Here is a 144,179-nt window from a genome sequence, read left to right as displayed (position 1 = left end):
GCTGGAGATCAGAGTAATCATGTGGTTCATTTTGACCTAAGAGTGGCTTTTACACCAATGTATTCAATGTTTCTTGGTGAAATGTACTGATTATATGAAAATCTTTGCTTTCAATTAGAATACGTGAAATACATTTTTCATCTTCTGAATAACTCAAAGCATGGTAGGTGGTCTGATCTGTTCAATTAATCTAATGTTTATTATGATGGTTTTGTCTGTGTGCTGAGCTCAGAATTGAAAACAGGTTTTCAAAGGAGGGAATGATTTCCCTTGGGAATATTGGGTTTCATACTTCATGTTAAGTTAGTCCACTTTGGACATTTGAAGTCAATATGGGCACATTATTAATATAAACGTAGCAATTGTCATCACCAGGTTCCAACAGCACATGTGGCAAGTATAGAATAGATCTCTAATTGTTGAATATAGGTGGACCTCAGTCACCCAGGTGACCATGGTTGGTGTTTAGTTTATAGCATCTGTGTAAAAGATTGTAGGTTTCTGGTGAAATCCTTCATGGTATATATCCCTCAGTGTACTGTGAAGTGAAAAAGCCCAGATGAAGGGCTTTTCCTGCTCCTCGGATGCTGCCTGACCTGCTGTGCTTTTCCAGCACCACTCTAATCTTAACTCTGATCTCCAGCATCTGCAGTCCTCACTTTTGCTTTATTTTACTTCTAGTCAGGTCGCAAAATCAAAGCCTCACCCCAAAACAAAAACAAGATGAGAGACAGCACTCAAGGTGAGAAATCATCCATGAGCATTCTAAATTAAACTGCTTAAGAGTGAAAGGCTCATTGATATCACTGGGACATTTTATTATTGGTCAGCTCAAAACACAAGAATGTTACAGAGCTATTCATGTTCCAACATGCCTTAATCCTACAGACCAGTGTAGATGTTCAGAGAATGGGTTGAGTTCTTCTCGAATAGAGAAAAGTTTGAATGATAATGACCAAGTCACTCAAGATCTCCTGTATATGTCCATATTAAAAATAATGGCTGTCAAAAGAAAAGTTAAAATGAAGCAATATATTTGAAAAAGCACAGTCACTTTAGATCTTACTGGGGCAGAAGGTCTCACTCTTGTTTTTTTCCTGTACCTGTCAACGCATACATATTTTGTACCATAATTTGATAGAAGTGCAATCTGGCAATGATGCAGACAGGTCAATTGGAACAATAATAGTTACAATAATGTATTTCCTTAGAAAGGATTTAAAGATGAGAATGACAAAGAGGTGAACAGGACAGGAAAAAAGTGACTTACAGTCAAACCAAATGCAGAACTACTGAAAGAGAAATAAAGAAAAGAAAAGAAAGATTAATTTAAATGAGAAAATGAGACAGAAATGACAAATAAAAGCTTCAAAATATTTTGAATGTTAAAAGTCTCTAAAGATTATTTACAACAAGCAAAATTGAGACTCTGCACTTCAAACTGATCCCCGTTCTACAAGCGTTGCATTAATATTAATCCATTTATTAAAAGGAAATTCATCCAGCCAATTATAAGACTTGCTGTGCTGAGTTTATTTGGCATGAATCTGCAGAACCAGCAGGTTCTTAACAGCTACAGGAAGGCCAAGGGTCACACAGGTCAGTCCATGATAGCATTGGTAAGAACACCCACCACACAATACTTGTGGAGATGAAGACCCACCTTCACATTACCCTTCATCATGTTATGTGGTACTATCACTGTACTAAATAGGAAAGTCGTGAACAGATCTAGCAACTCAAGAGTGGGCATCCAGGAGGTGGGCATCAGCAGCAGCAGAATCATATTCCAATACAATCGCAACCTAATGGCCCAAAATACCTCCCACTCGACATTACCTTCAAGACAGGATATCAACCCTGGTTCATTAAACAGGGCAGGAGAGCATGCCAGAAGCAGCAGCTGACATCCCTAAAAATGAGGTGGCTATCTGGTGAAGCTACCAATCATGCCAATCAGCATAAGCAGCAAGTGATAGACAGAGCTAAGTTCTGCAGTCCTGCCACATCCAGTCATGAGCAATGGTGGACAATTAAACAACACACTGGAGGAACAGACTCCACAAACAGGCCCACCCTCAGTATTAGGGGAGCCCAGTACATTGGTGTAAAAGATAAAATTGAAGTTTTAGTAACAATTAGCAACACAGCCAGAAGCGCTGAGACAATGATTAATCTATCTCAGCCTCTTCCAGTGGTTGCTAGCATTACAGATGCCAATCTTTAGCTAATTCAATTCAATCCATGTGATAATTAAGAAGTGGTTGGAGATATTGGATACTGCAAAGGCTAACGGGGTCTGAAAGTATTCTAGCAATAGTACTGAAGACTTGTGTTCCAGAATTTTCCATACTGATGGCAAGCTGTTCCAGTTCAACTATGGATCAGGCATTCACCTGACAATGTGGAAAATTGCTCAAGTATGTGCTGTCCATAAAAAGCAGGACAAAAATCCAATCAGGCCACTTACCAACCCCTGAATCTACTCTCACTCATCAGTAAAGCAATGGGAGGTGTCATCAACAGTGTTATCAAGCAGCACCTGCTCAACAATAACCTGCTCAGTGATGCCAGGATCACTCAGCTCCCAACCGCATTAAAGTCTTGGCTCAAACATGGACAAAAGTGCTGAATTCCAGAGGTGAGGTACAATTGACAGCCCTTGACATCAAGGATGCATTTCATTGAGTGTGGCATCAAGGAGCCCTAACAAAACTACAGTCGATGGCAATCAGGGAGGAAATTTGCACTGGCTGGAGACATATCTGACACATAAGATGATGATAATGATGTTGGAGTTTAGTCATCTCAGCTCCAGGACATCTCTGCAGGAGTTCCTCATGGTAGTGTTTACACTCAACCATCTTCAGCTGTTTCATCAATGACCTCAGACATGAAGATAATCGTCAATGATTGCATAACATTCAGCATCATTTGCAACTCCTCAGATACTGAAGCAGTCCACATTCAAATTCAACAACATCTGCACAATATCCAAGCTTGGCCTGACAAATGTCAAGTAACATTCGCATTGCACAAATGTCAGCAATGACTATCTCCAATAAGAAACTATCCGCCCATCACCCCTTGAGAGCATGTCATCACTGAATAATCCTGTATCAACATCCTGAGTATTAGCATTGACCAGTAAATGAAATGGACTAACCATTCAAATACTATACACAGAGGGGCAGGTCAGATACGAGGAATATTGCAGCAAGCAACTCATATCCTGACCTCCCAAAGCATGTCCACAAATCAGGGCTGTGATGGAATACTCCCCACGTGCCAGGATGACAACAGTCCAACAACACTCAAGAAGCATGGCACTATCCAGGACAAATCCACAAACACTTCCTCCATCACTGATGCTCAGTAACAGTTGTGTCTACTATCTACAAGATGCACTGCAGAAATTGGCCAAAGGTCTTCATAACACTTTGGAAACCCATGACCACCTCCTTCGAGGAAGGACAACAGATACATGGGAACACCACAATCTGCACATTCCCCTCCAAGCCACTCACCATCCTTACTTGGGAATGTATCGCTGGTCCTTCCCTGTCACTTGGTTAGATTACTGGAATTCCCTCCCTCAGGGCATTGTGTGCCAACATACAGAACATGGATTGCAACATATCAAGAAGGTAGTTCACCACCACTTTCTTGTGGAAAACTGCAGATAGGTAATAAATGCTGCATTAGCCAGAATAACCAATACCATAGAATCATAAAATACAGAAGAAGACCTTCGCATCTCCATTGACAAAAACTACGCTCAGTCTACACTTGTCCCAGTGTCAAGCACTTGGCTCATAGCCTTGAACGTTATGACATTTCAGGTGCTTATCCAGAACTTTTTAAAGGTTGTGAGGTTTCTGGCCTCAACCACTCTCCCAGGCAGTGCATTTCAGATTTACACCACTCTCTGGATTCAATATGTTTCCTCAAATCCCATCTAAACCTTCTACCTTTCTTCTTAAAATAAGCCCCCGTGTTATTAACCCTTCAACTAAAAGGAGCAGCTGCATTCTATCCACTCTGTCCAAGTCCCTCATAATCTTAAACAATTCAATCAAGCCCACATTTGGCCTTCTCTGGTCTAAAGAAAACAACAAGAGCTTGTCCAGCTTCTATTCATAGCAAAAAACAGGCAGCATCCAGGCGAATCTCCTTTGCACCCAATCATATCCTTCCGATAGTGCAGTGACCAGAACTGTACACAATACTCCAGCTGTGGCCTGATCAAAATTCTGTCCAACCATCTATGCCTCGACTGATAAAGGCAAGTGTTACTTATGCCTTCTTGACTACCCTATTTGAAAAAGCTCCACAGAGGCTAATATCCCATCACCAAGTCACCATTTATTTACACACGGAAAATCCTTGACACTCATCCAGCTCCCCTCAGAGCCGGCTCTCAGAGTGAAGAAGGTGACACTCCTGTTTCTATCTGTCAGCCAGCGCTCCCTGATTGGACCAGATTAACAGTCCCGATCAGAAAACTCATGTTCTATGAGGTCCACCCAGCTGACCTCATTGCAATCACTACACTATTAACCTGCCCTGCTGCCTTCAGGGATCTGTGGATCCTTAGGTTCCTCTAAGCTTCCTCATGTTTCACCATTTATTGAGTAGTCTCTTGACTTGTTACTGCTTCCAAATCTCCTCACATGTTTCAGGGTGAAATTCCATCTGCCACATATTCACCCATCTACCCAATCCTTCTATATCTACCAGGAACCCGAAGACCTGCTTTCTTCACTGAAAATCACCCAGCCAAATTTTGTGTCATCTGCAAACTTACTTATCATCATCCCCACATTTTCTTCCATTATCGCAAGAGTGAGTGAAAATAAAATGTTGTTTTCACAGAGAAAATGGAAGAATAAATCAAGCATCAATTTCGGAAGATTTGCAACTCAGTGTATCCCTTGAATTTGCTGGTCAATAAACTCATTTCTCCAGGAAGATTTGGACCAATGTATTACAATTAAGTCACCTTTTGAGAAATTTGCAACAAATTTCTCAGCAGCACAGTGGCTCAGTGGTTGGCACTGCTGCCTCTCAGCACCAGGGACCCAGGTTTGATTTCAGCCTCGAGCAACTGTCTGGAGTTTGCACATTCTCTCCGTGTCTGTGAGGGTTTCCTCCAGGTGTTCCAGTTTCCTCCCATAATCCAAAGATGTGCACGTTGGGCGAACTGGCCATGCTAAATTGCTCATAGTGTTCAGGGATTAGATTAGATTCGCTACAGTGGGGAAACAGGCACTTCGGCCCAACAAGTCCACACCGACCCTCTGAAGAGTAATCCACCCAGACCCATTCCCCTACATTTACCCCTGACTAATACACCTAACACTATGGGCAATTTAGCATGGCCAATTCACAGAATCTGCGCATCTTTGTATTGTGGGAGGAAACTGGAACACCCGGAGGAAACCCACACAGACATAGGGAGCATGTGCAAACTTCACACAGACAGCGACCCAAGGCTGGAATCGGACCCAGATCCCTGGTGCTGTGAGGCTGCAGTGCTAAGCACTGAGCCACCGTGCCACCCCTTGTGTAGTTTAGGTGCATTCGTCAGGGATAAATGTAAACAAACAGGGTAGGGGAATGGGTCTGGGTGTGTTACTCTTTGGAAGGTTGGTGTGTACTTGTTGGGCTAAAAGGTCTGTTTCCACATTTTAGGGATTCTATAATGATCATCTATGAAATAATTTCTGCTTCTTCATCATACGGTTAAAGTCTTGAAAATGACTGTATGTCAGAGAACTGTTGCTGAACATTTAATTTCCTCTTATAATTTTAAAAACATATGTCTGTACTTTGTAATGCAATACGTTGATGTCAAGGACACAAAATAATAGAGACATATGGTCCATATATTTGTCTGCAGTAACTCACAGATTGAGTGAGGCTACTGAGTAACCATAAAATGTAAAATTTATTGAAGTCTCAAATTGTGGTCGCAAAGCAGATTTAAAGCACGTGGAAGCAACAAAATAGATCTTTCTCCTTCCTGGGATCCCAGCTTGTTAAGCTCTCGCCTCTTTCTCAACAGCCTGATTAATCCCTGCAGTGACAATAATTTGCAGTGACAGGAGTTGTAGTTAAGTGCAACAGTGGACACTCTGAGTTCTGTCCTCTAGTGAGCAACCTTCAATTCTTATATTGCAAAGGGGCAAAGGATCAGGGCAAGAAAACACATCAGAAAGAGGTTCGCCCCAAAACAAATCATTTAACCAACACAGATCACTGTTAAAGGGACATTCTAATCGTCTGCCATACCATTTAAGATCAAGAGGCCTGCGGACCCACAGTATTCATTTCACTAAAACTATGTTGAAAAGGTTTAAATATTCATTCCAATTTGGGACAAATAAAAGGAAGGATAAAGTCTCCTTAGTCATTGGGTCATAGAGTGATACAGCATGGAAGCGGCTCCTTCGGTCCAACTTGTCCATGCTGACCAAATATCCTAAATTATTTTAGTCCCATTTGCCAACAATTTAGCCCATATCCCTCTAAACCCTTCCTATTCATATATCCATCCAGATGCCTTTTAAATGTTGCAATTGTACCAGCCTCCACCACTTCCTCTGACAGCTCATTCCATACACACACCACTCTCTATGTGAAAAATTTGCCACTTCGTACCTTTTAAATCTTTCTCCTCTTAAACCTAAGCCCTCTAGTTTCAGACTCCCCTACCCTGCGGTAAAAGAACTTGGCTATTCACCCGATCCATGTCCCTCATGATTTTATAAACCTCGATAGGACTACTTGATCAGAGGGCTGCTCTTCCAGTGCAGACAGATGATTGGTGGTCTCCACATCTCAGGCAAGGGGCAGAGGTTGAGAAGGAGAGTCATTCATAGTAACCTCATCTGGTGATAGAATTGACCCATGCAGTTGGTTTCCCACTACTTCACAAACCAGCCAACTGAGCTAACTGATCCTCTGTGGGATAAATAGCATACCATTAAGGTAACTAAAAAAGTAGAGATCCAAGGTCACGGGGTCTACCTCAATTTTCTCTTAGGTACCAATTTCTCTGATTTGAATAGGGTACAATACAGAAACAAACATATCTGATGATCTTAACTTGCGCTGCAGAGAGTTGAAGGTTGGAAATGATCAGTGAGGAAGCACCTCTTTAAAGGCCATTAAAGAGAAAGTCGTGATGGAGTCAGAGAAAAAAAAGAAATCAATCACAGAAGCACAACAGGAGGTGGACCCTCAGGTTCTGGAGACTCTGCTGTAGGAGACACAGAAATGGGGTTAGCAAATTACTGCTGAAGGCCACTCTCCAAGAGAAGCAATGAAGCAAATTCCTTTGCAAGAAACTAATCTCTACCCAATCACAATAAAGCTGCTACAAATGAGGAAGAGGTTCCTCGGCAGCAGAAGAAAGGTGACAATAAGATTGTTTGTTGCTTTTATACAAACATTGTTATTTCTGAGGTCCACAAAGCATCGCACAAAGCAACAATTGGCAACCTTTGTGCTTTCTGAAAGGTAACAATCTAAGCATTCTTTCTTATGAAGTACTTATATAGGTTTTGACTGTGACTAGGACCACTTTTCTCATTGACAGAGGAGTTGTGCGTGGTACAGCAAATAAAGGCTTCCAGCTCAGCTGATCCTCTGGGTTAAAATGTTTTCCCATTGGTGTCACCAACTGCGAGTGCAGAGACCAGTCTTATCTCCTGACCGCTGCTCTATCACATTTCCCAACCTCCACCTCTCACCCAAAATCCTTAATCACTTTGCCAAGTATTTTGGTTCCCTTCAAAAAATATGGCTTCTTGGATAATAGATATCAGTACACGTAAGGATTTTCCTGGAGTTTAACCACCACTTAGACATCAAATAGGTGCATTTCTGAGTCGCTAGGTCAATAGGTTAACATTAAAAAGCGGAACGCCCTTTGTAAAGGATTAATCCTTGAGCATCTACACAGTAAACAATGTCAATGATAATGTCATGGTCACATGATGGAGTTACTCTGAAGGGAGGAGCAACAACTCAGGTCTCATGTTTAGTTAGAACATATATTCTGAGTGGTCCACAAATAAAGAATCACTTTAAACGGCTCTCCAACTCTTGCTACATCTCCTCCATAGAGTCGAGAGCCCAAAACCTTCTCAAGGATAACACATGGCAACAACAGACACATGTGACTGCCATTTGAAACACCATGCATGTAAGGGAATCTACCTCCCAGTGAAAGCTGTATCCCCTGTTATATACATGCTCCTTTCCACACAGAAAGCCATGAAAAGGTTGCAAACCCAGCATTTGTCATTGATACAGCTGTGTACCAGAAACTACCTGAAAAATTATGTGTCCCTGAAATAGCTTGTAAGGATCCAGCAGCATGGATTTTAACTCATACAGGAAGAAGAATCCCTGTTTCAGAAGCTATCGGTTGAACAGCCTGACTTAGAATACAAGAGGCCATTCAGCCCTTTGTGTCTCTACTGGCTCTCAGGATCAGCAACTCACTCACTGCCATTCCCCTGCCTTTACCCCATAGTCTTTCTTCCTTCAATTAATTATCCAGTTCCCTTGAAAAGCCATGATTGAATCTGCCTCCATTACACTCTTAAGCACCTATTCCAAACCATTTGTTTTTTAAATGTCTATTTTATCCATTACTTACTTTGCCAATCACATAAAATCAGTGTACACTGGATCACAACCCTTTTACCAAAGAAAACAGCATCTCCCTATCTTGACTGTTCCAACCCTCATCATTATATGATTGACCCTGAAGCAGCAAGATGCCTCTTCTTTTCACATTACAATGATAATTTATAGCTCTCTCTCACCATTACCTCCCCTGCCACTGTTAGCAGACTGTTCATTCAATATCTAGTACTGGATGAGCAGAAATGTTCTTCCAAGAAACATGAGGAAGATTTTTTTCAGTCTTTGTTGCAAACTCTGTTCACTAGGGATTAACTCCATTATTTTCCCTCACAATAACTCGAGACTAAACCAACCTGTTCACAACCTGGAGTTCTCATCTAATCCCAAGTTTAACATTGAACCTCGTATTTATGACATCACTAAAACTGCTGAGTCCCATCTCTGTGACATTGTTTGATTTTATTCCAGCCCCAGATTGTCTGCTGTTCTAGATCTAAATTAAAAATCACACAACACCAGGTTATAGTCCAACATGTTTAATTGGAAGTCCACTAGCTTTTGGAGCGCTGCTCCTTCATCAGGTGGTTGTCACAATCACCTGATGAAGGAGCGGCGCTCCAAAAGCTAGTGGACTTCCAATTAAACCTGTTGGACTATAACCTGGTGTTGTGTGATTTTTAACTTTGTACACCCCAGTCCAAAACGCTACTTCTCATGTTGAAATTTGTAGCGAGTCCAATTTCCCTATCACCCCTACATTTGTTGGTCTGTATTGATTCCTGATTAACAAACATCTCCATTTTAAAATTCTTCACCTGGTTTTCAGATCATGCCATGCTCTACATATTTCTGTAACATCCTCTGACCCCATAATCACACTGAGATATCTGTGCCCCTGGAATTCTGGCCCACCATTAACTCCAGCCTTCAGCTGGTAAGACCCCAAGCTCTGGAAGTCCCTCCATACATCTCTCCACTTCAGTACCTCACTTCATCCTTTAGGATATTCCTTAAACTCACTCTCTTTGCAAGATTCTAGTTGTCTGACCTATTATGTCCTTATATTGTGAGGTGTCATACTCTGTTTCATCATGCTCCTGTGACGTGCCCTGGGACATTCCTCTACATTGAAGATGCCAAATAAATTTACATTGCTGTTATAGGAATAGGACATGACCTATCAGCTTCTCAAAGCTGTTCCATTATTCAATTAGATCACCATTGGTCTTACTTTATCTCAGACATCTTTCAGTCTTTGTCCTATACCTATGATACCCTTGCCTGACAAAACTCTGTAGTTATGGAAAAGCGCAGACGTTTCGGGCATAAGCCCATCCTGATGAAGGGTTTATGCCTGAAACGTCAATTCTCCTGCTCCTTAGATGCTGCCTGACCTGCTGTGCTTTTCCAGTGCCACACTCTCGACTCTGATCTCAAGCATCTGCAGTCCTCACTTTCTCCTAAAAATCTTCCTTTGTTAATAACAGACTGAAGTTTGCAATTTTCCAACTCAGAATCTCAATTTCTGAATCTAGGGAACTTTGGAAAATATTGCCAAACATAGCTGCCATTTACTCACTTGATTTCAACAATATCTTGGGTAGAAGTCCTCAGGTTATGACACTATTCTATCATAAGTCCTACTAAAATCTCCATGACTATTTTTTTTAAAAATGACCTCAGATTCGATAAGTTTGTTCTTGCTAGCTTCTTGCTGATCCCTTGATTTATTTTGGGGCTCACTTGTTGTATTCCTACTTTGTCCTTTCTCTTCACTGCTACAGCGGCCATTTCTTCATCACTGGCTATAGTCTCATGTGATAATTATGAAGGAGCTCACTTTTACCTCAACCACTCTATTATTTAAATTTATTTTTAATTAAAAGCTTTAAATATGATACCCTGACAAGTTTATTTTTATATTCTGTGTTTACCCCCTTAGTACATATTTTGTAACCCTTCATAGCTTTTAGCCAGTCCTTCCCAGCCTGTTGAATTCCCACTCTTCCTGATGGTAACCCTTTATGTTTAACTTCAGGCTACCTCTTGCTTTATTTGTTTGCCTAACTACAAACCAGTGCCTTTGCTATTTATATGTACATACAGATTTTGTGTTGTAGAACTTTGGGAATGAGCTACTTGAGGTGTTCTATTTCTCCTGGTTGTGTGGAACTTAAAATCTTCTGTTATAACTGCACTGTTTTTATATTAGCCTGTCTGCCCAATTTCCACTTCTGCCAATGAGGATCCATTCTGCGGCATAGCGCTGAGAAGTCTGTGCTAACATGATTTTGCCACATATTTCCCTTGTCATTGGAATGTCGACAGACCACACACACTTTCTTCCTGTCACTAAGAGTGAATGGAAAATTATAGTCTGTGTTCTAGCCAATAATTTACACTGTTCTTTCACAGAACCAGAGAGGATGAAGGTCACAATTTCTATATTGAGAGATCACATTTCTTTATAACGTGTGCAGTTAGCAGTACCAGCAAAGTTGATGAGATTGATCATAGTGTGATCATCCAGGGATTCCCATACCGCAGCAGATTTCTTAAAAGAATTCACCCAGCATCACCATCTCCAGAAGAGCAATCAATGGAATTATCTACATTTTTAAATCAGGAGCATTGAGACCGAAGCCAGCCCAGTCACCAAACTAAATGCTTTTTTTTCTTTTTATGGACTTGAATTTGGCCCATCTATCTTTTCTGTGATGGATATTTGTGTGTGTGTGAACTTTAAGTATGCATGTGAATGCATGTACGTGTGTGTGTGTGTGCACGTGAATGTCAATGTATATTTGATGCAGATTGGTTTCAAATTCTCAGTTTATTAAACTCAAGGAAACATGTACTATGAGTTTGTTTCTGATTAGTGTGTAAAGTGCGCACTGATTTGACCTGTAAATTCTTTCTGAACTAAAGAAAACCATAAATCAAACCAGGAGATGGCAAAGAGAAGAGCTGTACAACCTCTCCCCACGTGGTGTTAACAATGGCAATAATAAATGGTAACAGTAAAGAAACTAGCAGGCCCACTGTCTTTACAAACAACTCTTTCTGTTATTGTTTGCAATTCTGCTAAAGCTATGAAGTGGGACCACTCCTGATAACATTGCTCCATGGAGTTTTATAAATTCTACAATTAAGGCAATTCTTAGCAAAGCTGTCAATAAAAGTATGTTAAATTTTATCAATGGTGTGGATCATGAGTCAGAAAAATACACCTAAAGCAGGTTGATTTGATTTGTCTGAGCCAGCTCCCTTGACTCTGAAAAACAACATTCATCTGAACTGAAAGGACGTGAATGTTGGGACTCTTTTTAAAAATCTTAATTCTGCTACATATTTCATATCAATATGCCTTGTTAATGACAAAACACTGAGAGTCAAAAGGATGACAGGGATACTTTGAGTGATTTCATTAGTCATGTTTGTACAGTTGTTTCCTATTTTTTGCTAATTGATTGTTTTGTATGTTTCTTGATTTTTTTGGTAGGTTTGTTTTTGCTTGCTACTTGCTGATTTGGTGGATTATTGATAAATCATGAATTATTGCAATTTTAGAAAAATTGTATTTTTGTCAACAGCTACTAATACTCTTTCAAAAGTGATACTGACATACGGGGGAGGTTCAGTTTCATATACACACATATGGATTGATAAAGGTAAGAGGTCATCACAGTGAGATAAGATTGGATGCAACTGTAATAAGAATAACTGTCTGAGGAATTTGAACAGGCCAAGTTCAGGAGGGCAAAGTATGGTATGCTTTCCTTTATCGGTCAAAGTATTGAGTACAGGAGTTGGAAGGTCATGTTGCAGCTGTACAGGACATTGGTTAGGCTACTGTTGGAATATTGTGTGCAATTCTGGTCTCTTTAGAAAAGATTTACAAGGATGTTGCCAGGGTTGGACGATCTGAGCTATAGGGAGAGGCTGAACAGGCTGGGGCTGTTTTCCCTGGAGCTTTGGAGGCTGAGGGGTGACCTTAAAGAGGTTTACTAGATCCATGAGGGGCATGGATGGGGTAAATAGACAAAGTCTTTTCCCTGGGGTGGGGGAGTCCAGAACTTGAAGGCATAGGATTAGGGTGAGAGGGGAAAGATATAAAATAGACCTAAAGAACAACTTTTTCATGCAGAGGGTGGTACGTGTATGGAATGAGCTGCCAGAGGAAGTGGTGGAGGCTGGTACAATCGCAACATTTAAAAGGCGTCTGGATGGGTATATGAATAGGAAGGATTTGGAGGGATATGGGCTGGGTGCTGGCAGGTGGGACTAGATTGGGTTGGGATTCTGGTCGGCATGGACGGGTTGGACCAAAGGGTCTATTTCCATGCTTTACATCTCCATGATTCTATGACTGTCAGTAAACCATCAGCTAAACAACTGACAATAAAGGGTCTTGAAAGGGACAAACACCAAGTTTTCGTAAACGTTCTAATTCATGATTTATCAATAATGTGTCAGATTATAACATATAATGTATTATATAGAGTTATTCATATTTATAAATTCTATCTATTTTCCTGGCCATGAACATATGAAGATTTTACGTAGAATCCATTTCAATGTTTAACTGCAGTAACACTATCTCTGATATATTAAAACACCCGCACTAGTTAATTGAGACATACTTTACTGTGCAATTTGGATGTAATTGAAAAGATGGTTTTAATTCTCAATCCTCAGTCTTATCTGTCAAGTAGCAGTTACAAACTGACTCTGCCTTTTTATAGCGGAAGCCTGTGTGTACAATGTTGAAATGTGAAATATTAGTTCTGATTGGCTAATCCAAATTGTATACATCAATGGAACCATCAGTAGGCGATTTGACAGAAAAATGAAAGCAAAAAGGAGTAATTTAGACAACATTCTACAACTCTGCTAAGTGGTTTTTCATCTCTGCCTGGTGGTTAGATACTTGTATTGCTAAATGCCCACAAACTTTCTGCTAAACTCTTCATATTAATAAGTTTAAAATAGATAAAGCTGTTTGAAGGAAGGAAGGAAAAGCAAAGACAGAGAAGAATAGAGAGAGATAGGGAGAGAAAGATAGAGAACAGAAAAAGAGAGAGATAAAGAGAAACAGATACAAAAAAAAAGAGAAGGAAATAAATTTAAATTGTGTCTTCCATTTCATGAGGACACCCAAAGTATTTTACTTTTATTATGGTGCTGTCATGTAGAAAATGTAACAGCCAATATGTAGAGTGCAAGTTTCCACAGATATCACTGTAAAAACAGCTAGGTAATGTGATGATGATCTGTCTCTGAAATAGCACAAAGTGGATTGTAATGGATCTGCTGCCCATTATACACAGTAGCTGGTATATCGTTCTACTGTAGTCAATGTCAGACATTGCATATAACAAGTAGGCAATCAAATGCTATTCATTTTATGCCAATAACCAAAAAAAATTTTGACCCCAGTCTGGTTTCATCATGTAAGTTAAACGTTCCCTAATACCTCCTTTGCCATGCAATTTTTCAGGTCTACCAGAGTCAGAGTCATAGAATCAAATAGCACAGAAACTGACCCTTCTGCCCAACCAGTTTATGCTGAACATTATCCCAAAGTAAACTAGTCCCACCTGCCTGCTCCTGGCCCATATCTCTCCAAACCTTTCCTATTCATGTACTTATCCAAATGTCTTTTAAATGTTGTAATTTAACCCACATCCACCACTTCCTCAGGAAGCTCATTCCACATATTTACACCCTTTGTGTAAACAATTTGCCATCATGAGAATGAAAGGGATTTCTGTTTAACATCTCATCCAAAAGTTGGCATCGAGACAGTATCAGTGATGCAGTGATATCACCCTAAATTATATTCCCAAGTACCTAAACTCATAACCTTCTCACCTGGGGCAAGAATTCCATCACTGACCTCAGGTTTGCACTGGAGTGAATGGATTGGTAGTGAAGACGGAGATGGCATGGGGCAGGGTGACACTTGGCACAAGGACACACAAGATGGCCACTGAGCTACAGCCATCTTCCAATCGTCCGGTAGAGTTCAGTCTGGAGTTTGAAAGGGAGAAGGCGAAATCTGATGTAATGGTGTTACAGTTGAATAAAGGTAATTATGAGGGCATGAGAGAGGAACTGACTAAAATAGACTGGAAGCAGAGGCTAACCGGGAAGACACTAGAGCAAAAATGGCAGGAGTTTGTAGGTATAATTGAGGACACTGTACAGAGGTTCATTCCCAAGAAAAGAAAGATTAACCGGGGAGGGATTAGACAACCTTGGCTGACAAAGGAAGTCAGGAAATGTATTAAAGAAAAAGAGAGATCCTATAAAGTGGCTAAGAACAGTGGGAAATCAGAAGATTGGGAAGGATACAAAAGCCAACAGAGGATAACAAAGAGTGTAATAAGAAATGAGAGGATCAAATATGAAGGTAGGCTAGCCAGTAATATTAGAAATAATAGTAAAAGTTTCTTTCAGTACATAAGAAACAAACGACAGGCAAAAGTAGACATTGGGCCACTTCAAACTGATGCAGGGAGCCTAGTGATGGGAGATAAGGAAATAGCAGGAGAACTTAACAAGTACTTTGCGTCAGTTTTCACAGTGGAAGACAGGAGTAATATCCCAAAAATTAAAGGGTGTCACGGGGCTGAGTTGAGTATGGTTGCCATTACGAAAGAGATAGTGCTAGAAAAGTTAAAAAGTCTTAAAATTGATAAATCTCCTGGCCCCGATGGGATACACCCTAGAGTTCTGAGAGAGGTTGCTGAGGAAATAGCAGAGGCATTGGTTGAGATCTTTCAAGAGTCACTGGAGTCAGGAAAGGTCCCGGACGATTGGAAGATGGCTGTAGTAACCCCCTTGTTCAAGAAAGGATCAAGGCAAAAGATGGAAAATTATAGGCCAATCAGCTTAACCTCGGTTGTTGGTAAAATTCTAGAATCCATCATTAAGGATGAGGTTTCTAAATTCTTGGAAGAGCAGAGTCTGATTAGAACAAGTCAACATGGATTTAGTAAAGGGAGGTCATGCCTGACAAACCTGTTGGAATTTTTTGAAGAGGTAACAAGTAGGTTAGACCAGGGGAACCCAGTGGATGTGGTCTATCTGGACTTTCAAAAGGCCTTTGATAAGGTGCCACACGGGAGACTGCTGAGCAAGGTGAGGGCCCATGGTGTTCGAGGTGAGCTGCTGGGATGGATTGAGGATTGGCTATCTAACAGAAGGCAGAGAGTTGGGATAAAAGGTTCTTTTTCAGAATGGCAGCCGGTGACGAGCGGTGTCCCACAGGGTTCGGTGCTGGGGCCACAGCTGTTCGCATTATATATTAATGATTTGGATGAGGGAACCGGGGGCATTCTAGCGAAGTTTGCCGATGATACAAAGTTAGGTAGACAGGCAGGTAGTACTGAGGAAGTGGGGAGGCTACAGAAGGATCTAGACAGGTTGGGAGAGTGGTCCAGGAAATGGCTGATGGAATTTAACGTGAGCAAGTGCGAGGTCTTGCACTTTGGCAAAAAGAATATAGGAATGGACTACTTTCTAAATGGTGAGAAACTTAATAAAGCCAAAGCACAAAGGGATCTGGGAGTGCTAGTCGAGGATTCTCTAAAGGTAAACATGCAGGTTGAGTCTGTGATTAAGAAAGCGAATGCAATGTTGTCTCTTATCTCAAGAGGGTTGGAATATAAAAGCAGAGATGTACTACTAAGACTTTATAAAGCTCTGGTTAGGCCCCATTTGGAGTACTGTGTCCAGTTTTGGTCCCCACACCTCAGGAAGGACATACTGGCACTGGAACGTGTCCAGCGGAGATTCACACGGATGATCCCTGGAATGACAGGTCTAGCATATGAGGAACGGCTGAGGATACTGGGATTGTATTCGTTGGAGTTTAGAAGATTAAGGGGAGATCTAATAGAGACGTACAAAATAATACATGGCTTTGAAAAGGTGGATGCTAGAAAATTGTTTCTGTTAGGCGAGGAGACTAGGACCCGTGGACACAGCCTTAGAATTAGAGGGGGTCATTTCAGAACGGAAATGCGGAGACATTTCTTCAGCCAGAGAGTGGTGGGCCTGTGGAATTCATTGCCACGGAGTGCAGTGGAAGCCGGGACGCTAAATGTCTTCAAGGCCGAGATTGATAGGTTCTTGTTGTCTAGAGGAATTAAGGGCTACGGGGAGAATGCTGGCAAGTGGAGCTGAAATGCGCATCAGCCATGATTGAATGGCGGAGTGGACTCGATGGGCCGAATGGCCTTACTTCCACTCCTATGTCTTATGGTCTTATGGCCACCGGATCACAATATGGAAAGAAACAGCAGATCAGATACAGATACTGCCTGGGGCCACCAGAATGTCAGCACAATGCACTCACAACCCAATTGATTACTTTAAGGCAGGTGGGGGAGAGAATACACATGAGTAACAAACGCCACCCACCAAAGTGTCTGGGTCCAGCCAACACCTCTTATAGAAATGCTAACAGCTTGATACAGACTCAATACAAAATGCTAATAGCCAGGGCTGCAGTAATCATCCTTCTCAGGAAGAGTGATTAGCGCCCATTACTACAGCAATGGATTTCTGTGCAGACATTGAAACTGACAATCTCTACACTGAGCTGAAAAATGTGTTGCTGGAAAAGCGCAGCAGGTCAGGCAGCATCAAAGGATGAGGAGAATCGACGTTTCGGGCATAAGCCCTTCTTCAGGAATCCTGTCTCTTGTCATAATTTTGTGAGAAGATTAGTCGTACTCCTAAAGAAATACTACAAACAAGCTTGTTTTTTTCCACTCAGTATTTCTGGAATTTCTGCCAGTCTCACTACAGCCAGGCTGCCTTCTGGATTGTTCCAGCCCCCTAGAAACAGCTCTAAATTGCAGCATCTTCATGGATTCTGGCTACCAGAGAGAACATTTGAAATCTCTTATATTAAATCCAAGAAAGAAAGCTGGTTGACCAGAACAAGAGCAATTATTAAGGCCATACATAATGGAAGAGATCATGATCAAGTTCTAATTATCAAAAGCGAAGAATTGTGATACCTTCTAATGTTTAATGAGATTTGATGACCCACCATTTTATTAATATCTGGGAGAATTGCTGGAAACCTGTGGGATCTACCTTGACTGAATTTGCTGTTTGATACATGTTGTGAGGTGTTTAATCACAGTATATTACCAATATCTATCGTATTTAGTTCTGAATGTTACACGTATTGTAAATTGGACTATGTTTTAACTTTGGCCATTATTGGTTTGTGCAAAATTGTGAAATCTTGTGGATTTATTCTTTTAACATCAGCCTCACTTTGTTTGTTTTAAAAATAGAAGTTACTGGTCTCTAACTAGCTCATAAAGGCAAGGTAGCTCAGTGGTTAGCTCTGCTACCTCACAGCATCAGAGACTTATGTTCGATTCCAGCCTTGGGTGACTGTCTGTGTGGAGTTTGTACATTCTCCCTATGTCTGTGTGGGTTTCTGCTGGGTGCTCCGGTTTCCTCCCACAGTCCAAAGATGTGCATGTTAGGTGAATTAGCCTTGCTAAATTACCCAGTTTTCAGGGATGTGGCAGTTATGTATGTTTGCCGTGTGAAATGCAGGGATGGGTCTGGATGGGAGGGTCGATGTGAACTTGTTGGACCAAATGGCCTTTTTCCACGATATGAGGATTCTATTTTGAAAAGGTATATAATAACATCTATTTGGTGGCTTAGTCCGAGATGGTGACACATGTGACTGCAAAGGTACAACATCATACACATCATGTGTATTCTCAATATGCCAGAGATCTCTTGTTAAAATTGAAGCTGATAAGGTTAGCTAAAATAAACTTTCTGGCCAAGAGATTGCATTGTCCATACTGTAATTATTCCACATGCATAATAGACAACCCTGCTACTCACTGCATTATGTTGTTTTCATTCAGACACTTGTCGATTTGTAAAAATGCAATTCTATTCAGTGTACTAGCTGGCTTACTATGGATATGATTCTGGATTAGTGGTGCTGGAGGAGCATAGCAGTTCAGGCAGCATCCAAGGAGCTTCGAAATCGACATTTCGCGCAAAAGCCCTTCATCAGGAATAAATTATTCCTGATGAAGGGCTTTTGCCCGAAACGTCAATTTCAAAGCTCCTTGGATGCTGCCTGAACTGCTGTGCTCTTCCAGCACCACTAATCCAGAATCTGGTTTCCAGCATCTGCAGTCATTGTTTTTACCTACTATAGATATGAGACTTTTACCATTGTTTTGAATGCCATTGTATTCAGTCTGCAATAGCCTTTAAAACAGCCTTTGAAAATGATGGTGGGAATTGTACAGCTAGTAATGTGTGGATTTTCAGAGATATAAGAGATTCGGTTCTACAAAAAAAAAGCAAGAAGATTCCAGCTGTGGATTTTCAGTACAATAAGAACATTAATGAAAGAAACAATGAATAAGTTAAAAAGAGTTTTCTGATTCTGTATTTTTCATTCCTGATGCTATGGAAATGAAAGAAGATATGAGATGGATTTTTTTCCCACTCACAGTGACACTCTCAGACATGACTGGTGATGAAAAATCAAATAAATCAATGGAGGAGGTGATTTCACAAATGTCCCAACATTCCACTGCATAAGCTAAGTCTGAACCATTTGTGACCAACTTCAGCCAGAGGTACTGGGTGAAACAGTCATTTGAACCTCATCTGGAGGTCTCCAGCATCACAGATCTCAGTCTACAGCAAAGTTAAAGATTAAAGCTCACTAGCACCAGGTTATAGTCCAACAGGTTTATTTGGAAGCACTAGCTTTTGGAGTGTTGCTCCTTCACCAGGTAGTTGTGGAGCAGGATCATAATACACAGAATTTATAGCAAAAGGTTACAGTGCCATGCGACTGAAATGATATATTGAACAAACCTAGATTGCTACTAAGTCGTTCATCTTTTAGAATGGGTTGCAGGTTTCAGTTATTAATATGTAAATCCCAGAACTTCTTTTAAGTAGCACTCTTGAGATAACTGAAGGGTTTATAAAAAATGGTGACATCTCAACTCAGACAATGAGTTAAAGATGTGAGGTTAGAGTCTGTCTGTATCCCAATCTTGTGTCAGACTAGTTCTATTTCCAAAGCAGGAATTTATAAAGTATTACATGGATTGTATTGAGTGCCTGCAGATTGTGTGCCTTTTAAGCAAAATAGAATGTGTCTGCAAATATAATTCTGTAAATGCAAATTCACCCCATAGACTTATATGTGTGTGTGCGTGCATGAGAGAGAGCGTGCGTGTGTGTGTGTGTGCATGTGAGAGGGCATGTGTGTGTGTGCATGTGAGAGAGCGTGTGCGTGTGTGCATGTGAGTATGAGTGCATATGAGATTGTGTGTTTGCATGTGATAGAATATAAGCCTGTGAGAGGGTGTGAGTGTGTGTTGGAGCAAGGGAGCGGGGGGACTTTATGTGTACACCTGTAAAAATTGCGGTGGGAATTAAATAAGATTTATATGAAGGGGTTTCAACAGGGGTAAGACAAGCTCATATTTTAAAGCGCATATTAGCAGGCATGAATCTCTGAACACCCGAAGGATCCACATTAGCAGAAATGATAGGAGAGGAACCTTGTACATTCTAAAGCTTGTATTAATCTTGGGAGCAAACTAGAGTATAAGCAGATCCCTGTAGACAGGATAAGAGAAAGACCATGAATGGAAAAATTGTGTTTATTGTACAGGAATGAAATCTAATCAATGTGCTAGTGTAAAAATTCATGATTTTCTGCATGTTTCGGATAGATGTCAGACGTAGATCAGACAGTTGTGCGATATAGACATCAAACAGAGGTGAAAAAAAAGCCAGACAGAGCGAGGTCAGAGAATTAGACAGAGTTCTATTTAGCCAGTAAGACTGAGTTTGTTTGAATAAATACAAAAGTGAACCTGCATTCTCCTTTGGTTAGTCTAAGGAGTATAACCATAACACTTAGCGTAGATGAAGAGGATAGTTGTGTTGGATCCTCCAAGTTGGCCTGCAACGGGGAATTTCACTTATCACAAACAATTAGTGCAGAAAGCTAACCTGAGAACAGTGCAGTCAAGTATCACAAGAAACTGAAGGGAAGTCTCGGGACAGGGGGTGTTGAGCAGAGGAGGCAGAGCTATACTGTTGAGCTGCTAATCTAGGAGCAGACAGTAGTTGAAGCCCCATACAGATGGGGGAAGTTGGCCCAGCAGCTGGGAAGTGGGATGATCCCACATGAGTCAAGTTCTCACTGGTTTTGAATTTGAGGAGTCTTTGATTGAAGTTACCGCTGGGATATTTTAAAATGTGACTGGTAGATAGATTAATTGCAAGGCGGGACTCCTAATTATAAATGGTCTCTGCCTGTATTCCTGATGAAGGACTTTTGCCCGAAACATCGATTTTACTGCTCCTCAGATGCTGCCTGAATTGCTGTGCTTTTCCAGCACCATTGTAATCTAGACTCTGGTTTCCAGCATCTGCAGTCATTGTTTTTACCCTCCTAATTATAAATGAATTCTTAATAGACTTTCAAAAGAGGTTAGAAAAGGAACAATTGGGAAGGCTTTCCCCCAATACACTGTGTATTGAGGCAAAGCCGGTATACAAGGTCAATAAGATAGGGCAAAGACAGAGATAGAAGTGGTGGGCAAGGATCTCAGGCACTGTTTTGGAAGAGCTCAAGCCCCTACACATGTCTCTTTCCCCCCAGTGAAGTTAGAGAGACCCCCCCCCCATGAAAATTGTATTTACAGAGTTTCTCTGACAGTTTCAAAGAGAATATCAACTATGTTTGACTGAAATCAGTACTCAAATAAGTTCATCCACAAATATCAACGATTAAAATCTGGTTTGATCAGAAGAGTTTAAAAAGTGACTTTCTCTGCAAATAATATGAGCCTATAGTTAAATAGAGAATTTCAAAGTTTATTATTGTTGTAAAAAAGAAACTTCTGGTTGTGAAAAGAAAGATTCTTCATTTTCTAAGAAACACAGATTAGAGAAGGTTTGGCAGGCATCTGATTTAACGTGCGTGCATTTGTTCTAGTTTCCAGGAGAAACAAATTATAAGGAAGAAATATGAGTGAGAGCAATCAAAAACAATCTACAACAATGACATGACCTGGTCACCTAGGCACTGCCCCTTCCTAAAGGTTGACCCTTTCTGCTGAAAGCTTTATGAACCTTCTGTGTGGCTTTGTGTAGGATTTTGGTTTAGCAGTTCTCAATTTACACATACGTTTGGATGCTTTTAACCCATTGGGCTTTTTACAGAGCCATCGTAAATCTTTTGTTGTCTTTAAACAGATTTCAAGAATACAGCAAGAGAACCAGGAGTCTTGCAGGATTAACAATTTACCCATGGCAATGTGTTTGAGAACAGGAGAACCCTGGATTGATTATGATCATTTGTGTCTCCAATATAAATACTCCCTTTAAAACTGCAATGTCTGGACAAAATTGTTTTTGAAATTGGGATTGATAAAATAGCTTGATTGGTGTTGCTAGTTCAAGCACACAATGTGAAATTTAATTGAAGCTTGGGGGGACCAAATAGATTTACATTTTTAGAACTTAATTTCAAACGAGGCTTTAATTTAAAAATGGGAACGATTATTTGGAAAGAAATTAATTAACCATGAAAAAAACTTATTAACCCAATACTGCTGAGGCTGTACACAAAAGAAAATCTCAAGTCCATTGTTGTCATGTTTGAATTTGGAACCATTTCAGAAGAAAGAAATTTGAACATAATTCAGCTAGTTACTGTTGAGAACTTTCCAGATACCTTTGTAAGAACAAACAAGCAGAATTTGTTAGCGCTTAGAAACACACTATAATGTTTGATCTCTATTATAAAGATATTATGAAATCATTTTTTTTTCTCTGGAGGTTAGGTTCCTCCAAAGCTCCAAGTAATTAATGGGATGTCCTCCTTAGGATGAAACAATAATGGCAGGATAAGAGTGACACAGCATCAAATGGGAATGGGAATTTCTTGTCTTAGGTATAATCAAATTGAATCATCAGGTAAAAGGGAAGTGTGGATAAACACAATTAATTGGCTATGCTAAATTGCCCCTAGTGTTAGGTAAGGGGTAGATGTAGGGGTATGGGTGGGTTGCGCTTCGGCGGGGCGGTGTGGACTTGTTGGGCCGAAGGGCCTGTTTCCACACTGTAAGTAATCTAATCTAATCTAATCTAATCTAAAAATTATAGCTTTCTCTTGGAGTTATTAGCATCTTTGCCTTTTCAGTACTTTTTTTAAAGGAAAACAGAATTGGATGATTTGGCCATCACCCTGAAGAAGTGATACCAGGAAAAAGTACAAATATCACCACTGTCAGCACCACTCTTTCTTGTTTTGTTCTTTCAAAAACATCACTTGGAAGTCAACAATGTGTGGGGTGATCTTTGGATACCACTGTAAGCATGCAGAGGTTATTATTATATCAGAAATAACTAACGTGAGGAGATGCATGGTGAAGATGCACTGACGGTCGGGTCCCAGATACATGCACCTACTTAACAGAGTGGTTATTATGGCTTAAAGAGCAAGAATACACACGTTAAATGATAAGGCACATGATCTATACAGAAACTGATTTTTAAATAATTTATTTTATAAAATGTATTCATTTGTGAGATATTGGCACCACTGGCTGGCCAGCATTTATTGCCCATCCCAAGTTGTCCTCGAGAAGGTGCTGGTGAGCTGCCTTCTTGAACTGCTGCAGTCCACCTGGTGTGGGTTGGCCCACAATGCCCTTAGGGAGAGCATTCCAGGACTTATACCCAGCGGCAGTGAAGGAGCAGCGATATATTTCCAAGTCAGTATGGTGGGTGGCTTGGAGGGTAACTTGAAGGTGGTGGTGCTCCCAAAAATCTGCTGCCCTTGTCCTGTGAGATGGAAGTGGTTGTGGGTTTGTAAGGTGCTGTGATATTGAGAGAAGAATAAAAATTTTGGGTTGGGACAATCGAAGGCAAATTGGATAAAAGTACTTAATAAGAAAAATCCACCAGATGGATACAGGTGTCAGGGGAATCTGCTGCTGTAATCAACCAAGAAATAGTTGGCACACGATATCATTGAGAACTTTCATTGATGTTGTTGATTTTATGCCTGTGTTTATTGGCTGCTCAAATTAGCATTAAGAGTTCTAATAGCTTTAATGTATTATTGGCAATACATAATCAAGAACTTAACCATCCAAAATAAAAATTTAGGAAAATGAATTAGAGTAGTAGACAACGGGCTTAAATTGAAGGCCCTTGAGTTCAGACGGTCAGACTCCGCACTTTTACAACCCCAAACCGGATATGTGGTCTGTATCAATAAGTGGTGGAGAGTAAAAGAAATGGATAATTGATTAGATTTGATTTATTACTGTCACACATATCGAGTTAGTGAAAAGTACTATCTTACATGCCATACAGGCAAATCAAACCTTAAGTAAGTGCAACAGGGTAATAGAACAGAATAAACTATTGACAAGGTACAGAGAAAGATCAACTTTAATATATAAGAGGTCCATTCAAAATCTGATAACAGTGGGGAAGAAGCTATTCTTGAATCTGTGGGTGCATGTTCTCACACTTTTCAAACAGTATCACTATCTTAGGTGAGACCATGGGCCAAAAAGGAGAACAGTTATGAGAATTAAGTAAGATTTTGGGTTCGGCCAGGAGTAAGACAAACTAATTCTACAAAACGCATTTCAGCAGGCATGAACCTTGAAAACCCTAAGGGACCATGTCAGCAGAAATGACTGGACAGGAATCTTGAATACTCCACGGCCTGTGTCAGCTTTGGGAGCACGCCAGACAGTATAAACATATTCCTGCAGACAGGATAAGAGAATGACTTTAGACAGATCTATTGAACAAGAACAAAATGTAAACAATGTAAGTGTATAACCATTGATTTTCTGTATGAATTGGACAGATGTTGTACCCAGATCAGACAGATGTCGGACACAGATGTGAGACAGAGGTGGAACAGGGCCAAGCAAAACCGGGACAGAATTCTATTTAACCAGTCTAAGTCAAAGGTTATTTGAAGAAACACAAGGTTACTCTGCATACCTGAGTCCTTCTGTGGTCTGCAAATGGAAAAAAAAATCCTTGAAGCACTGAGACAAGGAGGTCAATGACAAGGAAGGCAATGGGATAGCACTACGTGGATGTTTTATATCATCAACCTGGCTCAGATGTATCCTGCACAAGTTATATGGCACACACACACACAACAGGAGAATGTTAAGTGTGATAGGGGAAAAATGAATACTTCTTCTGAAAACCTCCATCTCCCACATTACCTGTACTGTGCATAGGATAACCGTGTGCACATTTCATAGAGCAACACATTTTTAAGCTCTAATCTCCAACATCTGTAGTCCTCACTTTCTCCTAGCACATTTCATAGCCCAAGGTGTAAGATGAGTAGCTCCTGGATGTTGTGCAAGTTACAACACTTCAAAATGTGTTTGTGAATTGTGAACTTATGTGAAATTTTTCGGCTCACCAGGCATTGCTTCGGCTTAACAGCTATTGCTAGAATTAATTCGTAATGTTCAACAAGAGGGTCAAGATTGCTAGTGGCCAGGGTTTTTAGTCGGCTTAGTGGGCCGATGTATAAGGTTGACATGCAGAATTTTCTGATAACAGATGTATTTAACCTGTCTGGTGTGTGTGTGCACCGATTAATACAATTGTCCTTTGAATTCCCTTACTTCACTCACACATAAAGCACGTTACCTTCCGAAATTTAAAAAATACTTACTCTGCAACCATTTATCACTTCCATTACGCACTTGCATTTCAGACTGATCATTGCTCTCAAACATGACAGGTTGCATTGTCTGCACTGAACAACAAGGCAAGAGAGAAGTACTGGGAGCCTGGAAGCTCTGAATGAGGCTGCAGTGTGCAAGAATGCAAGACAAGGCAAGGCAAGGCAGAGGTATTGTCAGTACAAAGTAAGCAAGAGATAAGAAGACAAAGGTCCCTGAGATGCACACTGCCCTGATACAGGAAGTGGATACCTATCATTGCATATAAAGCAGCCTGTCAGCAGCATTGCAATGTGAGGTATTGCACTCCAAAGTGAAGCATTGAGATGAAGGACTGTTATCTAAGTGAATCAGAGGTGTGCCATGATGATGTGGTGAGGCTGGTGCATGTTCAATGCCAACTTCCATGGACAAAGGTGGTTGTTGTCCATGGAGTCTCCCCCGAGCTGACGGGGACTGTTAAGCAACATAGATAACCAGAGAAGTAGCTGATAAGTTGTAGTCACCAGATACCTGCTCTGCCTTCCACATCGGAAATTGTCACTGTTGGTTTTTATCTGTTGTCCAGGAGAAAAGCGACCTTCATAATAAATGACGTGACAATTGGTAGTAACAAGATATTAATGTGTGTAAATATTGCTGCTTACCAGTGAGATTCTCAACCCACCATTTAAAACCTTGGGTGGAAAATCGTGTCTTTTGTTTTATCGACATGGCAAATTTCATTTTGCTGATCTCCCCCTATTTTCCCAATTGCCCACATTATTCAGGGGCTGGTAAAATGCCATCTAATGTCTCTGTTTTCACTTCCTCATTACTTTTCCCCTTATTAATCGGACATTATTTCTCAGTGTCTTAACCAATTCAATTAAGTTGTGGTGAGCTCTATAGGCCATATATATCTAACCTATAAAGCATTAATTAAAGGAGATTTCCATTTTAGAAATGGCTATAATGCGTTAAAGTCAGCATCCCAAAGAAATTGTTTCACTTTTCAATCTAATATCTCATCACTGAGGTGGAAAGTGTCTCAGATCCGTATGAAAGGCCACAAGACAATTGGAGTATTCAACAATCACTACCTGAAAGCATTGAACTTCCCTGATCAGAACATAAGAACTAGGAGCAGGAGTAGGTCATCTGGCCCATCAAGCCTGCTTCCCTATTCAATAAGATCATGGCTGATCTTTGCATGGACTCACTTACCCACCCACTCACCATGACACAGAATTCCTACACAATTGAAAGAGATTTTTATTCATCTTTGTATTTAGACATGTACATGGGACTTCCTCAGTGGCTGAGTTAAGACATGCACTGCCTGGAGTAGGAATTTATTTAGACAAAGAGTCTCAAGATACTTCCCAGTCTTTCCTAGACCCATTTTTTGGGTCCATTTCCTTTAATCTAACAGCATACAATACTAAACTACAATTTTCAGACTCCACTAAAAAAGATTATCAAAAATCTTAACCTTAATCGTGAGAATTAATGGAGAAATCCTTACCAGCCAGAGAGAAACAGGATCATGGTGGGTGATACTAGTGAAATTATTGGGACCCGGCTCAAAATAATTCCTCAACAAGGATCTGAGATTGGGGAACTTGACCAATAGTGGGAATATTTCCAGACTGGCCTTCTATAACAAGGAGGCGGGAAGCAAATTTCAAATTTGAAATGGACAATAAATAGACATTCTAGCAGGCCAATCAGAATTTTGCCAAAAGCAGACCAACGCCCCGTGAGATTGGAAAGTTGCCAGCTCAGAGGATCTTCCCATCATCAGTTGAATTCTATTAACTCGAAATGCCTTTTGGCCTAGGCTTTCCAGGATGCCTGCACGCCCCAGTGACGGCCACCACTCCTGGTGGTGTTGTCGGTCCTCAACTGGGGGGGAGGGGGTGGGGGGGGGGCAGGGTGGCAAACCCTATCAGCAGCTCATTCATGTGATACTGAAGGTAAAATTGCGTGGGTCATTTCATTGGCATCTCTGGACCCTGTCAAGATTCAATTCTCACATTTCTGCACAAATATCTCTGCGGAGGCACACCTAAGCATAGGGAAATATATTTATTTTTACAACTGAAGTAATAAGGACAATGTTGTAACTAGTGTTTCTGGCAGGAAATCTTACTTGCTGACTGTGCATATGGACATTTGGGGGTATGCTGCAGAAAAGTTTCCAACCATTAATTCAGAAAGCTGCCTGAATTTATCATATGTGTCTCCAACAGCCAAGGTTCCCCACTACTATTGCACTACTTTAGGTACTCCCAGCTCAGAAAATGCTGTACACAGGGATCAGCCTGTCACAAACCACAATTCATGTTTCAAATAAATAAATCAGCCAAATAAGTTCAGTTTCTCATCAGTCTAAAAGATCCAGGGAATGGATAGTCACTCAGGGAAAAAGTCATATCGTGGTTGGTTGTCTTGTAAATTGAAAAGGGAAACTCCAGACATGAACGTCTAGATAATACTGTTAGTGTCTGCACAGATTTGGACCCAGTGCTTTGAGTGCATTGTCTATCAGTTGTAAAATATAGTCCTAGTACAACCAAAATCTGAATGTCAGAACAAAAATACTTTGAGTCATAGAGATATACAGCATGGAAAAAGACCCTTTGGTCCAACCCATCCATGCTGACCAGATATCCTAAATTATTTTGGTTCCATTTGTCAGCACTTGGCCAACATCCCTCTAAACCTTTTCTATTCATGTACCCATCCAGATGCCTTTTAAATGTTATTGTACCAGCCTCCGCCACTCCCTCTGGCAACTCATTCCATATACACCTCAACCGCTGTGTGAAACGATGACCCTTATATCTCTTTTAAATTTTTCCCCTCACACCTAAACCTATGCCCCTCTAGTTCTGGATTCCCCACCCCAGGGAAAATATTTACCCTATCTATTTACCCTATTCTGCTTCTGATAAATTCCACATATTATAATATGAGAGCAATAATCTTGAGAATTATTGAGGCATTCGATGCATTTTCCAAAGCAGCAAAGCAAATACCAGAATTAAGAACATGTGATCTGCCTTAACCCATAATCATGAAATGCTAACAATCCTTCCAGAAAAGTGAATTACAGCAGAAAGATGGAAATAGTAGAGTCATTGTTTATTTCTTCTAATGCAGCATCTTTTTAAGGCAAAGCTGTTTATAATGTATAGTTTGATGGTTATTTATTTTTACTTTTTGTTTTCCTTTAATTATTTCTTCATTTCTTTTTCAATCTATCACTGCGATAGGGTGCAATTCTCTCTGTAGTCTGTCCAGGCGAGAAGCTATGTTCATTGGCTGCCTAAACTGATTAATTCTGCACATTTAAAATTTAACCATGCTAACCACATCAGTGCGGCTTTTAGAGTAATATTTTGTTTAATGAAATGGTGAGGTTGAAGTACTTGTTTCGAGAATGACCCCAGGTTATTTGCATAATGTACATAAAATATTGATTATTAAGTTTTGATCAATCATTGGAATTCCATTACTTTTTAAATGCAACTTTTGTTTCATAGATTAAAGTTCCAAACTAAAAAGAGAATAATCAGACGGATCAGAATATTTCCTAATGCATTAATTCTTTCATTAAATTGGCACAAAAAAAGTCATATCTATCAGTTAACATATTTGTCACTATCATCACACAATGCAATATGAGGCCATGTACCACATGGGAGTTGGAAACCAGGGATGACAATAGTACAGCACATGAACAGATTGTCAGTCAGAAATATTATGTAGGATCGTGTGACCTGGGGGGAATGGAAAATACACATGTGTGAAGGAGGGAGATGATAATAACAGGTTATACACTCCTTGCACGCACTGTGTATTTTGGACCATATTGCAAATCAATCAAGAAAAAGAGAGACTAAGGGGAATCAAATACCCTCTCCTAGGCTTCTGGACTTTTCAGGTTTAAGTATTTGGCTGTAGAGAGAGAAATGTATTTGTTTAACAATAGAAGAAAAGCTTTAATAGATGTGGTTCTTCTGGCTTTGTTAGTGCTCAAGCTCTCAAGTTCTTCCAAGCTATGAAAAGTGAATAGACACCATTGTCGTGGAATCAGCAGACAACATATCATAGGGGAAGGGACAGTTTGCTGCACTTGCAATATGCAGATTTCACAATATGCAGAGAACTGCAAAACAATTCTCAATTATCAATGATCTTATTTTTAAAATCCATCTTTAGTTTTGATTACAATCTAGTTACTCACTTCTTTCTCATTCCAATTTTAAATGAAGGACCAATGTCATTGCCAAATCAAACAAGTGAAGGTTACATAGCTTAATGATGTATCAAATCCCCCATTTGTTAATTTTCATGTAGCACAGTAGAAGGGTAAAAAATAATGAGAATTTTTTACACAATCAAGTTGATTCAAGTGGCTGAGAACGTATTAATGAAAGAAAATATTAAGATTTTTGAAAACAATACTTGTTGTTACTTCTATCGACATGATAATTGATAAAAAGTTCACGAACTGTTTGAAAGAAAATAATAAATTGTTCACACATAATGTTATGATCAAATGACCATTTATGTGCAAGCCAATTAATTAATAATTGCTCATTTTGCATATAAATAGTTAATAACCATATAACTAACATATCCTATGATATGAAATAATAGTTCAGCCACAACCATAATTATTCACATTTCCTAATGCTGGACAAGATAATTGCAATAGTTAATGACTGCACTTTGTTCAGTAATTAATATCTCTGGATATGATTTGGAAAAATCCCCACAGGAAAACTGGAAACCAAAATAACCAAATTTACCACCTAAACTCCAAGGAAAGAAAAACAAAAAAAACTTCAGAGTTTGCAAATGGGGCTTTAACACAAATGTGAATCAATATAAATTAAATCTGAATTAATAGGCAAACAATACTTCAAATTAAGAAGTTATATTTCACTTCAAACGATAACAAACATAGGTCCAAAGTAACCACGAAATGTGGATTACTGCCTGCACATAAGGTGGCTCTGCATATTTAAGATAATTCACATGTTATTCTTCATTCACATAAAGATTATGCAAATATTTCCCCAATGACAGCTTTCACCTTCACATTTCACTGATGTGGTTATCATTATTGAGACACAGTCCTACTGTGCAGCATTCCTTTTCACCTGGCTAACCAATAAGATCTCCATTCACAGTTTGGCCACTTCTGGAAAAACATACAGCTGTTTGGCATGTCAGAGCTATCCAGGCTCCAGACATTTTTAACCAATTCACACAATAATCCCCAAGAGCTAGTCTCATTTTCTATAAAACTAAAAAAACTGATATCTACCAGACACTTAGTTGCATCTTCTCACAAGAATTATCTATGCTTCTCTTTCCTTCTGCTTCCCCTTTGTATCTGCATCAGCGCATTGAATGTCTTCACCTTCCAGCACTTCTAACTGTACCTCTCAGTTGCATCGCAGGCCAACCTTGTGTCTGCAAGACATAAGCATCAGTCTTAACTTTCTTCCTGTTAACACTTTTCTCAGGTCAAAGATCACCAGGTCATGTAGACCCAGTTTCTTTTATAACGCACACAAGGAACAACTGACCCATTTAAAAAGAAGGCAAACATGGTTAAATGTCCAATTATCACATTCCTAAAAACAATTAAAGATTCAAAAGACATTTCCAAGAATCATGAAATTGTTAAGTGCAGAAGGAAGCCATTCTCACTCTCTAAATCAGTAACATGAATATTGCTGTCCACCTGTCCCTTCCTCATATCCCTGCACTTAGATTACAAATTACAATCAAAATTAATAATAAATTAAAATTAAACTTTTCTTTGCTATATTATATCCAAATCAAATGTCACACAAAATTAAAAATGATTAATTATTGCTAATTGTGGTAACTTCATAAGAAGATAAACTATTTCATGAAATGAGATTTTCAAGCTTAGGCAGTTCCAGCATGAGACATACTGAGAGTCATACGGTACAGAAATAGATGCTTGGGTCCAATCATTTGTGCTGACCAGATATCCTAAACTCACCTAGTCTTATTTTCCTGGATTTGTCCCATATCCCTCTAAACCCTTTCCATTTATGTACCTATCCAAATGCCTTTTACATGTTGCAATTGTACCAATCTCCACCACTTCTTCTGGCAGCTCATTCCATACACACACCACCCTCTGCATGAAAAAATTGCCCCTTAGGTCCTTTTTCAATCTGTCCCTTCCCACCTTAAACCTGTACCCTCTAGTTCTGGACTCCCTCACCTTGGGAAAAAGAACTTGGTTATTGACCCTCTCCATGCTCCTCATGATTATTCACTCAAGATGAAAGGAGATTACATCAATGGAAATAAGAAATAAATAGAAGTTAGATGTTTGAGAATGGGCCTATTTGCCTTACCAGTCCAGATCACTCCAGAAACAACTGTTACCAAGTGTGATGTTTTTAAATTCACTTTGCAACATGGGCATTGTAGAAAAATACATTGTTGTTCACTCCTAATAATGGTGAGCTGTCTTCTTGAAACATTGCAGTCTGTGTGATTAAAGGGCTCTGAACACGTTGTTAGGTTGGAAACTTTTTAAGATTTCCATCCAAGGGCATGAAGGAAATCACGACCAAAGTCAGGATGGTGTGTGACTTGGAGATGTTCCTGGAGATTGTGATTTCTACCCGTTTCCTTTTGAGTTAGAAAGTCACGGGTTGAGAGATACTGTTGAAGAGGTTACGGTAAGTTGCTGTAGTCTATTATGTCGACAACATATACAACTGCCAGAGTGTACCAGTAGTGGAGGGAAGAAATATTTAAAACTGGCAGATCAAGAGGAGGTGACTTACCAATCTCAGGCAGGACTTTTTTTTAATGTAAGAACCCATCTGTTCCAATTAAGGGGACCAACAACTGACAAAAAGAGGCAAAAAGTAGGTTAAAGACTTTCCTTACTCATAAGGACTTGCCTTAAATGCAAGAGAGCAAGGTCGAACCCATGTTCTGCACTTCAGCTCTCACCTCCTCCCTTCCCTCTCACAACACTGATAGCATCCGCCTTGTCTTCAACTATCATCCCACCAGCATCTACAACCAGAGGATCATTAGCCACCATTCCTGCCACTTCCAGTGGGATGCTGCCACCAGCCACATATTTCCCTTCCCTCCCTGTCCGCCTTCCGCAAGGACCGTTCCCTCCGTGACACCCTACCTTCTGCATAGAAAAACAACCTTTTCTTAGATACCATCAGTTCAGAAGAAGAGTCACTGAACCTGAAATGTTAACTCTGATTTCTCTCCACAGAGGCTGCCAGAGATTTTCCAGCAGCTTCTGTTTTTGTTTCAAATATCCAACATCTGCAGTTCTTTCAGTTTAAAGATTTGCCTTCGTGATTCTAGGAGATATAAACTGCTCCCAAAAGCCACATCCCATTATTTACTTGCAAGAATGGCGGCCCATTATTTCCCTTTACGTGTGTGAAGTGAACTAGCAGTAATTAGATTAGGTCCAGCAATTATAATACCCATGGCTCAATTACAGTCATAGAGACGTACAGCGGGAAGTAAGACCCTTCAGTCCAATTAGTCCACACTGACCATGTACCCAAAGCAAACTAGTCCCACTTGCCTGGTTTTGGCCCCTTTTCCCACCAAACCTTTTCTATTCATGTACTTATCCAAATGTCTTTTAAACATTGTAACTGTACCTGCATCCATCACTTCCTCTGGCAGTTCATTCCACATATGAACCACTGTCTCTGTAAAAAGGTTGACCCATATGTCCTTTTTAAATCTTTCTCTGCTGACCTTAAAAATATGCCCCCTATTTTTGAACTCCCCAATGCTAGGAAAAAGACCCTTGCTATTTACCTTATCTATGCTCCTCATGATTTTTGAAAAAAAATATTTTTATTGAAAAATGTTTCTTTACAAAATTAGAAAGTTACAGAAACATGAAAATATAGCATCATAACATCAAAAACAACAATAAACAATAAACCAACTGCAATACTACTCTACAAAAGAAATCAAAACTACACGTATTACAAATCAATAGATAATTAAGTAACACCACTCAGCGCAACAAGACCGTCGCTCTCAACCTTTGACAGCATCAATTATTAAACCGACATTTGTTCAAAATTCTTCCTCTCATGGCCTTAGGTTTATCAGACCAAACCATTATAGCTAGACAAAAGCCCTAATCAAAATGGTGGACAGATCTTCTTCCAAGTAACACAAAAAAGGGCTGTCATGTCTTGTAAAAGTTGTTCGTTTTCTGGTGCTCTATATTTATAAGAAAGACTGAAGGAATGTGTTCCATAATTAACCTATGTCACCCCAATAGACAGAAAGAGAATTCTTAGCCTGAAGCACCCTCTTTTCCGTATCAGATCTATAACACTCAGTCAAAAGCATGGTCTCTTTTCAGACAAAATCTCGAATCAGAAAGAAATGGAAGACATTCCTACTCAACAATACATACTTCTGTGTTATTTGATCAAACGACATCAACATTTCACCCTCACACAGATCCCCCAAACAAGAGATTCCCCTATCCAGCCAAAGTTTAAACCCAGAATCCATTATCCCTGGCTGGAAATCCAGCATGCCAACTATGGGAGTAAGAAAAGATGTTTTAGACATATTACCCTCCATCTGCCTCATTGCCTCCATGCTTTGACCGTATAGTAACTATTGGATTACAGCAATGTTGCACAACTGTCCTCATTTTGTCTAAAAACAACAGGTTGATAAGAGGATACTTTGTCTGGGAGGCCTCAATGTCTGACCATGTTGACGCCGAGTCCCCACAGGCCCAGTCACTTACAAAAGGTTAGGAGGGAGCTCAGTTGATATTGTCTAATGTCCAGGAGGTCCACTACCCCCATTCCCTGGGGCAATTGCAGTTTTGCAACCTTAATAAGGGGCAGCCTATAATGCCAAATAAAAGAACTAAACCAGCCATTCAATTTCCGAAATGTTTGCCTAGGAAAGAGCAAAGGCAGCATCCGCAAAGGGTACAATAAGCGAGGAAGAACATTCACTTTGATAAGAGCGACTCGACCCAACCATGATATTGGAAGGGCCCCTGCTTTGAAGGTCCTGTTTAATTGTGTCAAACAAATGAACAAAAGTAGCCTTGAATAACTGATCAAAGCTCAAGGTAACAGAGAGGTTCAAGTAACGAAAACCTCCTTGTGCCCACTTAAAGGGAAACCCACCTTCCACGCCAGGTATTCCCCTGAGACACCATCCATAGGCAAAGACTTTGAAAATTTGATCTTGTAACCTGAAAAAGAGCCAAATGAATTAATACACTGTATCAAACAGAGCACCGAGACTGCTGGATTTGAGAAAAAAATAAGAACATTATCCACATATAGTGTAATCTTATGTATCTTTGATCCCACCTTTGGGACAGCTTTATTTAGGTCCCCATTAATGGCCTCTGCTAACGGCTCAATCACCGATGTGAAAAACAAAAGGAAAAGGGGACAGCTTTGCTGACTGCCCCTACCAATGTTAAAATTATCAGACCTTATACCATTGGTGAGAACTACCATCAGAGGATCACTGTAAAGGACCCTTCCCCATCTAGTAAACATTTCACTCAGGCCAAACCGCTCCAGGGTATAAAAAAGAAACAGCCATTCCACCCAAGCAAATGCCTTCCCGACGTCCAAAGAGACCACCAGCCCTTGAACCAATTGCTGCTGGCACACTTAGAACATAGAACATAGAAAAATACAGTGCAGTACAGGCCCTTCGGCCCTCGATGTTGCGCCGACCGAAGCCTACCTAACCTACACTAGCCCAATAACCTCCATATGCTTATCCAATGCCTGCTTGAATGACCATAAAGAGGGAGAGTCCACCACTGATACTGGCAGGGCAATCCATGAGCTCACAACCCGCTGAGTAAAGAATCTACCCCTCACATCTGTCCTCTACCAACCTCCCCTTAATTTAAAGCTGTGTCTCCTCGTAACAGCTGACTCCATATGCGGAAAAAGGTTCTCACTGTCAACCCTATCTAAACCCCTAATTATCTTGTACACCTCTATCAAATCTCCCCTAAACCTACTTTTCTCCAATGAGAACAGCCCCAAGTGCCTCAACCTTTCCTCATACGATCTTCCTACCATACCAGGCAACATCCTGGTAAACCTCCTCTGCACTCGGTTCCAATGCCTCCACATCCTTCCTATAGTATGGCGACCAAAACTGTACACAATACTCCAGATAAGGCCGCACCAGAGTCATATACAACTGCAACATGACCTCAGGACTCCGGAACTCAATTCCTCTACCAATAAAGACCAGTATGCCATATGCCTTCTTCACAGCACTATTTACCTGGGTGGCAACCTTCAGAGATCTGTGTACATGGACACCAAGATCCCTCTGTTCATCCACACTATCAAGTAGCCTACCATTAGCCCAGTAATCCATCTTCTTGTTACTCCTACCAAAGTGAATGACTTCACACTTAGCTACATTGAACTCCATTTGCCACCTTTCTGCCCAGCTCTGCAACTTATCTATATCCCGCTGTAACCTGCTACATCCTTCTTCGCTATCCACCACTCCACCGACTTTCGTATCATCCACAAACTTGCTCACCCAGCCTGCAAGCCCCTCCTCCAGGTCATTTATAAAAATGACAAACAACAATGGTCCCAAAACAGATCCTTGTGGAACACCGCTAGTAACTGCACTCCAAGATGAACCATTACCATCAACTACTACCCTCTGTCTCCTTCCAGCCAGCCAATTCCTAATCCAAATCTCTAATGCACCCTCAATGCCATACCTCCGTAATTTTTGCCGTAGCCTACCATGGGGTACCGAACGCCTTGCTAAAATCCATATACACCACATCTACTGCTTTACCCTCGTCCACTTCCTTAGTCACCTTCTCAAAGAACTCAATAAGGTTTGTGAGGCACGACCTGCCCTTCACAAAACCATGCTGACTATCCTTAATCACATTATTTCTATCCAGATGTTCATAAATCCTATCCCTTACAATTCTCTCTAAGACTTTGCCCACAACAGAAGTGAGACTCACTGGCCTATAGTTACTAGGGCTGTCCCTACTCCCCTTCTTGAACAAGGGGACCACATTCGCTATCCTCCAGTCTTCTGGCACTATTCCTGTGGACAACGACGACATAAAAATCAAGGCCAATGGCTCCGCTATCTCCTCCCTAGCTTCCCAGAGGATCCTAGGATAAATGCCATCAGGCCCATTTTCACCCTTTCCAGTATTCCCCGGACCTCTTCCCTACATACCTCAAAGCCATCCATTCTAATCACTTGTGACTCAATATTCACATCAGCAACAACGTCCTGTCCCTGAGTGAATACTGACGAAAAGTATTGATTTAGTGTCTCACCAATCTCCTCCGCCTCCACACACAACTTCCCACTACTATCCTTGATTGGACAGATACCTACCCTAGTCATCCTTTTATTCCTGACATACCTATAGAAAGCCTTAGTGTTTTCCCTAATCCTACCAACCAAGGACTTTTCATGTCCCCTTCTCGCTGCTCTTAGCTCTCTCTTTAGATCCTTCCTGGCTACCTTATAACTCTCAATCGCCCCAACTGAACCTTCACGCCTCATCTTTACATAGGCCGCCTTCCCTTTAACAAGGGATTCCAATTCCTTATTAAACCACGGCTCCCTCACAAGACCCTTTCCTCCCTGCCTGACTGGTACATACTTATCAAGGACACCCAATAGCTGCTCCTTGAACAAGCTCCACATATCATTTGTGTTCTTCCCTTGAAGCCTATTTTTCCAATCCACGCATCCTAAGTCATGCCTCACCGCATCATAATTTCCCTGCCCCCAGCTATAACTCCTGCCCTGCAGTGCACACTTATCCCTCTCCATCACTAGAGTAAAAGTCACCGAGTTGTGGTCACTGTCCCCGAAGTGCTCACTACCTCCAAGTCTAACACCTGGCCTGGTTCATTACCTAGAACCAAATCCAGTATGGCCTCACCTCTTGTTGGCCTGTCTACATATTGTGTCAGGAAACCCTCCTGCACACATTGGACAAACACCGACCCATCTAACAAACTCGAACTATAGCTTTCCCAGTCAATATCTGGGAAGTTAAAGTCCCCCATAACAACCACCCTATTACTTTCACTCTTCTCCTGAATCATCCTTGCAATACTTTCCTCTACGTCTCTCAGACTATTAGGAGGCCTGTAGAAAACTCCTAACAGGGTGACCTCACCTTTCCTATTTCTAACCTCAGCCCAAACTACCTCAGATGGCAAGTCTTCCTCCATCGTCCTTTCCACCTCTGTAATACTAGCCTTGACAAGCAATGCCACACCTCCCCCTCTTTTACCCCCACCTCTGACCCGACTAAAACATTTAAACCCTGGAACCTGCAATAGCCATTCCTGTCCCTGTTCTACCCACGTCTCTGTAATGGCCACAACATCGAAGTCCCAGGTACCAACCCATGCTGCAAGCTCACCTACCTTATTTCTTATACTTCTGGCATTGAAATATACACACTTCAAGCCACCTTCCTGTTTACCGGCACCCTCCTTCGAGATCGATGCCCTGTTCCTAACCTCCCTACACTCAAGGTCCTGTACCCTAAAGCTACAGTCCAGGTTCCCATGCCCCTGCAGAGTTAGTTTAAACCCTCCCAAACAGCACTAGCAAACCTCCCCCAAGGATGCTGGTGCCCCTCAGGTTCAGGTGGAGACCATCCTGTTTATAGACGTCCCACCTTCCCCAGAAAGAACCCCAGTTGTACAGAAACCGGAATCCCTCCCTCCTGCACCATCCCTGTAGCCACGCATTTAACTGTTCTCTCTCCCTATTCCTCGACTCTCTATCATGTGGCACAGGTAACAGACCAGAGACAACAACTTTGTTCGTTCTAGCTCTGAACTTCCAACCTAGCTCCCTGAAAGCCTGCCTAACATCCTCACCCCTCTTCCTACCTATGTCGTTGGTGCCAATGTGGACCACGACCTGGGGCTACTCCCCCTCCCCCTTAAGTACGCGGAAAACACGATCAGAGACATCACGTACCCTTGCACCTGGGAGGCAACATACCAATCGTGAGTCTCTGTCGCCTCCGCAAAACCGCCTATCTGTGCCCCTCACTATTGAGTCCCCAATAACTATCGCTCTACCTTTCTCCGCCCTTCCCTTCTGAGCAATGGGGGCAGGCTCCGTGCCAGAGGCCAGAACCTCGTTGCTTACCCCTGGTAAGTCATCCCCACCACAAGTATCCAAAATGGTATACTTGTTATTGAGGGGAACGGCTGCAGGGGGTCCCTGCACTGGCTGCTTCCTCCCAATCCCCCTCACTGTCACCCATCTGTCTATAACTTTCAGAGTAATTACTTCCCTAAAGCTCTGATCTATGACCACCTCTGCCTCCCGAATGATCCGCAGTTCATCCAACTCCAGCTCCAGTTCCCTAACACGGTCTTGGAGGAGTTGGAGATGGGTGCACTTCCCACAAGTGTAATCAGCAGGGACGCTAATGGCTTCCCTCACCTCAAACATTTTGCAAGAGGAACATTGCACTGCCTTCGCTGCCATCCCTCTAAAAGGTAAACTTTAAAAAGAAAACTGGATCTAAAGAAACAAACAAGCAAAATGCAGCACTTACCTGCTTGTCACAATGGGTCTTATTATTAGGTTAGAGGAGGAGGGCGGGTGGGAGGCTCTACCCCTATAGTGCCTCGGGTTCCTCACCTGCACGCTTTTATAAGAAAAAAGCCTTCCCAGGTAAGCTAGCACGACACCAGCTTCCGGGTCCGCTAGGCGTTTAAAAAAAACTTTAAATTTTAACTGTTTAAAAAAAATAACTGGACTATACCGCGACTTAAAGTAAACACCACCAGACAGCCATTACCTGCTCCGCCGAGAGAGTGAGACACTTGAATCATATTAATCAACCTCCTAACATTATTAGAGGATCGAAAACCCTTTATAAAGCCCATCTGATCTTCTTTAACAATAGAAGGCAACACCCCTTCCAACCTCAATGCCAAAGCCTTAGACAAAATTTTAAAATCAGAATTTAAGAGTGAGATAGGTCTATAAGAAGCCTTCCCTTTCTTGAGGATGAGAGAGATATTAGCCTCTCTCAAGGATGGCGGGAGGCAACCTCGACAATATGAATAGTTATACGCGTCTAGCATTAGCCCTGACAGTATGTTTACAAATCTTTATAAAACTCACTGGGAAGACCATCAGGGCACCTTTCCACTTTGAAGTTGCCTCACCAACACCCTGTATCTCTTGTGCTGTTAATGGAGCACTAAGGAGAGACACTTGCTCAGCAGACACCCCGAAAAAATCCAAGCTCCTAATAAAAGCTCCATTTTTTCCTGTTTATCCTCACAAATTTCAGACTGATACTGTTCAGAATAGAACTTCCGAGAGGCCACATTGATTTTTTAGTATAACAAGAGTCCCATTCCCTTCTGTAATTAAAGTATTCTTCTTCCTAATCAGATATGCCAAATATTTACTCGGCCTACCACCATGTTCAAACAACCTTTGTTTTTCAAAGGAAAGCTCATTCCTGCTGTATGCATAAGCATGGAGTTTTAGGCAGATCGAAGGGCTGTGATCCGCTGCAGTTTAGTCACTGATGATCCACTGTAATATGCTGTATCAGCTGCATTCAGTCATGCCTCAAGCAGATGCTGCTGCTTTCCCTTCTGTCGCTTCTGACTGGCCGAGTACGAGATAATTATCCCTTTAGCATAGGCCTTAGCAGTTTCCCAAAGAATGGACAGATTACTAGTGAAGGGGGGTGATAAACTGCCCCGTGTTTACCGTGGAGCAAGGCCCACATCGGGAGAGCCAGCAGTATCCATTTTAAAGCAAACAGTATTCATTTTAAAACAGCAGCTGCCAGCCCGACCACATGATCGGGAGAAGGGGGCCCAAAGACAGATCCGAATACACACCGGACCAGACACTAGTCAGGACTCCAGACAATGGTCATGAATGACAGATCGAAACCCACCTTATAATCTCGTCAAGGTTCCAACTGACACACACCCATAACCTGATCATGCAAAACAGTCCTACACAAAAGGCAAACACCAAACAAACAGGATGAATCTAACAGACACTTTGGAAGTAACAAAGGGGGGTGCTAGCCTCCAACCCTCACGGAGAGACAAGCAGATAGCACCCGGACCCATTTACGTAAAGATAAACAGCACACCTTTTGTGTATGCTGCCGACTCTCCAAGGACGGCAGGAAGCTTGACATTCACACATACTCCAGCCATGATTGCCACCAGTCACACTTAATTAATTGTTAGCGCGGATGAAATGATCTCAGTCCGAGCCCAGAGTGAATGGTGGCAATCATGGCTAGAGTATTCACACTCATTCATACCCAATCTCCTACATCCTGACTCATAAAGTATATAACTTGTATCATCGCGCGGGGAATGGGAGAGCGATCGAGATTTGGACCTCGGTCGGTCTCCGCCAGCGTTAAACACTTTAATAAAATTACCGATTGTCGAACCGCACTCTGGGCTCGGACTGAGATCATTTCATCCGCGCTAACAATTAATTAAGTGTGACTGGTGGCAATCATGGCTGGAGTATGTGTGAATGTCAAGCTTCCTGCCGTCCTTGGAGAGTCGGCAGCATACACAAAAGGTGTGCTGTTTATCTTTACGTAAATGGGTCCGGGTGCTATCTGCTTGTCTCTCCGTGAGGGTTGGAGGCTAGCACCCCCCTTTGTTACTTCCAAAGTGTCTGTTAGATTCATCCTGTTTGTTTGGTGTTTGCCTTTTGTGTAGGACTGTTTTGCATGATCAGGTTATGGGTGTGTGTCAGTTGGAACCTTGATGAGATTATAAGGTGGGTTTCGATCTGTGATTCATGACCATTGTCTGGAGTCCTGACTAGTGTCTGGTCCGGTGTGTATTCGGATCTGTCTTTGGGCCCCCTTCTCCCGATCATGTGGTCGGGCTGGCAGCTGCTGTTTTAAAATGAATACTGTTTGCTTTAAAATGGATACTGCTGGCTCTCCCGATGTGGACCTTGCTCCACGGTAAACACGGGGCAGTTTATCACCCTCCTTCACTAGCTGAACCCAAGTTGGTGGCCAAAAATGCTTCAAATTCCCAAGAAAAGTACTCAACAAACTTGCAGTCCTTGAGGATGAAGGGATCTATTCACCAGTACTGTGAACTCATTTCATTACCCTTAATCTCTGGTGATCAGAGATGGCAATATTCCCAATTGAACAAGATACCACAGAATCTAGAAGAGCCACAGGAGTTAGGAAAATATATGGCACTTATGAAGATTGGAAAAGAATGTAAAGTCCCAGCTATGGGGTGGAGCTGTCTCAAAATGTCTACCAACCCCAGTTCCACACATAGATCACCCTGTTTAGCTTGTGAAGAAATTTTTTTGTGGGGGATCTTTGGGTATTCTATCCAGCACAGGATCCATAATGCAATTAAAGACCCCTCCTATAATAATATGCTGCAACACAAAGGCCATCAGCGTAGATAGTGCACCAGTCAAACATTTAAGGGGTTGGGCTGGAGGACAATAGACATTCAAAATACTATATTCCTCACCGTGTATTAGGGCCTTACAAATAACAAACCAACCATATTCATCTTTAACACAATCTATTAAATTAAATGGAAGACTCTTCTGGACGAGTATGGCTCTCTGTGTAAAAGGACGAGTAAAACACCCGATCAGACCTGTCCTGCCGCAACCCCAATGTTCCTTGTCATTAAGGTGAGTCTCCTGCAACAGGGCAATATCCATCCTCTCCTTTATAAGGCTTGACAACACCTTTTCTCTTTTTAACTGACGAATGGATCCCTCTGATATTCCAGATGCACCACTTAAGAACACTGCTAGCCATGATCCTTTACAATCACCATTGACCTGCCGAGAGGAAGAATTCGACTTTCGGCACACTGGGCATATAGAAAAGACAACACATGGAGTCTATTTACAAAAACGCAAAAATACTAAACTAACTACAAAACACGAAAGGCACTGAATGGGGGACTCTACCCCTGCCCATAGAGGGCACTTACACCTCCCCCACACAACTCGATTCTCCCGTCCAGCTCGAGCCACATGCCAGACCCAAACAATAGAAGGAAACAGACAAGACAATGAGCACTCTGCTCACCCCCAATTTTATACCAACACCAATCCTAATCAGAGTAAACAAAATGCACCAACAACAGCTTCTTTAAGAAAATGGTAACCTCACAAGAAACAAAGCAAGAGAAAAAACAAACATTATTGCCCATGTCTGTAAATCCATCTTAATTATTTTAAGGTGTCCAAGAAATTTTTCACTTGTTCCAAGGAGTCAAATGACCATGCCGTGTCCTCAGGAGTAATATGAAGCACCGCTGGGTATCTCATCGAATATTTAATACCAAGGTTCCTTAACTTTCTCTTGACCTCATCAAATTATTTCCTTTTACCGATCAATGCCACATAAAAGTCTTGGAAAAAAGTTATCTTAGTTCCCTGATAAGTCAGGACCTGTGGATCTTTCCCCATCCTTCTTGAAGATTCCAGGACTCTCTGCTTGTCCCTGTAGCTTTGAAATCATACCAGGACTTGGTGGGGGGTTGGCACCAATCCAGACCGAATCTGCGCACTGCAACCCAATGACCTCTGTCAACCATCATCCTGTCCACCTCAGCAGCTCAGCCAAGAAACTGTGGCAGCCAGCCTTCAAAAAAGCTTCCATTCCCTCTGGCAGCCTATTTTTCCTCCTACCTCCATTTTCAAGATCATCGACCTGTTCAGTCAAGTCCCGGACATGTTTTTTGAGGGCCTGGAACCATCCTGCCGAGGACTCAACCTTGGTCTCTGATGCCGCAGTCTACCACTCAACCTCTTCAACTTGTGTCCCGAGCCATCCCAACTCTGGCGTCCTTCCTATCAGAAAGATGTTGTGAAACTTGAAAGAGTTCAGAAAAGATGTACAAGATGTTGCCAGGGTTGGAGGATCTGAGGAGAGGCTGAACAGACTGGGGCTGAGCGCTGGAGGCTGAGGGGTGACCTTATAGAGGTTTACAAAATTATGAGGGGCATGGATAGGGTAAATAGACAAAGTCTTTTCCCTAAGGTGGGGGAGTTCAGAACTAGAGGGCATAGGTTTAGGGTGAGAGAGGAAAGATATAAAAGAAACGTCAGGGGCAACTTTTTCACACAGAGGGTGGTACGTGTATGGAATGAGCTGCCAGAGGAAGTGGTGGAGGCTGGTACAATTGCAACATTTAAAAGGCATTTGGATGGGTATATGAAAAGGAAGGGTTTAGAGGGATATAGGCCAGGTGCTGGCAGATGGGACTAGATTGGGTTGGGATATCTGGTCGGCATGGACAGGTTGCTGGACATCTCTACGACTCTATGAACTCCTTGTCATGCTTTTGTAGTATGACTGAAGCCGGCAGCTGAGTATGACTGTCTTCCATGGACTCTTTGATCATTCCTCAGATTGCCACGAGTTCTTCAGCAACGTTCTGCTGTGCAGGTACCTATTACTCGGCTGCCGAGGGAGCTGCAGCTGCATCTGCAATCGTAGTCACTGGCCCGCCCAATGCCCTCGGCGAGTGTCCTGTGTACTGTTGCTTGGCTGAATGCTTTCACCATTCTCGCTCGCTCAAAAGGATTTACAGTAGACCTTTGACTATCCAAACATCAACCATCCGAATCCCAGACCATCCAAACAAGATCTCAAGGCCCTGAAAAAATGGCTCCAGCCAACCCAGCATTCGTTTATCAGTTAAATGGCATTATGGCGTGCATTGCCAGATAATCAAGAAATGTTTGAACAACCGACACTCAGATTACGACTCGTTTCCTGCGATCATCCAAACAAAGTATTCCCTGTCCATCTTGTTCGGACAATCGAGGCTCCACCACAAATGGATGTAAATGGTTTCACAATCATTTAACATAAATTTTCTCCAAAAAAAAGTAAAGTGATGGTCATAAAAATATCACTACTGTTGGGCTGATGTGCAGAGCTCAGTGAGGCAAACCTGCTCAGATCGCCACCATCTTGGATCCCCCTCCCACCACCCCTCATGAATTTATAAACTTCTATTAGGTCACTCCTCAAGCTCCTACACTCCAGTGAAAATGTCCCAGCCTATCTAACGTACCTTTATAACTTAAACCTTTCATTTCCGGCACCATCTTTGTAAATGTTTTCTGAACCATCTCCAATTTAATAATATCCTTCCTCTAACAGGGTAACCAGAACTGGACATAGTACTCCAGAAGAGGCCTCACTAATGTCCTGTACAACCTGAACATGACATCCCAATGCTTAAACTCAAAGGTCTGAGCAATGAAGGCAACCACGCCAAATGCCTTCTTAACCAACCTGTCTACCTGTGAAGCAAATTTCAAAGAATTATGCCCCTGAACCTTTAGGTCTGTCTGTTCTACAACATTACCCAAGGTACTTAACATTAACTGTATGAACCCTGAATTTGTTTGTATTACCAAACTGCAATACCTCATATTTATCCAAATTAAACTCCATCTGCTACTCCTTGGCCTATTGATCCAATTGATCAAGCTCTCTTTGCAACTGTAAGCTCATTTTGCATTTTCCCTGCCTCTTGATTGCCTGAGACTCACTAGGGGTTAAAATTGACCCTATCTTTATCTTTGTATTTAATTTAAGTATTTCGTTATCTGCAAGACTATCCAACAGTTTGTTAAAATTGAGGGAGTATACAAATTCACAAACTGCAGCCATCGGATAACAGATATTGCTGCTCTCTGTTGACTTAGAAGCCCTAATGTAACCAAAGGAGAGCCACAAATGATCCACTAGCAGATGTTAAAATAAATCTCCACACAGTTTGTTTTATATTGCGATGGATGAGGTGGTCTAATGATGGATACTGATGGTTGAATTCACTGCTTCCCCAACATTTCTCATAGTCACTTTATCTGTCAAAGATATTGCAGTGCATTCTTACCATACACTAGGGGGTATGCTGAACAGGTACTGCCAAGTGCAAGCATATTGTGTATTTACCATTGTTATTTCAGTTGTACATTGAAAGGATAATTAAGTTCCCTTGACTGAATGACAGGGATAAAGTTTCTAATATACATGACTGACTCCCACACAGAAGCATTAGCTCTGCAAAGTGTGTTCTGAGAAATTAAATAACATTTCACTTTATCTTTCTCTTTCTGATACAATGAAATGAGCTCTGAAAGTTCAGCTAAAGCGAAGGAAATAAATTAGTACAATAATAAATACTATATAGAACAAATTGAATCATGTTTTGCAATATTCTTTTACACAAAATTAGTCTTTTTTTGTATCCAGCTTCAATAAAACATAGAAGCAATGGTATCTTACTTTCTGATGATGCATTGTGAAGTGCACAATGCTTTCTAGCATCCATCAGATAATAATTGAGAGAGATGGGTAATGAGCAGTTAAAGTGAAATGGCCCATTTTTAACATGTTATCCAAAGTTACAATATGCCCCCAATTTATCTCCATCTCTTCAGCAGGACAGTGAAGGGGAACTCACACTGAGAAAGAATCCTGTATTTATTTTGCTTTGGAGAGAATTCAAACATGGAGCTGTCATTCAATACCAGCAAAGGACACCCTGGATATAATGTCTTTTAAACAGGATCCCACCCCATTGTGGGGTCAGTCTCCCAACTGGGCAGCTATGCCTCATCCTGAAAACTCTTATAGATTTCAAAACAATGGACAGGCAGATGAGTGGCAGCTCTGAGTTAGTCCTTGACCCCTGAACCCTTGACATCAAACAGTCTAGCTCATAAGTTGATGATCTTCTTTCCAGCAAACAGGAGAGCATCACCTCCTGTAACTTCTCCTTGGCCATGCAAATTTTCCTTAAATGTAACTGAAAAAAATAATTGGAGAAGCAAAGTTATTCAAACGTCACATCACTGACTCAGATCCTGATGAAAATAATGTGCTCCCACCCATGCAGAAAGCATGTGAAAGAATCATAATACTAACCAGGGGCAAATGACTGTAAGAAAGTATCATAATAAGTCAGGTTAAATCTTCTGAAGCTCCCAGCATGCAGTCTCAATAGATAAGAGTGCAGATTACTGAATTACAGGCAAAAAGAGGCCATTTGTTCCATTCTGCTTCCCTGATTACGAAGGAACATAGATGGACAACTGGCTGCAGACATTGTATTGCACTTGAAAGATACTGATCCCAAAAATTCCAAACAATAGCGTTAACCTATTTCAAGTGAGCAGAAAATCACAATCGCTACAAAAGAGGCAGACGGCCTCTGATCCTGGTGCATGAGAGATCGCTGATTATGAACCATCCATAGATATTCTCTACTAAGGGTTTTCTCATTTGAAACAGCATAGGTTTCCAATCCTTGGCAGACTCTCTTTCAAAATGTTCCTTTGCCTTTAATGATAATGCCATGAGTTAATGGGAACAGCTGAGAATTCTAGCATATGCACATTTATTGCCCAAAGAGGCATGTTAGAACTGCTGCAAAATTCACTCAAACCACACTGTACATCTGAAGATATATTACTAGGAAAAAGTGAGCCCTTCTCTCGAGATCCATCCACAAGTATTCTAATCAGTCTTCCATGAACTATGATCATTGAATTTAGTGCTCTGTATATCATTGCCAACTCTAGCTAAATACACATTTTATAAATACCCCCACCCCTGGCATCTAGCAATAAATCTGCATTTTACAATAAAACAAAGGTCAAGCTGTGGAGACTCATTATTGCTCCAATGTGACAATGAACATCTGCGGTCGGCAAATAGCATTTATTTTAAATAATCCTGTGTGGTCAATGATTATGAGGAGTTAAAGATGGAATAATCATGGTACAGCAATAATTTTCCACAATAAAACAACTATATATAACAACAGTGGGTGGAGCATTCCTCGATTTATAGGAGAAAAAGGTTTTATAGATATAATAATGACCGGCCGTAACGTCACACCTTCCTCAATGACAATCATGACATGTGAAACTATTGAAAAGTCCAAAACTTGCAAATCATCAAAAAAACAGGCACGTGGATTGTGATATGCTATTGACTCTGTTGCTTATTGACTGCCAACATCAGCATGGGGCACCGATGTTGTAACTTGCCAGCATCAGTTAAAACTAAAGCCTGCCCTTCTAAGAGCTAGTCAGTACCTTTTAAAGCCGAGGTGCACTGTGGCTGGATCAAATGCTGGCAGTCATGCAGTAGGTGAATCTGCCCTTTCACAACTAGGAGAGGGTGGGCTCTTATTATTTCCAACACAGACCTAGGAACCTTGGTCAAGAAAATGGAAAATACGAAGAGATGCCCTGTATCCATAGAAGGCCACTGCATTTATGAGCCAAATGCTAACAGCAGATAAGCTTTATCGCTCAGCAAATACCATCTCATTTCCTGCGATGGGCACAAATGTAGCTAGCACACTGGACTACCACAGACTAAACACAGCAGGAGCAGCAGTACAGGGGTTAGAGCAATATGGGCTATGGTGAGATTCGAATGAGGCATATAGCAAGTCCTATCTCGAGAGTCATAGAGTCATAGAGATGTACAGCATGGAAACAGACCCTTCGGTCCAACCCGTCCATGCTGATCAGATATCCCAACCCAATCTCATCCCACCTGCCAGCACCCGGCCCATATCCCTCCAAACCCTTCCTATGCAGCCTTTGGTCTGCACAGTGGCACAGTGGTTAGCACTGCTGCCTCACAGCACCAGAGACCTGGGTTCAATTCCCAACTCAGGCGACTGACTGTGTGGAGTTTGCACGTTCTCCTCGTGCCTGCGTGGGTTTCCTCCGGGTGCTCCGGTTTCCTCCCACAGTCCAAAGATGTGCACATCAGGTGAATTGGCCATGCTAAATTGCCTGTAGTGTTAGGTAAAGGGGTAAATGTAGAGGAATGGGTGGATTATGCTTCAGCGGGTCGGTGTGGAATTGTTGGGCCGAAGGGCCTGTTTCCATACTGTAAGTAATCTAATCTAATCTAATCATATACCCACCCTAATGTCTCTTAAATGTTGCAATTGTACCAGCCTCCACCACTTCCTCCGGCAGATTATTCCATACACGTACCACCCTCTATGTGAAAAAGTTGCCCCTTAGGTCTCTTTTATATCTTTCCCTCTCACCCTAAACCTATGCCCTCTAGTTCTTGACTCCCTGACCCCAGGGAAAAGACTTTGCCTATTTATCCTATCCATGTCCCTCATAATTTTGTAAACCTCCATAAGGTCACCTCTCAGCCTCCGACGCTCCAGGGAAAACAGTCCCAGTCTGTTCAGCCTCTCCCTACAGCTCAAATCCTCTAACCCTGGCAACGTCCTTGTAAATCTTTTCTGAACTCTTTCAAGTTTCACAACATCTTTCTGATAGGAAGGAGACCAGAATTGCACACAATATTCCAACAGTGGCCTAACAATTTCTTCAGCTATCCCGCAGTCCCTTTACCTACCAACCTTCCCTTTTACCCTGACAGGAATATACTTTCTCTGGATGCTCGTTATCTCATTTCTGAAGGCTTACAAGTTTGTTTCTCAATTTCCCTCTGACTATTTGGGGGGTTGGGTCTATAATACAATCCCAATAAGGTTATCATCCCTTTCTTATTTCTCAGTTCCACCCAAATAACTTCCCTGGATGTATTTCCGAGTATATCCTCCCTCAGCACAGCTGTAATGCTATCCCTTATCAAAAGTGCCACTCCCCCTCCTCTCTTGCCTCCCTTTCTATCCTTCCTGTAGCTTTTCTATCCTGGAACATTAAGCTGCCAGTCCTGCCCATCCCTGAGCCATGTTTCTGTAACTGCTATGATATCCCAGTCCCATGTTCCTAACCATGCCCTGAGTTCATCTGCCTTCCCTGTTAGGCCCCTTGCATTGAAGACCTATCTCTATTCAGAATACTTCACTCCAGATGAATAATGTGTTTTGATGAATAACGTGTTGAGTTGCCAATTAAGGGGGATTATTGCTTGTTAAATGCTTTATTAACTTGCCTCTTTAATACTGACCTTCCCATCTTATCAAGCATATCAAACAAGTTGGACATCAAGAAAACTCAACACAGAAATCAAAATTGGTACCTGGTGACTTCAGCTCTCTGCTTGCTCAAAAAAGAGATAAACATTGGATGCTGGGCACCAAAATCTCAGACCTAGCTCCATGGGCATTGGCCCCATACACCACACATCCATAGGTTGGCATCTGACACGTGCCAGCCTCTAACAACCCACAATGGCATATCTCCAATTCACTTACAGGATGCTTCTGCTCTTCAATGGTACACCTCAGGCTGCACTGTCAACCATCACATTAATGCTGCAGCAAGGACACTGTGCGTGCAGGGCCATGTATCCAGTTCATGGATACATCTCCAGCATGTTCATTTGCTGTCATAATGCTCACTTAATTGAGCCTATCTGGATGCTCACAGTATCCCTACCTTATCTTGCCTTGCCTTTATAGACTTAGCCCCTTCATGCAGAGATGCCAGGCTCATATTACTCTGCCTTGCTGTTCTGTTTAGCACAGACACAAAGGCAGGAATGCTGTTAATGTGATGCTTTATACTGAGAGAAATCTCACTTGGCCTTGCAACAAGAATCCCCGCAAAAAACCCAGTACAACTCGTACTTTGGAAAGCACAAGCCCCTACTTCCTGTGTCAAGGATGGCCTGTTCTGATTTGCAGCATTTTATGATTCTTCTAATGATTGTCCTCCGAGCTATCTTTTTTAGTCTGCTTAGAGGTAATTAGAGATAGCTGACAACAGTGAGAGGATCAGAGTCTGCAGAGAATATTTAAACCAATAACCAGAAAGGAAGAGTCTTCCCATGAATTTCTTTAGTCATGCACTGTAATCTTTTGTAAGAAGCTGCAGGTGGATTCTTTCCCACCAGGTTTAAATCCAGTTTTGATAAAGGCAATATATAATGCTGGCTCTGTAAGTGTTGTAGCTGCTGTTATCTTTTTTCAGATATTAGTTGAGGCATAAATATTGACTTGGACACCAGAGCAAACTCCTTCGCTTTTCTTTCTCATCTACATGCTGCTGCTTGGGAACTTCTTCCACAGACATAACAGCCAGATTCTACTGTCTGATCATTAAGGTTTCTTTTGGCTAAGAGTCAGTTGTATTGAGTTTGGTGGAGTAACTCTTTCTGAGGGGTCGAGTCAGACTTCTCATTGATTCTCACCAAGCTCACTGCATATGAGTTCTACCCGCTGTCTTGCTACACGTCGTTCCCGAAAAATCGCCACTCACCAGGAATTCCAAGATTGACTGACGTCCCTGGTGAAGGTGCTATCTTTAAATGTGTACACCCACACAAATCCGGTCAGTCCAGAGCTGCCAGGCACGGTTCCTAACATTTTTCCTGGGCCTGGCGGACAGGGGGTGATCAGTGCTCCACTCTGTGGGAAGGATGTCCTGCTGGATAGGGTAGCACAGACGTGGAAATTCCTCTTCCCATAGGGCCATCAGAGGAGGTCACAACGCCAGACCATGCCAGCCTGGTTCGAGGTTGGTGCCTGGGTCAGTGCATCTGGAGGAATGCACAGTACTGCAGCAAGAAAGTCAATGACCTTCTCCATTCCACCAGCACAAGGGCCACCACATCCCTCCAGATAGCTCACACTCACTCACTCTGTCTGTTGTTGTACACACTTCCCATCAAGGCCCCTGTTCTCCCACTCTCACTATTGCCTTCCCTACTCGGCCTCACCCATCTGAGCCTGTGATAGCATTAACCCTGCATTCCCTCTGCACTCCCTACTCACTTGCTCAGGCCATCTCCCCAATTGCACCAATAGTAAGTGTTTATGTCACCCATTTCCATCTTCCATAATTCCAGGAGATAAACAGCCCACAACAGGGCAGAAAGGGCAGTATGACTATTTTACTGAACCTGTCCTCAGAGTTAAATCTCTGAGTAGAAGCCCATGAATTAAAATCAGGGGTAAATGTCTTCTAATGGTACTGCGCTTGATTGTATGTCTGGGTTATCGGTGCAAGAGTGAGTACTGCAGGCAAGGATGCCCGCTATTTGGCTGCTATTCTCTTCTGAAGATGGGATCCTGGCTCTGATCACCCTGAGCAGACTCTGAACTGGTATCGAAGATAGGCTCTTAACTTGCTGTATTGGGACAACTAAGTGAAGGCAATCTCTCTACATTGACCATAACAAATATCCTGCCTTTGTGACTGCACTAAACAGGTGGCAAGACAGCAGCAATATGAAAATGAAATCTCTGGCCGAGGGGGAAAAGCACTACAAGGCAAGGCAGGGAGATGAAAGGCAGGGTGCTTTGAGTATCCAGGATGGCTCCAGGATGAGACCAAACAAAGAGACCAGAACCTAAATTTGGGCATGTGTACCTGAGCAACCAGCTTCCTTACTGCAGCACAGTTGCCACTTGCAGCTTGAAATGCAGCATTAAAGTGCAGAAATGTCCTGAGAGTGGATAGGAAATGGACTGTGAGGGCTCACAGCGGCTGGCACATGTCTGCTGCCAATGTTAATGGATGTAGAGTGCATGGCAGTACTAAGGGAGCACACCCAAGATGTTGGAGCCCAGCTTCCAACATGGCTGACCGTTGGAGCAAGATGCTGAAGCCAGGTGCCTACAAAGTTCAGGCTTGTATCATCCTCCCCATAGTCATTCTTCACCAAGTATTCACTCATGCATCAATAACCCAGATGTACAACCAAGCACAGTACCATTGGAGGAAATATACTCCTGATTTTCATTCTTGGGCTTCTGCTGGGAGACTTAACTGTTTCAGTAAAATAGTAATTGCATTGATTAAAACAGAAGAACTGCAGATGCTGGAAATCAGAAACAAAAACAGAAATTGCTGGAAAACCTCAGCAGGTCTGGCAGCATCTGTAGAGAGAAAACAAAATTAGTGCTTTGGGTCCAGTGAACCTTCTTCAGATTGCATTGTCAGTGAAGTTGTTGTCTAAATTCACATTGTGAAAAGGAGATGGCAAAATAGACAATGGAGCTGAACCACAGCTTAAATCACTGCCTTCAAAACAGGGACAAAGATGATGAATATGTGGGAGGTATAAGGTTCAGGGGGTGGGAGGGGAAGGGGTTTGATGGGATGAACTGATGAAATAAATAAAACCAAGTTTTACGAAAACGCAAGTCATAGTTTCACTACATTAAAAAAAGCTGTTTACAGTCCACAAATTTAAGAATAAGCTGAGGATACACAAACTGAAATCTAATTGTGTCGAAGAATAATCAATCAATCACTTTATCAAACAAATTGTCAATCAATCAATCACCTATCTGGGTAAACTATGCACTTCATTTCTACACTTGCTGTGAATTTTTCTAAAACAATGCTTCTAAAGGTGCTCTCCTCATATGAAATGTCATGAAGATTGACAGTCCTGCTCTCCTTTGAACATTAGTAATAAAATGTTACTAATTTAAGAAGCCAGAACAGAAGAAAATTTACATGGGGTTTCCATCTGACTGGGCAGCAGAGAGCACTGTATAAATCAATCTAGTATTGTGTCTGGGAGGCAGGGCATGGAGCCCTTTGGTTCTGACCCACCTGCCCCACAGCAATTCATTTTACTGAACCCAGCTCAGGAATTCATAATGCTCCAGTATTCCCTCCCCCACAACCAGCACTTCAGCACCCCACCCCAAGAACTGCAGGCAATCCTGAGAGCAGTAACGTCATCGAGTGCTTTCCTGACACTTGTCAGGCTGTATCATTTACATAACTACCAGGGAACAGTTAGGGGGGTGGGTGGCGGGGAGGGGGGTTGGGGATCCTTTCAGTAAAGTAGTGTCACCATCAGAAGCACTGAGTGTGTGAGAGAAAGTGTGTGTGTGAGAGAGAGAGAGACAGAGAAAGAAGCTGAAGACTTTCCAGCTGGAAGTATTTAGACTGTGCTTACCCAGTGGAGTATTTTATAAAGAGCTTAAAGAGAAAGATGCTGCAGAGTGCGTGGATAAGTCTGTTAGCTTTTGCAGAACTTGCTGTTAGTGGGAAAACAGAAAGCAACAGGTAAGAACAATGTTGTTAACAATGAAACAGAAACAAGAAATTAGGCAAGTGATTTTTATTTAATTCAAATTACACGGATTCGCTGATTCAAACCAGAAAGTCTGTGTCAAACTAAAAGTGGCAGATTGATTAAAACTTTTTATTCAATGAGCAGTTGTGACTCTCTGAAGCAGTTTTCAATTTGGTCTATAAAATTAGACACTATCAAGTGTTAATAGGGTTCTATTCACTTCCATAAACGTTACTTTTAGATTGTCAGAGAAATAACAAAACTAGGATTGTCTGAACTATGTTACATTAAACTCTGTGTGCATTTGCCTCGAATGATTGGGAAAATGCTAAACCAGTAAGTTGGAGTTTAGTTTGGGCAAGAAAGAAAATTGTACCCAAAGAACACTTGGGATTTCTCTGGCAGGTCTGCCTTTATGCTTTCCCTAAAATACTTTGCATAACTATAAACATTAATCTTCTATAAGCCAGCAGAGTCAAGTAGTGATATAGAAGATGACTATTTCTGTTCTTTTTCATCAAAGGTGCTCATCTTGTGCAGTCTTAATGATATAGCTGAAAATACATCTAACATCTATTTTAAAATAAGCATTTTCTAATACAGGTGTCTAGCCTCTTCTCCATCTGAATGAAAAAAAAACTGAAAATTATTTTTAGAAACCTACTGAACAATTTAGTAGTTTTTAAACACCAGTCAATTGTTTTTTTTGTAAATTAAATGTAATTTCCTACGAAAAGAACGCTTTTAATGTGTGCCTGATTCAATACAATCAGCAAGAGCTCCCCATTTCATCATGGAGCAGTGACCTGCTTTGTGAGTAAGGACTGATGTGGGAAAATACTGTCTACTGAAATAGGGTAAAAGATTGTGGAATGATGATCTGGGTGGTTTTGGGTATTGTTCACTTTGCCTTAAATTCCTCAACCTTTTGCACTGGGATCTGAATGCATGAAGTGATAGAAACAAGGGGAAAACACCAACCAACAGCAGTTTCTCACTTGCTATTACACAGATGTATTAAGTTTATGTATGCTATGCTGATTTTCTGTAAGACTAAGTTATTTCACACTCCTGATGTGAATGAATGTTATGGTGTTTTATGTGGCAACGGCTGAAGATATCAAATGAACTCTTTCCTGTTCCCGTGCATGGATAGTGTATGTAATTTGCTGTGTTGACCTTCATTTCAAGGGATCAGTGCCAATTCTCAACGTTTTCACAGCTGTCAGAACCATAGGCTGTAAGTAAAGTGATACTCTCCGGAGTTTTAATTAAGAGTAGACTAGTTGTGCACAATCTCTGAATGAAACAGGAGAGCAAACACAGATCTCAGGTAAGAATGCACAACATTTTCTGCTCGAGTTAAAGGAAGAAAGAATATTGTTATGGACCAAATCAAACCCTCTCAAAATAAATTAAGAAGATCATCTAGATCCTAACTTTTTCTTATTTTTAAGTTACATGAAAGGCATGGCATTCCAGATGCCATTTGATTGGTCAAGCTACTCAAATGTAAACAAAACACATTTTATATTCACACGAGAGTTAAAGTACAGACAAAATAAAAATAATAGAATTGCCTTAACTGTAATTCTATCAAATGTTTAATAAAATAATGTATATATTAACTTCTACCAATTAACTGTTCCAACGTAGTAACATCCTATAAATACACCCTTGGCAAAGGCAAATGCAGTAAAATAGATTGTCTCACATATAATTCTAGCAGCAGGAAGAAAACCCCAGGTTTTAGCTATATCAAAAAAGAGGAATACAAGCTTCCACATCCAAATGCAAGACCCCAGCAATTGCAGAAAGCGAAAACTAAAAATTCTGATTCTGTGGGATTTGAGCACCCCTTCAGGCTGCTTATATTGCTCCAACTATTAAAAAAACCAAAGGCCTCAAAAGCTGTTTACTTTATTGGCTTTGTGTAGAGTGCTTAGTGCCTCTGTCTCAACCTTCATTCATAAAAGAAAAAAGACAAATACACCTCTTAAATATGTAGTATCATCATAATATAAAGCAGTCAATTTCTGATAAGTCTAAGTATGTACTTTTCAAAGTACATAAGAATGATCAATTATTTGAATTATTATGTGCAAACAATGAATTGAATTGAATTTGCTTTATTGTCACATGCAGAAAAATGCAAGAAGAAGAATTACAGCAAAGCCTTTGTTTCAGATTTTTGCATAAAGTTGTAGTTAAGAGGGACAGCACATTCAACTTGGTCTTTGCAGTGAGGCAAGTGGATGCAAGGAAGGAAATAAACATTGGGGAGCATGCAAACTTCAGGCTAGTTAACGATATAACCATGTGATAAATTATTTCTTGTGGTTTCTTGAAAATAGATCAAATTGACAGGTTGACCAGTTGCTGGGTAAGGATATTAATTTGCAGAAGAAAGAAGGGGCTGGCAACAATTTGCAGAGAAGGTCAAAAGCTTCTATGAGGGTCATGAGGTCCCACTGCAGTGAAAATAAGCAGAGAATTGGAGATATGTGCAAAGGAGTAAGAGTGACAATGTGGGTGCATCATGAGGCAGGGGTGCCTAGTGAGGTTTTCAGTTGGTAAGTTTATTCATAGCATCTTGGACATCACTTTAAGACTACATTGAGAGCTCATTAAAATGGTTAAGGGATACCATGAATTCCATTTGCACTATTCATTTCTGCTTATGAGACCAAAAATCAGATGGCTCTGATGTTAGTTAAAGACAGCCAGCATCTCTTTAAAGGAAGTTGCACTCTGGTTTGCAAGCTGCATTGAATTGTTACAGATTGAACATGTGGTTCGATGAAGTTCAGACAAGGTATGTAAGGTACATCTCCAATGCCATTTTGGAGATCGCTGTGTTGGCAGCGGTAAGGCTGCGAAGACAGATGTATCCTGGAAGCTATGTGTGTAAGGTGTCACACAGGAATGTACTGCACCAGGAACAAATGGACCCAGAGCAAAGCTGTTCCAGAATGGTTTCAACATTGCCCAGGTATGTCCTCTACACATTAAGTAGGAGAAATTGAACTCGACTGTTTACAGAAAACCAAAGAGCTGCAGATGCTGGAAATCATAAACAAAAACAGAAGTTACTGGGATAACTCAGCATGCCTGGCAACATCTGCAAGAAAGCAGAGTTAACGTTTTGAGTTCAGTGACCTTTCTTCAGAACATATTACAGTTCCATCAGTCCACTTTCGATAACCAGTATAGTGATGGAAGGGGTCATTAACAGTGCTTTCAAGTAATACTTGCTAAGCAATAACCTACTCACTGATGCTCAGTTTGGGTTCTGCCAGGGCCACTCAGCTCCTGACCTTGGTTTTAACATGAACAAAAGAGCTGAATTGTATTGGTGAGAAAACAACATTTGACGACTGTGACATCAAGGAGTATTAGCAAAACTGGAGTCAGTGGGGATCGGGGGCATCTTCGTGGATTGGCATCACACCAATCACAAAGGAAAATAGTTGCAGTCATTGGAAGTCAGTTATCTCAGTTCCAGGACATCAGTACAGGAGTTCCTCGGGCTCCTAGACTGCACCATCTTCAGCAGCTTCATCAATGACCTTCCCTCCATTATAAGATCAGAAGTGGAGATATTCACCTATGTTCAGCATCATTTTCAACACCTCAGATACTGAAGCAGTCCACATCCACATGCAGGAAGACTTGGACATTATCCAGACTTAAAGTGGCAAGTGGTAAGTAACAATTGGGACCACACAACTGCCAGGCAATGACAATCTCAAAAAAGAGCAAATCTCACCATCACCCTTTGACATTCAAAAGTTTGACCTTTACTGAATCCCCCACAAATCAATATCCTGGGGATTATCATTGACTAGAAACTGAACTGGACTTGTCACATAAATACTGTGGCTACAACAGCGCCTCAGAAACTAGGAATCTTGGTGCAGTCAATCTGTTATTTTCTTTTCACAGGATGGCATAAAAATTAAAGAAATGTATGCACTATTTCAACACTCTTTCCTTTTTGACAGACAATTTTTAATAATACCAGAAAAAGAAGAGAGAATGACAAATATAATGAAACTGGAAAGGCACTACCCAGCAATATAGATGTTGCCTCACAATTTCTGAAGGACAGAAAAATGCAAAAGAAAGATGGAAAACCAATATCTCACTGTCAGCATAACAATATTCTGTCAGTAATTTTAAGAAATAATAAAAACAGATAGTTAACAAAACAAATGACAGCCCATCAAACGTCTTCACACTTCGGTCAAGAAAAGATTAAGAAGAATAAATTCCTTCGCTAATGTTGATAATGACCACAATGATCTGACAAAATAATTCTAATTTTAGAAGATCAATGTAAAGTTTGAGTCAACTTTATGTTACTCAAGATTGAGTTCACTTCATGTCAACAACTGCCAAATGGAACAAATGATCAATTCATAGACGGATCTCAGTAAAAAAACAAAGGGTACAGAACTTGATTTCACCGGAGATAACTTTGCTGAAAGCGTTATGGAACTAGTTATTGCTTCTACAGCTATTAACGCCTTCAGAATATCTCTTCTGAATAAACCTAAAGAAATACCATTGATGCTCTGCCCGAAGGAGTACAGAATTTCAAAGCAATTGTGGCAAGCCAGCAATATCTGGAACTGCTTGACACTGAAAAGCTATTGCTGCCATCAATAGCATCTGGAAAATATCCAAAACACATATGAGGGACAGCTTACCTCACCCACTGAGACAGTGGCCAGCATTTCATATCATATACGTGTTATGTTCCAGAAGGGCTCTTGCTGAGATACTTGCATCATCGATACTCACAGGTGAGGTGGCAGAAGACTGGAGATTGGCAAACGTGGTGCCACTGTTTAAAAAGGGTGGTAAAGACAAGCCAGGGAACTATAGACTGGTGAGCCTGACCTCAGTGGTGGACAAGTTGTTGGAGGGAATCCTGAGGGACAGGATGTACGTGTATTTGGAAAGGCAAGGACTGATTAGGGATAGTCAACATGGCTTTGTGCGTGGGAAATCACGTCTCACAAACTTGATTGAGTTTTTTGAAGAAGTAACAAAGAGGATTGATGAGGGCAGAGCGGTAGATGTGATCTATATGGACTTCAGTAAGTCATTCGACAAGGTTCCCCATGGGAGACTGATTAGCAAGGCTAGATCTTATGGAATACAGGGAAAACTAGCCATTTGGATACAGAACTGGCTCAAAGGTAGAAGACAGAGGGTGGTGGTGGAGGGTTGTTTATCAGACTGGAGGCCTGTGACCAGTGGGGTGCCACAAGGATTGGTGCTGGGTCCTCTACTTTGTGTCATTCACATAAATGATTTGAATGCAAGCATAAGAGGTACAGTTAGTAAGTTTGCAGATGACACCAAAATTGGAGGTGTACATAGAAAACATAGAACATAGAAAAATACAGCGCAGTACAGGCCCTTCGGCCCACGATGTTGCGCCGACCGAAGCCTACCTAACCTACACTAGCCCAATAACCTCCATATGCTTATCCAATGCCTGCTTGAATGACCATAAAGAGGGAGAGTCCACCATACCAGGGGATTCCATGAACTCACAACCCGCTGAGTAAAGAATCTACCCCTCATATCTGTCCTATACCAACCTCCCCTTAATTTAAAGCTGTGTCCCCTAGTAACAGCTGACTCCATACGCGGAAAAAGGTTCTCACTGTCAACCCTATCTAAACCCCTAATCATCTTGTACACCTCTAGCAAATCTCCCCTAAACCTTCTTTTCTCCAATGAGAACAGCCCCAAGTGCCTCAGCCTTTCCTCATACGATCTTCCTACCATACCAGGCAACATCCTGGTAAACCTCCTCTGCACCCGTTCCAGTGCCTCCACATCCTTCCTATAGTATGACGACCAAAACTGTACACAATACTCCAGATAAGGCCGCACCAGAGTCATATACAACTGCAACATGACCTCAGGACTCCGGAACTCAATTCCTCTACCAATAAAGCCCAGTATGCCATATGCCTTCTTCACAGCACTATTTACCTGGGTGGCAACATTCAGAGATCTGTGTACATGGACACCAAGATCCCTCTGTTCATCCACACTATCAAGTAGCCTACCATTATCCCAGTAATCCATCTTCTTGTTACTCTTACCAAAGTGAATGACTTCACACTTAGCTACATTGAACTCCATTTGCCACCTTTCTGCCCAGCTCTGCAACTTATCTATATCCCGCTGTAACCTGCCACATCCTTCTTCGCTATCCACCACTCCACCGACTTTTGTATCATCCGCAAACTTGCTCACCCAGCCGTCAAGCCCCTCCTCCAGGTCATTTATAAAAATGACAAACAGCAATGGTCCCAAAACAGATCCTTGTGGAACACCGCTAGTAACTGCACTCCAAGATGAACCTTTACCATCAACTACTACCCTCTGTCTCCTTCCAGCCAGCCAATTCCTAATCCAAACCTCTAATGCACCCTCAATGCCATACCTCCGTAATTTTTGCCGTAGCCTAACATAGGGTACCTTATCGAATGCCTTGCTAAAATCCATATACACCACATCTACTGCTTTACCCTCGTCCACTTCCTTGGTCACCTTCTCAAAGAACTGTCCACTGTAGTGGACAGCGAAGATGGTTACCTCAGATTACAACAGGATCTGGACCAGATGGGCCAATGGGCTGAGAAGTGGCAGATGGAGTTTAATTCAGATAAATGCGAGGTGCTGCATTTTGGGAAAGCAAATCTTAGCAGGACTTATACACTTAATGGTAAGGTCCTCGGGAGTGTTACTGAACAAAGAGAGCTTGGAGTGCAGGTTCATAGCTCCTTGAAAGTGGAGTCACAAGTAGATAGGATAGTGAAGAAAGCCATTGGTATGCTTCCTCTATTGGTTAGAGTATTGAGTACGGGATTTGGGAGGTCATGTTGTGGCTGTACAAGACATTGGTTAGGCCACTGTTGAGCTGTCAGGGGAGGTGGTGGAGGCTGGTACAACTGCAACATTTAAGAGGCATTTAGATGGGTATATGAATAGGAAGGGTTTGGAGGGATATGGACCAGGTGCTGGCAGGTGGGACTAGATTGGGTTGGGATATCTGGTCGGCATGGACAGGTTGGACCGAAGGGTCAGTTTCCATGCTGTACATCTCTATGACTGTATGACTCTTAGAGTGTCTTGGGCTAAATTGTGTAGAATGCCTAACCATCCCAAGAATTCCAAAGTGCAATGCAATGCACCGCAGCAGGATGTGAAGGAGAGCTGACCAAGGAACAGTGCTAGGGATTGACAAAGATCTGATTCCTGATGTAGGACTTTTGCTCGAAACATCGACTTTCCTGGTCTTTGGATGCTGCCTGACCTGCTGTTCTTTTCCAGCAAAGACCTGTCCATGTCACACACGCACGATAACAAAAATCCAAGAAGTAGCCACAGTATTGTCACTCACCCACCCCAATCAAACAGTACAGGTAGTCAACTTGACACATGATATCGATGCCAAAAGAAAAGTTGAAGCTTTTATCTCCATTCAAGTGATAGACCCCAAAAGGAATGCGCAACATGCACCAAATAACAAAATTGACACTGGCGCAAGTGACCGGAGTGAGTGAGGGTGAGTGGAAAGATATTGTATATAATACTGTTACAAGTGCAGGTTTCATTCCTTTACACACCTTATGCAAGATGCATTTAGAAACTGGCACTATGTAGTGAATCCACTCAAATTAACTTCACTGTGTGCAATGGGTCTGATATCACACATATTACATTGCCTGTCTTAAACATCAATACAAAATCTTGGAGTGGACATCTGAAACCTTTGAAACTGTTGCTGAAACTAATTCTATTCTATTTTTGTTCCATATGGGTCATCATATTATCACCATTTATAAGATGACAAATGAATCAATTGTGACACCAAAGATTGCAAATCGCAACACTGCGTTTAACCATCATCTGACTAACAATGTCAGCTGACATTAATGATGATGCAATATTACATCTGAAAGATGATGACCAAGCAAGTATCAGTCTTCCACATAAGTGCAGCTTTCAAATTCAGGAAAAGCTCAATCCAGAATTGGGATCTATGGTACAAAGCAGCACTGTCTGGAGTGTTGTACTGAATGTTGCAGTCCCATTACTTGCATTTGGAAGAAAAATGACACTATTTATGTGTGTTTAGATCCAAGACAAATGAACAACGTAGTAAAAAGTCATCCAAACACAATTTCTACTATGGAAGAGCTTAATCCAACATTTTCAAGCACTAAATCATTTTCCAAGCTTAATACAAAGAATGAATATGGGTCACACAGCTTGTTCTGGAGTCATGGGAAATATCAACATTTAGAACAGCTTTCAGTGAATATTGTGTCCTCAGATTAGCAACTGGATTATCTGTTGGCCAGGCCATAGTCCAACAACTAAGGAAGCTATCAAGCAGGTGACAGTACAATTCTCTGAAGACCTAACTATGAGCATGATACAAATTCCCACCAGCTCACAGCAGTGGAATGGAAACATGAATCTTCTTACAGAGGTCTGAATGATGTGGGCTATGGCAGGATTTGTGGCAAAATTTGACAAGAAGCTCAACAAGACCTTTTTTGACATTGCAATTGTTTCATTCCAATTCCTATGCTGTGACGAGTCTCTCATCAGGCAATGGCAACTTGGCAAATAAAATTGATTGTCACTTGTTAAATTCCTTATTAATGCTGCAACTTGTCTCATAAGTTTTCTGCTTCCTATCCTACCAAGCAAGCCAGAAATCGAGAACTCTCGACATGGATGTCATAGCAGGCACTCTATGGTTTCAACTCACAGTTGACTGAGAACAGTGCCCATGTTGGACATCGGGCACCAACTTCTCAAGGCATGCTCTGTGGCACTACCCACACAACCTCCACAAACATTAGTATCTGACTTGTATCAGTCTTTACGAACTCTCATGGTACATGGTACAACTCTCATTGCAGCAAGGACATTGTGCTCAGGGACACCTACCCAGCTCATAGACTGGACCAGGTTGTATCTCTGACCACTTCACTTGCTGTCATAGCACAAACTCACTCTAAGCCTAGCTGGATGCTCATGGCATCTCTGCCTTGCCTTGTTTTTTCATGCCAGTGATACCAAGCTCACCGTGCTGTTTCATTGCTGTGTCATTTAGTTCAGACAAAATGGACAGGGTCAGTCAGTCATTCAGGGCAATCCTATTCAGTATCCTTTCTCATAAGGGCAGAGGCCCAAATGTCAGGCAGCTTACCACCCATTTGGGTCTCTTTCTGCCCTCTTGTATTATACTTTCTTCCTGGAATGAGAGAAAGGCAGCTGTAAGGAGAGATGGAAGTGGCAAAGTTGTAACTTTTAATAGGTAAAAGCCAGTTAGTAGGCAGTGCAGATGGGTAGTGGTGTCGGGGGTTGGCGTGAGTGATGACATAAAATGATAGTGTATAAGCCTTGGTGCAAAGCGGGTATAGTAACAGAGATAGCAGAGAGAAGATGGTGGCACCTATGGTGAAGTTGAGAAATTCATACATTGTTATGCATTCCTTTGGATGGCTGAGACTGCACAGACATGGGAGAATCAGCCTCAGACCAGGTATAGTCTGGTGGCCCTCACTGCTGGTCCTAGGGAAGAGGATATCCTGCCTGTCCGCATCCCATCCAGCAAGATCTCCAGCAAAGCAGGGCACCATATTTCCCTCATCTGCCATAAAATCGTAGAATCCCAACAGTGTGGAAGCAGGCCATTTGTCCCATCGAGTCCACACCAATCCTCTGAAGAGCATCTCACAGAGCCCCAGCCTATCCCTGTAACCCCACATTTCCCATGGCTAATCCACCTAACCTGAACATCTTTGGACTGTGGGAAACCCATGCAGACACGGGGAGAATGTGCAAACTCGACACAGGCAGTTGCCCGAGTGTGGAATCAAATCCGGATCCCTGGCGCTGTGAGGCAGCACCAGTGAACCACTGTGCTGCCATCTCCAAGTCAAATGTCAGAAACAGCATAGCTTCTAATTCATAGAGTCTTGTACCATTAAGACAATTATGTGATGGAATGCAACATACCAACATAAAGATACCTGGCTTACCTTCAATCATTCTCTCCAGATAATGGAGTCAGTGTGTCGTCTTCAGTCAGTTAGTTATGTAATATCGTGTAATAACAGTAAACGGTAAACCAGAGGATGTGTTAAGTCTGTGATATTGTTGCTGCATAAGTAGTTTATGTAAATACCTTGTGGAATTTGTTAAGACGTGAAGTATGTGAGATTAAGAATGTAGATTTATTTGAGGGCAAGGTAGATAAAGACAAGGGAGAAATGATTAGAGGATATACTGTGGGATTCGTTGAAATAAGATATGACACATTTTGGGTTGAATAGCCCATTTTAGTTCTGTGAATAGTCTGTACGTTGAGATAATTTAACTTGCTTTTGAAAAATTAAAATTAAAACTAGGATTAGTAAATCTTGCCAATCTTTTGAGGCAGCTGACATTGCACCTATTATCAAAATGCTCTGTGTACAAGTAACATAACACCAGTCCTGGAGATTAGTTAAATTGTGTCTCAGGGCCAGTATTTCAGTAAGCCATGAAGGGTCTGCACATTGAGGTTACTTTCCACTGTGTGGTATGGTACTATTACTGTACTAAATGGTAATTTCAAACAGATCTAGCATCACAAGAATGAACATCCTGGGATGCCGTGGGCCATCAGAATCAGCAAAATTTTACTTTCACATAATCTACAATCTCATGGGCTGGCACATCCCCCTTTCTACCTTTACCATCAAGCCAGGGGATCAACCCCAATTGAATGAACAGCGCAGGAGGAAATGCCAGGAGCAGCATCAGGCATACCTAAAAATGAATAGCTTTCTAAGCCATTTCAGAAGACAATGCAGAATCAGTCACATTGCTGTTGGTTTGGAGTTACAATTGGGCCAGACCAGTAATGATGGCAGATTTCCGTCCCTAAAAGACATTAAAGTTTTTACAACAGTGACAGATTCATTGCCCTGATTGCTGAGACTAGCTGCCAATTCAAAATATTATTAACTGAGTTCAATTCTACCAGATGCCATAGTAGGATTTGAATCCAAGTCCCCAGATCATTAGCTGGGACCTATGAATAATTAGTCCAGTGACAATACCATTACGCCACAGTTTCCACAAATTATTCTGCTCTTGGCTTCTGTCCTTAGATTCCTAAAATAAGTGATTGGCCATGGCTGGATTGGCTGCTCCTGCTCTCCTATCAGCCAACCATGACATTGTTCCAATTGAGGCATCCTCTATTGTGTGTGAATAAATGTACTAGTGGCTACTCCCTAGAGAGTGTGCGTTGACAGGCATAATGAGAGTTGAGCATCACTGACTATCTAGATACTAAGGAATGAAATTCATTTCAGTTTGCGAAGTTGATAAGGTCTTTTTGGCCATAAGATTGGTACCAAGGGCAGAATGGGAGCTTCCAGTCACTCTGAACAAGTTAATGGTTCTCTCTGTGTGTTTTGGTGGGTCTGTGTACAAATGAATAAACTCAGGGATAACCAGGTTATCTTTGAACTGTCTAAAACAGTAATAAATGGTGTCATAGAGGCAGTCTGCAAGCATCTCCAAGCTTTGTTCTAATATCACCTTCACACTCACAGAAAAGGCTGTATCTTCAGATGTATGTACCCACAATGGGATTCCAAAGCTGGAATATTTCTATTGTGGCAGTCGGTGGGAAACAACATCTTCTCAGGCATTGCCTATAGTTCAAATACAAATTGGATTTTTATTATATGTGAACACTGTGGTGTGGTTATCTGTGGGTCAAGTGTTCCCTCTGTATTAGCTGCTTCATTTGCCCAACCTCCACCCTCTTCTTCTGCAAGTTTTCATCCCTTTCTTCCAGTAAAGGAATCTTCAGAGGGAAATGTGCTACTTTATTACAAAAGGCTCCCTTTAAACAAGCAGCAGGTTTCACAATGTGCCTTTGAAGCTGACAATTTCTGAATACTTAAATGTGCTAGAAGCTACTCTGCCAAAAGCAATACTGCTGAATAGCACTGTTGTGTGATTTCTAATTTTTGGAATCAAAAACACTTTTCCTAAATTAGCAGATGACATTAAAATCAGGAGGACAGTCAATACTGAGAAGAACTGCAACAAATTATTTCTAAACATGCAGAATGGGCAAATTGGCAAATGAAGCACGGATTAATGTGAGGCAGAAAAATTTGGTAAGAAGCATAAGGAGGTCACCTATTACTTGGAAGATGCAAGAATGGGTAGGATAAAGGAACAAAGAGATCTTGGATTACAATTGCACCAATTACTTAAAGTTGTGCCACAGGTTAGCAAGGCTATTAACAAAACAAACCAAGCTGTAGGTATTATTTCTAGAGGTATGGTATGAAAATGTATGCTAAGTGTGTACTGAAATGCAGTTGTACTTCTCTTAGAGAATGGCATACATTTCTGATTGCTGTGTTACAACATGGATTTAGAGAGGGTGCAGAGAAGATTTACAAGGACAATATACTTGGGTTTACATATGAAGAATAGCTTACAGGTTGGGACTCCTCACTTGGAAAAGGAAGGCTGAGGGCCAGCGATCCATAAATTTATGAAAGTTTTTGATAGCTTGGATACAGAGAGAATGCTTCCTTTTATGAGGAGAAGCACGACTAAATGCCATCACTGTAAGGTCATCACGAAGAAAGCCAGTAGGAAATTCAGAAGAAATGTTGCCACACATTGAGGGGTGAAAATGTGGGACTCGCTTGAGGTTGAAGCAGTTACCTGAAGGATTTAATGGGAAGCCAGAAAGGCATTTGAAAGGGAAGGGAATAGACGGTTACCATGGCAAATTCAGATGAGAAAAAAATAAGAGGAGCCTTGAGTCAAGCATGAAAACTAACATGAACTAACTGAGCTAAATGGATTTTGTGCCGCATTTTTGGTGTATTCTGTATGTAAATGTCACTGGTTCCCTATGGGAGGTGTGAGTAGATTGAGATAGCTCAGTTTTTCTGAGGATTAAGCTCTCAGCAACTGTCTGCTTCATCAGGCCATCCTTCCAGTGTACAGATCAGGACTGCAGTAGGATTATGGGAGGCAACTGCTAGGATCATTTTCCAGATCAGAGCGCCTCTCTCATTTAGTTTGCCAGGTTGCCTCATTCCCACATGAAATTGGTATTATTTATGTGGAAAAGAGTTGGACAAAAAGACTAGTCTTTCTTCTGCTCAACCTGTGCAGCCCACATCTGTGCATAATGTGCACCAGTCCAGCTCCCTTGAATCACAATGCCACTGTAGAAAATAGCAGTCCTTAGGCCCTAAGTGCAATGTGATCCTGTAATGTCAGATACCCAGGAGGAGTCACAGCATGGTCACATGGTCATGGGTCAAAGTGATGAACATGAGGATTAAAAGAGCCTCACATTTACTCATGGTCTGCTGCTGATACTGGTGTTTCGGATTCAGCTTTCAAGCAGTCTGAGGAAAAAAAAAGACAGATCACAACTCTCAAGAGCTGATGATGATATATCTGTGTTTTTTGCCTACAGTTTTCGAGAGCAAAGGCGTGCTGCAATTCAACCTGGACTTTGTCGCTATGGATCCCAGCTTGAATGCTGCTATGGATGGAAAAGGAATTACAAGGGCCAGTGCGAAGGTACAAGAGCAGCATTCACCTTCTCCTGCATTTCTGACAATTTAAAGCACAGTTTAATCCAGACCTCAACATACTGTGACATGAACTAATTTGTTGGTCAGCAGAGTGAAAAAAAGCAAGCAATGCATATAGTTAAAGGTAAAATCACTATAGTCCTAGAAGACCATAGGACTGCTCTCTCATCAAAGAGAGACAACCGGTGGGAAGTGTAACCTGAGGGTCACCGTGCCTCAGAAGATGGGAGAGATTGAGAAGGTGGGGCCTTCATTGTAACCTCAGACAGAGCAGTGTTTGAACTTGTAGTGTTGGCACCACAGCAAGTGAAATGCTACAAATGTAACCATTGGTGCCATATTGGCAGGTGTGGTTGCCATCTTGTGTATACCAAGGGCCCCACAAGCAGCTACTTGAATTTTTATACTTCCTTCCATGTTAAAAAGTGCTCCAAAGTGCTTCACAAAGGAATGGATGAATTAACAATCAAACTGAAGAACAATTATTTGGAGGAGTAACTAAGGAAAGTCTTTTAGGCATAGAGAAAGATGAAGAGATGAAGAGATTGATGGAGGGAATTATAGAGAGTTGGATCTAGATAGGTAAGACGCGACAATCTTGGTTGAGGTGAGGAGACTGCAAGGGATAAGAGTAAGGAGAACAGACAACTTAGATTAGATTAGATTCCCTACAGTGTGGAAACAGCCCCTTCAGCCCAACAGGTCCACACTGATCCTCCAAAGAGTAACCCATCCAAACCCCTTTTCCCTCTGACTACTGCACCTAATTGACAATTTAAGCCTGGCCAATTCACCTGACCTGCACATCTTTGGACTGTGGGAGGAAACCGGAGCACCCAGAGGAAACCCATGGCGAGAATATGTAAACTCCACACAGACAGTCACCTGAGGTTGGGATCGAACCTGGGACCCTGATACTGTGAGGCAACAATGCTAACCACTGAGTCACCATGTCACCCCTAATTTAGGCTTAATTGTGTGGCTAGTGGAAGTCCTGGCAATGGAAAGATGTCAGTCCATTGCGACAGTTAAATACAAGGATGAGAAATTTCAATTTGTTGCATTGGTGGACCAGGAAGCAACATGGGTGGGCAAGCTTATGGCTAGTGAATGAGCAGAACTTGACATGGGTTTGAATGCCAGCTGGGCAAAAGTGAGGACTGCAGATGCTGGAGATCAGAGTCAAGATTAGAGTGGTGCTGGAAAAGCACAGCAGGTTAGGCAGCATCCGAGGAGCAGGAAAATCGACGTTTTGGGCAAAAGCCCTTCATCCTGATGAAGAGCTCCTGCCCAAAACATCGATTTTCCTGTTCCTCGGATGCTGCCTAACCTGCTGTGCTTTTCCAGTACCACTCTAATCTTGACTTAGAATGCCAGCAACAGAATTTTGAATAAGTTGAAGTTTATGGAAATTAGACAATGGAAGCCTGGAAAAGAAAGAGTAATAGTAGCTCAATACCATGGACAATTACCAACGGAAGATAAATATTGGTCAAGCCAGTGCCAGCCACGAATGACTTTTTGTAAAAGGTAAATCTGGGGGCTTCAGGGCTGAGTAAGGTGATGTTATGGAAATAGAAAAAGGCTGTGTCTGTGATAAAGAGGATAATGCAGCAGAAACTGGGTTAGGGTCGACCAACTGCACAGATGTTGCAGGCCGGCTAGTTCATCCTGGGCCTATGGCCCTGGAGAATGGGGAAATAGACAGCTTGTTAATGAGCGGTGGACATCAATGATGATAGCTCAAACAGCAAAATGAGACGAGTGCTTAGTTAAACTGCTTTGATTTGTTGGTTGAAGCATTTTGTTTGGCCAGGAAATCTACCTGCTCATTTCTAAACAGAAATCTGTAGATCTTTTCAGACAGACAGATAGGAACTTGGTTTAACACGTGGCCTGGAAGCCACCTCCTCCAAAAACAAAGCTCCCTTCATGGAGCAATGACCTGCTTCTGCTTGGTTGGCTTCACCTCAAAACCTTCTGATTCTAGCGATAGTCACAGATGTTACCCACTTAACAATGCAAGGAAGACAGACAGATGCTTAACTCCATTGAAGTCACCCTTAACAATCACCTGCCTGGTGGATAAACAAAAGCCCCTGTAAAGGCAACATGAATTCCTTTATTATTATAGTTTGTCAGTACAATGGAAAGTGTCTCCATTGCACAAGTTTTGGTTGCACTCATTGGCACTAATGAGGCATAGAATGTCTCTAAATATACGTTCTCATCGCCCTGCAAGTCGGAACTAGAGATGTAAAAGCTCACTGGCAGATAGAAAGCAAAAGCTGAACAATAATAGTAATTGGGAAACCTTGTAGAGCTTTTGTCCTTGAAGTCTGATTACAATTCCCGGTTCACCAGTCTGGGGAGGGCGAGGGGGAGGAGCGCGGGGGTGTTAGTGTGGGTGGGGGAAAGGCTTGTGGGAACCTGTCTGTGCAAACAGACTGCAGGAAGTGTGCACACCTGCTTTGCCAATGGATTGAAGTAGCTGTCGAAAAGGGCTGATGAAAGCTACTGCACAGGTCGTAATTTTGTGTCTAGAATGACTTTCCCACCGACTTGGATTCAAGTCTTTGCTGCATTAGAATGTACATTTGGCACCAGTCACACCAAACAATCCGTGTCACAGACAAACGAGAGCACAGCAGCTGTGAGTCTGCTTCAGTCAGTCTGAACGATTTACCTCATGTCAAATCAAGTTATGACTTAGATGATTATTCCAGAGATACCAATAAGAATTGCCGTTCATTTCTGAATGTGCAGCATGTCTGAATGTGCAGTATTTTTTCCTAAATAACATTGATGCTGCTACTCCTTGCCAAATATATTGACAGCCATGAATGACATTATGTCAGGTGATCGATGGTTTGGGGAAGTTATGCAGCTCTGAGGCCAAACTTTCTTCCAACAGATGGATTTGTATTTAGGATTATACAGGGAACAGAGCCAAATAGTCTTGGGGCTGTATGGGACATATGGCTGCCTGTTAGGATGTTTCCATCTTCACTCCGGAATGATTTTAAGACACAAAGCTCCAAACAATCATTACCTCTATCAATATGTGACAAGACTGATTTGGTCACTTAGCTTCTCCCCTCTTGCGAGTACACGGTGGACAATTCATAGAATCGTAGAATAACTACGGAAGGAAGCCATTCGACACTTCAAAGAGCATTTCATCCAGATCCAGGCCCACCCCTTTTCCCATCTCAGTTATCCCACATTTTCCACGGCTAACCCCCCCTAGCCTGCGCATCTTTGGGCAATTGAGTGTGGCCAATCCACCTAACCTATAATCTTTGATCTGTGGGAGGAAACTGGAGTACCCGGAGAAATTCCTGCAGACACGGGAGAACTTGCAAATTTCACATAAACAGTTGCCCAAGGGTGGTATTGAGCCCAAGTGCCTGCTGCAGTGATGCAGCGGTGCTAACAACTGAGACGTCATGCTGCCCTATTCAGCTTAAAGTGTTTGTTACTTCCCATTTCGAGCCCCAATTTCATTCACTCTGTCCAGCCAGAAGGTGCTGAGGCCAGAACCCATTTGTCCATTCATGGCCTTGGGGAAGGGATGATCGATATAACAGGCCTGAGGGAACAGGAACTTTGAGGGGATCCTGAAGTTTCAGGTAGCCACCCAAAGTTCAAGCATCACCAAATATGTCCAGCCTTTAATCTGAATAAGCCATGGACCTCACGACCAGAAATGAAGGCTCCTGAGTGGAAACCCACATAATTTTATCTGCCCATGAACAACGTGGGCTCAGATACCTGGACGACCTGCGGGAGAATCTATAAGGCCTACCAAGACTTCAGATTCAATTTGCTGCATTCTCAACTAAGTTCCTGGCATGAGATGAGATTCTCACTGGGCAGCAGCAAGATCCCAATTAATGGGATTATTGCTTGTTAATAGCCTCTAAGTGAAAATCTTGCTGTTGTACCACCCGTCATGAAGAAACTAGACACCAAGCGTTCCCAACATGATGGTCAGAGCAGGTACCTGGCAATCTTGCAAAATGTCAAGATTACAGAGGAGGAAGTGCTGGATGTCTTGAAATGCATAAAAGTAGATAAATCCTCAGGAACTGATCAGGTGTACCCAAGAACTCTGTAGGAAGCTGGAGAAGTGATTGCTGGCCCTCTTGCTGAGATATTTGTATCATCCATAGTCACAGGTGAAGTGCCAGAAGACTGGAGGTTGGCAAAAGTGGTGCCACTGTTTAAGAAGGGTGGTAAAGACAAGCCAGGGAACTATAGAACAAGTGAGCCTGATGTCAGTGCTGGGCAAGTTGTTGGAGGGAATCCTGAGGGACAGGATGTACATGTATTTTGAAAGGCAAGGACTGATTAGGGATAGTCAACATGGTTTTGTGTGTGGGAAATCCTGTCTCACAAACTTGATTGAGTTTTTTGAGGAAGTAATAAAGAGGATTGATGAGGGCAGAGCAGTAGATGTGAACTATATGGACTTCAGTAAGTCATTCGACAAGGTTCCCCATGGGAGACTGATTAGCAAGGTTAGATCTCACGAAATACAGGGAGAACTAGCCATTTGGATACAGAACTGGCTCAAAGAGGGTGGTGGTGGAGGATTGTTTTTCAGACTGGAGGCCTGTGATCAGTGGAGTGCCACAAGGATCGGTGCTGGGTCCTCTACTTTATATCATGTACATAAATGATTTGGATGCAAACATAAGAGGTACAGTTAGTAAGTTTGCAGATGACACCAAAATTGGAGGTGTAGTGGACAGCAAAGAGGATTACTTCAGACCACAACAGGATCTTGACCAGATCAGCCAATGGGCTGAGAAATGGCAGATGGTGTTTAATTCAGATAAATGAGAGGTGCTGCATTTTGGAACAGCAAATCTTAGCAGGATTTATACACTTAATGGTAAGGTCCTAGGGAGTGTTTCTGAACAAAGAGATTTTGGAATGCAGGTTCATAGCTCCTTGAAAGTGGAGTCGCAGGTAGATAGGATAGTGAAGAAGGTATTTGGTATGCTTTCCTTTATTGGTCAGAGTATTTAGTACAGGAGTTGGGAGGTTATGTTGTGGCTGTACAGGACATTGGTTAGGCCACTGTTGGAATATTGCATGCAATTCTGTCTCCTTCCTACTGGAAAGATGTTGTGCAACTTGAAAGGGTTCAGAAAAGATTTACAAGGATGTTTCCAGGGTTGGAGGATCTGAGCTACAGGGAGAGGCTGAACAGACAGGGGCTGTTTTCCCTGGAGCGTCAGAGGCTGAGGGGTGACCTTATAGAGGTTTACAAAATTATGAGGGGCATGGATAGGGTAAATAGGCAAAGTCTTTTCCCTGGGGTCGGAGAGTCCATGACTAGAGGGCATAGGTTTAGGGTGAGAGGGGAAAGATATAAAAGAGACCTAAGGGGCAACTATTTCACGCAAAGGGTAGTATGTGTATGGAATGAGCTGCCAGAGGATGTGGTGGAGGCTGGTACAATTGCAACTTTTAAGAGGCATTTGGATGGATATATGAATAGGAAGGGATATGGGCCGGGTGCTGGCAGGTGGGACTAGAGTGGGTTGGGATATCTGGTCGGCATGGACAGGTTGGACTGAAGGATCTGTTACCATGCTGTACATCTCCATGACTCTATAACTCCAGCTCTCCATTCGACCATCCCAACCTCCACCTTGGATACTTGGCACCAACATCTCAGGGCATGCTGTATGGGCAGTGACTTCAGCACCACACATCAGTAGATCTTAGTATCGGTCACTTGCTCGCCTCTCCGCATTCTCATCCCAGTACTATGATATGCTTACAGTGCACTCTATACATCAAGCTGCAACTTGAGCTACACCAGTCACTTTCCTAGCAATGCTGCTACAAAGGTAGTTTGTGCAGATCAGAAACCCAGCTCACAAACTTTGAGTAAATTTTGTCTCAGGACTGTTCACTTACTCTCTTCTCACTCACTCAATTTGAGCCTTACAACATCGCTACCTCACCTTGCCTAGCCCTTTAGTGTTTTTCTTCCTCAGCTAGAGGTACCAGGCTCATTGAACTCCTGTCTTGCCTTGCCATTCAACACAGACATAAAGTCAAGAAGCTTATGTCCACCAGCAGTCCTCAGTCTAATCAAGGGAGGCAACCTTCAATTAGGAGGGCCTCGCTCAGTAAACCAAAGGCAGCTTCTGATATGAATCTCCAGGAGCTCGTGCATGCTCATTCAGCTGCTCCAGGTGCTCAGGATCTGGATGGTCTCCTTTTAAGGGGTGAGAAGCCAAATGTCGGGTACGCTACCATAGACTTAACTCTTCCTGCTGATTGTGAGCTGTTTTCCTCTGGAAGGTGAGAGAACAAGGTGTAAAGGAAGATATTGAGCTGGTGCAACAGGGAGGAAGTGGAGAATTATCCTGAGCAAATAAGAAGGCAGTGCAGAAGCCATGTAAAATTAGATTACTTTACTCTGTGGAAACAGGCCCTTCGGCCCAACAAGTCCACAATGACCTGCCGAAGCGCAAACCACCCATACCCCTACATTTGCCCCTTACTTAACACTACAGACAATTTAGCATGGCCAATTCACCTGACCTGCACATCTTTGGACTGTGGGAGAAAACCAGAGCAAACCCACGCAGACACGGGGAGAACGTGCAAACTCCACAGTGTCAGTCGCCTGAGGTGGGAATTGAACCTAGGTCTCTGGTGCTATGAGGCAGCAGTGCTAACCACTGTGCCACCGTGCCACCAAGGCTAGTTGGCTGAGGACCCGGGGTGGGTGAGAGTGACTGAGGATGTTGCAGTCAATAGTGAAAGAGGTATAACTCAGTGAGAGGTGGATGCAGCTGCAGAGATAGCATGACTGTGACTTAGCAGAGAGAAATGGTGAGGCATACCTTTGCCAAGCAGAGGTCATTGACCTTCTTTCCACAGTGCTGGGCATTCTTCCTGACAGCGAGATTGCACTGACTCCAGTGGCAACCATAGACCAGGTTGGCAGTATCTGCTGTCATGATCTCCTCCTTTGATCTTGGGGAAAACGGTGTCCTTCCTCTGCAACACCCCATCCACCAAGACCTCCAGATGCCAATTGGCAAATTGGGGTGCCAAATTCCCCCAATCTGCCACATCCAGAGCAAATATCAGGAACCAAACAGGGGCTGACAGTGGTCATCTGGGTGCATAACAGCTTTTAAAAACTGGTACGGGTGCCAGCGGTGCCAGATATGGTGGGATATCAGATCAGTGGCATGTCTTCCCAATAAAGTAAAGGGTAGAGTTAGGCTAGCAAAGGACATAAAGGATGCCATACAAGCAGGGCAGGCAGGCAGACAGTTTAAGGCAAGTTTGGGAAGATTGCAGAGAGAATCCCTATGGGAAACAAAAAAAAATTGATGCTTTGATAAAATAATCTAAGATTCTGCCCAAGGAATTCCTTTGTCCTCGGTGTCACCACCATTCTGCTACAGAGATGAACCCATCATTGGTCATTCAAGAGTTAGATGTAATGACTACTGGGATTTACAAGCTAGAGCTGTGGTTTGAAATACCTTAGAAATTATTGTCTAGTTTACATCAATAAAGTTATGTCAAATAACTTGTGGGCGGCACGGTGGCACAGTGGTTAGCACTGCTGCCTCACAGCGCCAGAGACCTAGGTTCAATTCCCGCCTCAGGCGACTTACTGTGTGGAGTTTGCACGTTCTCCCCGTGTCTGCGTGGGTTTCCTCCGGGTGCTCCGGTTTCCTCCCACACTCCAAAGATGTGCAGGTCAGGTGAATCGGCCATGCTAAATTACCCGTAGTGTTAGGTAAGGGGTAGATGTAGATGTAGGGGTATGGGTGGGTTACGCTTCGGCGGGGCGGTGTGGACTTGTTGGGCCGAAGGGCCTGTTTCCACACTGTAAGTAATCTAATCTAATCTAAATGTACTGCACAGTAAAAAGAATATTCAGCCTAATGGCATCTGTGTATTAAATCTGCATCTAACCTTTTCCATCTTATCCTGTCACCATGCCCTGCAATCTTTCTCCTTCATGTGTTTACCTAGTTTCCTCTTCTCCATTTATGTTATTCATCTTAATTTCTCCACACAGGTAATGGATTCCACAATCTTACCATCTCTAGGGAAAGAATCTTCTCCAGAATTCCCTATTGGATGTATTAATGACAATTTAATATTTATGGACTCTATCCCTGATGTCCCCTACAAGTGAAAACATCTCTTCTTTTATTCTATCAAACTGAAAGGAATCTCATCAGGTCGCTAGTCAGCCTTCTTGTTAAAACAACCTCAGCCTAATCAATCTTTCCTGTAACCCTTCCAGTTCTGGATCATTATTGTATTTTTTTTGCACTTTTTCCAATCATACTGCATTGTTTTCATAATATAGAAATGAGAATTGTTCTCAGTAATCCTCAACATCACAAGACATAGGAGCACAAGTGGGCCATTCAGCCCATTGAGTCTGCTGCACCATTCAATGAGATCGTGGTTGATCTGATAGTCCTCACCTCCACATTCCTGCCTTTACTCCAGGACCATTACTGATTAAAAACTAATCACAACTTTGAATAGCCTCAGTGACCCAGCCTCGACAGCTCATTATGGCAAAAAGATTCCACAGATTCACTACTCTCTGAGAGAAGAAATTCTTTCTCATCTCTGCCGAAAATAGTGACTTGAAACTCTGAGATGATGCTGTCTAGTCTTAGACTCTCGCAACAAGCAAATACATTCTCTTTGCATCTGCCCTCTCAAACGCCCAAAAAGTTGGAATATTGCGTGCACTTCTGGTCTCCTTCCTATTGGAAAGATGTTGTGAAACTTGAAAGGGTTCAGAAAAGATTTACAAGGATGTTTCCATGGTTGGAGGATTTGAGCTACAGGGAGAGGCTGAACAGACAGGGGCTGTTTTCCCTGGAGCGTCGGAGGCTGAGGGGTGACCTTATAGAGGTTTACAAAATTATGAGGGGCATGGATAGGATAAATAGGCAAAGTCTTTTCCCTGGGGTCAGGGAGTCCATAACTAGAGGGCATAGGTTTAGGGTGAGAGGGAAAAGATATAAAAGAGACCTAAGGGGCAACTTTTTCAAGCAGAGGATGGTACGTGTATGGAATGAGCTGCCAGAGGATATGGTGGAGGCTGGTTCAATTGTAACATTTAAGAGGCATTTGGATTGGGTATATGAATAGGAAGGGTTTGGAGGGATATTGGCCGGGTGCTGGCAGGTGGGACTAGGTTGGGTTGGGATATCTGGTCAGCATGGACGGGTTGGACCAAAGGGTCTGTTTCCATGCTGTACATCTCTATGACTCTATAAATGATATCCAGGCATTCCTCCATTTCTGTGAGGGTTCTGTTCCTGACAACTCTTGCAAATGATGACATTTGCGAGTGTGGGGCTTTTTAAAGATATGGAGGAATGTGGATACGCAACTTTTGTCTGCAGATTTTGATTTTTGTTATTACAGGTAAACAACCATTTATCTGAAATCCCGAAATCCGAAAAGCTCCAAAATCTGAAGGTTTTTTTTGTGAAGTTTTTACCTCATTAACAAGGTTTTTTGGCGTGCAAACAGTTAACACAACTCCACACCCACACGATGCATGTCACTCAGATGTAGTGAGAGGGTATGGCCCAGCACTGGCAGGCCTCAATTCAGGGCCTGTAGTACTCACTGTGATTCTAATGTTCGGTAAGATTTTTTAAAATATAATAAGTTTACTGTCGAACTGTCACTTATTCCAAACTTTGAAAAATTCCGAATTCCGAAAACCAGCTGGTCCCAAGCATTTTGGATAAAGGATTGTGTACCTGTACTTCTGTTTTAGATAGGCGAATTTGTGATTTGTGATTTGGCAGAATCAAAGGATTTACTGTATGGTTCATTAAAGTTGCCTCTCATTATTCTAATCTTTCCAGTAAGTACAGGACCAACATACTCAACCTGCCCTCATTAATAAATCCTTCCTTACCTGTCATCAACCTATTAAACCTTCTCTGGACTGCCTCCAGTGCCAATATAGTGTTCCTTAAATAAATGGACAAAACCATTCAAAGTAATCTATATGTGGTCTAACAAGTACCTTGTGTACTTTTAGCAAGACTTCCTATTTTTAAACTCAATTCCCTTTGGTGAAGAGGCCCATGTTACGTTTGATTTTCTTATTACCTGCAAAGCTTGTTAGCTAAATTTTTGTGGTACATGCACAAGGACCTCCAAATCCCCCATGTGCTGCAGCTTTCTGCAGTCTTTCTCTATTTAAATAATATTCAGCTCCTGCGAAAGTGCATAAACCCACATCTTGTAATACTCCAACTGCCTATTTTTTGCCCGCTCTATTAACCTGCCTACATCCCTCTGTGAGTTCTTTGTGCCATCCTCACTACTTGCCTGCCCACCTATTTTTATGTCACCTGCAAACTTTGCAATAGAACGTTCATTTCCCTCATTCAAGTCATTAATCATGTTGTAAATAATTATGGCTCAAGAACTGGTCGCTACCAACTGTGATCTAGCAAGTTTAATGCAACTTCAATGCCTTTCAATTCTGTCCCTGTTGTAATGAGCAACAGTGTTTGTTTGGCTTTGTTTAAGAACATGCAATGCTTTGTTTTGAATCGGTACACACGGATCTCTTTGGTCCTCTGTTTAGACTCAGGCCCAGATTTCCAACACCATGGCAGGCAGCACGAATCAGGCATTTCCCAGAATCCTACTGGCTGTGGGTGAAAGGCCCCTGAATGGCTGAATCTTTGTGCTGGAGAGAGTGCTAATGATAGGGTGGCAACGGTAGCTCTCCACTGGGAGTAGGTGGTGGCCACAGGGTTTGCCGAATGCTGAAGCAGGCCGGTTAAAAGGCCAACCTCAATTCTCTGGCTGTATTAAGCGCTACTAGTCCTTCTAGCCCTCAGTCTTTTCTCCTTGACAGTGCCATACCTACACAGTGCCAACTCATGTTATCCCACCTATAAATTGCTCAGACTCAAAAGGATTAGTCCTGTGCACAGCTTGTTTTGAAGCTGGTGAGTAATGTTGACTTTGTTTGATTGACATTTTCATGTGGTTATAGTCAGTTTTTTTTCTATGATATCCTTTACCAATGTCTCAATATATATCTGCATAAAGAGGTGCAAAGCATATACAATTTCTGTTATTAATATTGTAATCATCTATTTGAGAGACACTTTTAGGTTGCAGCTTTTCTGTCAAGAGGTTTGTGAATAGGTTTGTTTTTCTGAACAGTTTACTCAACTTATTGCTACTGGAGGGTCAATTGCTTCTGTACATTTCATACATTGTGTGAATGACCTTAGAATGACCACAAGTTGTCATGGAAGTGGGTGGGGAAGCACACGTTATCATTGAGTTGGCATGAAAAGGGCCAAGGAGTAGTTGGGTGGGGTGCATTTGTTGGCATGGAAGTCATTTTACCACTCAAAAAGGTTCCAAAACCAAGGTTATAGATCATAGCTCCTCTGAGGGGTTATGAACTGGGAGTCATGAAAATGCTCCCACTAATTCTAGGCAAATTGCAGGCCACTTGGGGATGCTAATCCTCTACATTGAAGCTGGCCAAGTTGGGAGTGCAGCATACAGGCTCACTGGCTGCACCCTTATCCGAAATCAGCAAATATGGGAATTCCAGGAATGGGGATAGGGTTCCCATGTTCAGGAGCCTCCTGCCATTATTAAATGGCTGTGTTGTCCTTGCCACTCTGTGAAAACCTGGTCTTGGTTAGGAAAGGAGCGTGTGACCTTTATACTCCTCTTGTTTAAGCCCAACAATCATACTTAGAGTCATAGAGATGTACAGCACAGAAACAGACCCTTCGGTCCAACCCGTCCATGCTGACCAGATATCCCAACCCAATCTCGTCCCACCTGCCAGCACCCAGCCCATATCCCTCCAAACCCTTCCTATTCATATACCCATCCAAATGCCTCTTAAATGTTGCAATTGTACCAGCCTCCACCATTTCCTCTGGCAGCTCATTCCATACACGTACCACCCTCTGTATGAAAACGTTGTCCCCTAGGTCTCTTTTATATCTTTTCCCTCTCACCCTAAACATATGCCCTCTAGTTGTGGACTCCTCCACTCCAGGGAAAAGACTTTGTCTATTTATCCTATCCATGCCCCTCATGATTTTGTAAACCTCTATAAGGTCACCCTCAGCCTCTGACGCTCCAGGGAAAATAGCCCCAGGCTATTCAACATCTCCTTATAGCTCTATTCCTCCAACCCTGGCAACATCTTTGTAAATCTTTTCTGAACCCTTTCAAATTTCACAACATCCTTCCAAAAGGAAGTAGACCAGAATTGCAAAAGTGGCCTAACCAATGTTCTGTACGGCTGCAACATGATCTCCCAACTCCTGACCAGTAAAGGAAAGCATACCAAATGCCATTTTTACTATCCTATCTACCTGTGGCTCCACTTTCAAGGAGCTATGAACTTGCACTCCAAGGTCTCTTTGTTCAGCAACACTCCCTAGGACCTTACCATTAAGTGTATAAGTCCTGCTAAGATTTGCTTTCCCAAAATGCAGCACCTCGCATTTATCTGAATTAAACTCCATCTGCCATCCTTAGCCCATTGGCCCACCTGATCAAGATCCCATTTTAATCAGAGGTAACCATCTTCATTGTCCACTACACCTCCAATTTTGGTATCATCTGCAAACTTACTAAGTATGCCTCTTATGCTCACATCCAAATCCTTTATGTAAATGACGAAAAGCAGTGGACCCAGCACCGATCCTTGTGGCACTCCACTGGTCACAGTCCTCCTGTCTGAAAAACAATCCTCTACCACCACTCCCTGTCTTCTACCTTTGAGCCAATTCTATATCCAAATGGTGAGCTCTCCCTGTATTCCATGAGATCTAATCTTGCTAACCTTGCTTAACTGGACTGAAATTCACTTGTCAGTTACATGTCAATTTTGCAAGTTTTTTAATGTCTTCTTGTTTGTATCCCTACTTTCACACGAACGACAGCCCCCACATTTGATGCTACCATAAATTTTTGAGATTGTAAAGGGAGATAATCAACTGGTTAACAGGGATTCCTATGTTATCTTTCTTCAATTTACCATCAAAAATCATATTTCCTTCTCCCTGCCCTAGCAAATGCACAAGATGTGAGAACACTGATACAAATGATTGCCCTGTGAAAATCTGGTCTTGGTTAGCAAAGGAGTGTGTGGCTTTTATACTCCTCTTGTTATAGCCCAACAATCATACTTAGAGTCATAGAGATGTACAGCACAGCAACAGACCCTTCAGTCCAACTCATGCATGCTGACCTGGCATCTAGTCCCACCTGCCAGCACTCGGCCCATAACCCTCCAAACCTTTCCTATTCCCATATACCCATTCAGATGCCTTTTAAATGTTGCAATCATACTAGACTCCACCACTTCCTCTGGCAGCTCATTCCATACACGTAGCACCCTCTGCATGAAACATACCACCCTACCTTATAACTAGCTGACTACAACTTAACCTTAGCAAGACTGATGGGAGAATATGAGCAGTGGCAGTTGCAATATTGTGTCTGGTGCAGGCTCAAGATTTGCATGTCTTGCTCGAGTGCAGGTAAGTGAGTTCCAGTAACCCAATGGTATCACACATCAGAAGTAGTCACCCCTTTCTGTGGGTGACCATTGAAATTGGGGACTGAGTTTTTTTTCTCTCTGTACATCCTTGTGCATATGGCAGTGTAATGGTTATATCACTGGGTTACAGATCCAAAGGCCTGGATTCATAATTCAGAAGTAGTGAACAGAAATTTTCTATCCCCAGTGAAACAGGATTAGAGGCAGGCAGGTGGGAAAATAGGCAGAATCTGGGTTAGGAGAGCTATCTGATATATCGGCCCCTGCCTTATGGGGAGGTGTCCCACAGAAAGGCTGAAATAGAAGCATAGAAACATAGAAGATAGGAGCAGGAGGTGGCCATTTGGCCCTTTGAGCCTGCTCCACCATTCATCACAATCATGGACAATCATCCAGCTCAATAGCCTCAACCTGCTTTCTCCCCAAAACCTTTGATCCCATTCACCCCCAACTGCTAAATCTAGCCACCTCTCGAATACATTCAATGTTTTGGCATCAACTACTTCCTGTGGTAATGAATTCCACAGGCTCACACTCTTTGGGTGAAGAAATGTTTCCTCATCTCCGTCCTATATGCTCTACCCCCAATCCTCAATCTGTGACCCCTGGTTCTGGACACACCCACCATCAGGAACATCTTCCCTGCATCCTCCCTGTCAGGTCCTGTTAGAATTTTAAGTCTCGATGAGGTACCCCCACCTCCACGTGTGCCAATCAACTGCCCACCACAGCCAAATTCTTAGTCTGCACTTTAGGGATACTTTTTCAGAGTAATGCACTTTTCCAGTGGCAGAGCTCCCATCTCACCCTTCCTTGTAGGGAGGCAATAAAGGCAGCCTCCCTACAGCAGTCTGGATCATTATCAAACAGCCAATGCTATCCAGTAGTAATCAAGCTCCATGTTCACGGTGTCCATGATGCCACCCGTCTTACTAAGTATGCCTCTTATGCTCACATCCAAATCCTTTATGTAAATGACGAAAAGCAGTGGACCCAGCACCGATCCTTGTGGCACTCCACTGGTCACAGTCCTCCTGTCTGAAAAACAATCCTCTACCACCACTCCCTGTCTTCTACCTTTGAGCCAATTCTATATCCAAATGGTGAGCTCTCCCTGTATTCCATGAGATCTAATCTTGCTAACCTTGCTTAACTGGACTGAAATTCACTTGTCAGTTACATGTCCTGAGGGGCCCCCCTCCATTCTATGGGGCCTATCTGACATTACTTTGTTATTTCGATTGTACTTCATGTGGAATCACCATTGAGAGTGTCCTTGCCCGGTGCCTCAACACCACTCACCTCTTCCACTGCGTCTCTCGAGGCTCTGATTGATTGAGCAATATCTAGTGACCACTTGCCTCATTTCTGAGAATGGCAAAGGCAGAGGCAAGGTAAAAACAATGCCTGCAGATGCTGAAAACCAAATACTGGATTAGTGGTGCTGGAAGAGCACAGCAGTTCAGGCAGCATCCAACGAGCAGCGAAATCGACGTTTCGGGCAAAAGCCCTTCATCAGGAATAAAGGCAGTGAGCCTGAAGCATGGAGAGATAAGCTAGAGGAGGGTGGGGGTGGGGAGAGAGTAGCATAGAGTACAATGGGTGAGTGGGGGAGGAGATGAAGGTGATAGGTCAAGGAGGAGAGGGTGGAGTGGATAGGTGGAAAAGAAGATAGGCAGGTCGGACAAGTCAAGGAGACAGTTACTGAGCTGGAAGTTTGAAACTAGGATGAGGTGGGGGAAGGGGAAATGAGGAAGCTGTTGAAGTCCACATTGATGCCCTGGGGTTGAAGTGTTCTGAGGCGGAAGATGAGGCGTTCTTCCTCCAGGCGTCTGGTGGTGAGGGAGCGGCGGTGAAGGAGGCCCAGGACCTCCATGTCCTCGGCAGAGTGGGAGGGGGAGTTGAAATGTTGGGCCACGGGGCGGTTTGGTTGATTGGTGCGGGTGTCTCGGAGATGTTCCCTAAAGCGCTCTGCTAGGAGGCGACCAGTCTCCCCAATGTAAAAGGCAGAGGCAGCCAACCAGAGGGCAACTCCAGGAATATAGATGTGCTGGTCTTACTGCTGATTAGCCTGGTTTGGGCTGGACATCAATACCTAAAGCTGGCAGGAAAATCCTACCCTCTGAACTGAAATTCTAAAATGATAGCTTGAGAAGCTGGAAGAAGAAAAAGTGACCATGAGCGATTTGATTATGTTAAAAACAATTGCTTCACTAAACACTTAATGATTAGGTTTCTGTTTCTGCTGGTCAGGCCCATTTGTGTCTTAATTCCTAGTGGCTAATCCCTGCCAATCTTGCCATTGATGTCTGCATCCCAAGAGTGCATTAACAAAAAGAAAACTAAAAAGACCTGAGGGAATTATTTGTCGAAGTTTACCGTTTTTAGGGATGCGCTTCAGACTTTATACTCCTATGCTTTATTCTGGAGGATCAATCTCTATCACCCTGAGATGAATCTTTAACATCAGTAAAACAAGTGCCAGCAACTCAAATCCTCATGCACCCCTCTGCCTCAGCCTCATATGATTTCAAATTTGATCAAAAGTGGCCAATCCTTGACACTATTTAGTTTGAGTCAGTTTGCTCTGAAGTGGATCCAATTTTAATACCTAACTATAAATTGCAAACCCTTGGAGGGACATGGATAAATTTGAAACAGAATTTGATTTAAAAGTACAATTAAAATGTATGTGGAAGGAATAATCATCAGAACTGAAACCAGTCAGCAACTTGGAAACTCTGAGAATTGAAACAAAATTTGGATGCCCCGATTCCAGTTGAGACTAGTTGTATTTATTAGATTAGATTAGATTAGATTAGATTACTTAAAGTGTGGAAACAGGCCCTTCGGCCCAACAAGTCCACACCGACCCACCGAACACGGAAATTGTTGGAAAAGCTCAGCAGGTCTGGTAGCATCTGTGGAGAGAAATCAAACTTAATGTTTCGGGTCCACTGACCCTTCTTCAGAACAGACCTTGGAACCATTCTGAGGAAGGGTCACTCAACCCAAAACGTTAACTCTGATTTCTCTCTATGGATGCTGCCAGACCTGCTGAGCTTTTCCAGTAATTTCTGTCTTTGTTTCTGATTTACAGCATCCATAGTTCATTCAATTTTTATTTTGTATTTATTAGTTTCCAGATTCTGAACTCCCATATGTTGAAAATCCATGTACTGTTTGTCATCAATCTAGAAGAGATATAAGAAAGCAAATTACGATTTTCGATCAAAATCCTTTAGCAGAATGTAACGAGTTAAACCATAAGACCATAAGACACAGGAGCAGAAGTGAGGCCATTGGCCCATTGATTTTGCTCCACCATTCAATCAATGCCTGAAAGTTGCTCAACACCATTCTCCTGCTTTCTCCCTGTAATCTTTGAGCTCCTTGACAATCAAGAACTATCTTTCTCTGTCTTAAATATACTCAATGACCTGGACTCCACAGCCTTCTGTGACAATGAATTCTGTAGATTTACCACTGTCTGGCTGAAGAAGTTTCTCCTCATCTCTGTTCTGACAAGGTCTCCCCTTTACTCTAACGCTGTGCCCTCGGGTCCTAGTCTCTTCTGCTAATGGAAGCATCTGCCCAATATCCACTGTATCCAGGCCTTTCAGTATTCTGTAAGTTTCAATTAAATCTATCCTCATCCTTCTAGCTTCCATCGTGTAGAGACCCAGAATCCTCAAATGTTCCACATGTTAAGTCTTTAATTCTGAGGTCATTCTCATTAACCTCCTGTGGACCTGCTCTAGGCCCATTACATCCTTCCTGAGGTAGGGGACCCAAAGTTGCTGATGGCTCATTCTATTTGCACTGAGTTGAAGTTTCAAATTTGTAATGTTTTAAGCATTTGCAGACACAATACTTGTCATTGCTGCACATTTGTAAATTAATTCCACTGTGAATAAAGTAGTATTTCTAATCTCTGAAACAATTTTTCAATAATATATTAAATTAATTACATCCACTTAAATCCTCTGGTTCTCGCTGCTCTGTAACCTTGAAATGCAAGTGGCTTGTCTAACCAGAAGAGCTGTCAAATTCTAATGCTTTATTTCTGTTGGTGTGTTTTTTTTTATCAGCTGTCTGCGAACATGGATGTAAACATGGAGAGTGTATTGGGGCAAATAAATGTAAATGTTACCCAGGATTCACTGGCAAAACATGCAACCAAGGTGAGTGCCAAGAACAGATTTGGAACATTGTCAGTACTTACTGTAAGCTGAGTGGGAAAACGATCCCGATGTTTAGAGGAAATCAGGGAGAAACTTGCAGAACACTTTAGTGCAGGATAACCCATTGAGATCAAGGACGCAGAGGTTCTGCTGAATTTAATAGCTGCACCTTGACATAATTTTTTTCTTACTGCTGCCTGTCTGGTAGCCTGTAAAACTGACTAGACCCCAAGAATGTGACATTCTTTCACATGCATTCCCAACTGTGCACAGTTAATGTGTACTGTTACCTCACACTTTTTTGTAAGTAATAAGAAAGGATCGTAACCCAGTAGAGTAAGTTTAACCTTTTTTAAGAAATATGAGTCAGACTTAAGTAATTTGTTGGTAATTTTACTTAATTACTTTTGAACTCCTTCTACGCCCTCAACTCTTCTCTGCCAATTACAAGCGCAAAGTTGTCAACTATATAGGAACACATATTATCCAACTTCCCTCCAAATCGTGCTGCAATCTGACTTGGACATACAACATTTTGTTCCTCTACTGTCAATGCACTAAGATTCTGGAACTCTTACCAAGTATTACATATGAGCTTCACTTCATAGACCTGAGGTGGCTCAGGAAAAATAGTCAAGCAGGAGGCTGGAAGAACGCAGCAAGCCAAGCAGCTGGAAAGAGCTGGAGAAGTTAACGTTTCGGGCACAACATTTTTTTCAGGACCTGAAACGTTGACTCCTCCACCTCCTGATGCTGCCTGGCTTGCTGTATTCTTCCAGCCTGGATTAGTGGTGCTGGAAGAGCACAGCAGTTCAGGCAGCATCCAAGTAGCTTCGAAATCGATACTTCGGGCAAAAGCCCTTCATCAGGAATAAAGGCAGTGAGCCTGAAGCGTGGAGAGATAAGCTAGAGGAGGGTGGGGGTGGGGAGAAAGTAGCATAGAGTACAATGGGTGAGTGGGGGAGGAGATGAAGGTGATAGGTCAAGGAGGAGAGGATGGAGTGGATAGGTGGAAAAGAAGATAGGCAGATGGGACAAGTCCGGACAAGTCAAGGGGACAGTTACTGAGCTGGAAGTTTAGAACTAGGATGAGATGGGGGAAGGGGAAATGAGGAAACTGTTGAAGTCCACATTGATGCCCTGGGGTTGAAGTGTTCCGAGGCGGAAGATGAGGCGTTCTTCCTCCAGGCACCTGGTGGTGAGGGAGCAGCGGTAAAGGAGGCCCAGGACCTCCATGTCCTCGGCAGTGTGGGAGGGGGAGTTGAAATGTTGGGCCACGAGGCGGTGTGGTTGATTGGTGCGGGTGTCCCGGAGATGTTCCCTAAAGCGCTCTGCTAGGAGGTGCCCAGTGTCCCCAATGTAGAGGAGACCACATCGGGAGCAATGGATACAATAAATGATATTAGTGGATGTGCAAGTAAAACTTTGGTGGATGTGAGCCTCCTGCTTGTCAACCTTGGATTCCAGCATCTGCATTTTTTCCGGCTCAAACCAGAAAAATAGTCATCATTCAACATCTCCAGGAGAGTTAGGGATAAGCATTAAATGCTCAGCTTTCCAGAAACATCCATATCAGAAGAAGAATGAGTTTTAAAAGGACAAAGGGGCCTGTTACCGTGCTGTATGACTCGATAATTGGCACAAATTCTTTCAGGCTTTGAATCATAGAATTGTGAGCACATAAGGAGTCCATTCAGCCCATTGTGTCTGTGCCAGCTTTCTGCAACAGCTGTTATTTCTGAGTGCCACTCCCCAACCTTTTCACTGAAGCCCTACCTTTTCTTTAAGCCCCTCTCTCCTCAGATATTAATCTAATTCTCTAGGAAGTTCGTTTCTTCATCACACTCTCAGGTAGTGCGTTCCAGATCCTAACAGTGCACTGAATAAAAATGTTCACCCCTTCTGCTAATCAATTTATATCAGTGTCCTTCAGTTCTGCACCCTACTACCAATCGAAATAGTTTGTTCTTACCTACTCAATCGCTCATGAATTGGAATGCCTCCATCAAATCTTCTCTCAACCTTCTCCAGGGAGACCATTTCTCCAATCAGTTCATGTAACTGAAGTTTCTCATCCCTGGAAGCAATCTTGTGAATCTTTGCTGCACTCTCTGTAATTTCTTCACATCCTTTCAAAAATCTAGTGGCTAAAAATGGACACAGTACACCAGTTGTTAGCAAATCAGTGTTTTATATTGTAGTCTCATAACTTCCTCTCTTTTATATTTGGTTCCCTCCGAATTATCAAGCCAAGGATCCCATAAGTTTTATTATCCACACTCTCAGCCCCAGCAATTAGAGATCACCAATCAATGGCCTAGCCAGTGACACCTTCATCCCATGCGTAAATTAAAAGAAAATTGTTGTGCATATATATACATATACCCAAGGTCTCCCTGTCCCTGCACAATTTTAGAATTGTGCGCTTTTTTATTTTGCCACTCCTTATTCTTTCTACCAAATTTGATTATTTTACATTTCTCTTCTTCATTCAACTGCCATTCACATCATTTGTTTTGAAGTCTGTCACTGTCCCCTCACACTTTTGATTTATCTGAAACTTGTGTCAGTCACAAATGTTAAAATAGTGCCCTGTGCAGGAAAATCTGTCTCCTCAATATAAATCAAAAGAAACATGAGATCTAATTCTGACCCCTGGTGAACCCCACAAAAAATCTTCCGCCAATCTGTAAAGCAATCTTTCACTTTTCACTTTTTTTAATCATTAAGATTCTTTTTTTTATTCATGCTGCCTCTGTTCCTTATAACTTTGCTGACAGGCCTTTTACGTGGCAATTTATCAAAAGCCTTTAGAAAGTCCATGCATGTCACAGTAACTGCATTACTTTCTGTTACTTCAAAAAAAAATTCAAGCAGTTTAAACACAATTTGCCCACGACAAATCTATGCTGGCTTTCCTAACTGACCAGCATCTATCCAAGCAACTGTTAATTTCCCCAAATTATCATTTCTAAAAGCTTTCCCATGTTTTAAAACAAACCTCCTTGCTATCTAGACTAAACTGACTTGTAAGTAGAGTCATAGACCTGTACAGCATGGAAACAGGCCCTTTGGTTCAACTTGTCCATGCTGACCAGATATCCGAATTTAATCTGGTCCCATTTGCCAGCACTTGGCCCATATCCTTCAAAACCGTCCTATTTATATACTCATCCTGATACCTTTTAAATGTTGTAATTGTATCAGCCTCTACCACTTCTTCTGGCAGCTCATTTCATACACACACCACTCTCTGTGTGAAAAAGTCACTCCTTAGGTCCCTTATATACCTTTCCCCTCTCACCCTAAACCTATGCCCCTCTGGTTCTGGTCTCCCCCACCCCAGAGAAAAGATCTTGTCTATTTACCCTATCCATGCCCCACATAATGTTATAAACCCCTATAAGGTCACCCCTCAGCCTCCAATGCCCCAGAGAGAATAGCCCCAGCCTATTCAATATCTCCTTACAGCTCAAACCCTCCAACCCTAGCTGCATCCATGTAAGTCTTTTCTGAACTCTTCCAAGTTTCACAACATAGCAGGGAGATCAGAGTTAAATTCAGTATTCCAAAAGTGATCTAACCAGTGTCCTGTACAGCTGCAGCACGGTCTCCCAACTCATATAATCAATGCACTGACTGATAAAGACAATCATATCAAATGCCTTCTTCACCAGCCTATCTACCTGAGACTCCACTTTCAAGGAACTATGAACCTGCAGAGGCCTACAGCATAGAAACAGGACCTTTACGCCAACTTGACCAATTTTCACAGTTAAACTAGCCCCAATTGCTTACATTTGGTCCATATGCTTCCATACCTATCCCATCCATTTACCTGTCTAAATGTTTCTTAAACGTCAAAATTGTACTCACTTCCAAGACTACCTCTGGCAGCCTGTACCAGATACTCACCACCTTGTGTGAGAAATAATTGCCCCTCTGGACACTTTGTATCTCTCCCCTCTCACCTTAAACCTATGTCCTCTAATTTTAGACTCCCCTACCATAGGGAAAAGCTGTTGGCTATCTATGCCTCTCATGATTTTATAGACCTCTATAACATCACCTCTTAGTCTCCTATGCTCCTGGGAAAAGAAGTCCCAGCCGATCTGACCTCTTCTTATAACTCAAGCCTTCCCATCCAGGTTGTATCCCAGTAAATCTATTCCGCACTCTTTCTAGGTTAATAGTATTTTTTCTATAGTAGGGCAACCAGAACTGCATATAGATGCTGTACTTTATACCTTTATTTTTAAACAAGGACGTAACATTTGTCATTCTTGAATTCAATTCAAGAATGAATGTGCTCAACATTGGTAATTATGGCCAGTGTCTCCAAAAATGTCCAGTTATGTTGGATGTAGATTTTCTCATTGGTCAGTACAATACTGAAAAAGTACACAGGTCATAATACTGCAATTAATGAATCTTAAATTAATTTTGTCCATGTAAATAATATGTACTGGGTGAAATTTCCTGCTTTCACAGATGATGAGCTTAGAGCTAGGAAGGACATGTCAGTAATTGTAGTGATAGCATAATTGACCCCATGACTCCTTCTGCCAGGATTAGAACAGGTATCAGAAGTTCCCTGGTCAACCTGCGCACCCACCACCAATTACTGAACACTTAAGAATTTCGTCCAATACCAGTTGCATTAACACCTGTTGAAACTGCATGGCCAGTTCAACAACTCCTGAGGGAGTAGAGGCCCGAATTTCAAAGCGTTAAGTGACCATTTTAGGGACACGATATGAGAAAGGACAGCAGCTGAGAGCCAGCCATATTCTTGCTGCCAACGCCCCCCCCCCACCCCCCCACCCCCCTTCCCGAACCCCTTTCCTCTGTGATCCATAGTTCTATCCCCCACATTCCTTACCTATGACCTGCGTGATTCCATGATCCTGGGTCTCCAGAGCCTGTCCTTGCAGCAGGAGGCACCACAATCCCTATGGCTCACAAGAGCTGCCAACCTCTGATTAGTCAACACTCTCAGGGAGTGTGAGTACTTTCCCCAACGTCTTGATTCCTGTTAAAAGGCCACAAGAGGTGACCTTACCACTGCCTGAACAGCTTGTGGTTCAGTGGGCCGAGCTGAAAAGAAACTCTCACCAGCACTGCAGCTGACAGTCAACACCTTCCCATCCCCACCTCCCCTTCCACCATGCCTCAAAAGATTTGGCTCATTGCCTCTAGATGTAAGAGACAATTAAGTAGAATTGGTTACTCGGGCAGCAGTATTCAGTGAGAAGCAGAAGCTTGAGGCCTAACTGTGCCCAACTAAAGTTGCTCATAATCATAAGTCCCTTTGAGTAGACTGAGTATCATGTAAGATGTGGATTGTAGATTGTCCATTAATGGCCCAAACTGTTGCCTTGACAGCATGCACCAAAATGGCCATAGTATGTTTATAATGAAGGCTCATATGCAGGGTACGTACTCTGAATTCCTGAATGCTGTGCCAAGGATGCACCTTTGGGGATTGTCAGAACAGGAGAAAGTGAGGACTGCCGATGCTGAAGATCAGAGCTGAAAATGTGTTGCTGGAAAAGCGCAGCAGGTCAGGCAGCATCCAAGGAACAGGAGAATCGACGTTTCGGGCATAAGCCTTTCTTCAGGAATTCCTTTCGACTCTCCTGTTCCTTGGATGCTGCCTGACCTGCTGCGCTTTTCCAGCAACACATTTTCAGCTCAGGATTGTCAGAACATTCAACATTAGGTTGAATTTTGTGAGCACTGTGCATCTTGCTGTTTAGCTTTAATGCAGCGATTCATTGATAGCTTTATTTTAGTTCTCTATTAACTTTAAATTCCTCAAACCTGCCAGTTAAATTTCTTAATTGCTATGTTCAGTTTGTATACTTCATTCATAATGGCATTCTTCACCCCACTACCCACCCAGTTCAATGGGACAAACCTTCTCCATCTCCCTTACTCATGCAAATACGCTTGGGAAGGTGATAGCCTTGTGGTATTATCAACAGACAATTAATCCTTAAAATCAGCTAATGGTCTGGGGACCAAGGTTCAAATCCCACCATGGCAAATGGTGGAACTTGAATTCAATTAGAGTCATAGAAGTGTATAGCATAGAAACAGATCCTTCAGTTCAACCTGTCTGTGCCAACCAGATATCCCAACCCAATTTAGTTCCACCTGCCTCATATCCCTACAAACCCTTCCTATACATGTACCAATTCAAATGCCTTTTAAATGTTGCAATTGTACCAGCCTCCACCACATCCTCTGGTAGCTCATTTTATATACATACCATCCTCTGTGTGAAAAAGTTGCCCCTCAGGTCTCTTTTATATCTTTCCCCTCTCACCCTAAACCTATGCCCTCTAGTTCTGGACTCCCCAGCCCCAGGGAAAAGACTTTGTCTATTTATCCTATCCATGCCCCTCATGATTTTTAAAATCTCTATAAGGTCACCCCTCCGCCTCCGACGTTCCAGGGAAATCAGCACCAGCCTGTTCAGCCTCTCCCCATAGCTCAAATCCTCCAACCCTAACAACATAATTCTAAAAAATCTGAAATTAAGGATCTGCTGATGACCATGAAGCCATTGTCGATTGTTGGAAGACCTATCTGTTTCATTAATGTCTTTCAGGGAAGGAAATCTGCCATCCTCACATGGTCTGGCTTACATGTGACACCAGCCCCACACAATGTGGTTGACTGTCAATTGCCTTCTGAAATGGCCTAGCAAGCACTCAGTTGAACCAATCACTATAAAGCCTCATCAAGAACGATTAGGAATGGGCAATGCTGGCCAGTTAGCGACACCCACATCTGGCAAAAGAATAAAAGGAAACCTCGTGGCATAGCTTGACTTTACAGTGATTGTGTTTCAAAGATGTTTGAATACTTTGCACATTCACATGCTACTCAGTAGTGTGAAAAGTCATCTTGTCAAATAACTGAAACCAGTTCTCTCAGCTATTCGTATTTTGTTTTGTACCAATTTTTTTTGGCTGCTACAGATTTTAACGAATGTGGACTGAAGCCAAGACCCTGTGAACACAGATGCATGAACACACATGGCAGCTACAAGTGCTACTGTCTGAATGGTTTCATGCTGACTCCAGATGGCACATGTGCTAGTGAGTGAAACATTCCTGGAATCCCTGTTGTGATAAAATATTGCTGATGGATTGATCATCTGTTGGATTCATAATGTTCTCCTCCCAGTTTTGCACTCTGTGATTTCAGCTATTTTTGAGGCTATTTGGAACAAATGACCATTTCTTAAAAGTTCATTGGCAATCTTCATTAGATGCTTTTAAAACACAATAACAATAAATCAGAATTTGTTATCAAAATATAAGTGGGGCAAACAAGATATATTTTTATGTACAAATGGCACAAAATCTATAGAAAAGGGTAGATGGATTGTCAAATGCAAATATGCAACTATTAACTGCCTGAGTTGTCATTTTGCTGTAAGCTTTGCAAATGAGGCATCTGCTATCTGCCTTATCATTTGAAATACATTACATGGCATGAAGTTGCTGTATTTGTAAATTAGATTTAATCTGAATCAACACAGACATTTAGAGCTAGCGTAAGTACCCATTTCATCGTACAATTATTGTTCATCATGACCAATCAACCTCTCTTGATTAGAGTGGTGCTGGAAAAGCACAGCAGGTCAGGCAGCATCCGAGGAGCAGAAAACCCACTCGAATTTTGACTCTGGTTTCCAGCATCTGCAGTCCTTGTTTTTAACCAATCAACCTCTCTTGCCCATCTGAAAATTACCTGCTACAAATAAGCAATCTCATTACTTTAACTTGTGAACTATTTGGGAATTATTTTTAAAATGTAAAATAATAAAGTTAAAATAATTTGCTTTGCATTTCCTTTCTCCCTTTTCTCACTCTCTATGACTTGATCTAATTCTTTTTTCCTCTTTTTATTTCACTTTCTGTACCTAATTAAATTTATCCTCCTTCTACTTCTGGTGAATGCTTAGTTGAGGCCAAATAGTTAAGGTGATGGATTAGGAAATCCATTGGGATTTTGCCCCGCAGTTTAGAGCCCTGCTGATATAAGGGACCTTCTTGTACTGCAGTGGTATTGTCCCTACCCTTGGACCAAGAGGCCTGGGTTCAGGTCCCACTTGCTCCAGAAGTGTAGAATAAATCTCTAAACAGGTTGATTAGAAAGATAGGTTAAATTTTTTAAAATAAATACAATTAATTTATTAAGACTGTTCACTCAGGTGCCAGGTGACCTATTTTCCTCACTGCACTGGTTTCAACTTGAACTTACAATAACTTTATGGGAAACTGTTGTTTTAGTGCTGATGGCTGAATAGGCTGGGGCTATTTTCTCTGGAGCATCTGAGGCTGAGGGATGACCTTGTAGAGGTTTATAAAATCATGAGGGGCATGGATAGGGTGAATGATCAAGGTCTTTTTCCCAGGATGGGGAGGTCCAAAACTGGAGGGTACAGGTTTAAGGTGAGAAGGGAAAGATTTAAAAGGGAACTAAGGGGCAACATTTTCATGCAGAGAGTAGTGCATGTATGAAATGAGCTGCCAGAGGAAGTGGTGGAGGCTGGTACAATTACACCATTTAGAGTCTTAGAGATGTACAGCATGGAAACAGACCCGTCGGTCCAACTGGTCCATACTGACCAGATATCCCAACCCAATCCATTTAAAAGACATCAGGACAGATTTATGAATAGGAAGGGTTTGGAGGGATATGGGCTAAATGCTGGCAAATGGGACTAGATTAGGTTGGGATATCTGGTTGGAATGGATGAGTTGAATAAAGGGTCTGTTTCTGTACTGTGCATCTCTATGACTGTCTGACTGCAGAGCGACTCAAACTAGTGCCAGATGCTAGCAGCTGCCCCGTTACAGAGTTTGATACAATATTGAGTTTAGTTCTTCACAGAAGACAGTGCAGTTAAAGATTTCTGTAACCAATTTTATTTCTAATCTACTCATTGGGGAAAATGGCAGAAATGGGTGCAACATTTATGTTACTCAACTAATACAGGGCAATATTATATGTGTTCTAAAAACAATTTTCCACCTGATCACATTGATCTCCCATCTGGGAAATTAGGTTAAAATCATTCTCAGCCTTTCAGTGATTACTTCTCTCCTTTCAGTAATTTCACTTAATGCACATAAGATTTTCTTAACAGTCCCAACTATTCCAGATTGATAAATAGCGCTGTCTCAAAATGCCACGCAGACAAGAGGGCAGAGAACAGAACAAACAGTAAATGAAATATTGCTGAACCATGGGATAAGGATTAGGAGGGAAAGGCCACAAACCTGGTCTGAATGGAAGGCTTTGAGAAGGTGGAAAGAGATGCAGAGAAAATTAGTCAGTGTGCCCCAGGTAAGGGAGTCACATTTCCCAAGATAAACACCTTGGGACAGAACCTACTATCAAGCATCTGATATTGCCACTAGAAACTACGTGGAAGGACTAAGAGTCATTTTATTTCCCTTCAGATTGTCTCCGCCTCTTTTTTTGGAAAAGACTTATTTCCAACACATTGAAAATTAATTCACAACATGGTCAATCACATGTTCTATCAATCAGTCCACAAAACAGCATCAGGGAACTTCAATACACTGTTAAAGTGAAGCAGCAGTCACGAGAAGAGAGAATCCAGCATTTCTGATGGATGGTAGAGTGTCAGCCATTTAACAAAAATTGATGGGGAAATTAGTGATTGACAAAAACATTAATACATTTTTAATTCATTAATCAAGTCACTGATTCCTCGCCAATTGCATTTGATCATGATTTGGTTCATCCAACAACATACCAATGAACTAATACATCCACAAAGACCAATTAAAATGAACAAATTATGGTTAAAGCTTCCCAATCAACCATTTAGATCTCTAGTTCTGCAATAGCAGAGTTTAAATAAGAATGTAATTGCAATTGTTATTCTTCCCAGGAAATTGTGAGAAACCAGACCACTGAAATAAATTATGCATAACTTAAAATACATAGCTTATCACATCAACGTAATTTACATCAGCAAAGGTTCCAAATGGGATTACGTTCTGAATGGGATTACGTTCCGAATGGGATTACGTTCCAGTTGTCCATTGAAAAAGGAAAGAAGTATTGTTGTATGAGATTTTGAATGCACAAGTTCACTGGCTCTGTGATCTTTAGATTCCAGGACATGTGCAATGGCAAACTGTCAATATGGCTGTGAGGATGTGGAGGGAGAGGTCCGCTGTTTCTGCCCATCCTCTGGATTACAACTGGGACCAGATGGAAAAACCTGCATAGGTCTGTGCTCTCTCTGTAATCTCGAGTTCGAGAACAAAGTTTACCACAAAAATAAAATGACTTGATTATTGATTTCTTTCATGGGAAATTTGTATCCCTGGAGAAGCCAGACCCCCTCAATTCCCTTAAACTCAGTCAGAGGGCAGTGGAGAGTCAACAAAGCTGGAAGTAAGTATGCAGGTGCAGAAGGCAGTAAGAAGATAAATGGTATGTTGGCCTTCATAGCAACAGGATTCAAGTGCAGGAGCAGGGATGTCTTGCTGCAACTTACAGGGCCTTGGTGAGTCAGCACTTGGAATATTGTGTGCCATTTTGGTCTCCTTATCTGAGGTAAGATGTTCTGGCAATGGAGGGAGTGCAACAAAGATTTACCAGACTGATTCTTGGGAAAAGCAGGTCTTATGTATGAAGAGAGACTAGATTGATTAAGATTGTATTCATTGGAATTTGGATGAATGAGGAGGGTTGGGGATTTTAAAGAAATCTGTAAAATTCTAAATTGACCAGACAGGATAAATGCAGAAAGTATGTTCCTAATGAGCACAGAGTCTGGAACCAGGGGATGCTTTCTAAGGATGCAAGGCAGGCCATTTCAGAACTGAGATGAGGAGCAATTTCTTTGGCCAGAGAGTGATGAGCTTTTGGAAGGATTAGCCTTGTCACAGAAAGCGGTTGAGGCCAAACAGTTAATGTTTTTAAGAAGGAGATAGGTATAGCTCTTAGGGCTGAAGGGATCAAAGAGTATGAAGAAAACATGGGAATGTGGTGCTGTGTTAAATGATCAACCATGACTATTTGAACAGCAACAAATGACAATGGTTGTATAGTCACCATTAGAATGGCTAGGCTGTAGATTCATTAGCTGAATTCGAGGGATTTGAACCTATGTCTGTAGAGTATTAACCAGAGCTTTCTGGATTATTAGCCCAGTGTCAATTACTACCTCCCCCAAAAAAATGCTGGAAGCAATATTTTTCTGCTAAATAATTGAGACATTGTTTGGTAAATGTATGTCAGTTGTAACAGTCATGTTTACTGTTCAAATTCACACAGACTTCAAGCTGTTAAATCAACTTTAACCTGAGCTGTTTCGACATCACTTAAAGGAGAATGCTTGTTGACTGCTGGTTTGATATCATGCAAAGAGGGCAGACTGAAAGCTGAATGCAATGGGAGTAACTTTCAGTATTCTCCAATTAATTTAAGAAGAAAGCCAATTGGAAATAAAGGTTAAAGTTAGAAAGGAGACAACCTAAAAAATAAATGACCCTTCGGTATTTGACAGGAGTCTATAGTTATGTCAATTATTCATTTAGTTCCTAAAAGCTGAACACACATTTGTAGATACTTTTAATTAATCTGTTCAGGCTGCTTGTCCAGCACAGGTGGGGCTTCAACCCAGAAGTGGCCCACAGACAGGGACACTACCACAGTGCCTTATAAGCCTGATATGATTTGAACATGCACTTTTCTAATCTGGAGTCAAACACTCTGCTGTTGTACCATAAGCCCTTGCAATAAAACAGCTTCATAAACAGGGAGGAGTTGTTATTGTTGGAACCAGCAAGCCTGGGAGTAAGGCAGTTAACCCAATTAGAAATTGAAATTATTCCTGCAGGACGCAGAATCAAAGTGTAGTTTTGGAGGTGTAAGTTAATTACTTTACGTTTCTGTTTGAAGAATCTCTAAGTTGTCTTGATGTCATGAAGATGGGTTGGGTGTTAGGAAGGTTCTTTTGTTTCACGTTATCTGTATGCTTGCTCGCAGATAGTTCAACATGGGAATTGATGAAGACCACGCAGCTGTTGTCTTATTAGCTTGCAGTTCACTCGGGGAAAAAGAGAAAGAGATGCTAGCCAGGCCTGCACCTTAAGTAGAGAAAATGCGAACTCTATCACTCACCATATGGAGTGTGGATGGAAGCCCAGACACAGTTTAAAGGCAGAGTTCATGAAAGAAAAGAGACTGAGAGATTTGCCTAGCTTGGAACTAGAGGAAGAAATCTGGAGTAACCCTCATTGAGAAACACCCAATTTAGCTTAGAATCAGGGTGAGAGAAATCTAGGAGATGAAGAGTCGTTTGGACCAAGAGAGTAAACAGCGTAGAAACCCAGGGTACTTCCAATTGTCTGTTGAAATCTCAAAACAGGAATTGAAAGTAAAACTCCCATTTAAGGTGAAAGGTCCAAGATCTTTCAATGTACTTACTGATTTGTTAGTACCTAGAAATGATACTGACATAGCTAGTTTTTTTGTCAACCTGAAAGGGATAAAGAGTAAACGATAGATGAGGATAGAGAGAGAAGGACAGTTGAACAGACAAAGGAGTGGATAACAGTCAGTCTAGAAGGGTTAGTAACTATTAATGGAGACTGTTAGTGGCTGTTGCAAGAATGTGAAGAGTTGGCTCCAAGGAAGAAACTAACTTTCATGAATCTGATAGTTAGGCAAAAATTTATCTGACTGAGAGTCATAGTGAAAAATGGGAATTTTAATTGAGAATGTTAGGCTAAAGTATATGTGATAGTTAGCTAAGCAAGTATTTACTTCATAATGTTTGCTTTGTTTGATTTGTTTCTGTAAAATTAATTTGATTTAAAACATGAAATCATGTAACTTAATTTTTTTTTGGTTAATAAAGGGTGTGTGAATTTCTCTAAAACGTTAACAGTCTCTATTGAGATTGGAACAACACCCTCAGCCTCCAAATACCATCCACCTCACTCTCCCAACTCATTTAAATCCACACCTAGCTCCCCCCATACTCCCACCAACCAAGTCCTGGCCCATGCTCCTCCCCACAAGAATGGAAGTTGTCTGAATATATCTGTTGTCCAGCCTCTTTCCTGGGATCAATAGCCACCCTTTCCTTACACTCTCTTCCCCCCCCCCCCCCCCATTCACAATCAAACACCCACCAATTATTTCTGGCTTTCCACCCTGAATGCTGACGATTGCCAGGACGTCCTGCTCTGTTACGCCAATCAAGCTCGCTCTGACTGACCCTTTTTCCTCAGTCAATTCATCTTCCCTTGCTCAACTTCTTTTCTCACCCATACATTAGCTCCCTACCCACCCAGCAGCTAATTTGGCTGGTCGCCAGGCTGGGGAACCAATCAACAACATTGCAGAAACAAGGTGGAGTGAAACTTCCACTGGACATGTTGGGGGGTGGAGGTGAGGAGGAATCCTGAATGATGGGTTCCCCACAACATTCTGACGAGTCTGTTCTCTGTGGGTGGGTAACAACACATCCCACTCAACCTATAATCTTAGCTAAATCAACCCAACAGTAGCTGCAGAACATTTAATGTTAATGTTTAACATGTTTGAAGTTGAGGATTGTACTCTGCTACTCCCCTCATGTCTGCATGGCTTTTCTTTGGGTTCTCCAGTTTTCTCTCACAGTCCAAAGATGTGCAGGTTAGGTGGATTGAGCATGGGAAATGCAGGGTTATAGGTTATGGGTGGATGCTCTTTAGAGTGTTGGTATGGAACTGATGGGCTGAATGGCCAACTTCCACACTCATTGGATTCTATGGTTCCTCTTAGGCATTTTAGATGAATAAATTTAGCATGGAGTCTTTTCTTTGAGTAAGATCTGGTGGAAACTCAAACAAATGTAAGCACATCCTTACTGGCCTTAGCTCTGAGCTTTGATCCCTTTGCTCTTCTCATGCTAGTGCTAAATGTAGATACATAAAACATACGATTAATTCTTTACTCCTAACTAAAGCACTTATCTTTCCTGATGACAATGATAATAGAGAACTTGTAAAGTTACCAATTCTTGCCAGTAGATTTCTTGGTGTGAAGTTATGGTGGCATTGTAAGACATAGTACATCAAAGACTGGCCAGTGAAGTTGAGATATAAATCAGCCAGGCTCTGAGTGATTAGTAAACCAGGTCGGAGTGACTCAAAGATTGATTTCTGTTTCTTGGTTTCTACACAAAACAATGTTGGAGAGAAGGCAAGCCACAAACTCCTTACCGTTCAAAGACTGGCTAGACTTCTGAGTCTTCAAGAACGTCTAACCCTAATCATAACAGGATAAAGCTGATTAAGCAATCAGTATTCATTCAAACAATTGCATGCATTTTTCTCCCCAGATTAGTTGTGGAAGCAGCTGGGAGGATTGAAATTCCAAATGATGCTGCTGCCCAAATCCATTCGTTTCCTGGTTTTCCAGAAATGCAGAGTATGATCCCAAACTTAAAACATATTAAACATTAAAAAGTTTACAACGCCCCTTCAGGGTAAAATTCACACAATGAAATCATACCTCAACTGCCCACACTCTGTTGAAATGCCTAAGAGGAACCATAGAATCCCAAGAGTGTGGAAGTTGGCCATTCAGCCCATCACGTCCATACCAACACTCCGAAGAGCATCCACCCAGACCCTGTAATCCTGCATTCCCCATTACCAATTCACCTAACCTGCTCATCTTTGGACTATGGGAAAATACAGAAAAAACCCATGCAGCCATGAAGAGAACATATAATATCCACACATTCACTTGAGGGTGGAATTGAACCCAGGTCCCTGGCACTATGAGGCAGCAGTGCTAATCACTGAGCCGTTGTTTCTATCACATCCAGCTTCCCATCCGAATTCTAAACTGTAAAGTTATTTAAGCTGCAAACTAATTCAAAGTTAAGATTCTCTTAAATGCATTGCAATGCAAATCTCTATCTTTGCCATCCAATATTTAATTAAACACAACCTGCAGCTTATTTGCTCATAAGGCTGTTCCCAGAAAACATGCAAGTATATCCAACATTTTTCTGCTTCCCTCATCCAGATATTGATGAATGTGCATCTCGCAAACCTCTGTGCCCTCCTTTGCGGAGATGTGTGAATACATTTGGCAGTTACTTCTGCAAGTGCCAAACTGGCTATGAGCTCAAATATATCGATGGCAAATACAGATGTATAGGTAAGCTTAATACAACAGCTTCTCATCAGTCAGCTGACAACGAAACATCAAAAAATATCAAACAAATTGTGACAACTGCAGGTCCCTCCTACTCCTCTCGAGAAGCCATGAATACCTCTTATTAATGCACAAAACTATTTTGGATGCATAAACCTAGACAGCACGTGTGGGCAGTTCTTGCAAACTCCAGAGATGTTCTGAAACCTGTCCTGATGTCCACCCTTACACAGATTATTCTTCTGCTTGTAACCAACTCCTATTGTCACTCTGGCTGAGATCTAACTCAGGACTGACTGGGAATACATCTTTTTTTAGATTTCCTACAGTGTGGAAACAGGCCCTTCGGCCCAACAAGTCCACACCAACCCTCAGAAGAGTAACCCACTCAGTCCCACTTCCCTCTAACTAATGCACCTATGGGCAATTTAGCATGGCCAATTCACCTGACCTGCACATCTTTCGACTGTGGGAGGAAACCGGAGCACCCGGAGGAAACCCACACAGACATGGGGAGAATGTGCAAACTCCACACAGATAATTGCACAAGGTTGGAATCAAACCTGGGACCCCGGTGCTGTGAGGCAGCAGTGCTAACCACTGAGCCACCATGCTGCCTTAATGCTGAGCCATTCTAACCTTTATGGCTCAGCCACACAATGGGTGGAAATTTTACAGTCACCTGCTGTGCAGGGAGGCCCTCTTGTAAAATGCAGAATGCCTATAGAACATAGAACATAGAACATAGAACAATACAGCACAGAACAGGCCCTTCGGCCCACGATGTTGTGCCGAACTTCTATCCTAGATTAAGCACCCATCCATGTACCTATCCAAATGCCGCTTAAAGGTCGCCAATGAATCTGACTCTACCACTCCCACGGGCAGCGCATTCCATGCCCCCACCACTCTCTGGGTGAAGAACCCACCCCTGACATCTCCCCTATACCTTCCACCCTTCACCTTAAATTTATGTCCCCTTGTAACACTCTGTTGTACCCGGGGAAAAAGTTTCTGACTGTCTACTCTATCTATTCCTCTGATCATCTTATAAACCTCTATCAAGTCACCCCTCATCCTTCGCCGTTCCAACGAGAAAAGGCCGAGAACTCTCAACCTATCCTCGTATGACCTACTCTCCATTCCAGGCAACATCCTGGTAAATCTTCTCTGCACCCTCTCCAAAGCTTCCACATCTTTCCTAAAGTGAGGCGACCAGAACTGCACACAGTACTCCAAATGTGGCCTAACCAAAGTCCTGTACAGCTGCAACATCACCTCACGACTCTTGAATTCAATCCCTCTGCTAATGAACGATAATACTCCATAGGCCTTCTTACAAACTCTATCCACCTGAGTGGCAACCTTCAAAGATCTATGTACATAGACCCCAAGATCCCTCTGTTCCTCCACCTGACCAAGAACCCTACCATTAACCCTGTATTCCGCATTCTTATTTGTTCTTCCAAAATGGACAACTTCACACTTGGCAGGGTTGAACTCCATCTGCCACTCCTCAGCCCAGCTCTGCATCATATCTAAGTCCCTCTGCAGCCGACAACAGCCCTCCTCACTGTCCACAACTCCACCTATCTTTGTATCATCTGCAAATTTACTGACCCACCCTTCGACTCCCTCATCTAAGTCATTAATAAAAATTACAAACAGCAGAGGGCCCAGAACTGATCCCTGCGGAACTCCACTTGTAACTGGACTCCATGCTGAATATTTACCATCTACCACCACTCTCTGACTTCGACCGGTTAGCCAGTTTTCTATCCAATTGGCCAAATTTCCCTCTATCCCATGCCTCCTGACTTTCCGCATAAGCCTACCATGGGGAACCTTATCAAATGCCTTACTAAAATCCATGTACACTACATCCACTGCTCTACCCTCATCCACATGCTTGGTCACCTCCTCGAAGAATTCAATAAGACTTGTAAGGCAAGACCTACCCTTCACAAATCCGTGCTGGCTGTCCCTAATCAAGCAGTGCCGTTCCAGATACTCGTAAATCCTATCCCTCAGTACCCTTTCCATTACTTTGCCTACCACAGAAGTAAGACTAACTGGCCTGTAATTCCCGGGGTTATCCCTATTCCCTTTTTTGAACAGGGGCACAACATTCGCTACTCTCCAGTCCCCTGGTACCACCCCCGTTGCCAGTGAAGACGAGAAGATCATTGCCAACGGTACTGCAATTTCCTCTCTTGCTTCCCACATAATCCTAGGATATATCCCGTCAGGCCCGGGGGACTTGTCTATCCTCAAGTTGTTCAAAATGTCCAACACATCTTCCTTCCTAACAGATATCTCTTCTAGCTTATCAGTCCGTTTCACACTCTCCTCTTCAACAATACAGTCCCTCTCGTTCGTAAATACTGAAGAGAAGTACTTGTTCAAGACCTCTCCTATCTCTTCCGACTCAATACACAGTCCCCCACCACTGTCCTTGATCGGACCTACCCTCGTTCTCGTCATTCTCAGGTTTCTCACATACGCATAGAATGCCTTGGGGTTATCCTTGATCCTATCCGCCAGGGATTTTTCATGCCCTCTCTTAGCTCTCCTAATCCCTTTCTTCAGGTCCCTTCTGGCTATCCTGTATCCCTCCACTGCTCTGTCTGAACCTTGTTTCCTCAACCTTATGTAAGCCTCCTTCTTCCTCTTTACTAGACATTCAACCTCCCTCGTCAACCAAGGCTCCATTTTAACCAGAGGGTGCAACAATGGCCACTGAAAACCTTCTCCTGCCCCCATCTCTATTTTGCCTATGACAGTGTGAGGCACACACTACAAGGATTATCTGGCAGTTTTTAACTGGCTGAACTGGGCAGGTAAGGGTAAGAGTTTGGACACTGAGAGTGACTTCCTTGAAGGTTTCTGTGCCAATCAGAGTCACCCTCCATAAGGTGATACACTCCATTTAACCCTCGCCCCGCCTTCTAACCATGCAAATCCACCCAGTCCCCAACCCATGTATCGTGACGTCAGGCCATGCAGGTTACTCAGAATGACCTTGTTGGCCTCCATTAGCTCCCTTTCTACAGAGACTGCTGGTATTCCCACCAGTAAGCACCCTAAACATAGTGCCATTGTTCAGCAGCTGTCTGAAAGTGAAATATCCTTCCCATTTGGGGGCAGAGGTCTTGCCCTTAGACAATTAAGGTCCTTCCAAGTGTGAAGTGGGCTGTGGGGTCGTGATTATAGACAGGGATGCATTTCCCAGCCAACTTTTCGGGTGAGAGGCCAACAACAGCATCCGAAAAATCTGACTTAATGTTTCTCCCAAAGGGACTGGACTACTTTTCTAAAACAGGTCTCTTGATATTTATATTGCTTGACAGATATCGATGAATGTGCTACCAATACACACTCTTGCAGTGACCATGCAGACTGCCGCAACACACAGGGATCGTTTAAATGTAAATGTAAGCAGGGATTCAGAGGCAGTGGCTTTCAATGCTCTGGTAAGACTTATCAATTATTGTGTTGAATGTTGATTTCCCAAATGCATGCTACTTGTTGAGGAGCCTCAGGTGATGTGAATGCAGATCAGGTACATTTACTTAAGACCATAAGAACTAGGAGCAGGAGTAGGCCATCTGGCACTTCGAGTCTGCTCCACCATTCAATAAGATCATGGCTGATCTTTTCGTGGCCTCAGCTCCACTTATCCACCCTCTCACCATAACCCTTAATTCCTTTATTGTTCAAAAACAATCTATCTTAGCCTTAATTTACTGTTTACTGAAGTAGCATTAACTAATTCACTGAGCAGGGAATTCCAAGATTTACAATCCTCTGGGTGAAGAAGTACCTTCTCAATTCAGTCATAAATCTGCTCCCTCTAATCTTGAGGCGATGCCCTCTTGTCCTAGTTTCACATGCCAGTGGAAACATCCTCTCTACTTCTACTTCCCAGATGACTGCTCCCATTCCCCCGGCTCCTACCTCAGTCTCACCGCCTGCCCCATTGATGCAGAGCACCGCACACCAGGATGTTGCAGCAAACTTTGTCTGGATTACATTGGTTTGCCCTTGCAAAGGTGCCAACAGTCACTATCCATAAGACCATAAGATATAGAAGCAGGGGTAGACCATTCAGCCCATCAGTTCTACTCCACCTTTCAATCAGATCACAGCTGATCAGATAATCCTACATTCCACTTTCTCTTTTTCTGACCCTGTCTTTCTCAGCCTTGAATATTCTTCATGATCCAGCCTTGACAGCCCTCTGCAGTACAGAATTTTAAAATTTACTGTCCTCTGTCTTTAATCGGTGACCCCTTACTCTAACAGTACATCTTTACATGTTTCAGTACAAATCAGATACTTTACTTTACCGTTATCTCAGTGAAAACCAATGGCAACAATGCTGTAAATCCCATGATAACACCACCCCCCCCAACCCCGATGCACCCCAACCCTGACCCGCTATCCTCCCACCATCTCACAACTGCCTCCACACTGTTTTCTCCAGAGGTAGACATCGGGTGCTTTGGATATTTTGAGAAATATAAACAAACAGCAATCGACCAATAACTATTCACGGTGTGCTGTATCCAAGACAATGGCCTTTCTTCTTTCAAATGGTTTATTTCTGTCACCAAGTAAAATGTTACTCCGTCTCTCAGAGTTACAAAATATTAAGCAGATTCTCAACTCAACTTATCTTAAAGTTGATACCACAAACCGTAATCCACTTGAGTGAAGAAGTGCAAATCAAGCATATTAAAAATTGCTAGAAAACTCTTTCATCGAGAACATCCTTTGAACCAAAAGGTTCTCAACTAATATAAGTTAAAAGTTGTACAGCCGTGCCAACGTCATTATGTTGAAAGCATCTTAAGTATGAAGAGGTTTATCTAGGTTTGTTTGTATGACTCAAAGTATATTGAACATTATAATTTTATGAAATCAATAAAAAATTAGCATAATTTTATTACGGAGAAAGTTGTTTAACCAAACCTGGTTCTAATCTGAGAAACAGATCATAGTTAAATCCTTTAGAATCCTATGAATACATACAATTAAATCCACAGGTTCCAATCCTGGAGAATGAATGTGTGAATGAAGAAAAGGTCTTTCTCACAAACTGTTGTTAACTCGTTTGGTGATAATGGTTTATTTAGTTTTCTCTGTCCAGAGTCCATTAGGATGGTATGAAGGGCTGTGGTGTAGGTGAGATAACACTGTCACCATGCCTTCTGTGGGATGTTCTATATCTGACCTCGGACTCAGTTGTCTATGTAATGATCATGTGTAACCCTCCCTGCCAGTCTTAGAGGCTGTGATCTAATGGATGCATTCCTAGCTTATTCCTCAAGAAAGAGAGATTTTGGAGATTATGAGAATTGTCATTGGTTGTATCATTGGCAACATTCTTGCACCTCCAAGAGCTGCTTAGAATGTTGTGGCATCTGCTCGTGAAAGACAAAGTCTTCTGGTCAAACTCACCGCAAGAGTATGCAGAACCCATTTATGGGACAACTTGAATCTTCCCTCCTTTTAAAAAATAGACAGGACCATATTCAACATAAGCTGAAAAATGTGTTGCTGGAAAAGCGCAGCAGGTCAGGCAGCATCCAAGAAGCAGGAGAATCGATGTTTCGGGCATAAGCCCTTCTTCAGGAACCTGAAGAAGGGCTTATGCCTGAAACGTCGATTCTCCTGCTCCTTTGATGCTGCCGGACCTGCTGCGCTTTTCCAGCAACACATTTTTCAGCTCTGACCTCCAGCATCTGCAGTCCTCACTTTCTCCATATTCAACATAAGCTAAGTTGACCTCATAGTTGTATCTGAATCTGTGAAAACACAAATTATAACCTGCATTTAACAGAGATAAAGTGTAATTGAGATGTAAAGTGAGAAAGGACATATGATTAACAACGAGTAGCTGAATCATCAGGCGAAGGTAGGTCTTAAATGATGAAGAAGAAGTGGAGAGATCAAGGGCTTCAGGGATAGAATTCCAGAGAAATGGACATGTCTTTGAAACCTATTGACTACTCGTGGTGGTGAGAAAGAAGGGAAGAAAGAGATCAGAGTGCGAATCAGAGTTCATTGGGTGGTATTGTGCAATGGGCAGAGGTTATAGAAACAGGGAAGGTTGAGCTGAAGAAAAGAATTATTAGAATACAAAATGTCTGTACAGCCTCACTCCACACAACCATCCAGAATCACAGGATCGCCAGCGTCCAAGCCTCTGCTGAGCTCCAGGTTCCCAAGCCTTTCTCGTTACCAATAGCTTTCAGAGCTTTGGACCATTTAATCCTCCAGGTCTCTCCAATGCTGCAGATCTATTTCAATGTTGCCTGGTATGTAATGGAGCAAGCTTGTGATGATAGCTACACAATACTGGGCACAAATAGTACAGTGTGGGCATAGTTAGAACTGACTAGACCACTACACTATATTAAAACACTATACTTTAGAATGGGAGAGAGTCTTAAAACCTCAAGAAGATGAACACATGGAGAGAGCCTGGTGCAGCTATGTTATTATAAATAATAGTGTTTAGTTTGAAAATAGAATAAATAACATTATTTTGAAGTCTAAGCCTCAAGACAAATACTTGACTTTGCATTTTCCTTGATCAGTCTGTGTTGAACCCAAACTCGGAGGGTGGAATCTTCTAGGGGTCTAAGCAACATGGGCAAGGGCAAGCTTTGTGAATGAATCAGATGAGAGGTGTAGCAATGCCTATCTCAATGTCTCACTGCACCTTTTATGCTTTCCACAAAAGTGTAGCAAGTTTTACACTAGGGCAGTGCAAGATGCAAATTACAGGGGATTATTGCTTGCTAAACACCTGAACTGCCCAACGCATTTAATACTTATTCAGTTTCTATCTTCCCAAATTCACCCAACAAACTTGGTGTTGAGAAAACTCGACATGGATATTGGAGCGGGTACCTGGTCGATTCAGCTCACAGCTTCCTCGGAACCACCTCTACGTTGTGTTCAAGCAAAGTACATCTCAGGGCACAACCCACGGACACCACCTGCATCCACCCCCATCCACAGACATTGGCATCCAGCATGTGCCAGTCATGGCACCTCTCTGATATGGTTGCAGGCTGCTTACAGAGTCACATTGCATGGCACATTGGCAGCTATCCCTGAAAGGCTGCAGCAAAGGGACACTTTGCATACACCGAGAGGTACCCATATCAAGGGATGGACCGGGCGGTTCGCTGGCTCTCTCAGCACTCACTGTATTTATGCCTCGCCATGCCCTTGGGTGAAAGTGAGGACTGCAGATGGTGGACATCAGATTTGAGTGATGCTGGAAAAGTACTGCAGGTCAGGCAGCATCTGAGGAGCAGGAAAATTGAATTTGCGGGCAAAAGCCCTTCATCAGAAAGACCTTCCTTTGCCCGAACTGTCAACTTTCCTGCTCCTCAGATACTGCCTGGCCTGCTGTGCTTTTCCAGCACCACTCCTGTAATTGTTAGTGCACTGGCTGTCTAAGCATTTCCATTGAGTTGCTTTTTAGCACAGACAGCCAGGCTTTTTGTCATGCTTGGTAGTGGGGATATGTCCAGGTTGACACATATCTTGCTCTAAAGCACATCAAGATGTTAAGTTAACACCTACAGCACGTGCCTGCCTGACAACACATCACACTAAAGCAAATGGCCATGACAGAAACTGGTGGGGATGAATCCTCAGTGCAATCAAGTGGTGGGAGGGTGGTTGTATTCTGTCAGTCCCGGTCTCCTGGTATCATCAGTCAGAGGCACAGTCCACCACAGTCTCTGCGTCAAGGTCTGTCATCTGAGTGGCATGCTCACCATCAGGGCATCTGCTCCTTGTCCAGTCTGGAGATGTCCAGCAGTCAATCCTGCAGGGTCAGCGCAAGAAGTCAGGAGAATTGTGCATCATCAGTCCTCCTCAAGTCAGTCCAAAGGCTGGGAGAATACAGGTGGAGAGTCTGTCTGACAAACATTCAGGAGGATCCGAGGAAGGGCAGTGGAAGAATCACTACCAGAGGCAGGGGGTAGTCAGGATGGGGCTGGAGGGAATCAGTGGGATTTTTTGAGGTGAGGACAATGAGGACGACAGGGAGAAACCCAAAGTGAATAGGGAGTATGCAGAACAGCATTGGAAGGCATGGTAGACGAGGAGAGGATGTTTAATGGCAGTGACCAACACCATGGCTTTCACAAGGGAGCATGAAGGAACAGGGTGGGCACTGTTAAGTTACAATATCAGGGTTCGGGGGCAGGTACAGAAGTTGGGATGAAGTTTAATGTGGTGGATCTCGATGCGGACAAATGGAAATCGGCTGTCAAGCTGGTGATAAGTTAAAGGGCATACTATTTTGAACACTTGCAAAGCCACTTCGGAAGCTTTAGTGCCAAATGATAAGTTCTTTAGGGACATTAGCTTCAATGTTCTGATAGTCAGTGGTTGGTTCTGAAGTGTCAGCTTGAGGATGGCTTACCATATAATCTTCAATCAACTGAAAAAGGGCCAAAGTGTGCTCTCATGCTAGCAGTTGACTACAATACCTGTCCTCTCCCATTTGTTTTTATTGAAATACAATAAATACGTGTAAAAATTGCTGGGTTTTTTCTGAGATACAATGAACAGCAATCTGTAAGAAGCTATTAAACAAATCTTTCTTTTCTAGTTAAACCTTTCCTCAAAGGAACCTTTGAGAGAGAACAAGGCAGTGCTGATGATGAAATCCTCAATGGTAAGAACCTAGTGATTTTTTCCACTATTATTTTGCAATCAATCAAACATCCTCTACATATAGAGTCATAGACTCAAAGAGTAATACAGCATGAAAACAGATCCTTCGGTCCAACTAGTCCATGTCAACCATGTTCCCAAACTAAACTAGGCCCACTTGTCTGGTCTTGGCCCATATCCCTCCAAACCTGTCCTATTCATGAACATATCCAAATGTCTTTTTAATGTCGTAACTATACCTGCAGCCACCACTTTCTCTGGCAGTTCATTCCACGGATGAACCACTCTGTTTGATAAAGTTGTCCCTCATGTCCTTTTTAAATCTTTCTCCTCTCACCTTAAAAATATGCCCCCAAGTTTTGAAATCCCCCATCCTAAGGAAAAGACCCTTGTCTCTCACCTTATCTATGCCCCTCATGATTTCATAAACATCAATAAAGGTCACCCTCAACCTTCTATGCTCCAGTGAAAAACATCCCAGTCTATCCAGCCTATTTTTATATCTGAAATTTTCCATTCCCGGTAACATATCCTTTTGCCATATACAGTATAGTCAACCTTCCATACCTGCGACAGAAATACCGAGGTTGATTTAAAACTGTGGGCAATTTTATAGGAAACACCACTCTTCACCTGAAAGACAATACAGTTCCCTCCAAGAAGACATAATTCTGTGTTGTGGATAACTGTTCTAACAGCTTTTGGTAACTACCATAATCTGAGAACAAGCAAAATTCTCAAACAGAGTTCAGCATCCAGCTGAAACTTGTAGTCAATTTAATCAACGGTCTCTGCAGATTAATGAAAAACTATGATTACTGAATTTTGAAATCAGAACTCATAAAAGCCAGAACTGTTACTGGAATTATTGTTGAGTCTTCATCAGATTTATTCCAGTCCAAAGAAGATTTGACTTTGAAAGACTTTTCAACTGAAACTGGCAAACAAGGATAGTCAGAGACAAATCCTGAGAGGAGAAGGACGATGTTACCACAGAGGACCAATAAATTCTATCCACTTTATAAAACGCACAAATACTTCACAGACATGGGACCAACCAATATACAAAGTAGACCAAACAGAAGATACTAAGAAGTCAGTGAAACAAAGAAGGTTTACATGCACAAACTATGCCCAATGATGACAAAAAGAGTATGCTACATTTGTGAAACTAAAGGTGACTTGTAGAAGATGAGCTAAAGTGGAGTTCATTTTTATAGCAGCAAAAACACCAAATGCTTACTCATATGACAGTGTAAAATGTGATAGAACTTTATCCATTGGAAAAGATACCCACAATGCCCACATCCCATGAACAAATAATAAAAGGGAAGCAAATATTGAGAACAAGAACAGGTAGCAAAATGCATTTAAGCTCATTGACAAATCTTTGCTTGAAGTTTTGATAAACTTGAATGACATCTCTCCACCCTGGAGGCTTCCTGCTTCTATGCCTGATGAAGGGCTTTTGCCCGAAATGTCGATTTTCCTGCTCCTCGGATGCTGCCTGACCTGCTGTGCTTTTCCAGCACCACTCCGGTCTAAATTGACTCACTTACACCTGCCTGAAAGGCACAAGTGAGGAGTACAATGGAATATGCTTCCCTTACCTGGATAGGTCCAGTTCCAACAGTCAAGATGCCCAGTATGCTCCTGGACAAAGCAGCCCATGTGATTGACACTGCATCCATCACATTAGAAAGTCATTCCTTTCCTCAGGTGCAATTGCATATACCATCTATAATATGCACTGCAAGATTTCAAAGATTCTGCAACAACATATTGCAAACCTACAACCTCTACCACCTAGAAAGACAAGGGGAGCAAATGAATGGGAACACTAGCAAGTTCCCTTCAAGGTCATATACCATCCTGACATAGAATTATCATTGTCACTAAGTCAAAATCCTGGAATATCCATCCTAAAAGCACTCTGGGTGTATCTACTCCCAAAGACTACAATGCTCCAAAAAGCCAGCTTGCTGCCACTACCTTCTCAAAGGCAATTAGAGATGAACAATAAATGCTGGCCCTGGAAATGCATTAATAAAAAATCCGCTGAACAAATTGATAGAGCGGGTATGATTTTGTTGTTGGACAATAAGTCAACAAGTTCAAGCACAAGGTTGTAATCCTTTGTCTTTCAAAAAAAAGAGAGATCAGTACGAGTGACAGATAATAGTAAGTAAAAACCAATCCTTAGTTACAGATATGAAAATCACTAGTTCACCAGGAAGACACTTACAGAGGGTGAAGTAAGATGTCCAAAGAGGATCAAACGTAAGAAGCTTACGTACATCAACACAGATGTATCAGCAAACTCAGAAGAAAGGTTTGCTTGTGAAGCTGAATGGGTCAGTTTGTCTTGATGGAGATGTAACCAAATAGTCAACCACTTTTTGTAGCTGGATAAACATCCAACCCCCCCACACTGAAGATTTATATGCAAAGATGGCGGGGGTGGGGGGGGGAGCTAACCTTCCCGAAGCTGGACATGAGCCACATGTACTTGTAATTGTGGTTAGGTGAGGATTTGCAGACGTACGCTACAATACCCATAAGATTTTGTACCAATTTATGAGACTGCTAATTGGGGTATCATCAGCCTACCACAGGTCGTCATTTATCCAGATAACGTGTTAACAACAGGGGAGACTGATAAGGAACACTTACAGATCTTGGATGTAGTCCTTAGATGTTTCCTGAGCAGATGTACCCCTTATAAGGGAACAATTTATGTTCTAGGCATCCCAAGTGACCTATTTGGGCTACAGAGTGGACAAAACAGGGTTACACCCATTGGAAGACAAAGTGAAGGCGAATAAATGTGCCTGACTCCCACGTCTGTACCAGGGCTTAGGTCCTCCTTTGGGCTGGTGGATTATTATGGAAAGTTCAGACATAACCTAGTGTCCATCCTGGCAACTTTGTATCAACTCTTAAAAAAGGGTCAGCCTTGGAAAAGACTGTGTAGCCAAGCCATAGCTTTCAGTGAAGTGAAGAAGCAGCTATCAGCCTCTAAGGTGTTGGACACATTGTGAACCCAGTGAGATCTGGTATTGATGTGTGGCATTGGGGTAGTATTAGCTCATAGGTAGCCCAGTGGAGAGGAATGCCCAATAGTGCATGCATCCAGGATCTTAGCTCAAGCAGAGCTTAATTATACCCAGATACAGAAGGAAGGTTTGCCGGTCATATTTGGAGTCAGAAAATTCCACCCAATACCTTTACTGACACAAATTTGTAATAATAACAGATCACAACTCCTGCTTGGAATGTTGAAAGAGGATAAGGGAGTTCCAAGCATGGCATAATATTATGGGGAGCAAGAGTGATTGTCCCGAGCAAAGATCGCTACTGGATATTGGCTGAACTCCAAAATTAAAATGTTGGCGAGAGGTTATGTTGTGGCCAAGTTTGGATGCAGGCATAGCCGCACTAGTGGGGCAGGGTACTAACAAGGACAGAAATGACTGCCAACAACTTCCCTATTCGTGGGAATGGCCACGTAAACCCTGGATTCAGTTACACATCAAATGCAGGTCCTTTCATGGGCTCAATGTTCTTAGACATTTTCGATGCCCACTCAACATGGTTGAATGTGCCAAGAGTTCATTCATCAAACACGTAGACAATGATTAAAGAAGAGCACACATCTTTTGCATTACATGGATCTCATAAATGTTGGTCACAGATAATAGGTCTTCATTCACCAACAGGGAATTTGAGCATTTCCTAAAATTAGATGGCATCTGACATCTAAGAACAGCTCCATACCAATGGCCTGGAAGAAAGAGCAGTCCAAACTTTGGAGGGAGGTTTAAAGAAACAACCTACAGCTTCACTAGATACCAAACTACCCCAATTCATATTTGATTGTGGGATCACCCCTCATGCAACTACAGCAACAGTTCCACCAGAGTTGCTAATGGAGATAAGAAACTGTCCAGGTTAAATCTGATCCACTAAGCAAAAGATACAGTTTACTTTAGAGGCTGACGTTTTGCGTAAGAACCACAGAAATGGCCCTGCATAGGTAAGAGGCTTGATTGACGGAACGTCAGTTCCAATGACATATAAAGTGATTGTAATGAAGTCAGCTAGAAAATATGAGTGCTCTGACTGGGGCTGTTAAATCTTGTTTATCTGGAGCTGACAGATAAAAACAGGAGTGTCAGACATCCTATTCACTCTGAGAGCTGGCTCAGAGGGAGCTGGATCGGTGTCAGGGACTCCACATGCAAATAAAGGTTGACTGGCTGATGGGATACCGGCCTTTGTGAGGTACTTCAGTTACCATTACTAAATCTCCTACGAGCAACATGCTGGAGGTTACATTTGGCCAGATAATGAACTGGATGTGCCACATAAATAGTATGGCTGCAAGGGCAGGTCAGAGGCTAGGAATACTCTGGTGATTAAGTCACCTCCTGACTTCCCAAAGTCTCTCCACCATTAACAATGTGCAAGTCAGGAGTGTTATAGAATGTTCTCCACTTGCCGGGTGAGTGCAGCTCCAAACACACTCAAGAAGCTTGACACTATCCAGAACAAATCAAAGCTTGATTGTTTATGGATGTTGTGCCATACAGTCTGTCCACCACCGGTACTCAGTAGCAGCAGAGTGTATCATCTACAAGATGCATTGCAGATATTCAATATTCTTCCAAAATCACAGTTATTTCCATCGAGAAAGACAAGGGCAGCAGCCGCATGGGAACACCACCTCTCTGCAAGTTCCCCACAAAGTCACTCACTGTCCTGACTTGGAAATATATTGCTGCTCCTTCAGTGTTACTCAGTCAAAATTCTGGATCTTCTTCCTTCAGGGCCTTGTGAGTCTACCTAAACCTAATAGACTGCAGCGATTCAAGAAGGCAACTCACTATCAGCTTTTAAAGGGCAACTAAAGACAGTGAATAAATATTGACCCAACCAGTGATGCCCACAATCCACGAATGAACTTACAAATGTTCCCACACTGGACCATTCTCCAAGCATGCCAAGCAAATTGACAAAGAGAAAGGAGTCCTCATTTGCCAATCGGATTCATAGAGATGCACAGCATGGAAACAGATCTTTGGTCCAACCCGTCCATGCCAACCAGATATCCCAACCCAATCTAGTCCCACCTGCCAGCACCCGGCCCATATCCCTCCAAACCCTTCCTATTCATATACCCATCCAAATGCCTCTTAAATGTTGCAATTGTACCAGCCTCCACCACATCCTCTGGCAGCTCATTCTATATCCGTACCACCCTCTGTGTGAAAAGGTTGCCCCTTAGGTCTCTTTTATATCTTTTCCCTCTCACCCTAAACCTATGCACTCTGGTTCTGGACTCCATGACCCCAGGGAAAAGACTTTGTCTATTTATCCTATCCATGCCCCTCATAATTTTGTAAACCTCTTTAAGGTCATCCCTCCGCCTCCGACGCTCCAGGGAAAACAGCCCCAGCCTGTTCAGCCTCTCCCTGTAGCTCAGATCCTCCAACCCTGGCAACATCCTTGTAAATCTTTTCTGAACCCTTTCAAGTTTCACAACATCTTTCCGATAGGAAGGAGACCAGAATTGCACAATATTCCAACAGTGGCCTAACCAATGTCTTGTACAGCCACAACATGGCCTCCCAACTCCTGTACTCCATACTCTGACCCATAAAGGAAAATATACCAAATGCCTTCTTCATATCCTATCTACCTGTGACTCCACTTTCAAGGAGCTATGAACCTGCACCCCAAGGTCTTTTTGTTCAGCAACACTCCCTAGGACTTTACCATTAAGTGTACAAGTCTTGCTAAAATTTGCTTTCCCAAAATGCAGCACCTCACATTTATCTGAATTAAACTCGATCTGCCACTTCTCAGCCCATTGGCCCATCTGATCAAGATCCTGTTGTAATCTGAGGTAACCCTCTTCACTGTCCACTACACCTCCAATTTTGGTATCATCTGCAAACTTACTAACTGTACCTCTTATGCTCGCATCCAAATCATTTATATAAATGACAAAAGGTAGAGGACCCAGCACCGATCCTTGTGGCACTCCACTGGTCACCGGCCTCCAGTCTGAAATACAACCCTCCACCACTACCCTCTGTCTTCTACCTTTGAGCCAGTTCTGTATCCAAATGGCTAGTTCTCCCTGTATTCCATAAGATCTAACCTTGCTAATTAGTCTCCTATGGGGAACCTTGTTGAACGCCTTACTGAAGTCCATATAGATCACATCTACTGCTCTGCCCCCATCAATCTTCTTTGTTACTTCGTCAAAAATCTAAATCATGTTCGTGAGGTATCATTTCCCACGCACAAACCCATGTTGACTATCCCTAATCAGACCTTATACATGTACATCCTGTCTCTCAGGATTCCCTCCAACAACTTGCCCACCACTGAGGTTAGGCTCACTGGTCTATAGTTCCCTGGCTTGTCTTTACCGCCCTTCTTAAACAGTGGCACCACGTTTGCCAACCTCCAGTCTTCCGGCACCTCACCTGTGACTATCGATGATACAAATATCTCAGCAAGAGGCCCAGCAATCACTTCTCTAGCTTCCCACAGAGTTCTCAGGCACACCTAATCAGTTCCTAGGGATTTATCCACCCTTATCCATTTCAAGACATCCAGGACGTCCTCCTCTGTAATCTTGACATTTTGCAAGATGTCACCATATATTTCTCTACAGTCTATGTCTTCCATATCCTTTTCCACAGTAAATACTGATGCAAAATATTCATTTAATATCTCCCCCATTTTCTGGGCCTCCACACAAAGGCTGCCTTGCTGATCTTGGAGGGGTCGTATTCTCTCCTTAGTTACCCTTTTGATCTTAATATATTTGTAAAAACCCTTTGGATTCTCTTTAACTCTATTTGCCAAAGCTATCTCATGTCCCCATTTTGCCCTCCTGATTTCCCTCTTAAGTATACTCCTACTTCCTTTATACTCTTCTAAGGATTCACTCGATCTATCCTGTCTATACCTGACATAAGCTTCCTTCTTTTTCTTAACCAAACCCTCAATTTCTTTAGTCATCCAGCATTCTCTATACCTACCAGTCTTCCCTTTCTCTCTGACAGGAATATACTTTGTCTGGATTCTTGTTATCTCATTTCTGAAGGCTTCCCATTTTCCAGCCATCCCTTTACCTGCGAACATCTGCCTCCAATCAGCTTTCGAAAGTTCTTGCCTAATACCATCAAAATTGGCCTTTCTCCAATTTAAAACTTCAACTTTTAGGTCTGGTCTATCCTTTTCCATCACTCTTTTAAAACGAATAGAATTATGGTCGCTGGCCCCAAAGTGCTCCCTCACTGACACCTCAGTCACCAGCACTGCCTTATTTCCCAATAGTAGGTCAAGTTTTGCACCTTCTCTAGTAACTACATCCACATACTGAATCAGAAAATTGTCTTGTATACATGTAACAAATTCCTCTCCATCCAAACCTTTAACACAATGGCAGTCCCAGTCAATGTTTGGAAAGTTAAATCCCCTACCATAACGACCCTATTATTTTTACAGATAGCTGAGATCTCCTTAAAATTTCCATCTGACTATTGGGAGGTCTATAATACAATCCCAATAAGGTGATCATCCCTTTCTTATTTCTCAGTTCCACCCCAATAACTTCCCTGGATGTATTTCCAGGAATATTCTCCCTCATCACAGCTGTAATGCTATCCCTTATCAAAAATGCCACTCCTCCTCTTCTCTTGCCTCCCTTTCTATCCTTCCTGTAGCATTTGTATCCTGGAACATTAATCTGCCAGTCCTGCCCATCCCTGAACCATGTTTCTGTAATTGCTATGATATCCCAGTCCCATGTTGCTAACCATGCCCTGAGTTCATCTGCCTTCCCTGTTAGGCCCCTTGCATTGAAAATAATGCAGTTTAATTTATTAGTCCTACCTTGTCCCTGCCTGCCCTGACTGTTTGACTCACTTCTGTTCTCAGCTGTACCCGTCTCAGATCGATCTCTTTCCTCACTATCTCCCTGGGTCACACCAAACCACCCCCCCCCACCCCCCCACCAACCTTACTAGTTTAAAGCCTCCCAAGCAGTTCTAGCAAATTTCCCTGCCAGTATATTCGTCCCCTTCCAATTTAGGTGCAATCCGTCCTTCTTGTACAGGTCACTTCTACCCCAAAAGAGATTCCAATGATCCAAAAATGTGAATCCTTCTCCCATACACCAGCTCCTCAGTCATGCATTCACCTGCTCTTTCCTTTTATTCCTGCCCTCATTAGCTTTTAGCACTGGGAGTAATCCAGATATTACTACCCTTGAGGACCTCCTTTTTAATTTTTTGCCTAACTCTCTGTAATCTCCCTTCAGAATCTCAACCTGTTCCCTTCCTATGTCGTTGGTTCCAATGTAGACAATAACCTCCTGCTGACCCCTCTCCTCCGTGAGAACATTCTGCACCCTCTCTGAGATCCTGGCACCAGGGAAACAACACATCATTCTGCTTTTTCTCTGCTGGCCACAGAAACGTCCGTCTGTACCTCAGACTACAGAATCCCCTAACACAATTGATCTCTCGGAAGCCGACGTACCCCTCGTTGCATTAGAGCCAGTCTCAATACCAGAAACTTGTCTTGATAACTCATGAATTAGATTTCTTTCCTGTACCTTTTTTTAATAACTAACAAATGAATGTGTTCAAAGAAAAGGAGCTGAAATCACATTTTTAAAAATAAGCTTGTGATTATTTTCCTGAGTTGCTCACAGCAGTGTCCTGAAGATTAATGTTCAATTCCTGGAGTGTTGACAACACTTGTCTACTCAGTCTCTTTGCAGATAAAATGATATGGAGGATTAACAAAGAGAGACAAGAGGGATTTTTTTTCAGGAGCAAGACAAGAATTAGAAATAATTCATGGAAAGAAAATTTGATCCTCATTGATCATGTCAGTAAAAAAGAACTTGATATATATTTTGTTTTGTACAGAAGATTACAGATGTGAAGATACTGTACATAAATATTAAATTATATGTTAAAATATTTCTCCCTCAGTTGTCCCTGAAATCCCGTATGAAAAAGGGCCTGTGATTTTGGGAGGAGGCAGAAAAGAGATAGAGAAAATCCTGGCAAATAGAAATAATGGGAGAAAGAGTGAAGTGATAAAGAACACCATTCCTCAACCTGTAGCCACACCCCATCCCCAGGAGCGGCTCCAGCCATTCGACTATGAGGATGTTATTTATATTGGGAACCATGATGAGAATGAACCAGATCTGGGTTACGAGAGCACAGCAGAGGAGATTGAGAACTACATTGACTCAGAGGAACTGAATCCCAGGGGAGATGTATTTGGTAAGTCAAACTTCTTCAACATAGCAACCAAGATGATGTTTCAGCTTAACAGCCTAAAGATAAATATGAAACATCTGTTGTAGTATTGTAGTATGAAATTTGGGAGTATTTATTACCATGAAAGATCGCAGATTATAGCTCTGCAGAGATAGCATTTGAAAAGAGATTTTCATTTTTACTTATCATATTCCACTCAGTGTTAATTAAGCAAGATTATACAAAAGCTCATTCTTTCACACATTACAGATTTAAAAGTAAAAGTTTAAATTTGGGAAAATTGCAACCATTAATCAAGACAATAACAAATAATAATGCGCTTGTGAGATCCTAATGTGAAATAGTAGCTTCTGGATGATGTTATTTGGTAAATTTAAGTCACCTCTCCGATCATAAACTTGAGACTATGCGGTTAAACTGAACAGAATACAATGCAATAAGTGGATTAATGCAAGATATAAATGATCAGAATATTTGTTCAAATTCCTGATAACTGGAGAATTATAGATTCTTTTCATTCATTCTGCAAAACAGCTCATATCCACACAGGTAATGTGTTGTTATGAAATTTCAGGAATTATCATTATGCTGATGACAGCTACAACATGCTGGTGAATATCTTTCTGTTTTTCATGAAGAAGACAAAAAATGTATGAATAATATGTGAAGCAAGGAAGTAAATATAACAAAAATATTGTTCAAATTAGTATCACAGAATATTTAATATAATAGTGTATTTAATTATTCCATAATGGAGCAAAGGGTTGTTCATGAACATGTTAAAGATATTCATTATCAATAACATATGGTGTTATTCAACCCACACAATGTAACTTTGTTTTCGTACAATGAGTCTGATTAGAGGTAGCGCCTTCTTCAGCAAGTGGGTGTATGAAGCATATGGCTTCTATTCTCAACCAATACAGTCTCCTTCCTTCTGGTAACATTTATTTTTATTTACTCTTGCTTGGATGAGAACATTGCAAACAGTCCATTAACTCAAAATGACCTGCTAAGTGTCCATTCACCTCATGATCCCAAATAAAGAATAGATCATGCTTTTTGGGAGTCATTAATGCCAGGGTTGGCGGAGACTCTGATGTTTGGAGTGGAACCACTGGGGAAACACAACTTGCGGAAAACCCTGGTGTCTTCCTGCTGACAAAATGTGCTCAGTGTGGCCTCAATATTACAAAAACAATCTTTCATCAAAAAGATAAATAGAAAACCACATGGAAGCACTCTCAATCAAAGCACTGGTACCTCCTGGATTATGTCATTGTTCAAGTCAAGGCTCTAAGTGATGGCTGTTTCAGTCAATCCATGCAAGGGACTGGTATCTGCTAGGCAGAACATTGACTTGTTCAGTCAGTGATGAACATCCACCTAACACCAAGACATTGCAAGATCCAAATGTCTAAGAGGAAGGAGGTCAATGTCTCAGCCCTAAAGCACATCAGTCAAACAGAGAAATTCCAAAAGCAGCTCATAACCATCTTTGCAAACAATCACACACCCAACTCCATTTCAGAACTGTGGGCCCAAGTAAAGTCAGCTGTACTGGCCAACTTTCTCCAGACCATTGGGTTTGAATATCATCATCATCAGAATTGGCTCAACCAAAACAATGCAGAAATATGCAAACTCCTGAAACACACACCGGCAGCCCCCATTGCCTAGCAGAACAAATCAAGGTCTCAAACCAAAATGCGGCACTCCAACAGCTCAAGACTGACACCCAAAGACAAATCTGGAACACAAAAGTCAGGTTCTGGGAAGAGAAAGTCCAAGCAAATCCAACAGTATGATGACTGTCAGGTGAAGTTGCTTTTGACGCCACTGGAACAATCTACATACCAAGTCAAACAGTCAAAATCTCCTTTGTTCTCAGAATGATGTCAATCTTCTTAAGAATGACATTGCCATCTATAACGCTGGAAAGAACATTTCCAACAACTTCTCAGCTGTGAATCCACTGTGACAACTGATATTCTCCAGGTTACCAGGTTACTCCCTTGCCCCCAAACAACTCCTCTCACCGAACCCGAACCCTGAATAGAATCCATGAGTGATGCACTATGGTTGATATAGCAGCAACAAACATCCCTCATAGTATTCCAGATAATGCCATGAAAGTTGGTGGACTTTGGCTCACATCAAGACTCTTAACCTTTTAAATGTACAGGATAAATGCAAAGGAATTACTCCCCCCCTCCTCCTCCCTCCCCCCGCCCTCAGCTTCAGGAATGAGACAATTGCAACTGTCTTCCAGAAGGATAAATGCAGTCAAAACTATAGAGGTATTTCCTTCTTGACCATAGCAGGGGAAATCCTAATACAAATTCACTGAATAATCTACTTCCTGTTACTGCAAAATACAGTCAGACATAGTGTGGCCTCAGGTCTCCCAGAGGAACATCTCACATTTGCTGCCAGACAAGTCCAAGAAATATATTGAGAACAACACGAGGAATTCTTTATTACATATTTTGTCCTGATGTGATTCAGTAAATCAAGAGGCTCGAAGGATGATGTCTAACAAGGATGTCGAAGCAATTCCTTTGCAGTCCTGTAGCTGCTTCATGATGATGTGAGGTAACTGTCTTGAGTGGAAGAGTTTTGTTTTGTTTGCATTCATTTTTGTCAGATGTACCTGCCAATTACAAAAATTGCTTCTCTCAACTACACCAAACACCAAAATCCTACTCTCCCTTTATATTGGTGTCTTTTCTTTCACCTCTTGATTGTCTAGAACTTCCAGTAGCTGTTGTCTTCCCTCCTGTTCATTGGCATGGCTATCCATTTAATTGACTGCCAACCAGGAAATTGATCCAAAAGATGATGATGCCGTTCCTACAATCAAGTTTATCTGGACCTCCACACCTCTAGCCTTGCTGGGTTCTTTGGCCATTTTAACCACTTCCAAATTCTCCCTCCCTATTGGCCCAACATTCGAGTTCAGAGCAATGTCAGTGACCTGAATTATTGACTGACTGTGCATCTGACTGCACAGGGGTCATGATTGTCATCCACTTGGGGTACTGGACATTAGATTTCTTGAGATTTTTCAGCCAGGCTGGTTCAGATTCTTTGCTCTAAGCCAAATAAAAATCTGATTAGTTTCTAATGAGAACCGTCTAATGACAGTCTTTTCGTGTCTTGGAAACAACAATATGTTCAGGACCAAACTGATCAATTAATGCACATAACAGATAAAATGAGAGCTTAAGTAACTAAATCAAGTGACCGGCCACCACTTTCTCAAAAGGTTATTAGTAGATTCTGGACTAGTGGTGCTGGAAGAGCACAGCAGTGCAGGCAGCATCCAAGGAGCTTCGAAATCGACGTTTCGGGCAAAAGCCCTTCATCAGGAACGTCGATTTCGAAGCTCCTTGGATGCTGCCTGAACTGCTGTGCTCTTCCAGCACCACTAATCCAGAATCTGGTTTCCAGCATCTGCAGTCATTGTTTTTACCTAGGTTATTAAGTAGAGATTGACAATGAGTACCATCGACACAGATCCCAGAAACAACAATGTAAAAACAGACAGGTCAAAAGACAAGTATATTGCAGATTGTAGTGAGTGTTACAATGACTTAAGTTATTTTTAAATAAGGGCCTGTTACAGTTACACTATCCAACAACTCGGAGAGAAGCTGAAGTTATTTACAGTTCAGAGGTGTGATGGGGACACCAGGATGAATGCCCTGATCCACAGGGCACATTAAAGGTAAAAACAATGACTGCAGATGCTGAAAACCAAATACTGGATTAGTGGTGCTGGAACAGCACAGCAGTTCAGGCAGCATCCAACGAGCAGCGAAATTGACGTTTCGGGCAAAAGCCCTTCATCAGGAATGCACATTTTTATGCAATAAACAAAGTTCAGGGATCTGCTCCTGATTTTCTTATATTATGAAGCTAGGAAATTCAAAAACAAATTTCATCTTCCCATTTACTTCATCCAGCCCTGGTTATGGTCCCAGATTATGGTCAGCATGGACTGGTTTCTGTGCTGCATGACTCTATGACTTTATGACTAAGTTGTCTGGATAATTTGCCAGCTCTTCATTCAGCCCTGGAGTCATAACGTCATAGAGTCATGTAGCACAGAAACCAGTCCATGCTGACCATAATCCCAAACTAAAGCAGTCCCACCTGTTTGTGCTGGCCCATATCCCTCCAAACATTTCGTATTCATGTATATATTCAAATGACTTTGAATGAGTTGTAACTCTACCTGCATTCACCACTCCCTCTGTAAGTTCATTCCACACATGAACCAACCTCTGTGTAAAAAGGCTTCCCCTTATGTCTTTTTGTTTTTGCATCTTTCTCCTCTCACCTTAAAAATATGCCCCCAGTCTTAAAATCCCCAACTCTAGTGAACAGACACCTGCTATTGACCTTATCTGTACTCCTCAGAATTTTATAAACCTCCAATAAAGGTCACCCATCAACCTCTGACATTCCAATGAAAAAAGTCCCAGCCTATCCAGCCTGTCCTTATAACTCAAACCCTCCATTCCCAGCAACATCCTAGTAAATCTTTTCTCCAGCTTAATAATATCCCTACTAGGATGACCAGAACTGGATACAGTACTCCAGAAGAGGCCTCACCAAATTTCTATTTCGAGTTCCTTCTGACCATGTAGACTCGAAAGTTACAAGTAAACCTTTTCCATCAACCAATATCCCTTACAGGCAATTACTGTAATTTAATGTTAACTATCGTAAATGGCCTCCTTTCATTCGTTATCCAGGCAATCAACCCCTCATACTTTACCTTAAAGATAGTTTCTATTTCTGCTGATCCTTAAGGGTCCTCAGCACAGTCTGCACAAGGCCACTGTTCCTTATGGGTCACCGGAGGGATATTCATGGCTGGTGGTATCATAGAATCATACAGCATGGAAATAGACCATTTGGTCCAACCAGTCTATACTGAACATAATCACAAACTAAACCAATCCCACCTGCCTGCCCTTGGCCCATATCCCTCCAAATCTTTCCTACTCATGTACCTATCCAAATGTTTTTTTAAATGTTGTAATTGTACCCACATCCACCTCAGGAAGTTCATTCCACATGTGGACCACCCTCTGTATAAAAAAAAATACTCATGTCTTTTTCAATCTCTCTCCTCTCACCTCAAAAAGGTACTCCCTAGCCTTGAAATTCCCCATCCTACTGAAACTACCATTAACTCTATCTATATCTCTCATTATTTTATAAACTTCTAACAGGTCACCTCTCAACCTCCTATGCTCCAGTGAAAAGAATCCCTATCTGGAGCTTGATCCTGTGAAGGTTCAGCTGAACCCACATCCTAAAGGTGATGCTGCAAGCATTGTTCCTGTTAGTATTTTCTGTCCAGTCCAGCCTGGGGATGTTTCTAAGAACAGAAGAAAAGTACATATTTTCTGATATCACTAGGTCTTTGAGCGATGCAACAGAAAAATGTTTGCAACAAGCAAATTTTCCATAATAGATTAGTGTACAATGAAAGTATGCAATTCAACCTTACTTACAGAGCAACGTCATCACATTTAGTGGAGTTGGGAAAAGGTAGAGAAAATGGACTGGATATGTAAGCAGCTCATGGAGTTAAAATGGAAAGGTTTCAAGCTGACAATGCTGCAGAAATAGGCACCCATCAAAACAGGGTCTTACAAAAATTGAGGAAAAACAAGCACCCAACTCATGGATTTCATTAGTTTTAGTTGATAAACCATACCCCAGAAGTTTGAAATATGACTTGTGCGAAACTTTGCAAAACTGTCAATATAGCGAGAGGAACAGGTGAATGGAAAGATGGGAGCAAGCCCACAATTCTGTTAAGGCTGCAAGGCAATTAGCTTTGGTACACCAATTGCAGTGTTGACTTCCAGTTCTGGATGTTGCTTCTGTGCATGGATTTCAGAGACTTGTGCCACAGGAAAGAAGATAAGAAGTAATGCCAGTGAATACAGCTTGCTTGGATAAACTAGAGACAACTTTCATTTGGGTCTGCTACTACATTCCCTCTCCTAGCAGTGCTTAATACCATCAAATGGATGTCAACTGTTATATTTTCCAGTCATGGTGTGCTTATATGGAAAATATAATTCATACAGTCTCAGTGTCTTGAGTAGCAAATATGTATTTTGGAATATCCAAATGTTGTAGTCAATGGGCTTCGTAAGGTTTTCCATCCTTTCAAAAAAATTCTGAGACACCATTTCAGGGAGATGGGTTGAATGCTCCCTCAGAAAAAAATGGCATCAAAATATCTAATTGTGCATCTTGTTAAAATAGCTGTGTTTCTCAATGTTGGAACCAAATTATTAATGTTGTGATTCCACCAAGAGAAAATAAACCCCATTTCTCAATAGTTTTAAATAAACAGATCTAATGTACTGCTTTGAATGCAACACAGGTTCTCCATTTAAAATGTGAGCGAGCATTCCACACTTTAGCTTCACATTCCCATTACCATCATTAGGCCTGCAGCTAATAACCTATTTTTACCTTGGCTAGTCTCTCAACACTTTCCATAAAATTAATTACTGTGAGGTGCCATCACTGTTGTTGTGTAGACAAGTGCTGCTGCATCTTACAAGTACCAATTAGATTAGTTAAATTGTTTTAGGTGATTCTTCTTTAGAAGGTGCCAAGGAATCCTGCATGTAAAGAGGTAGACAGAGCTCTGGTTTACTTACTTGAATGACAAGAATGCAGCACTCCAGTTAAATTCCTGCTTCAACTGGATTCTGCCCTCAAATCCAACTGTGGGGCTGAAAGCACAACCTTTCAGAGATGCAAGGACGATCAATCAAGCAGTGTATGTGGTAACATCACTGCAATGCGTTTCTCTCTAGCTGAAGTGAACCAGTTGCAGGACCAGTACAGTTATACTTTAGGATAAAATTAACAACGTGTGAGGTAAAAACAATGACTGCAGATTCTGGAAACCAGATTCTGGATTAGAGTGGTGTTGGAAAAGCACAGCAATTCAGGCAGCATCCGAGACGCAGGAAAATCGACGTTTCAGGCAAAAGCCCTTCACCAGGATGCTGCCTGAACTGCTGTGCTTTTCCAGCACCACTCTAATCTAGAATCTGGTTTCCAGCATCGGCAGTCATTGTTTTTACCTAGTTGATTTTAACCCTATTGTAAATCCTCTTGCAAGGATGCCTGCCTTGAAGAAGTTTTCCTCCTCTCTCTCCAAGAATCTCAGGGAATCCCTCTCCCACTGCAACTCCCAGGTCATTTCCTCTGCCCTGAAGCTCTTCAACCATATCCTGAAACAGACTCATTACCACAGCCACATTTGCTTCCTCAGTGCCTGCCTCCGGAACCAACTCATCCCACACGGACTTCAGACCACCTTTAAACCAGCAGAGTTCGGATCCGAACAGGACAAACAGTACAGACTACAGATTCAAAAACACCAGCAACGGTTTTCCATCAAGATCCTCCGCTCCACACTCACAGCCATGTGCTGGCACCTCACCTCTTTACAGTCAGCCCTGCCTCAGCTGAGGGCCACACTCTCTCAGAATTGCAAAGGACCCCTCCTTTACTATATCCTCAGGAGAATTCATACTCTTAACAAAGTGTCAGCCAGAAATTATAATCAGGTTGCATACAATAAAGTTTTTTATGAAGAACAACAGGGGAATTCTTACTCAGATATTTTTAATCAAACTGTTCAACATATTATGATGCAAGTTTGGGGAAAAGTGGGATTTGAATCTAGACTTTCCGGTCCAGTGGTGGGGACAGTACCACAACACCACAATCTACAATGAAGTCAGACGTCTTACCATTAGGTAACACAATTACTGCAGAAGGAAGATTGTTTTTATAATTAACCGGTGCAGAAATGCTATGATGCACATTTGGGACCGGTAGGACCTAAATCTGCTAGCACAGAGGTAGAGACACTATCGCTGCATCACAAGTCTCTTAGTTTTCATCTGTTTCCTGGCCAATATTTTATTCCTTAACCATAATCATTAAATATTTATCCCTTAACCAAAATATTTAAACAAAATTACCTTGTCAGTATTTTGTTGCTGTTTATGTGGCCTTGCTATGCACAAGTTGCCTGCCATGTTTCATTCAAGTAGAAAAGCAACATTATAACTAATAAAGCAATCCTTAAGTAGTCAAATACAGGGGGTCAGCTCAGTTGGCTAGATGGCTGTTTTGCAAAGGTGAGTGATGCGAACAGCTCGGATTCAATTCCTGCACCAAACTGCGGATTACCATGAAGGATTCACTTTCTCAACCTCTCCTCTTGCCTGAGGCATAGTGATCCTCAAGTTAAACTCCATATCAGTCATCTCTGTCTCTAATGAGAGAGCAACCCTATGGTCCTCTGGTGACTTTGCCATTCTAGACTGGGATGTCCTGAAAAATACTGTACAAATTCAAGCCTTTTCTTCCTAAATAGTGGTTCTGACTCTATTAATTGCCAGACTGTAAAGTGGACTAATTTACGGCATCAAGGTTTGACAGGTTTCCAGTTCAACTAGACATCACCTTGAAAGCACCATCTGGTGAAAATAAACTCTTTGCAAAAGACTTCATTGGATATTGCCTGCTTGTTGAAAAATGTCCAGTTTGAAACTTAAATCACCAAGAAACTTGTGAAAATGAATTATGTCACCAATTAAACGTTGGAAATATTATCTTTATTAAATAAAATTATTTTGGAGCCTGGAATTTCCCTTTCACATAAGAGAAACAGTCCTTGCTGGCAGCTGTTTTGTAGCTAGAGGAGATACTCAGACTAAGAATTAAACACAGGATCTCATGACAGAGAACATGTTTCGCAAGATCATTACTGGCGTGTTTGAAGTAAAGAAGCAGTAACTCAAATGACTGCCCTGGGGTATGATCTTTATCATAGTTATTTTCAACAATAGGTTAAACTCTAGATTCTTCCAAAACAAGAGGCTACAGGCCTGGGAATTCCATAACTGGTTATGTGCATTTCTAGTGAAGCAGGCAAATATTCTGCAAGGGATTACCCAGGAAGTGATCATCCTCCCAGGAGACCTTAGCCATACCTTCTAATAACCTCCGAGAACAGTTGGCACATAAACCCACACATACGGCCAGTTCTTCATTTCAAACAAAAGTAGGAGCATGATGAACCTATGCAGAAACCATTTGTTTCCCACATTTCTTCCGAATGGGGATCAAGCATACACAAGCTGGTACACTTTCGCCCTATGTTTACAAGGCAACATCGAGGCACAACTGGTACACGTGGACAAGTAATAATTTGGAAAGGGTTTCTTTTCACCCCGTAAAAATAAATCTTGTGAAGTTGTTGATGATTATATCGCAGAGCCCTGAACTCGGGCACAGGGAATTATATCCGATGAACCTGTACCCACTCAGGATATTGCATGCAGATATAAACCTCCTGTTAGCTGATCATTACAATGATTGCTGTGTGCTGTTGATGGCTGCCTGCCTCAGCAGGGCATTTGAACTTTAGCCTGCACTACCCTATGTTAGTGCTGTGGCGGATCAATAGGAAGTCTCTTATGCTTGCTCAAGTGCAGCGATCATGGGGAGTTCTGTTGTGCCCTACCAGTAGCTGACATAGAAAAGAAAGCGGGCCTCCCTGAAGTCTTTTCTTCACTATTGCACTGGAGCTTTGGGTGAAGAAAGAAGAATGGAGTTAGGAATTGTCCTGTATCTAAAGGAGGCGAAATGAGTATGCAGAGAAACAAATAGCCAAAGTAAATGCCAGGAATTTAGCCTGAAGGATTTTGATACAGTTTCATGTATCTTCAATTGGGTACCCACTTGTCCAGTCCTATACCAAACAGCCTGGTTTTTAGCTGGTCTGGCCAATGTTATCTCTCTCCCGAGCCCCCCATAAAAGAAATGGTTCTGGTTAGGCCTCTCTCTGCTGTTTGCAACAGCGAGGAAGCCATCTTGCCTTCCTTTTTCAGGCCACTACTTACCATAGCAATCAAGCCCTGACAATAATTATTCCTTTTTAATCTTGAGGTGGGGGGGCGGGGGAGGAGAATAGATGTTTTGGGCATAAGCCCTTCATCAGGAATTGAAGAGCTCATGCCCAAAATGTTGATTTTCCTGCTCCTCAGATGTTGCCTGACTTGCTGTGTTTTCCAGCACCATTTTCTTGACCCTGATCTCCAGCAACTGCAGTCCTCACTTTCTGCCAGGGTTTAAGGGTGGCACGGTGGTTCAGTGGTTAGCACTGCTGCCTCACGGCACAAAGTTCAATTCCAGCCTCAGGCAACTGTCTGTGTGGAGTTTGCACATTCTCCCTGTGTCTGCATGGGTTTCCTCTGAGTGCTCCAGTTTCCTCCCATAGTCCAAAGATGTGCAGGTCAGGTAAATTGGCCATGGTAAATTGCCCACAGTGTTAGGTGTGTTAGTCAGAGGGGAATGGGTCTGGGTGGGTTTCTCCTTGGATGGTTGGTGTGGACGTGTTGGGTAGAAGGGCATATTTCCACACTGTAGAGAATCCAATCCTACTTTAAATTTAGCCCAGTCTGGGATTTAAGTTCAGTTCTTTTTAGACTCAAGAATACAAAGGCAGCCTCAAAAAAAATTATCATGAATATGTTAGAATGTTACAAAACCACAAATCATTTTCTTTTTGGGAAAGAAATCTGATGGTCTTACTTGTAATCTCGTCCATATGCAACTCCAATTTCATATCAAGTTCACTGATACTTAACTTACCCCTGAGGTGGTCCAGCAAGGCACTGCTTCAGGGATTTTTCATTTTGAGTCATGCAATCTAAGTTCACTCACTGAACTCAGACTCAAGGCTGCTCCCATAGACCAACCTGCACCTCTGCTTTTGGAGCTGCAAAGGTGTATCACATAACAAGCCCGAAAATGCTTTACACGTCATCCTTTGGAGTATTCTTGAGGGTTGAATGTTCCTTGTCCTCAGAAGTGAACAATATCCGTTTTCTTTGAAGTCATGTTTGCGTAATTCGGACTTTATTGCTAAATTAACTTTTCAGATCCCACTCTAATCATCATGTTGTGCACAATGCTATCCATATGTTAATGTGGTCTACTGTGTGCAAGAATAGTCACCTTGCTGTCTAGTGAGAAGAGTCTTGCAGCATAAATAAAATATGGTTAAATGCTTCCCTGAGACACTTTACTGGTTTTACAAATAGGCTCTACATTACAACAGAGAATGTTGGAAGGACCTACCTTAGATCTGTCTCCCGGGAGATTCTACTTTTCTCTGCCACAAGATCCCCATGATAACATCACAGTGGATGGTGTTTCTTGCACTCAATTCAAATAAAACTCCTTGTACAGGATAAAGAAGGCAAGCCTCTATTCCCTGAAAGACCTAAGTGAATCAGTTAGGAACTTTAAACAACAGCTTCACAGTCACTGTTTACTGATTCCAGCGTATTATTTTCGGATTTTTAACAATTAAACTCAAAAGTTTAAAACCATCGCTTCAATTTGTGCTTTCTGAATTATTACTGTAAACATCCGGGTTGCATGTCCATCAGTTACGTGCATTACAACACCATTTAGTTTAATCCAATTGAGTTCATGACTCAGCAGCACCAATGTTTTTCTTTGACCGTATTTCCCTGGAGAAAGGACCTGTCATTGATTCAGGGTTGCTCTATGGTTGAACTGAACATGTGAACATTTGTCAGCGTCAGCTAAACCCTATCGCAAAACTCTGTATAATATCAGCCATTAATTTAGTGGGAATTCAGTTTAAGTTATGCTCACTAGATTTAGAATATGTCACCAGGCTTCATGCGATATTTTCTTCTGTTTACTAATTATTTCAGTTCCCAGGCGGAATGAAGCTGCAGTGTTTAGACCTGTTCTGAGCAAGAAAGAAATCACTGTACAAGAACCACAAATTGATGGTAAGTTTGTGACATTGCATCTCTAAAGGTGGATGATTCCAGTGCTATAACTTGCAGTCAGTGTACTGTCACCACAGGTTTGGAGGGGGTCCTTGCCTGAACATCTCAACTGCAATAGATAGAGATAATAGGGAAGGTGATGGCTGAGTGGTAATATCACTGGATTGTTAATCCAGAGTCACAGATAACATTCTGGGAACTGAATTCTGCCATAGCAGAATGGAATTCAATAAATATCTGGAAGTAAGAATCTAATGATGACCATGAATCCATTGTGGATTGCCCTTTAGGAAATAAACTGCCATCATTACCTGGTCTGTCCCACATGTGACCCCAGACCAAAATCAAAGTGGTTGACTCTTAACTGTCCTCTGGGCAATTAGGGATGGACAATAAATGCTGCCTAGCCAGTGATGCCCTCATCCTGTGAATGAATAAAGGAAAAAAAGGTGAGGTGAGCCATCCACTTGCTCAATATACAGCACTAGCCTCCCCATTGAAAGTGGAAGTAATTTTAGTTTGTCGGCAAAAGACCTGGGCTTCCAGTAGACTTCACTGAACTCAGACAAGTGCCACCTGAGTTGGCAGCAAAGTTAGAGCACAAGACCATCTGACATAGGAAGAAACGTTAGGCCATTCAGCCCATCAAGTCTGTTCCCCCATTTAGTCATGGCTGGTAAGTTCCTCAACCCTATTCTCTCGCCTTCTCTCTGTAACCCTTGATTCCCTTGACAATGAAGAACCTATCTACCTCAGTCTTACATATACTCAATGACCTGGCCTCCACAGCCTTCTGTGGCAGGGAATTTCATAGATTCATCACTCTCTGGCTGAAGAAGTTTCTCTTTATCTCCATTCTAAAGGGTCTTCCCTTTACTCTAAGGCTGTGCCCTTAGGTCAGAGTCTTTCCTAACAATAGAAACATCTTCCCAACATCCACTCTGCCCAGGCTAATCAGTATTCGGTAAGTTTCAACTAGATCCCCCTTCATCCTTCTAAACTTTGAGTATGAACCCAGAGTCCTCAAATATTCCTCATAGGTTCAGCTTTTCATTCCTGGGACCATTCTCATGCACCTCCTCTGAACACACTCCAGGGCGAGTACAACATTTCTGAGATATGGGGCCCAATACTACGCACAATACTCCCAATGTGCTCTGACCAGAGCATATTAAAGGCATGGGGCAGGAGGATGGCCAAGTGGCAACAGCCCAGACTATTTTATGGGGCGCAGAGTGGAAAGGTTGTCCATCGACGCTTGAGAAGACTAACTAAAATGTTAAGTTTCAGGATCTCTTTTTATAACAATGAAATGCCAGAAAGTGCTCCAAATACTTCAGTCCTAAAATGGTGTTCAGGGTCCTGTCTCCACCACACATCTCTGAATTATATATTGGAAGGTGACACTTCAACTATCCCTTGAAAAATGCCAGGTGAACCTGCGAGGGTATTGTGAGGAAAGTCTGCTAGCCCCATTTTACAGCCAAATAACACAAATTCAAGTTTTAAAAAAATCGACACCACACTTCTCACAGTTTAAAAGAAAATCGCACAAAAGAGGTTTGCAAGTAATTTATTCAGTTCAGTGTGTTTCCTTGAAACACATCAGTGCTGTAGAGTGAGAGCTGGTGCCATCATGGTATTTCTACTGGGCAAGTAATCCAGAGGGCAATCTCATGCCCCGGTGACACGGGGTCAAATATCACCACCATGACAAATGTGGAATTTAAATTGAATTTTTTTTTTAAAATCAGGAAATTGAAAGCAAGTCTCAGTAATGACAACATCACTAAGGGAGTGGGAAACACAAAGTCACAAACAAATTCCTTGTGACAAATCAGATTTGTAGAATGCAGTCTTTAAACTACCTTTGTACTTGCCAAGTAGGTTCAAGACAAGCTAGGGATTCTATGCAGCTATCCCACCACTAAATATAAGCCTGTGTTGCACTTATGCAGAGACACAAACAATGATCATTTGGATACAGAACTGGCTCAAAGGTAGAAGACCACCAAAGGTGGTGGTGGAAGGTTGTTTTTCAGACCGGAGGCCTGTGACCAGTGGAGTGCCACAAGGATCGGTGCTGGGCCCTCTACTTTTGACATTTACATAAATGATTTGGATGCGAGCATAAGAGGAAACGTTAGTAAGTTTGCAGATGACACCAAAATTGGAGATGTAGTTGACAGCGAAGGGGGTTACCTCAGATTACAACAGGATCTTGACCAGATGGGCCAATGGGCTGAGAAGTGGCAGATGGAGTTTAATTCAGATAAATGCGAGGTGCTGCATTTTGGGAAAGCAAATCTTAGCAGGACTTATACACTTAATGGTAGGGTCCTAGGGAGTGTTGCTGAACAAAGAGACCTTGGAGTGCAGGTTCATAGCTCCTTGAAAGTGGAATCGCAGATAGATAGGATAGTGAAGAAGGCATTTGGCATGCTTTCCTTTATTGGTCAGAGTATTGAGTACAGGAATTGGGAGGTCATGTTGCAGCTGTACAGGGCATTGGTTAGGCCACTGTTGGAATATTGCGTGCAATTCTGGTCTCCTTCCTATTGGAAAGATGTTGTGAAACTTGGAAGGGTTCAGAAAAGATTTACAAGGATGTTGCCAGGGTTGGACGATCTGAGCTATAGGGAGAGGCTGAACAGGCTGGGGCTGTTTTCCCTGGAGCATTGGAGGCTGAGGGGTGACCTTATAGAGGTTTACAAAATTATGAGGGGCATGGATAGGGTAAATAGACAAAGTCTTTTCCCTGGGGTGGGGGAGTCCAGAACTAGAGGGCATAGGTTTAGGGTGAGAGGGGAAAGATATATAAGAGACCGAAGGGGCAACATTTTCACACAGAGAGTGGTATGTGTATGGAATGAGCTGCCAGAGGAAGTGGTGGAGGCTGGTACAATTGCAATATTCAAGAGGCATTTGGATGGGTATATGAATAGGAAGGCTTTGGAGGGATATGGGCCGGGTGCTGGCAGGTGGGACTAGATTGGGTTGGGATATCTGGTCGGCATGGACAGGTTGGACCGAAGAGTTTGTTTCCATGCTCTATGACTCTATATTCGTCTCTATGACTCTATATTACCACGAATGGTCCTCACTGGACAATAACTAGAGCACTAATCAACTTAAACCCAGTAAATAAGGCATTACTGCTTGACCCTAGGGATTTTCAATCACCAAATAAAAAACCATAGTAATCTATCATTGGTTGTTACAATATGCTATTTGGTTCACTCATTACCTTGAGGGAAGAAAATCTGCCATCCTTTCTGCTGTGTAAGAGTCTCGAGAACCTGGTGCAACTTTACGGTGGTGTTATGGAGCCGTGCATCACTGAGTGTAAATAGCATAGTATGGGTGGAGTTTGAACACTTAAGACTCTGGAAGATGCATGTGAATAGACAAAGAATATAGATTAATCTTTGCCTAATGTAGCAACAAGTCAGAACCTAGTATTCTGTGATTATCATACAGTATTAATGTATAATAAATATTGTTACTTACTTTGATGCCTACTCCTTGACCAGTCTGACGTGAATCCAACCTTACAGTCTGGTATCACATCACATAATAAATAAAAACTTAATTGATCTTGGACACATGAATTCAGATCCAAAGCAATACCTTTTCTACTCAGTTTGAGAGGCAATGAAGGACAGGCTGCAAATGCTGTGGTCAGCATGCCCACATCCCATGAAAGAAAATAATGCGTTGGAAAACCAGGCATGGCTCCTCTGGCTCAATTTCCCCTCCATTTATCGGCCATTTAGAGTCATAGAGTCATGCAGATGTACAGCAGGGAAACTCAAACTCGTTCATGCTGACCAGATATCCTAAATTAATCTATTCCCATTTGTCAACATTTGACCCATATCCCTCTAAACCCTTCCTATTTATATACCCATCCAGATACCTTTTAAATGTTGCAATTGTACCAGCCTCCACCACTTCCTCTGGCAGCTCATTCCATACACGCACCACACATTGTGTGAAACAGTTGCCACTTAGGTCCATTTTAAATCTTTCCCCTCTCACCTTAAACCGATTCCCTCTAGTTTTGGACTCTCTCACCCCCAGGGAAATGACCTTGTCTATTTACCCTATGCATGCCCCTCATGATTTTATAAACCTCTACAAAGGTCACCCTTCAGCCTCCGATGCTCCAGTGAAAACAGCCCCAGCCTATTCAGCCTCTCCCTATAACTCAAACCTCTCCCTATTGCTCAAACATCCTTCCGTAACTTCTTTTAAATGCACATCTGCATGTTTTCCGTAAATCAACTTCTTCTGTGTGGGCCCTAAAAAGGAGCGAACATAAGTACAACATGGTAGCCTATTAATCTGACTCATTGGGTTATGAACAAGTGACTCAAGAATAGCAGGAAGTGTGCCTATGCCAATGAAATCTAGTACTGTACATGCTAAGATATCTGGAAGAAGTGGTATTGGTTTTGTCCAATAAAGGTGAAGCTTTATAATGCAAGGCCCCACCAAGATTTAACAAAGAAGATGGGTTAAATTAAGAATTAGCAATTTCATGGCGCAAGGCTGGGTACCCAAAATGGCTGACAAATTGGCTTCCCGTTATGTATCCTGCGTGTTTTTCCTTTTTTATTCCGAACTTAATTATGGCCCCTTAATTCTTAAAGTCTGGAAGATCGTTGGAAGAAAGAAATGAAGGATGGTCTTGGAGAAGATCTAAATTAGAGGAGGAGATTCCGATGATAAGCTTTCACTTCCACGCAGTGGAGGAAAGAATAGGAGGAGCCAACAGGCCGAGGTACCTGGAATTCAGAGGAAATGCAACCAGGAAGGTTCAGATGGTGGAAAAGGCTGCCATGAAAACTTGACAAAATAGAAAAGGATCATAAGAGTGTTATCTAGTGGTGTACTCACTATGAGCATTGCGTGGCAGCAATAGTAGGAGGAACCTTTCAGAAAGTAAACAGAGCACAACTTCAGGGGTGAAAAAGGAAGGCACGGGCTGTCTGCAATGGTGGGAGAATTTTTAAGTCTCTTCACTAATCTTTATCAAAGATTTCCATTGTTGAGGACTTTAAAATAAATTAATTTCTCAGCCTGCATTGATTGAATAACAAAGCTTCTGTGATTTATTTTAGACTTTTCTGTGGACTGCAGCTTTAATCAGGGAGTTTGTGAATGGATGCAGGACACAGAGGATAACTTTGACTGGGAAGTCACTGATCGGCCTAATGGTAATTACTGTTTCAATTAAGGTACATCTTCCTGGAAAGTATTATTTTTTAAGCAAAAATATCACTTTTTTGGCATCATTTAGCTAGGCATTTATTGGAGGCTGAGGGGTGACCTTATCGAGGTTTATAGAATCTTGAGGGACACAGATAGGGTAAGTAGACAAAGTCTTTTCCCTGAGTTGGGGGAGTCCAGAATTAGAGGGCATAGGTTTAGGTTGAATTGGGCAAGATTTAAAAAGGACCTAAGGACCAATGTTTTCACACAGAGGGTGGTGTGTGTATGGAATGAGCTGCTGAGAGAAATTGATGGAGATAGTCATTATGTGACACAAATGTTACTTGGCACTTATCAATCCAGCCTGAATGTTGGCCTGGTTTTGCTGCATTTGATCATGGACTACTTCAGTATCTGAGGAGTGGTGAATGGTGCTGAACGTATTGCTGTCATCAGCAAACATCTCCACTTCTGACCTTATGTTGGAGGGAAACTCATTGATGAAGGAACTGCAGAATGGCTGGATCTAGGACCCAATTCTGAAAAACGCCTGCAGAGTTGTCCTAGAGCTGAGATGACTGACCTCCAAGAAACCCAACATTTTCCTTTGTACTGGGTATGGCTCCAACCAGTGGAGAGTTTTTCTCCCCCCCCACCCCCAACTCTAGTTTTGCTCACATTCCTTGATACTATGCTCAATCAAACTTGATGTTTTGTAAAGTCACCCTTACTTCCAAACTTGAGTTCAGGCTTCTTGCCCATATTTGAAGCAAGGTTGTACTGAGGTCAGGAGCTGAGTGAACCTGGCAGAAACCAATCTGTGCATCAGTGAGCATGTTATTGTTAAGTAGATGTCATTTGATAGCACAATTAACAACACCCTCCATCATTTTGCTAATGATTGAGAGTAGACACATAGGTGATAATTTGCAAGGCTAGATTTGTTGTGCGTTTTATTGATGGTACAATCCTGGGGAATTTTCCACATTGCTGAGTAGATGCCAGAATTATTTCATGCTGTCACATGTTGCTTTCAACTTTATAGGCATCCTGAATTCAAAGCTTCAACTTTTAACTATGCTTCAATTACTGCATTAAAGAATAGTTTTTCTTTGAAAAACTGCAGCGAATCCAAATTGATTTCTCTCATTAACCATTATTACTTTCCATTCACAAGGCATTGGACACTATATGGCAGTCCCAGCACTTGTCGGTCTGAAAAATGAGGTCGGTCACTTGAAGCTACTCATTGGTGATTTGACTCCAAAAACAGAAACTTGCTTGTCATTTAAGTATCGGCTTGTTGGAGAAAGGGTTGGAAAATTGCGGATATTTTCTAGTATTGAGAATTCTGCAATCTGGGAGAAGACTAGAAATAAAGAGGAAGGCTGGAAGGTTGGACGCATCACACTATCAGCTAAAAACAGCTCTGAAACCCAGAGAAATGTAAGTCAGTGAACTATTCACCATGATTATTGAGTCAAGGTATAGTTTTTGACTGATAGGGAAAGGGAATGGATTCTTGTTGTTTTGGTAGCTTCATATTACACACAATGTGGAAGATAGAAGCTGTAATCTCAACAATAAAAAAGTCTTAAACTGTTGGGACTAAACACTTATGCAACTCAAATAAATCATTTAGAAATTAAGCAAAATGTGACGTATGAGTGCTCCTCACTAGAATACACGTGCTGTAAAACTAACATACCATAAGTTGTGATGCTCCAATGCTTTGTGTAACACAACACCTTTTTAAAAAAAAAAGTCATACAGCATGGAAACAGACCCTTCAGTCTAACCAGTCCATGTCCACCATAGTCCCAAACTAAACCAGTCCCACCTACCTGTGCTTGACCTCCAAACCTTTCTTATTCACACATATATTCAAATGTCTTTTGAACATTGTAACTGTACCCACATCCACCACTTCCTCTGGAAATTCGTTCCACATATTGAACCATCCTCCATGTAAAATAAGTTGACCCACATGTCTTTTGTATGTCTTCTCCTCTCACCTTAAAAATACACCTCTGAGAAATGCAAGTCCTTTGGTCTCCCTTGGCGAAATGAATCATAGAGGCCAGTAATGATTATAAGAAAGCTTTTGAGTATGATTTCATCCAAACCTGCTAAGTTTCTAGGAAATGAGTGGCTTTACTAAGTCCACATGGTCAAACATGTGTGAAATAATGCAAACCTCTTATCCTTCAGTAGTTGAGAACTTGCTAATCAAAAGGATAGGGCATGTTTTCTTCATAGGGCATGTTTCTGCTCCCAAACCTGCATCATTAGCTATAAAAAACCATTTCAAAAACTGGATTTTAAAAGCTTGTGTGAAATGTCCAGAAAAACAATTATTTATTTGTGATGGAAATTTAATTTTATGTTCGGAGATCACACAGGTCACCAAGATCAAAAATTGCAAAATGCAATTTGCCCAGTGACAAAAGATATTTGACAGAAAAAGTGAGGCAAGATAATGCTAATAAATAAGCAGAAAATCTGAAACAATGCTCAAACAAAACCATATGCAGTAGTTTACTTTAAGTTGGATGTCAATAAAACTGAACAGAAGGTTTAAACGATGCAGATCAGAATCCCTCAGAGGGATCCAGGGGGAAAGCAAATACATTAGACCATACAACAGGGTTTGATTTTTAAACATGTTGCAAATGTAGTTTCCCAAAGATTGCACTCCTTAAAAGAACAATTTTTGTCAGACATGTTTTTCTGTTGTGGACCTATTGTAAAGCTGTCCAATAGCCACACTTCCATCTGTACAGGATGCAATCAAGGGGATCACGTAAAACATGGGGCAAGGAAGGTGTTTGAGTTCCCTCTAGCTTCCTTGAAAGAACAGTGCTAAAAATAAAATGTTCAAGCTTGTATACTTGGCCCTCCTATGCCTGCAATTCAGCTCTCAGATAGTCACAATTTCCCCACTTAGACCTGTCCATTCTGTTGAGAAGCACTGAGGTTGTGTCAAGTGAAACAATATGCAAAAACGCACCAGGTATCTCCAGAAGGGCAAGCAGAAAGATGAAAGCTGAAGGGCAGGTTGCATTAATTGATAAGTCATCACATAAAACAAAATGCAGCCCATCCAGCAACAGGGGAAACAATATTTTACTTGCAAGAAGCGACAATACAATTTGAATTCAAGTATTTAGTTAGGAAAAACTCAAACAAGCCCATAAAATCAAGGAGATGATTCCAATAAAAAGGTACTGGACAATGATTCTCACAAATCGAGGGTGGGTACTAGACAGATGGCAGGTGAAGATTGGGACATCTACATCTTACAGCAGGTTTTCAACATGAAGCCTAAGGGACAAAAATGCTTTGTAACTATTGCAATGAAGACAGAAGGGCAGCATCAAATGAATGTGAAATATCAAATAAACACTGGTGCTTCCTGAAACATTATGAGTATCATAAACCCGATTACAACAGAAGGCAATCCAAAGGTTTGAAACCCTTGAAGGTGGAGAGTTCTGTGATGGAGAGCTGCTCACTCCAAGAGAACTAATTAGTCAGTCGGCCCAATGCAATGGCAAGGATGAAGATGCAGATTTCAAGATCTTAGACGTGTTGCTAAAGCTATTCATCTGAGCAGAAGCAAGTGGAGAGAAAGCTTGGACTAACGACCTTAAAAGTTCAGAAGAGATTCACAATATTTCATAGGATACATTGATGGATAGCAGACAAAAACAAAGTGTTGAAACAGAAAAGGGTCAACAAAGGAAATAATGCCTGCTGAAAACAGTTAATGCAACTGAAGGAAAAGACGTTTCTAAGGCAATAGTATAAATCAGAGACAGCTGAGAAAATTTCTAAACTGAACCAAAGAGCACATCATACCAAACAGCAGACTCTGGAGACAAACCATATAATCCACAAATGTACCATCTGAAATCTCAGTATGATTAGATTAGATTCCCTACAGCGTGGAAACAGGTCTTTTGGCCCAACACGTCACACTGACTCTCCGAAGAGTAACCCACCCAGTCCCATTTCCCTCTGACTAATGCACCTAACACTACGGGCAATTTAGCATGGCCAATTCACCTGACCCACACATTTTTGGACTGTGGGAGGAAACTAGGGCACCTGGAGGAAACCCAAGCAGACACAGGGAGAATGTGCAAACCCCACATAGACAGCCACCCAAGGCTGGAATTAAACCTGGGATCCTGGTGCCAACCACTGAGCCACCATTCCACCCTATGCCTGTGACCTTTTTTCAAAACAAATTGTCCAACTAATCACACTCTGTCTGTCTTTATTGTCCTGAGAGTTTCAAAAGGGCTTCTTTTGTGTGTGCATCATTATCAGAGATGGATAATTTTTAAAATTTGATGACCATTTTCAAAAGATACATATTTATTTAAAAATTGATGTCAAAGGGCCAAAGTGAGGTAAATGTTTACAATTGATCATTTGTAATAAATCATAAAATACAAAATGATAGAATAGAGTAGACTAGTTTACTCACCATCAAATTAGGGTCTTATTAGGGATCACAGTTTTAACAGTCATTAGAATTTGTTCATGATGAGTTATAACACTGGATGTCTTAAACAATGTCTTAAAATTAAAATCATGATCTGTCTTCATCCTCCAAAATACCACCAAATGTTCTTCTTGTTGATTTACATTTATATACGGCCATCATAGTAGCACGCAGCCAAAATAGTCCACACAGATTAAAAGCTCAATATTCACTTTCAAACAGCAAGAACTTTATGAACAGTCAAACTAATAACATAATTGCTCAGAAGCTCTCTTCTTTTACCCCAAAGTAATCATTACTTTTGTGGAATTTATTGTGGAGCAAAGAAAATGGACATACATTTGGTATTTTCTGCAGTGTGAATTTTTTTCTTGAATACATACTGACAAAAAAAATCATGTGCTTGTTCAGTAACACATTATAAGCAACATGTACTAAAAACCAGAATAGAATCATGCTTCCAGCTTAGCAACTCTTTTTCAACACTGGAATTACACTGTATCCTAATTATAATCAGGCTGAAGTTCTTCTTTTTAAAAAGTCAGTAATTTGGGGACTCGGCCATGCACATATCCCAGGACCAGATCAGCTCCAGTTGATGAATGGAAGGGATATTTCTGGATCACAAGAAATGATGTAAAAGAACATTTATCTTTTTCCTCTGGAAGGACCCTCTTCGGAGGGTCAGTGGGCTCAATGGGCTGAATGGCCTCTTTCCGTACTGTAAGGATTTTATGATTCTATATTTAGGAACCAGATGCTCCTGTGAATTCCACAGTTCTAGCATGCCCTTCATTTATTGTTAAATTTAAGTCTCAGTACTGATATTTCCATTAGGCTCCTACTTTGGCATGATAATTAAGCTGCTATCTGTCTTTTTTGGGGGGGTTTGTCTTTGGCCTGATTTTGTTTGTGCTGCTCTTTGGAGCTATTTTATCTCCTACGTCCTCTCCCAGCCAGCTATTAAAAAAAATATAAATTGTGCAGAAATATGGCACATTAAACCTCTAAAGCTACAAGTTGCAGAAAAATAAACATTTTCAAGTCTCAGTTAAAAATCACACAATGCCAGCTTATAGGTTTATTTGGAAGAACTAGCTTTTGGAGCGCTGCTCCTTCATCAGGTGGTTGTGGAGAAAAAGATTGTAAAACACAGAATTTATTGCAAACGTTTACTATGATGCAACTGAGATGATATATTGAAAAAGACCTGGAAAAGGACCTCCAAATCACATCTTCAACTCTAATTCCTCCAGATTTTAGTTACATCACCAATAAGTAGTCATTGAACCAATCTGAAATGCAGAAGCGTTGACAAAGACCATCAAAAAAAAACATTACGTTACTCATTCTTGGGAAGTTACAATCCCGGTCATGTCCAACATTTATTGCGGACTTAGTTGGTCTATAAAAATGATGATGGGCCTTTTTTACAAACCACCACAAGTCCATGTTTGTAGCAATCTGTTACAAATAAATGATTTGCTAAGTCACATCTGAAAGGTCATTAGTGCACCTATTGCATGTTTATGACATGCTCCTGATCATAATGCATGTGTCTTTTATTGATTTTTTTTACAAATAGAATTCAAATTCTGAACATCTCTGGATAACAAATCCAGTAATACAACCAGACAACTACCCCAGAAAACTGTTCTGGATATATTTCGCAAATGGAATCTGCTAGAGTGCCTATGTAACTGTAATACTGCACACAGAGCTGCATGAAACAAGAAACCAGGGAAGATAATTAAGCCCCCCGGATAGGCAATATCAAGATTCGCTGTCGCAAACCCAACTGAAGTGAATGGGGTTAATCCAGAGCTAACAGCAACGGAGCAAATTCTATCGGCACCATAGTTGCTACTGAGCTGACAGAGGGGGATTTAATATTAATCATTGGAACAATATAACCACTATGCGAGCTGCTAGTTATTAGTGTGTGCCTTTGGTGGTACAGCATTCCATTTCCAAAAATAAAGTTATATAATGGAAATCATTTGTTATCAACACTTATGTATGCATTTGAATTTGTTTCTGCTTTCTGTATTATTTTGTAGATCATTTTTGAAGCACAGCGAGGAAAAGGCAGATTTGGAGAGATTGGATTGGATAATGTTATCCTGAACTCTGGAGCTTGCCAAGAGGAGATCTTAGAGAACGCTAACTGAGAGACATACGTGAAATTTCAAACTCCTGAATTCTTTGGTCTGCAAACACATGTGAACACTAAAACTTACTTCAGACCAAAATGCTCTCCAGCATAAAGAAATGTGACCGTTTTCCCACAGCGAAGAAGTATTTTTATTCTGATGCCTGCATAATTTTGCATTGCAGAATTTTTACACTCTTGGTTTTTATATTAACTGCTATGAGTATCCTATTGCAAGTTTCTTCTCTGTATAATTGTAATTCTGTTGTATCAGTGCAACAAAGATGCTGTATGTATGTCAGGTATACACTTTCCCAATGATCTTTAAAAGTAACTACTCAATTATCAGTTCTTTTACTTGACCTATTGAATATCCAGTTCATCAAATTTTTTTTCCCTGTCAGGGGCCATCGACATGACAACAGCATTTTGTCCAATCCCATATTATATGCTCACCAAGTAGTGTGATTAAGCACAAGGTTTTTGTAAATGTAAAAGTATTAAAAAGTACTCTATGATATTTGGAAAAAAGAACAATGCAATTTGTAAACATGACACAGCCTTTACCTTCAGAATTTTTAGATTAGATTAGATTACAGTGTGGAAACAGGCCCTTCGGCCCAACAAGTCCACACCGATCTGCCGAAGCGCAACCCACCCATACCCCTACATTTACCCCTTACCTAACACTACGGGCAATTTAGCATGGCCAATTCACCTGACCTGCACATCTTTGGACTGTGGGAGGAAACCGGAGCACCCGGAGGAAACCCATGCAGACACAGGGAGAACGTTCAAACTCCACACAGTCAGTCACCTGAGGTGGGAATTGAACCCAGGTCTCTGATGCTGTGAGGCAGCAGTGCTAACCACTGTGCCACCGTGCCGCCCAAATTTGAGGTAATTTCCTGTAAATTAAGGAATTATGTTTGCTGGATCCTTCCCTATAACACCTGGGGAAAGTTACTTTAATGGATTCCACAGACAGGAAAGCTGGGGGGAGTGTTGGGGTTAGAGTTTGACAAAAATTGTTTGTGTCGGATCTGGACCATCTCCCCACTTTGAATATACCCCAGGATTAGGAGGGTTCAACAAATGGGAGGAGCTTGGTTATTATCTGCAGTAGGTGCAGGTCCAGCATATCCATTTACATTGGAAAATCCAAGTCATCTTGCACCAAACCTCCTCCTGTCATGACTAATGGATGCCCATTTCTTGTATTACCCCAAGAAGTGAAGATGCCCAATGTGTATGAGATCTCTCAGGTCAGAGAGAGTCTGAGATCCTTTGGCAGAAGGGTGAAGGTGGCCCAAATATTCAGATTCAGCTTTTATATCTGGTATCCACAAAACCTTTGGGACTCATGGCCTTTCTCCTAGTGCTCTCCACTGTCAGGCAGTAGGCTCCTAAAGACTGATACACAGTTGGAACAGTTAGTTGGGGAAAAATATCAGGGCTAATGTTTCTCATGTTGCTAAAATACTAGTTCTTTAACAAATAAAGGTGTGAATTTAAAATGATGCCTAAATGACTCTGTGACTTGATCTACAACTTCAGTGTTCTGTACCAGTGATGAATTTTGATATAGATATTTTGTATTTTTTGTGTATTTGTACAACATTTTGCAATAAAATTTCTTGTCAGATAAATGCTCTTTTCTGGACCCAATTAGATCACGATTTTCATTAGCCAGGCATATTTCATTTAGCTTGGGATGACACAGAGGCTCAGTGGTTACCCCTGCTGCCTCACAGCGCCAGGGACCTGGGTTTGATTCCAGCCTTGGGCGACTGCCTGTGTTGAGTTTGCACGTTCTCCCTGTGTCTGCATGGGTTTCCTCCCACAATCCAAAGATGTGCAGGTCAGGTGAATTGGCCATACTAAATTACCCATAATGTTAGGTGCATTAGTCAGAGGTAAATGTAGGAGAATGTGTCTGAGTGGGTTACTCTCGAGGGTCGGTGTGGACTTGTTGGGCCGAAGTGCCTATTTCCACATTGTAGGGATTCTATGACACGAGAGTACAGGAGCAAGAAAGTTGTGAAGAAGGGTCTCTAGACCTGAAAAGTCAACTCTGTTTCCTCTGTACAAAAGCTGCCAGACCTG

General features: G+C 42.0%; 1 protein-coding gene across 3 annotated transcripts; it reads left to right on the top strand.

The window, feature by feature from the left end:
* The first annotated feature begins 53,318 nt into the window (after positions 1 to 53,318).
* Positions 53,319 to 143,722, top strand: egfl6 (EGF-like-domain, multiple 6). 3 transcript variants are annotated; one of them, XM_072584862.1, is made up of 13 exons: positions 53,319 to 53,552; positions 67,127 to 67,233; positions 84,945 to 85,037; positions 92,027 to 92,146; positions 95,205 to 95,324; positions 100,131 to 100,265; positions 103,613 to 103,735; positions 108,907 to 108,972; positions 117,995 to 118,294; positions 130,111 to 130,191; positions 135,318 to 135,413; positions 136,586 to 136,854; positions 141,982 to 143,722. In XM_072584862.1, the coding sequence occupies exons 1-13, from the start codon at positions 53,479 to 53,481 to the stop codon at positions 142,090 to 142,092; spliced, it is 1,695 nt and encodes a 564-aa protein (XP_072440963.1). In that variant the 5' UTR covers positions 53,319 to 53,478; the 3' UTR covers positions 142,093 to 143,722. The 3 variants fall into 3 exon arrangements, with proteins under 3 accessions (XP_072440963.1, XP_072440964.1, XP_072440965.1); XM_072584863.1 differs by lacking the exon at positions 92,027 to 92,146; XM_072584864.1 differs by lacking the exon at positions 100,131 to 100,265.
* Positions 143,723 to 144,179: the final 457 nt, after the last annotated feature.

The sequence above is a fragment of the Chiloscyllium punctatum genome, chromosome 15 (genome assembly GCF_047496795.1).
Source record: "Chiloscyllium punctatum isolate Juve2018m chromosome 15, sChiPun1.3, whole genome shotgun sequence".
NCBI lineage: Eukaryota > Metazoa > Chordata > Chondrichthyes > Orectolobiformes > Hemiscylliidae > Chiloscyllium > Chiloscyllium punctatum.
Note: the sequence above shows the minus strand (reverse complement) of the source record. Positions and strands in the feature narration are given on the sequence as shown.

Coding starts and splice junctions, on each gene's coding strand:
- egfl6 (XM_072584862.1), top strand. CDS start 53,479: ATGCTGCAGAGTGCGTGGATAAGTCTGTTAGCTTTTGCAGAACTTGCT. Junction 95,325..100,130: donor AGATGGAAAAACCTGCATAG/GTCTGTGCTCTC, acceptor TCCCTCATCCAG/ATATTGATGAATGTGCATCT. Junction 108,973..117,994: donor TGATGATGAAATCCTCAATG/GTAAGAACCTAG, acceptor TTTCTCCCTCAG/TTGTCCCTGAAATCCCGTAT.